Here is a 144,179-nt window from a genome sequence, read left to right as displayed (position 1 = left end):
AGAGTATAGAGCTTCCATGCTCAATAGAGATATGGATCTTTCTAGGCTAATAATGTATGCATAACAAATTGAGGTAGATAAAATGAATGAGAGAGAGAGTGAATAAGAGAGCCAAGATAGGTAGTCGTTGTTTCCCGCAGGCAGGGTATCAAGGTGGTAGTAGTTCTCAGTATGGTCAGAGATTTTTATTTCCATCTCCATCTTCAGCTAGTGTACTCGCACCTGTGTTTAGGGGTGTCAGATATGAGGGATCGCCAAGCTCCAAAACCCAGAGTAGTGCTAGTGGTGTTCGTACCCATCTGCGTTGTGAAAAGTATGGAAGGCACCACCGAGGTGTGTATAGAGCCGGTAGTGATATTTTTTTTGGCTGTGGTGAGCCAGGCCATATAATGCGAGAATGTAGAGTGCTGAATCAAAGGGGTAGACTTCATGCGTTTCAGGCTCGCCTTGATCGGGAAGGATTCCCTGAAATAGACCCAGGCATATTATGAGCCCTTTGTCTTTATGACATGCATTGTTAGATCCTTTGTCCTATTTTGAGATTATATGTTAGCATGAGTTATGCATAAGTTTCAGATCTTTATCGGTCAATTATGACCCAGCCTGTAGGTGCCCCGCGCACCGCTCCAGTATTTTAGCGAAGTGTGTTTAGACAACCATAGAGTCCCAAGGGGGAGATACCCTATAGTATTATGATGTTGCATGCCATTAGATTTATTTTGATGCATGTTCAGATTTTCTTTAAGGAGTTAGCATCAGTTGTCATTGCATTGTCGATCGTACTTTCAAAAGTTAGCTTAGCTCGACATTCATGCATTTGATATGTGCATTTAGTAGAAAGAGTTCATCTTGTCAACGTGTATTTAGTTGTGTATTCATGAGATCATCCCAGTTATGAGCCTATGCATCAGATATGCATGTGTATTATGAGAATTCAGCTATAAGTATCATCAGTCGAGAATTCCATGCATCAGATATGCATCCCAGTGTAAGAACTCTATATGTCAGTTGTTCCAGTTGCGTATTCCTGATCTTAGATGTTTCCATTTCTTGAGTAAGTTCTGTTGATCTATATTCTCAATCTATCAAGCGACATTTGAGGACGAATGTTCTCAAGGGGGAGATAATGTAATACCCCATAAAATCCTTTTCCAGTCTGAGCCTTAGAGCGTATTTGGTAAAGCAAAAATATGAGTTAAAATGTTTCAAAAATATCCTCCCAAGTATGAAATACTTTGAATCGTATGGGAATCTATTTGAGCATGAATTGAGATCATAGAGGTCCCCTAACTTATGGACGAGTTGAAAGCTTTCCTATTATTTAAGTTTTAGTGACCGTCAAGATTTGGGTCAACTTTAATCGACCATAACACCTTGAATATATCAAATTAGAGTACCTACTATATACCAAATGAAATATCTTTGAATTATCTTTCCAACTATACCAATTTCATCAAAAACCGATATCGGAGCAAAGAATTATGCGCATTTTACTCCAACATATCTGGATAGGAAACTGGTGACGACATTCGTGATAAGCTATCACACCCGTGACGGCCTATCACCAATGTCATCAGCCTTGGGCAGATTTATGACCCCCAATGAAGACATTTTATGATAAGCCATCACGCCCATGATGGCCTATCACCAATGTCATCAACCTTAATCGGAAACTCAATATTTCACCTTTTTTTATGACATTCGTGATGGCCTATCACCAACTTGACAGCCTATCTTGGATATCTTCAAGAATATTTTTCCAGTAATTTAAGGGCAATATGAGGAACCCTCATTCAAACCCTAATTTCTCCATTTCTCTTCCAATTCACTAAAGAGAGAATATCTAGGGTTTCAATTCAAGAACGCTAATCTTCAAAAAATCATCCATAAATCTTCAGGATTTCTTCCATAACTAAATTCCTCCTAGTATGGGCTTTGATAATTATTTATTACAAGTGCGAATAGAGTCTCAAGCATTAGAATTCATCTGATTTCAAAGGTTACAGTATGTAGATATTGATTCTTGGGTCCCTTTCATCCAAGAAGTTCAAGAACTCTTTTTAAAAACTAAAAGATTTTTATGTTTATGAGTTGTTAATGATTTTTATGAGCTGAAATGGATGTTCAAGGTGTTGTGCAGTTTTGCTTTATGTTTTTCTACAAAATTTATGAGCTTTGACCCTAGTATGTGGAACTAATGCGATAGAACCTCTTGAAGTTGTTTTCTATGTGATGTGTTCATGACTTTTGGGTGCAGAAATGGTTGAATAAGTGAAGCATGTCCCCCATAGGTTTGATAAAAATGCCCAAATGAATGAATTATTCCATGGTAGCAGGAAATTCTCAAATAAGTGTGAACCCATGCATGCCTATTGTTTCATAAAATGCCTTAGTGAGTGAAATGTGCCAAGATAGCATGAAATCCCTAATTAAGTTGTGACAAGATAGTAAGAAGTTTCCCTAAGATATGTGATATCCAAACACATGTCAAGATTGATATAGGTATGAAATAGCTGAGGTAAATCCTTGTTGAATGGAGTACGACCTAGTAGCATATTTCCCCTACATTATTATATGATTATGATTTCGACATGCTTAAAGTGACCCCTTGGCAACTATGATGATGAATAGACATTTGTGATTCCTAATTACTTAAAAAGTTGTGTTAATGATTGGGAAGATGCTTTAATGATTATGATGATTCATTAATGATTATGATGATACATGAATGATTTTGATGATGAATGAATGATTATGCTTTAATTTTATACTGTCGAGTCCTGGGGGTATTTATACCAGACAATAGAGTTGTTGTCTAGAACCCGTGTCAGTTTCTCGATAACTCCAGTCGAGCCATAATTCTCCAAACTCAGTGAACTATAGAACTCTGTATCCTCATGTAAGTTAGAACTTAAGAAAGCTCAGTAATCTCAGTTATCTCTTTAATCTCTGTATCACTAGTAATCTAGCCTCAGTCCTGTAATCAGCTCAGATCTAATATTATTCAAGTTTATTCTTAGAAACAATTCGAGTAATCTATTCAAGCTCTGTATCATCAGTCAAATACCATGATTCGATATCTTTTCCACCAGATACGAAACTAAGTAATTTCAGCGTAACTCAATCAGATCTTTTGAGAAACATGATCAGTAATAGACTCAGTTCAATTGTGTTAAGTTCAAAATTCCATTCAGAGTCTTTCAGTTGGGAGTAAAAGCTAGCACCGAGCGAGGGAAGGAATGGTGACTCTCCCATCAAAGATGTCGAGTCGTTAAGAGCAATCCCTGAACTCCAGAACTACATAGCAAGCGTAGGATGCAGGAGTCTCCCGTCAGTAGAGGCTATCACCTTCAGAGAGGTTTGACTATCATATTGCCTCAGGCTGACTTCCTGCGAGGGCCATATCGTTAGAGAGGCTTGACCAGAGAGGTCTTTACCCGTGGCATGGTATTGACACCCTTCCAGATGGGGTCACAGGTTGGACCCTACCTATGGTAGGTTGAAGCATGTCGGTTAAGTAACTACTTCCTATAGTTGCAGTTTCAGTATCACTTTTCAGAAATCATAACTGTGTGGTACATTCATCTATCCCAGTATAGAACTCAGATAGTTCGATTGGTTCGTGGACCATCCCATCAGATAGGCCTGGTCTTATATATAGATGCTTATTATCATTACTCGAGATCTCCCATCAGAGAGGCTTGATCTCAGTCTCAGATTCAGTTGAGTGTTCTCTTGATCATATATAGAGATCTCCCATCAGCGAGGCTTGATCTCAGTCATAGACTATGTTGAGTATTCTTATTATCATATCTAGAGATTTCCCGCCAGATAGGATTGATCTCTATCTCAGATTCTTTATTCTATCGAGTATTTTTGTTGTCACGTTCGGACATGATCATAATTTTTATCATTGATAATCACTTCCAGAATAATCTGTTAGAAAAGTTGATCTCTAATTCTGTCAGTCGAAAGCAGTAAGCTCAGAATTTATTCCTTGATGTAAGTACATCCAGATCCTTAGTTATCAATATCAGATGAGTCAGTGATTCAGTATCTCAGAGTTAGTAGTGAGTTCAGTCTGCAGTAAAGTGATATCTGAGTTTCAGTATCTAGAGTTCCAATAATTGTGTTCATGGTCTGTACATTCATGTATGTGTTCTCATGCGGCAACTTTATGATTATTCAATTTATATATTGTGCATTCATAACCCCTTGCATTTGCCTACCCCATTTATATACTAAGTACATTTCTATACTGACGCATTTGTGCTATGGTGTTTTATTTGACACCATAGGTTCAGAGGCATATGATCCAGAGTATCCTCAGCAGCTCTGTCCCAGTCAGCAGCAGTAGCAGTGAGTCCTCTTCTTTCGAGGACAAACTCAGTTTACTATTATTTCTTCAGACTTTATTTATTTTCAATTGATGGAGTTAGTTGGGGGCTTGTCCCATCAACTCTATAGTTCAGACAGTTTAGAGGCTTTTTAGACGGATGTTGTTGATGTGTATTTTGAGTATTCATAGATGTGTTAAACCTTATGGCTATTTTTTGCATTTATTTCAGATATTATACAGTATACAGGTACAAATATCAGTAAAGGGTTAGCTTGTGGTCCTTTGGGGTCATAAGCACCGTATGACTTCTTGGGATGGGATTTTAGGGCATTACAATAAGTCACGGCTAGGGCCCGGCTCGGGTAGTGAAAGAATGGTATCAGAATAGTATCAGACCCACTCTTTTAGGAAATGGAATGCTTCGCTTATTTTTCCCCTTAAATATTATAAGATTGCATCATTACTAGAGTTCCTATAAAGTATACAATTTTCAGTTGGGTTTTATTTCCATTCCTTTACAAATTATCACTACCAATTATTTTCCTTAACAATAGACAAAGAATCTTCTAAATGAAACTTGTGTTTCACATACTGAAGAGAAATTGTACTATCCTTCGCTCATATTTTGATGTGTTTTATCTGAGACGTACTTATCTAAACTTGCCAATAAAACAATCACATGAAGCTTGAGATATAACAGCTTAATTATCTCAATAGATAGTTAAAGTGTTAGGATTTTTTCCGTGATTTTCTAATAAAATTTATTTCTTATTTTGTCTTAGAAGGAAAAAAAAGTAATATCATAATTACTTTTACTTTTCCTGAAAGAAAATTATAAAAAAATTTCATATTTGACTTATCTCTTTCTAAGAGAAAAGGTTTAGGAACTCAATAATCTCATACCATAACACAATAACATTTACAATGTAGTCATTAAAGGGTCTTGTATATGGGGAGATTTTCTTCCAATAAGTTTTATGTTTTTTTTTGCAATATTACTTTTTAATATGTTGGTCGTTTGACCAGACATACCAATAATATATTTTTAGTATCATCTTTTTGTTTGTCATCTGATTTATCATCTCCATCGTTTGCAAACTTTAAGGTTCGGCATGATGCCCTCTCGATTTTGAACCCAACACAAAGTACAGCCCGAAATATAACTGCTTAAATATCATAATAGATAGTTAAAGGTAGTACTGGCTTGCTCCATAGAGGAATAACAATTAGCATACTTTGAAGTGAATTAACTTATTCTCTAGCAGAAGGCATAGCTATACATTCTTGCTCTATCAACTAGTATTCATTAATGTTGGACCAGTTCAATTTATCCACCAGAGATTACGTGAACTGACATAACAAATGTTTATGCCCTTAAGTTCATCAAAAATGTATTAGACAATCCGATTTACTAATGATTTTTGAAATTTAACCAAAATTTATTGTCATGAGCCATGGAGGTCACGGGTTCAAGCTGTGAAAACAATCTCTTGCAGAAATGCAAGATAAGGCTGTGTCTAGTAAATCCTAGTAGTTCGATGTTTCTCTAGAATATCGCATAGAGGAAGCTTAGTACACAAGGCTGTACTTTTTGAAAGAACACTAATGATAATTGTACAAGAATTCAAAATAAAACTTGCTTGGCCTAGAGGCACGAAAATTCACTTCTTGAAGATAGTAGGAGTCTCTCCCATGAGAAAACGGAGGAACTAGTAACAACTCTATCTTCGGAATTCAACTAAGCCACAAAACAGGAAGCATTCAAGAATGTTGCTCGTCTATTCTTGAATTGGTGATTTCACCTTTTCATCAATGTCTCTCAAATGTTTTTTCAAGGGAATAAGTGTTTTTGAGTGCTTATCTTTCCAAACAAAAGAAACACTATTTATAGGGTAAAATTTTCATGCAAGAGAAAAGTATTAATTAATTAATAGTAAATAGATTCATGAATAATTTAAAACAAAAAGTAACTTTCTTTCAAGAACCTAAAACGTATAATTTAAAGAAGAATGAATTTGTCAAATTCATGTTCTTTGTAACTCCATACTTTTAACTAATGCATTTGTTTCAAAAATTAATTGAAACATAACTCAAAATCTTTAACTGATGTATTTATTTCAAAATTTATTGTAACACAACCTTTAACAATAACAATCCCCCACTTGTTTCAAGAAATTTTATCTTTAAAAACAAAATTCATTTAAGACATCAATCTAGCAACATGCATCAATAATGGTGTCTTTTGGATTTGAACCATCCGCTAGTGAAGACTATCTAAATCATTGACTACTTAGTGAAAAAATCTTCAACGAAGTGGTTCATTGAATGAAGTAAAAAAATACTCCACGCATATTACTATGTTACGGTGAAAATCAAAATCCTTTCACACCTTATGGCCATGTGTCCTGAATCCTTTTAGCTATGTGCTTTAAGATTTTCATGTTAAAATCTTATTGAAGCAGCCTCCACTCTGCACTTAGTGCAGTGAATTTATCAAGAGTAACTTTGTATACTGCGACCAAATAGTCTATGAATTTCATTAAGATAAACTATTCTCATCCTCATTTATAGCAAAGTATCAGTAAATCTATCAAGAGTGTTTCTACTCACTCCAACTGAAATTGGTGTATAGACTTATTAAGAGAATATAATCTCATTATTCTCTTTTGTAGGAATACTGTCAAATCTATCAAGAGTATTATTATTTACTCCAACCAAGATCAGTCTTATAGATTTATCAAGAAAAAAAATTTCAACATATGCACATCTACTCACTCTTTAGGGAAAAAGAAAATCTTATAGATGTGCTTCACAATTTTAACTTTACTTGTTTTTCCCTTTTAATCCAAGATTACATCATTAGGTAGGGTTTCCATAAAGTACAATCAATCTACAACAGGCTTTATTCCCATCCCATTACAAGTTTGTACCACCAATTCCTTGCCTAATCCTTTAGACAAGGGATCTACTAAATTAAGTTTGGACTTCAAATATTGAAGCGATATTATTCCATCGTCCAATAATCTTCTCACGTGATTGTGTTTGAGACGGACTTGTCTTGACTTGCCATTGTAACAATTACTTGAAGCCCAAAATATAGCAACTTTATTATCACAATATATAGTCAAAGAAGGTATTGGCGTACCCTATAATGGAATATCTATCAGCATACTCCACAGCCAATTAGCTTCTTCTCTAACAGAAGACATAGCGATAAATTCTGACTCCATAGTTGAGTGAGTAATACATGTCTGCTTCTTTGATCTCCAAGATATTACTGCTCTGGCCAAAGTAAAAATCTAAGCAGTAATAGATTTAGGTTCATTCAGATTAGAATTTCAGGTAGTATCACTGTAGCCTTCAAGAACTGCTGGAAAGGTAGAATAATGCAGGCTAACATTAATTGTACCATTCACATATCTTAAAAAATGAATTAAGGCATACCAATGTTCAACTCCAGGGCTACTAGTAAATTAGCTCAAAGTTCCTACTGCATAACCAATATCTTGTCTGGTACAATGCATGGCATACATAAGACTTTCAACAATTTGAGAATATATCAAATGATTAAGAATATCACCAGATTTTCGCACTAGTTTGATGCTAGGATCAAATGGTATAGGAGCAGGCTTGTCGTCAAAATGATTAAACCTCTTTAGAACCTTCTCAATATAACTTGATTGTGTGAGAGTCAAACCATTTGTTGATCTTACAATTTTTATGCCTAAAATTATATCAGCTTCTCCAAGATCCTTTATTTCAAATTGCGAAGAAAGAAAATATTTTGTTTCTTTGACTCTTTCGATATCAGTTCCAAAGATCAATATGTCATCTACATAAAGACATGTTATAACACCAGAATTTTCTTGAAATTTACTAAATATGAAGATATCTCCACCATTGATTAAGTATCCATTAAAAATCATAACTTTTCAAAATTTCTCATCCTATTGCTTTGGAGCTTGTTTCAATCCATTATAAGATTTAAGAAGCTTACAAACTTTACATTCTTTTCCAAGAATGAAAAATCCTTCTAGTTGTTTTATGTAGACTTTTTCATCTAGATATCCATTCAAGAATGCAGTCTTCACATCCATCTGATGAATTACAAGACCATGAATTGCTGCTAAAGCAATCAGGAGATGAATAGAGATCATCCGAGCTACAGGTGCAAAAGTATCAAAATAATCAATATCTTTCAATTGATTAAAACCTTTACCTACCAAATGAAATTTGTACTTATCTAAAGTACCATTAGATTTCATTTTCTTCCTAAAAATCCATCGGCAATCAATTGGTTTACATCCAGCTAGAGGAAGATCTGATAATATCCATGTATTATTGGACAGTAAGAATGTATTTCATCATCAATGGCTTCACTCCAAAATGGAGCATCATGTAAAGACATAGCTTCAGCATAACTTTCAAGATCCTTTTCAACCAAAAAAGCTTGAAAATAAGATCCAAAGTCTTTTGATTTGGCTGATCTTGAACTACGTCTTGGTTGACTTTCTTTCAATGGCTCTACTAATTTCATTTTAAGAGGAGAAACAGAAGAACTTGAATCTTGTTAAAAAGAATCTTTTTAATTGGGAAATATATGCTCAAGAAAATTAGGATGTAAAGATTCAATAATTGTGTGAGGACTTGGGGTCTCAAGATTTAAAAATCTATAAGCCTTACTGGTTTGTGAATAACTAATAAACACGCAATCTACTTCTCTATAGTCAATCTTGGTTAAGTGTTGATCTGGTAATTGAACATGAGTCAAGCAACCCCAAACTTTAAAATAATTTATATTTGATTTTTGATTAATCTAAAGTTCATATGGACATGCATCATGATTCCTGGAATTAATTCTATTCAAAATATGACATGCTGAAAGTAAGGCTTCAGTCCATAAATTTTCAGACATACCAGATCCATAAAGCATAGAATTAACCATTTCTATAAAAGTCCTATTTTTTCTTTCTGCTACACCATTTTGTTGTGGTATATAAGGCATGGTCAATTGTTTTTCAATGCCTTCTTTTTCACAAAAATCAATAAATTCTGACTTTAAGTACTCTTCACCTTTATTAGACCTAGAGAGAATGGTCAAATACCCCCCCTAACCTATAGTCGAAATCCCAACTACACACTCAACCTTTCAATTAGGCCTATTATCCACCATGATCTATTTTTTCCTATATTTACTACCCCTCTAAATGCTGAGCTGGCAAGGAAGGTGAGAACACCCCCTCTAGGCGCGTTGGTTTAGTCCCAGCACGTCCAAAATTAAAAGTTCAGCCTTTCACGTGTATTATACACGTCATTTATTGTTTATTGAATGAAATAAATATGGAAAATTACTCTCTTTATCTCTTACAAAGGTCATCTTCTTCCGCTTTATATGACCTATGTTTTTCTCTACCATTTTCCTTCATGTTTCAGCATTTTTTTCTTACTTTTCTCTTTCTTTAACTTATTTTTTAGCTTTTAATATCAATTTGTACTTCGATTCTTGAATTTTGTTTTGTAATTTGGTTAAATTATTAATTTAGGATTTTAATTTGATGAATGATTTTTTTGGAATTTATGAAATGACAAATTCGAAATTGAATAAGCTTTGTATGGATGAATCAAATCCAATGGTCAATGCTGTTGTGAGATACAAACATGGTATTTTGGTTGACTTGCAAACGTCATGGTCAAAGTCAAATCCGAGAAAAAGATTTTGGTCTTACCCCTACTATGGTGTATGTATTTTACATTGTATTTTGTTGTCAATTTATATTCAAATTATAATAATGTCCTGATTTCTAAAAAAAAATTCAGTCTCAAAGATATAATTTTTTTTTATGGAGGGACAAAGAAAAAGTGGATCCAAGACCAAATTTTATCATTTCAAGATTGGTTAACAAAATCAATGAGTTGGAAGAAGACTTATGGCTTAAAGAGGCCCAAATTGATAACTTGATGCGGGAGAAGAAACTCAATGAAAGATGGAGACGGTGTGGTTGGATAGGAAGATATTCTTATGTATTTTGATTTGTGTTGCTGTTATGTTCATTAGAAACAAATGAACTAAAAGTAGTTGCTAGATATGGTCGACTGTGGTGTAAATTTTTTATACTTCTCTAAATATATCAGACTATGTTCTATTATGGTGTCTTTTGCGTAGTCTTACTTCAGATGTTTGTTGTGCAGCTACTATGTTATTATTTGCACTTGTGTTGTTGGTATATTAATGTTTGCACTTTCAAAATTGTGTTGTGTTCCTGCTACGTTGTTGTTTACACTTACAAAATTGTGTCGTGTATTGTTTCTATGTTATTGTTCACACTTGCAGTGTCTTGTGTTGTTGCTATGTTATTGTTTACAATTGCAAATTTGTGTATTGTTAGGCAAAGCCTCGTGCTGCTGCATGTGTTTACACTGAAATTGTGTAATGACAATGTTGTGTTGCCATTATATCAACTTTACAATCATTTAACACAACAATAATGGGTAACAATAACATTAATTCATCAACAAAATATTTCAACTTCACACAACATCATCATTCATACCAACCATTAGGCACAACATAATCATTCATACCAACCATTAGGAAACATTCATCAACAAAATATATATACAGCGCTTTAATTATTTTCCAACACCAAAATAAAATTATTTTCATGTCAACTGATCTAACTTAAAATAGTGCTTAAAATAATCAACATCACTACAATTTCCAAGGCATCTTGTACTTTGAAGAAGTGTTTTCTTTACTTGGATTATTTGAACTGCTTCCCACATTCTTCTTTTTTTTCTTCTCTTTAATCTCTTGTAGTTTTTTTGTTGATATTGCTGCTTTGCCATTCCATTTCAGTTTACTGGAAGAAGTTGGTGTATAACCAATGTTACCAGTTATATCAGCTGATTTTGTTACCCTTACTTGACCAATAGAGCAGATCTTACTGCTAGGCATGCTAGGATACAGTGAAGAAAAAAAATTATTCAAAGACTCATATGTACATAAGATACAACACAGCTAGATACTTATATTTAGGACTTTGAATCCATTTTCAGATTGGAACACACCCATTCCCATTACTTTTGACCTTTTCAATGGAGTTTCTTTTTCCCTATCATTACCCCTTTCTCTTTTAGTAGTACCAGCCATTGAAGATAATGCACAATAATCAGAAGGTGCAGAACAGGATGCTGGGAAAACAGTAGGCGCAGAAGGTATTGGTGTTGTATTTTTTGGTCTCCCTCTTTCTTTTTTTTGTTAACATGCTCTAATGATTTCTTATCTACATAAACATCCAAAAATTTTGTTACTAACCCCCCCTATAAACTGGTTTCCTCCCACTAAAATATAAGACCCCACCATGGTACCATCTTAGAGTTATCAACGTAAAATCATTCATGTCTTACCTGACAACAATAAAGAATCAAATAAGACATTGTAGCATAGCTGAAACATTTGGAAAAAAAAAGAAAAATAAAATTCATGAATATGCTACATAATTCAACACCAAAATAACAAGATATTAACATGGTCGTGCTATTAAACACCATTGATTTTTAAATTTTGTCATGTTAACAACATATCAAAGAAAAGCCCTAATTTTTAATAAACCAACTTAAATAATCAACAAAAATCGTAATTTCTAGGTTTACAATAAAACCCTAATTAATTTTAACTCAATTTTGAGAAAAATCATTCAAACTAACAACATATTAACATGCATGTCCTATTAAACACAACTAAAATTTTAAGTTTTCATATTAGGAGAAAATCCCTAATTTCTAATAAAACCACTTAAACACTCAATAAATCATGTACTTACGAATGGATTATGCTATTAATCGAACACTTGGACAACGTCATAATAGAAAGAGTAAGTTAATTTCATTCAATTAATTTGTAAAATTTGAGATTACCTTAAAACCCTAATTCAATTTTTTCAGTTTAGGAAAAAAAAAAAACACACCTTGATACAGCAACAAGTTGATTGTTTGAAAATCCACAGCCAAAATGTTTTCATTAGAACAAAAATCACCAAAAAAAACTGATGAAATCGCAGTTTAGAAAGTAGAGAATAGAGGAGAGAGAAAGATGAAAGGTTTAGAGAGAAGAGAGGTGAGAGAGGAAATGAAATTAAAAAAATAAAAGAGATATTTTATTTTGTTTAGGCATGGGTCAGACGGGCCAGGCGCGTGAAATGCATGAAAGTCTTTTTACTTGGTTTATGTTGCCAGCTCAACATTTAGAGGGTTAATAAATATAGGAAAAATAGATCAGGGGGGCAATAGGTCTAATTGAAAGGTTGAGTGTGTAGTTGAGATTTCGACTATAGGTTGGGGAGGGGGGAGGGGGTATTTGATCATTTTCTCTTAGACCTAATTGATTTAATTTTCAAACTCAATTTATTTTCCACTTCTGCTTTATATGTTTTGAAAGTCTCAAATATTTCATCTTTTGTTTTCAATGGAAAGACATAAGTATATCTTGAGTAGTCATCAATAAAAGTGATAAAATACCTCTTTTTATGACGTGACAAATAATCTATCTTACAAATATCAGTGTGGATTAATTGCAAAAGTGTGGAAGTCCTTTCAACTATCTTAAAGGGATTCTTTATAATCTTGTATTTACTACAAATAAGACACTTAGTAGTATGATTCATTCCACAATCTTTAATTAATCCATTATTCACCATAAGTTGAATGGATCTAAAATTCACAAGTTCAAGACGTTCATGCCTTAAGTCCAGAGACTCTACAAGATAAGCAGAAATATTTTCATTTTCAATATCAAGTTTAAACATTCCATTTGCAACATAACCTTTTCCAACAAACATGCTATTTTTAGATAAAATAAACTTATTTACCTCAAAAACCATTTTAAAACCATGCTTCAAAAGAAGCATACCTGACACCAAGTTCTTTCAAATATCAGGATCATGCAATACGTCCATCAATGTAACTATCTTTCCGGAAGAAAATTTTAGTTCAATAATTTCTTTTTCTACAACTTTAGTAGAGGAGAAGTTTCCCATATATACAATTTTATCGTCCCTCACTAATTCATAAGTCTTGAAAGAATTTCGGTTACCTATATGTGACGAGTTGCACCGGTATCTATCTATCATTTCACTTGATCTTCCGCTACAAATGCTTCTGTGACCATTGCCACCAAATTATCTTTTTTATTTTTATTTGCTTTTTCTTTTTTCTTTTCGTCTTTGAGAATTCTACAATCACGCGCATAGTGACCAACTTTGTGACAATGATAGCATTCACCATATTTAAAATTGGTACCATTACGCTTGAAATTTGCAGTCTTCTTTGCCTTTGAAAAAATCTTATTTTCAGGTTCCTTTTGGTTTGATTTTTCTTCAACCATATGAGCTTTCATGACAGGTTCCTTCAAACTATTATTATCGCGCCATCATGTTCTTGTTCAATTTGTAAGTGTTGCAACAATTGTTCAAGAGTCAAATCTTCTTTTTTGTGTAAGAGTTTGCTTCAGTACTCTTTCCAAGATGGAGAAAGTTTTGATATAACTGCACCAACATGAAAGTTTTCATCAAGAGCAATACAGATATAGCAATTTTACTAGCTATAAATTAAAATTCTTGTACTTGTTCAGTGATAGACTTGTCATCAACCATTTTAAACTCCATATAATTTGAAACAAGAAATTTCTTAGAACTCACCTCTTCTATTAAATAAATATCTTGAAGAGTGCTCCATATCTCTTTAGCATATTTTTATTTAACATAATATTGATCATAATACTTATTGGACATTCCTCCAAAAATATAATTCTTGCACAAATAATCATCATATTGCTACTTGGCAATTTCTTCTTTAATCAAAGTAGTCTCGTCAGTTGCTACCTCAGAACTAGGAGTATTAGGACAAGGTTCTTCAAGAACATATGCCAACTTTAATCTTCTTAAAAAGAATTTCATCATTCCACGCCATCTAGGAAAGTTTTTCCCATCAAATATTTCAAAATTGGATTAAACAAAGATGGACTACTATTTGGTATTGATGTAGAAGCCATTGAGACAAGTATCTTCAAATTGTTATAATAAAAATGATAATTATACAAGAATTCAAAATAAAACTTGCTTGGCCTAGAGGCACGAAAATTCGCTTCTTGAAGATAGTTGGAGTCTCTCCCACAAGCAAACGGAAGAACTAGTAACAAATCTATCTTCGGGATTCAACTAAGCCATAAAACAAGAAGCATTCAACGATGTTGCTCTTCTATTCTTGAATTAGTGATTCACCTTTTGATCAATGTCTCTCAAATGTTTTCTCAAGGGGATAAGTGTTTTTGAGTGCTTATCTTTCCAAACAAAAGAAACACTATTTATAGGGTAAAATTTTCTTGCAAGAGAAAAGTATTAATTAGGCATAATATATAAATATGACCATAAACTTGACACCAAATTATAACTCTGATCTTAAACTTTGATAGTGCACAAATAGGACCTTTAACTATTCAAAATGTGAACAAATATGACCTCCGATTTTGCTACCCCATGCGTGATTTCACTCGCACCTATGTGGAAAGCCCATTCAATCACACGGTGCCACGTCGTTAAAAGGGCTGACTTGGAGGGAAGTCATATTTGTGCAGTTTTGAATAGTTAAAGGTCATATTTGTGCACTATCAAAGTTTTATTTTTTGTGTTAAAACAGTGTCGTGTTTTTTTTTTTAATTATTATTATTATTATTATTAGTATTAGTATTTTATTTATTTCTATAGCAACAGCACCTAGTTTTTTTTTAATTAAAAAAAATAAAGCCACTAGCAAGGATCGAACCCACACAGTAGGCTGAAGGAAGCGCCCAAGAAGAGCAAATAACACCACTGGGCTATCTAAGTATCTTGATTCATGTGGTTCAACATTAATATACGAACATAAATATAGATTTTCTACCTTATATATACAACGTAAGTTTTTTACCAAGGGGGTTCGGGTGAACCCCATGGAAAGCACGTAGGTCTGCCCCTGCATTAATTTAATAATGTTTTGATAACGTTAATTTAATACTAACATTTTAATAACGTTAATTTGATTATGTTAATTTAATATACTACTACTACTATCCTTAATAACGTTTTACTAAAACTATAACTTTTTTTATTATTACTATAGTTTCATCTTTAATTTAATATTTAAATAAATTATATTCAGATATATTATATAACATAATTTCGCCCTTTTCTTTATAATATATATACATACTTGCGCAATTTTTTCGTATGAGGCTAACACATCCAATTACTAAATCTTCAATATTATTCTTTTTCTGCAATTACAAAAGAAATTAGATGTCATTTTCATCTTTGAGCCGAAAATAATGAAAAGCAACTAAGATAAGCTAATCTAAATAGACTCTAAGTTGCATATATTTGTACATCATGTAGACATAGTTTTTAGCCAAACTATTATCGAAATTGTCTAACCTATGGTAGTATCACTAGTGAACAATAGATAGGATGTGACTATATTTCCTCTTCTTCCATGGCCAATTTCAAATCCCCTTTTCAATCCACCATCTTCTGCAAGTCTATTGGTGGTCTCTATCCCAATAAGAGAAAGAAGAAAAGATATACGGTCCCTTGCTTTATCCCCTTATTTCCAGAGTGCTTTATGAGCGCCATTTGGATGACATTTTTCTTTCTCGATAATGTTATAAATTCTGACATTAATGCTCAGTGGTACTGAAAAGATTATGCAAATTGGACTTGATATGATTTCATAACAAAAGACTCTAGCAAGTCCAGAAACTCCAACATATAAGTCGCAAAAGACCAACTATTTAAAAACAATAAATTCTGTATACATTTAAATTTAATAACAGCTACGCGTTCCTGCTGCAAAGAATAAATCCTATCTTCTGCAGCCTATCCTGCGTTAAACATGCTTAAAGGGCAGCAAGCGGCTTTCACTGGTGCTTTAGACTTCCATAAATATTTCCAGGGCCAACCTTTAGTCTTAACAGTGAACACTCCATCTTGCAACCATCTGATGTCACATTTTGCATTTTCTGGAAAATGGAGGAAGTTTCTACCATTTCCCGGTAATTAAGACTTTCTCAATTGGGAAAAGGCTTAAATATGTCACTCAACTATCAGTAATGGCTCATTTATACCATCAATTAAAAACTGACCTCATTCATGCCATTGCTGCTACAAAACCAGCTCATCCATGCCATTACTTTTTAACGGTAGTTTTCAAAAACAGCTTTGCCATGTGGCCTTTTATTAGAGGTCCACGTCATTAATTAAAATAAGCAAAAAGGCTCAAATATGCCATTGAACTATCAGAAATGGCTCATTTATGCCATCAGTTAAAAGTTCAACTTATTCATGCCGTCACCATTATAAAATCAACCTATCCATGCCATTACTTTTTAATGATGGATTTTTATAAATAACTTTATCACGCGGTCTTTTATTATAAGTCAATATTAATTTCAAAATATTTGAAATTAGTTAGTATCGATATTATTTATTCCAGCATATATATCATAATTATGGGAGAAGTTATCACATATACTTAGCGGGATAATTGGAATAACAGACTTCTTTTAAGCCATTATTTGAAAATGATTTTTCAACAATGTATGCTCCACTAATTCGTGGTGGGAGAAGTTATCCCATATACATGGCGGGATAGTTGGGATAACACACTTCTTTTAAGCCGTTATTTAGAAATGATTTTTTAATAATGCATGCTCCCCTAATTCGTGATGGGAGAATATTGGAGAAATCTATTGATACGCCTCTTTCTTTTTCCTGTTTGCCCTAATCGTTCATTGACTTGTTATTAAAATGTAGGATAGAATTTTTGAGATTTCTATTAAGTGTAACATTATAATGATTTAGAATCAACAAGAAATAGCCAAAGATATACATTAATCCCTATTTTTTCTAATCAGAAAAATAGTTGTTGTTGGAAAAAAATACTTTAATGGGTGTGGGTCGGGTTATGTTAAAGAAACTGATTGTTTTTAACGGATCTAACATATTTGAAATTAATATTGATTTATTTTAATTAATGTTGCAGACCTCTAATAAAAGGCCATATAGAAAACAATTTTTGAAAATGCACCATTAAAAAGTAATGACATGGGTGAGCTGATTTTGTAACGACGATGACATGAATGAGCTGAACTTTTAACTGATGACATAAATGAGTCATTTATGATAGCTCAATGGCATATTTGAGTCTTTTTCCTTATTTTAACTAATGACGTGGACCTTTAATAAAATTCCACATGACAAAGTTGTTTTTGAAAACCACTGTTAAAAATTAATGGCATGGATGAGCCAATTTTATAACGGCGATGACCTGAATGAGTCAAACTTTTAACTGATGGAATAAATAAGTCATTTCTGATAGTTCAATGACATATTTGAGCCTTTTCTCTTCTCAATTTAACTATCCATAGACTAATTTTTCTCTCATTTCCTACTTTTGCAGTATATATCCATATCGAAACTCCATAAGGAAAGATAAGATTTTATGGATTAGAATGTATCACTTTAGACAAGTGTCCTGTAGATTTCTAATCTTAGCGGCTACGACATCCCCCTAGCCATAGGTCACATCTATTAGACTGCATAATAATATATCTGTATTGGAAAAAGACTGATTCGAGTATGTGGCACACTAATGGATGAACACATGGCAGAGAGGTCTTGCTGATAAATGAAATTCTGAAAATATAGAATCCTTCTGAAGGTGCCATGGAAAGAGATAATGTGAAGTTATACCAAATAACGTGGAAGAAAAAATAGATGGGGAGATAAATGTCAGGAGGCGCAAGAACATGGACGAGCTCATGCCAATCTGACACTACAGGAGGAATATTTGCTGGCACCACCAACGGCAATGCCACGTGGCCTCAGGTCTTTGGTTCTAGTACTTTAGGCCGACAGTAGAACTTTCTTATTGGCTGAGGCCTCACTATTTTGGCTGATAAATAGCTTGCCATTTTTAATTGTAGAGACATTCTATATTCTAAGCAATTTAACAAGAATAATATCTTTTTCTCTTGCATACTAAGACTACTTATTTTTCCTTGCTTTATTTCGTCATTCACGAATAATCGCGGAGCAGTAGCTGTGGCTCTAGGAAACATAAGCAAACGCATCGAAACACACGGAGTTACATTTATTTTTCTTTATTGCTTTGTGTTCTTTTCAAGCTCTTTCCTTTTTAACAAGTAAACTGATATTCAAACCACTATACAAGCATATATGATGTAAGGATTCATTTATATTATATGTTTTGTTACCTTATCAGGAAAAAAATTATATTCAATGTCTTTTCTTGTATTTGACCCCCAAAAAATAAAAAAATGCAAAAAGAGCATATTAAGCAAAATTCTTACAGGTTATAAGTTAATGACGTCCCCAGTCAGATATCATTAGAGGATTAACAAGGCTCTCTACATAAATTTCTACAGGATTGCATACCTCAAATTCAGTAGTGTGCTCTAGTTTTCTGGTTGAACCATCGAATAACATGATAAATGCGGTAACCGAAATTAAAATTTCACTATTAGTTGATAGGCGAAAATGCATAGAGAATGTGTAACCTTGTGATGCATATATATATCGTGAAGCAAGTTGAGGATATTTGAACAATTTTTTCCAAAATCTGCAATCCTTGAAAATTCAGATATTAGAAGTAGTCGCACCTAGACGACGATTATAAAGAAAGGAAAGGTCACTTCCAATAACTTCTAGTCTAAAATGTGAATCAACCTGTCCATCAATGGGAAGCTCCAAGCTTCCCCATTTCTCATTTACTAAGTCAAAAGAAATGATTTTGCAAATGACATAATTACTAATGCCAATAGATGAAACCCAATAAAGCTTTAAACAACATAGGCTTTGATACCAATTATGGGGGGTGCGGATAACTTGGGTAACTTAAATAGATTTATTATAGCTCTAATGGATCTATTTTTATTTGTGCATTGATATTTCTTAACTTCTCTAAATATTTTTATTTTTAGTTTATTTATTTTAATTTTATTAATGTTCATATCTTGGGGGTGATTGGATGATATTTGATTAAATGCTTTACTGTAATATTCTTTGATTTTTTTCTCTTAATCTTTGTAATTCTTGTATATTATATTGAAGTTATTCTAAATATTCTATATCTTTTGTTCTAAAATATTCAATTAAATTTTCTTTCATAAGTATTTCTGTTAATCTTGTTTCTTCCATATCTTGTCTCCAATATTTTAAATACTCATAGTCTATCATTTTATCCTAAAGTAGTTGTGATACTGCAAATTTTTTTGTAATAATTTATTTTAATTGTACTATATCTGATATTAAATTCTAGGTTATCTATTTCGTTAATTATCCTGTCTTTTTCGTCTATGAATAATTCTATGTCTAAATCATATTCTAAATTGTCTTTTAATTCTACTTGTTTTATGGTTTTATTTATCTAAATTAATCTTTCTTTTAATTGTTCTGTTCCTTTTCTAAGCTGGTTTTTATAATTAATTTCTTCGTATAACCAACTTTGTTGTTCTCTAACTCTGTTAATATATTCTAACATTTTTAATCTGTATAGTATCCATCTGAATAATAACTATCTGAATTATTTCTACCAAAGAAATCTATATTTTCTAATTCATCTTCTATCCAATTAGTACTTAGTAACTCATCTTAAAAATCAAATATTTTTTTTCATATTATTTTCTTTATGTCTTCTAATTCTATGTCTTTTATAATATATAAAACAAGTATCTTAGTTTCATCAGCTATATATCTTGTCATATTATTCATATAATTCTTAGGTTTCTATGAATAACTTGGATAACTTGGAATTGGATTCTAGTAATTAAATGCTTTATCATAGTATTTATTAGTTGTTTGTTTTAATTTTAATAATTCTTGTATATTTTCATTAAGGAATTCTATATTTTTTATATCCTTAGTTCTCATATATTTTTCTAGATTGGTTTCCATTAGTTTTTCTACTAATTGTATATTTTTCATATCCATTTTCCAATATTCTAAATGTACATAATTTATCATGGTTGATGTGTAGGTTTGATATGTAAGTATTTGTAAGAGTAGGTAGGTAGGTGTGGTATGTAGTTTATTCTAGTCATAAAATATTTATCAAATATTTTTTCCAATATGATTTTTTTTATATCTACAATTTCTATATCCTTAAGTACATACAAAACAAGTATTTTGAATTTATCTAACATTTCATCAGATAAATAAGTATTCATTTTTCATATGATGCTTTTTTCAAAATATTTCCTTCAATCATACACAAAAAAATATGATCATTTTAGATTACTATATACTAGATTATTCTTAAATAATATGTTCTTCGGTCACTATTAGCAAGGTAATCTGGATAGTTTTCCCTTAAACAATGCCTTTACTCTAGCTACTCCCCTATCACGGCTTTCTTGCCTCACTGATTTCACCTTTAGGATGGCATAGTTCTTTAGGGATTTTTCTTCTTTTTCACTTTGCTAATAAACTTTTTGACATGCTATTTTTCGAATAATTCCACTATAAAGTAACTAACATGAACTTATTTTATCATATCATGATTGTCAGGAATTTATGAATTTAGCTATTCATAATCACAAATATAAATACCTGTTCTGGTAAATCTGATAATTCTAGATTTTCCATAGCTGTTTGAGGATTCATAGCTTTTCCTTAGAAATATTCCTATTTTTATTAAATAATTCAAAAGTTTTGTGTACAAGAGAGGGTTTTTCTTCAACTTATAAAGGTTTGCCCTTTATCTGAGCGGATGCTTGTCTATTTATAACCTAAAAATAAAAATGTGTATACTATTTTACTTTACACCTGTCCTAATATAATTCTACAAAAACTACTTTACAAAAAGTAGAAATCAAAAAGTCTTAAAGGCTATTAAGACTAGTAATGATAGGTGCCAAAAAGTCAAGGGCACTCTAATAATGCTATACATTTTACGTAAAAATAAGTTAAAAAACTAACTATTCTTCCATATGTCGCTTTCTACCTTGTCTCCTTTGTCTTTTATTTCTCTATTATTGATCCGTTGTTATTTTCTTGTCGTATCTGTTGCTTTTTTTTTTTTTTAATCTTTTTGCTATTGTAGCATCACATCTAGAATAAAGTTGTGTCTTCCACTACATCTGCTGCATATGTGGTCATCATTTCTTTGTCCAACCTGTTTACAGAATTGATCCATAGCTTCTTCTGAAATAAGTCCTTTCGTAATAGATTTTGTGACTGATAGCTCTTCTACTTTTAGGATCGCTATGACCCATTTTCTTATCTCGTCTCTGTCATTTTCTCTAATATTTTTACAAGTAGAGTAAACTAATAACTGATTTCTGTTATAGAAAATCTAAACTGAGTTTTGATTTATATAATTATTTGCTAACTCAGTCAATATACTGTTAAGTCTGATAACTCTCTTGTTTCGGTAGAAGTCCGGTATCTGATTTTTGGTTATCTCTTCTTGTTCGCATATTTTTTTAGGGATAATATAATCTTGTATCATTCCTATCTTGAAAATAGTAATTGTCTGTTTTATTTCATCAAACAATATTTCTGCTGGTGCTAAGTAGAAATGGACATAGAATAACTGTTCCTTCGTAATCCTTTTATAATCCATAAATCTTTTGTGAATGTCTGGAGTTCCTGTTAACTCTTCTCCAGTAATTGTGTAAACTATAGATAATAGTCCATATTAGTAATATGAAGCAATTAAGTTTGCACTAGTGCCAAGAAAAGAAATAAGTTTGTTATAGTTCTGACTTTTTTGGATAATATATCCTTGGTGTTGTTTTGCTAAATGTTTACTCTAGATAGGTTTTGTATTTAACAATTTTTGTAAAGCATAAATATTATCAATATATGTACGCGTGATATGGTTATAACTCTGCTTTTGTTAATTGAGTGATTCAGAATATGTGTGTATCTGGGGAGGTATAGATGACTCTGATTTTTGTATATTTGGTGTATATGGTTTAGAGAATATCTGGTTGAGGTTATAATTCTTTTTCATTGGTGGTTCAGGTTTATTTTGAGTGACTATATTCTTTCCCTTGGATACATCACCTGCGCCTGCAGGTATAACTGTAATTTCGTTAGTAATTTGAATTTTTAGGTGTTTCTCATTGTCGCCTTCTAGGTCTAGTTTTTTAATGTACTCTTCCTGCACAGTATCTTTGCTAATAGTTTTTTCTTGTTTTTTATAGTGCTCAACCTGCACTTTTACATCTGTAACTTCAGTAGTTAATTTGATAACTTGTTCTTGTAATAACTTCATTTGTTCAAACACTTGTAATATTAAGTCTTTTTGGGTATCTTTGACATCAGCTTCTTCCATTGGTAAATCAGTTTGAGTAGCTTTGTCTTGATATGTAATCTGCAATAACATTCTTTTTAGTCTTGATTACTTCAATCGTAAATGTAAAATTTAATATATTTAATACTAATCTTCGAATTTCCTTCGTTGTAACTGAGTTTTGTATTTTTCTTGTTAACCGTCATCGAACCTTGGTATTATCTGTTCTCACAATAAATTTGTTATATACAATATATGGTTCAAATGCTAATAAACATTTATATAATGAACATAATTCTTTTCTATTTATTTCCCATTTTATTTCTGTTTCATTAAATGTACCTGAGTAGTATCTACAATGGTGTTCTAATTTTTCTTCTTCATATCTATATTTAAGTACTTCTCCATAATTATATTCACTTGCATCTGCTTCTACTATATATATAAATTTTTTATTTTCGTCTGGGAATTATAATTTTGGTAACTCTTTACAAAGTATTTTTATTTTCTGAACTTATTTTTTGTCTTCTTCATTGTAATTATATTCTACATCCTTTTTAAATTTTTTCTGTAAAGGCTTTAGGTTTTCTGCTAATTTTGATATATATTCTCTTACTTGGTTTACTAATCCTAAAAATGATTGTAATTTCTTTTTTTGTATCTAATTCTTCTTTTGAATTTATTATTTTTTGTACTATATGTTGTTGCATTTTTACTCCACTTTTTTCTATTTGTATTCCTAAAAACTCTATCTGGTTTTTCATAATTTCAGTTTTCTTTTAATTGAAACTTATTCCCGATTTTTCTATTATATCTATAAATTGTTCTAATAATTTTAAATGTTCCTCTTTAGTTTTTATATATAGTAGCATATCATCTATGTATACTATACAATTAGGTAATTGTTTAAAATAACTATCCATAAAGTGTTGGTATCTACCTGGTGCATTTTTATATCCAAATGGCAAAACGTTCCATTCATAAAATCCTTATGGTACCGTAAATATGGTTAATTCTTTAGATTCTTCATCTAACTTTAAGTGGTAAAATCCTGGTTTACAGTCAAATTTACTAAAGTAGTTATATCCTTTTATTTGTCTTATTTTTAATATCTTATTTGGTATTGGATAATTGTATGTCATAATTTTTGCATTTAAATTTCTATAGTCAATAACCATTCTACTTTTTCTTCTTTTTTGTTCACTATGTTTATTTACTATAAATGCTGGACTATTATGTTTACTATTACTTTTTTGTATATATTATTTTTCTAATAATTCATCTATATGTATTTTAAATTCTTTTAAATCGTCAAAATTATATGTTAATGGTTTTTGAGTTATTATGTTATTTTTCTCTATTAATTAATTTTTTTGTAGTAGTTTTATGTTTTTCCCATCCTTTTAATGGATCTTCACTATAAAATTGTCTTAATCTTTTCTTTATTATTTCTACCTTATCGATTGAAAATATAGTTATTTCTTTTTTGTTTATAAAAAATACAACTAGTTCTACTGTGCCTTCTGTATTTTTTATATTTTCTAATTTTTGTGTAATTTTTTTACTTCCTTTTATCCAATCAGTTTTCTTTCTTATTTTATTAATAACTCTTTTTGCTCTTACTTTTTGTTTACATGGTGTTGTAACCCACCAATTTGTTTTAGTTATTATATGTAGGTATAATTTATCTAAAAATGACATTCCTAAAAGCATATCTTTTGATGTTAGTTCATAATTATAGGTTTCTTCTATTGTTATTATTTTATCTCATATCTGTATATTTACATTTTTAGCTTTATATGTAATTAAACTTCCTTCATTATTAAATCATTTGACTGCTATTGGTACTTTTAGCTTATCCCATTTATCTTCTGGTAAACAGTTGTATCTACATAAGTTTGCTTCTGCTCCTGTATCTATCATAGGTGTATAATATCAATTATAATATCCTTCTACTATTATTTTTATAAGTACATATATTTTCATATCATGTTAAAGCTCTTTTTATGAATAATTTTTCTTTATTATAAGTTATAGATAATTGTGTGTGTTCTATATTGTATGGTTTTACTTGTTCTAACCATTTTATTCCGAATATTATATCTGTTTTTTGCATTTCTTCTTTTATTTCAAATTCTATTTTTATTTTTGTAACTCCTATTATTATTTCTTTTTCTGCCGTATCTTTAATGTTTATCAGACTTCTTGGTAGATCTGGACATATATTACTATTAGATTTTATTTCTTCACTTTTTACTAGATATTTTGCTATATAATTTTCTTCTTGTCTTGTGTTTAAGAGTATTAAATATTCTTTTTTCATTTATTATTTCTATTATGTAATAGTGGTTTAAATTAACTGTTGAAGTTGTTTCTAACTTGTTCTTTTTGATGAGCTTGATGATTTTGGTTTTTCATGAGCTATTCATTTTTATGTACTTTTTCTATTATTTATTATTTCTAAATCTTCTTCTATGTCTATATTTTTGTAACTATAATCATTATTATCAATTGTTTTTACGAATTATTTAAAAGGATTTTCTATTAGTATTTTATTAATTTTATTTTTTCCTGTCATTTTATGTTTTGTTGTTAATACATATAGATTTTTACATCTTGCTGTAAATATTTTACTTCCTGGGGTTAGTTCTATTCCTAATATTTTCCAATATAATACTAAAGATTTATCTTTATTTTTATCTGTTATTGCTACTGAATAATTCACACTTATTATAAATCTAAATTTTTGGTATATTATATTTCCTTTTATGGCTGTTATTATACTTTTTTCTATAGGTTTTATAATTCTATCATCTACTAAATATAATTCTATTGGTGTATCTATCCTTTCTCTAAAACATGTTTTGATTAAAATCTCTGTACTTCCAAGGTGTATGTATTTTATTGGGTCTTTACTTTTTATATCGTTTATTTCTTTATTAATCATTCTCTTTGTTACTAGTGGTATACTAGCTCTTCCTTTTGCATATCTACAATCTATTACCTGTTCTTTTTGACTTACTACATAGTATTGTTCCTTTTTTCTACTAAATATATATTATCCTCACTTTCTAATTCGTAATCTGTATAGTCTATTTTTATATATTCTGTATTTTCTATCTTTATTTCTGATATTTGTTTCTTTTTTGGATTTTTAGGTATTTTACAATCTCTAGCTAAATGTCCTAGTTTTCCACAATTATAACATGTACATTCTTTTATAGATTTCTTTTTCCTATATGGTCTTTTATGTTTATAATTTTTTACATAATATCTTTTTCTTGGTTTCTTATACTTATATTTTGATTTCTTGTATTTCTTATATTTCTTATGTCTTTTTCTTTTCTTATAATATCTTTCTTTACATCCAAATTGAGGTGCTATTTTATCTTTGCAACATGCTAAATTTCTTATTAATGTTTTTTTCCATTTTTATTTCTTCTCTATATTTTTCACATATATTTCTATACCATTGTTGTAAAAATTTTATTCTTGCTCCTAGGGTATCTACTATTTTTGCTTCATCCCAACTCTTTATTATTTTTGAACTAAATGGTTACTAAAATATAATCTTCTTATTTCTTTACTTTCTTCTGAATTATATGTTCCTTTATAATAATATTCTTTAAATGCGCGCATATACTCATCTGTATAACACATATTACATATTGCTAGTTTTAACATTAAATTCCTATTTGTATCTTTTTCTTTATTTTGCTCTTCTTCTTCTGTTGTTACACTGCTAAATTCATCTCTTATAGCTATTTCATATTTTTTTAATATTTCTGTTGGTAGTATTTTAGTAGTTATTGATGTTCCTTCTGTTTTATTATCAGATCTCAATGTTGTTTTACTTGCTTCGGCTAAGTTTTAAAACCATAATTTTACTGTTTCTATTAATGTCTTTTCTATATATTCTGGTGTGTTCGTTGTATCTATTTTATTATCTAATAATTCTTTTGACATATATCCTACCCATAGTTGTATTATTTTATTTGTGTCTATTATACAGTCTAAATCTAGAAAGTTGTAATTAATTATTTATTTTGGTGTCCATTTATTATATTCATCCTTTGAATTATATCTTTTAAACTTATTTTTGTAATTATAGGTTGGTTTTCTTATTTCTGATGTACTAAGTATTATATTTTTATCTAGAGTATTTACTTTAGTATTTATTAGTTCTAGATTTTCTTTATTAATTACTTCTTGTGCTTCATTAATTTCTAGTTTTCCTATGTTTTCTAGAATTTATATATATGTTTCACTAACTTCTGAGTCATAATTATCTGTTTCTTCAGAATCTATTGTATTTATTTCTAATTCTCTGGTTTCTAATTCTTTATTTTTTATTTCTAATTTTTCTTTAAATTGATTTATCTCATTTAATAATTTTGTTCTTTATCTTTTTCTTCTTTTTCTTTTTGTATTTTTTCATACAAATCTTTTAGCATTTGTAGTTCATTTTCTAATTCAGCAATCCTACTGTTTTTAGTTTCTTCTATTTTTCGTATTTCTTCTGTGTTTTGTTATTTTATTTTATCTATTTCCTTTTTTCTGTCTATTTCTTCAATTTTTCTTTCTATTCTTACCATGGCTGCCAACTTATCTTCTAATTTTAGTTCTTTTTTTTTCTAACACTAAATATAAGTGTTCACCTATTTTCTTATATCTTCTTCCTAAATTAGAGAATACTATTTTTATTTATCCTTCATGATTTTCATATGTTTTTTCATCTATTATAAATTCTTCTATGTTCATTTTATTTAAACGTATATTGGTTATGTTGATATATATATATTCTAGACTATCTATTGTTGATTCTAAATTTGATATTTCCTCCTTTTGTGAATTTATTGAGTTTTTACTAACTCCGACAACTATGCTATACTGTAGTCTTTCTATGTTTATTTTTAATTATTTACATTTTTCAGATATTATTTGTTTTAATTATTTATATTTTTGTAATTTTTGTTCGTTATTCATCTAAGCAATATTTATTATATTTTGGTGGATATCTAAATCTTATTTTATCATAATCAAATAAATCCAAATATATACTACTTCTGTAACTTTAAACAACATAGGCTCTGATACCAATTGTAGAAGGGTGCGAATAACTTAGGTAACTTAAATAGATCTATTATAGCAGTTATGGAGGAGTACTTAAAGATGGATATGAAGAAGAAAAAGTTGTGAAAATAGACCCATAAGATATGAAGTTCAAGTACATGATGAAAAAAAATTCCAGTCTTGAAACACAACATGAAACATATGCCCAACTCAGTCTACGAAGCTTCTAACAATGTAAATGAAAATCGTATGCCAGAACATGGCTCGGAACAATGTAAATGTATGGCTCAACACATGCAAGTTGTTGTCCCAAAACAATCCTAGTGTTGAGCAGGATAACAAGGGAAATCTTCGAAACCTACATCATGAAAGGATGCAACATCCGGGGATGGTCAGTTCGGCAAGTACTAGTATGAGACTCAAGAAAAGGGACAAGCAATTTATAAAAAAGTAGTTAATGACATTAATAACAAAAGTAGAAATAGTAAAATATGAGGCAAGCAATATAAAATGTATAGACATAACCTATTGAAATAATAATTCTAAACTGTGTAGTTGGCACCAACATCTAGTATCTCACGGGCTATTTGGTTAAAGTATTTTCCCAACCAGTGGGGCCCTCAATCCATGTTTCCTGCATGAGCTGAGATCACATAATTTTTCCATCATAATATTGTAACACCCTGAACTTTCAAACTAAAAACAAAATAAATGATTAAGGTTTCGTACACGTTCACACAAGTATCAAGTTTAAGGAAGAATACCTCCTAGAAATCTTAGAGTTACGTCACCCATTACACATCAAATTAAAGATTTTTGATTCTTCTTTCCAGCGCCAACGGCTCATCAATCTAAGTCCCGAGTCAAAAGTTATGTGTGTTTTGCTAAGAACGGTCAGAACATCCTAGCAGACGAAAATTTGCTATTCTTTTCTGATCTTTTCAGATTTCTAGAGGGGTGATTTTGTCCTTTCATTTTCCCATAACCCATAATACCTTTTTAAAACTCTTTCTTCATCAGTTTTCAAACATTTTTTTTAGTCTTAACACCTCTCTCCCTTCTCTCAAACTCCACCTTAAGAAATCCAAGAGGATTGGCTAAAAACTCAGGCTTATTCCCTCCTTCACTATCACTAAATTCCTCAGATGATTTTTGATATGTATGACTACTTCTTTCATTTTTTTTAGTGGGGATTTGTTCTCCTTTATTTCCAATTACTCTCATTCTAATTAAGTTGAAGAAATTTTCATGCCCTCGTCAAATAATAGAGTTCTTTTAGCAAGTTGTTTGGAAACTCTTGAATAAACATTCAACTTCATCAATATTCCAAAAATCTTAATGAATTTCACTAACCCATATATATTGATGAGAGCCTCTTGAATCTTGAAAATTATGAAACTCATTATATTTGTTAAAATCATGAACCTTGTGGTTATTTTGTATAATGATTTGAACTATAGCATGAACGATAATAAACTCTATTGAATTCCTAATGTATGAACTTGATAAATGATGAATTTTGTGATTATTTTTATGATCTTAACCTTGAACTGCTCTTGTTTTTTTCTTGCAACAAAAAATTATTGTATAATCCTAACTTGAAACCTCCATAAATTTTATATGTACCATGAATCCTATAATATTTTCTTGAATTAACTCCAATTTGAACATTTGATAAATGATGGACTTTTTGTAATCCCTAACTAACTCCTTTTATTTCCTCACAATTAAAAGGTCTTAATTCTTAATTATTTTTCATTAGAATAATAACATGAATTTAGACACTTTTGATATGATATGATTAACCCTCAACAAGAATACTTCAAGTTACTCCATAATTCCTCTAAATGCTATAAAAGCCAGACATTGAGCGATGACATAAAGTATGATGATATTTACCTCTAGTGACACCCTAAACATGTTATGGAATGATAAGAACCCATGATTTGTGAACCTAATATTAAAATTCTGAAGAATGAGCCTTACGGTGGCAAATCTATGACTTTGTGTCTAAAAATGGCCTAATTATATATGTGAGCCTAAAAGGGATACACATTGAATATGAGCCTACAAAGGCTAAACTATGAATATGATCCTAGCAAGGTAAACATTTTGATCAAGAACGAAGAATATAAATACATTACATCATAAGCTTAAGGGAGTCAGTTAGTTGACCGTGAAGGCATATGTTTAAAGAACAAAATGCCCAAAACTATATTGCTGACATAGGATAGAGATCATTCCGCAAGTTAGATACTCTCTTTTATTTCATGCATCCTGAAAAAGGGATAACCATGGATACTTGCTAGCAAATTATGTCATGTCACGTCTTGTGCTCGGCAAGGTATAGGACGGCTTAGCTGATCGGGCCGAGATTAGACTCCATGCACTCACATGGTGATTTATGAAGGTTCACTACTTTCTCCTACAAATAATCAAAAGAATTTAAATATACTTTAATTGGTCAATTATAAATTTATTTTACATTCTTTTTCCTCTTCAGATGCCTTCACTTATATTTGAATTTTATTTTCATTTCTAATCTCTTGATGTTAACCCTCCTGAAGTGGTTTTACATACCAATACATTCTACCTATTGATCGTCTCTGGCGCTACATCATTTTATGATGTAGGTTCTGGTTCTCAAGTCAGCGGTCAAGTGCCTAATTAGGACTATTATCTTCTGCAATTTGTGAGCCTCCTTTCTACCCAGGGCAAATTTAGATATGACAATCTCTTTATGTTTCTTTTAGTATCAAGGTATGCTGGGGCCTTTTTCCGATAGATATAGTTAGTCAGTAGAGGCTTGAAAGATTGGTTTAGTTGTCATAAAGATATTGTAACTTTTAGTCTTATTTATCATGACTATTGTATCACCAGTTCTTATATGATATTAAAGAACATTGATGAAAGACTTTCTCCTTTAAGAAATCTTATTTTATATTGCTTTCTCTCTATTCATTAAGTTAGGTGTATGCTCATGTGATATGCCAGAACGTTCGCTGATATCGGGAATAGTATTGAGTGGTGCCACGTTCAGGGTCTCGGCTCGGAACATGACAAACTTGGTATCAGAGCCTATGGTTCAAGTGTCCTAGGGTGTCTGTGAAGCCGTGTCTAGTAGAGTTCTTTTTATGGTTGTGAAGTGCTCCACACTTATAATTAGGAGGGTACGAGGCATTTACGATACGTTTTTGTTCTTTCATGCTCTAGATCATGCAATATAGCGGTGCAAAAAAAGATATACTTACTCGGATTCGTGCATTTCTCAAATTTCTCTATCTACTCAGTGGTTGGAGTTGTGAAACTTATATTCCTATCAATGAGGTTCTCTCCAGTAGAGCCAAAAGAAATCTAACCGACTACACAAGGGCTTTTGAGCTGCCCATTAGTGTACTGGAGTCTACCAATTCAAAAAAAAACCGTACACTCTTGTTCATATAAATTGAACTTTCCATATTAAGATCGTTCTCCCAGACCCTTTCCAGAAACTTATTTAAGGTGACACCCTTAAGAGGGGTGGGTGAGTCTATACACTTGAATAGTGTTGCCATCCAAGAGATGATGTGATTTTGGGGATTGTAAGTCATAAGTAGTAGAATGAATTTTAGAGCTGGAAATATGAATTCTAAAGTGCAGTGGACTAAAAGTGGAGATAGTAAATTAATCGAAGTATATAGCTAGGGTCTTGTATCCAATTAGTGAGTAATGGTATGGTATGTCCTCTAGTGCTGTCTAGTGTATAACAAGGCTTGCAAATTTTATGGTAGTTAGTAGAAGCAAAATTGTTGGTTTATATGACTTGGATATTCACGTTCTAGGGAATAAGTTTATCAAGGTTTGTCATTATGTCAATGGGTAGTAGTAATAATGTTGTGAATGAGAAGTTACTTGTAGGCTACAATGAGATAGATGGTGCGATATTTTAGATCGACTATTTTGTAATGAACTTTCAGTGAAATAATGGTTCCTTATTTTCTTATTAGCTATAACTTGGATTAGTAAAACTAGATAACCTTTCCATCCTTGTTTTTTTCTACACTCAGCTAGAACTTTAGACGGCCATATTGATTAAATAATTACGGTATAAGGGTGATAGAACTAGTCTTGGAAAATAGATCTAGTAGGTTTGATTTTTCTTGTGTAGAAAAGCTTAAGATTGATAATTTAGGAATAGTGCGAATCTGCAAAAATAATACATATGTGGAATAGAAGTGAGACAGTGAATTATAGTAGGGTTCTTAGATAAAGAAGGGCCTTAAGTTATATAAAAATAAAGGTGCACCCAAGGTAGTATGTTATTATATTGGATTCTAAGTTATTTAGTGCTATGTGAGCCTAGTTAGTACCGTTGAGTTTCTAAGTGAGAAGCCTAGTTATGTAGTATGTGGTGCTCTTGAGAGCTGAATTGAGAGGATTATAAGTGTATGATGTTGAACCTCTTCGTTCAGTTTTAATTTCCATTGGGGTGGGTGGATAAGAATTTAGAGGTGTGATGTTATTAGACTAAGAAGGGAAGATCAGGTATAGAGGAAGTGGTTATGTATTCCAATGAGAGCATAAAATATAAAATGATTATTGCAAAGTTTAGAGAATGTTAAGAGAAGTATCTCAGGATGAAGTCCTAGTAAGAGTTGTGTACCTAGAGATATCGTATTCAAGGGAGTAAGGTGATGATAGCTTAGATTTGAGAATAGGTACGCACACTTTAAATGTCGACTTTGACCTAAGGAGGAGATGATAGGGCAATGAACAAAATTAGTTCTTGAGATGCTGATAGTAAGGATTTTCAGAAAAGAGAAATGACGAGATTCATTATGGTTCATTCTTATTCTAGCATATTTCATGACTTCAGCCTAGATGACACTATACAAGTCTTATGCATTCATTTTATTCCTATGTCTAAGATCCAAATTTTATGATCAAACTCATGTCCATGTTCTAACCCTTGAATAGGAAACAATAACTTCACATCGCTATCCCAGTATTACTCTAATGTTCTAGATATCCAGGTTCTACATTACGTTCTTCCTGAGCCAAAAACCCATGCTTTACGTTAGGTTCATGTAACGGCCTAAAATCTCCTCCCGGGACGTCATACGGTGCTTAAGGCTACAAATAGCCCCAAGCTAACCCTTTGAGCCCATCACTACATAAAATAACTCATTTCGAAAAGAAATAAACTAAATACTGGCACTGTCGTATCAGATGATAGAAAATACGAAGAAAATACTTGGTCTAAATGACCATAATACTAGAAATCTCAACATACTAACAATCTAATGACTAGTCTAACAAATTCTCTGCTACTCAAGTCTACTAGAGAGCCATAGGGACAGGTCTCCAACTAACTCAAAGTGAACTAAAAGCAATAATATGTCTACTAACAATACTGAAATGTCTGAAGATAGGTCCTCGAACCATGAGGACTCGCCAATGTAGAGATGTAGACAAAGGTACTCGGAAATTACTGCCGAGGCTGGGACTGAGCACCTGAACCTACATTATAAGACAATTTAGCACATAGACGTATATGTGGATCAACACTTGGGTATGTACTGAGTATATGGGGGTGTATACATGTACATAAAAAAATACTCATGCTCTTTAATCAATTCATGCATGCAAATATGAATGACTCACATAGATTGAATAAGTCTAATATAATAAACTCATAAATCATGTAGAATGAAGCATATAACACAAATTTTGTGAGTCATTATACTTTAGCTTTAAACAGTATTTTCATTACTCGAAGACTAAAGAAAGCTTTAAACAGTATTTTCAAACTCATGCATATATCTCATAGAGAGTAAAACTTCTTTAATGCTCAAGAAGTTAGAACTATTTTAACTTAAGACACTTGGAAATCGGAATTATATAACTCTTACTAGTAGAGAAAACTACTTTCTTCTTGAGAAAATTTTACTTCAAGAAAATATTTTGAAAATCTTACTATTAGGGAAAAATCACTTATCTCAAAGCTTTAGGAAAAAATATTCTATCTCAAGGGAAAATACTTTAGGGAGGTTCTCCTAACCGACATAAACCATTGGAGCTACATCGATTCCAATGTCTTTTCCTCCTAAGGAAGAAACCTCACGTTGGTGAGAGGTGCCATACTCTTGTCAGGGAGTATAACCTCAACTCAGTGATCACTTATCTTGGCCTCGGGACCATAAATCTCAATCCTATGGTGGCACGTAGTTCAGGGGTATGAAATCATAGTAACTTATCCAAGTTGATGCTAAATACTACTCCCTTTAGTTAGCTATGCTCATCTCATAGAAATCCACTTTAAAAATAATCTCGTGGATCATAAAGAGCCCAAATATAAAATCTGTAATCTCATGTAGTAAAGTGGATTTCAAGGCTACTATGACCATTAAGGTCAAAACTTTCTCAAAAATCTTAAAGTAATCAAATCATGGGTGCGTATAGCACAAAAGTTCGTAAAAACTGAAATGTCAAGTAGGGTTTAATGACCCATAATCAAATCTCAAGTTAAGACTCATCAAAATGCATACTAGATGTCATAAGGATACACAAATCATATAGAAATCTGGAATGTTCAGCAATTTATTTTAAAATCTCAACATACTTATGTACTTCAATTTCTAGAACACTGGCAAATCTCAAAATATCATACATAGTAATATTGGGTATGAACCCACACTTCAAATTCATAGGAGAACTCATAAAGTCATATATCTTTGTAATTTAAAACAAGTTTTGGGCACAAAGACGAAAGAATTGTCCTTGTTCAAACCCCACATACCTTAGATTATGTATTTGAATGTACAAGCTTGTTTGAAACCCTTCCTCTTACTCTTTGAGAGAGGGTTCTTAAAGCCTTTGACTTTGGGAACTAAAATCTCAACTCAATTTGAAGAATCTATGGTGAGTTTTTGAATTTCTTTGAGAAGGGTTTTGGGTTTGTTCTTTGAGGAAGAAACCCTAGCCTTTGGATGTTTTGGGAGATAATGAGGCCATCTTATTCATTTTGAATATATCAGGGTATTAAAAGGGAAAAGACCCAAAAGATCCTTTTAAAAATGACTTAAAAATACTGAATGGGATTTGCGACAGTCGGAGTGATAGTCCGTCGGATCATCCGTCGCATGTTGGTAAGAAAAAGGCTACACTGCCTTAGTTGCGATGGTAATAGTGATGGTCCATCGCTAGTTTGACGGTCCGTCATCTTGGCCGTCATACTTGGGTGAGTAGAGGGAGTCATTGCCTTGGTTGCGACGGTTTGAGCGACGGCCAGTCTCAAACTCGATAGTCCGTCAACCTATCCGTCGCACTTGGGATAGAAGATGGAGTCACTTCCTTAGTTACAATGGTCTGGGTGACGGTCCATCGCAAACTCGAAGGTTCATCAACCTGTCCATCGCACCTGGGTGGTTTCGACCACTCTCAGTAAAACGGCCATAACTTCTCACCCCGATATCAGATTTGGACAAAATTGGTATCGTTGAAAAACTAATTCAATTATCTATATGAAAACAAGATGTTGTTAGATAAATTCTACATGGTTTAAAATACTTCTCACTTGGGAAGTCATACCTTACTCTTCTTAAAGATGAAACTTGACTTAAAGAAAATCTAGGATATTACAGTTCTGTCCTAAGAAACCATAGTTTATGATATATTTCTAGCTTGTTTAATGTCATGACTATGCCTAGAATGACTTTTTATTCAGTCTTTATGTATTTGATATATGAAATATTCATGCCTACTATGCTTTATTTCCAGGTCACATCTTTATTAGCAAGCTCACGATAGCATGGATGAAGTGCAAGATGAGGATTAGCTATAGGTAATAGTTAGATGAATTCATATGGGTTGTCCCCTGGTAGGAGTACATGAAATTGCAATTCATAGAGGTTCTAGGGTACATGGAGATGATTTTTATTTTTATATAGTATTAACTGGGAGGAAACTATGAGTTGTTATAGTGATGAGCTTGGATATCGCGTTGATACCTATTGGCTAAATACACTATAAAATTTGTGACTTCTTAATTAGAGTTCGAGGATGGTTGTTTCCATGATGATAAAAAGTAGTGTCCATGGGTATAATTATAGATGCAAGATAAACCTTTTTGAGTTTTAGAACTAAGCTAAGAGAAAGTCATCAATAAAGATGAAGGTTCCTAAAGGGAAATAAAATATGGGATCCTGAAATTTAGATAGGCATGAGTATTTTAGGTGTGGTACGTTGTACCTCTGAGTAGGCTTGGACATGGTAAAAATGTGTTAGAATCATACTTTAGTACTTGTATGTGCCCATGTGAGAATTGTACTTTGGAAATAATGAAGTGTAATATGCAGGGGGAAAGGTAGGTTCAAATGGTATTGCTAAGATCTAATGCTACTAGTATTAGAGGTGAAAATAACCGTATTCCAGTGTCTAATGCACCCCAAATTTATGTTATGTAACTTCAGATCGAATGGGTGTATTTCCACCTTTTCATCAAGTCATTCATTCCCTATGAACCCAATTCAGATAACTAAGATACCCCTGTAGCTCGTACCCGAATACATATCTTATTTTTTTATGTTCATTTCCCGTGAAACCTATGTCCTGCATTCCATGACCCGTGTCTCTATATTTCTTCCATGGCTGGTTACGAAGCTCCACATGTAGGGAAAGTTCATGTCATTAATAAATACTTCAATAGAGACTAGACTATGTTAGTATTCCCATGTTAGATAGTCCTTCTATCCCTGAATATCATTCGAGGACTAATGATCCCAAGGGGGAGATATTGTAACACCCTGAACTTTCAAACTAAAAACAAAATAAATGATTAAGGTTTTGTACACGTTCATACAAGAATCAAGTTTAAGGAAGAATATCTCCTAGAATACTTAAAGTTACGTGACCCATTACATATCAAATTAAAGATTTTTGAGTCTTCTTTCCAGACACAATGGCTCATTAATCTAAGTCAAGAGTCAAAAGTTACGTGTGTTTTTCTAAGAATGGTCAGAACAGCCTAGCAAACGAAAATTTGCTATTCTTTTCTGATTTTTTCACATTCCTGGAGGGGTGATTTCATCCTTTCCTTTTCCGATAAACCCCAATACCTTTTTAAAACTCTTTCTTCATTAGTTTCAAATTTTTTTTACAGTCTTAACACCTCTCTCCCTTCTCTCAAACTCAAGCTTAAGAAATCCAAGAGGATTGGCTAAAAAATCATTTTTAGTTCCCTCCTTCACGATCGCTAAGTTCCTCCGACGATTTTTGGTACGTATGACTACTCCTTTCATCCTTCTTTTGTGATTTTTTCTCCTTTATTTCCAATTACTCTTATTCTAATTAGGTTGTGGAAATTTTCATGCCCTTGTCAAAGAATAGAGTTCTTTTAGCAAGTTGTTTGGAAACTCTTGGATAAGCTTTCAACTTCATGAATAGTTCAAAAAGCTTAATGAATTTCACTAACCCATATATATTGATGAGAGTTTCTTGAATCTGGAAAATTATGAAACTCATTATATTTGTGAAAATCATGAACCTTGTGGTTATTTTGTATAATGATTTGAATTGTAGCATGAACGATATCAAACGCTATTGAATTCCTAATGTATGAACTTGATAAATGATGAATTTTGTGATGACTTTTTAGATCTTAACCATGTACTGCTCCTATTATTTTCTTGCAACATAAAGTAATTGTACAATCCTAACTTGAAGTCTCCATTATTTATATATGAACCATGAATCCTATAATATTTTGTTGAATTAACCCCAATTTGAACATTTGATAAATGATGGACTTTTTGTAATCCCTAACTAACTCCTTTCGTTTCCTCACAATTAAAAGGTATGAATTCAAAATTATTTTTCTATAGAATAATAACATGAATTTCAACACTTTTGATATGATATGATTCATCCTCAACAAGAATACTTCAAGTTATTCCATAATTCCTCTAATTGCTATAAAAACCAGACAATGAGTGATGACATAAAGTATGATGTCGTTTATCTCTAGTGAAACCCTAAACATGTTATGGAATGATAAGAACCCAAGATTTATGAACCTTATATTAAATTCTCAGGAATGAGCCCTACGGTGGCAAATCTATGCCTTTGTGCCTAAAAATGGCCAAATATATACGTGAGCCTAGAAGGGATAAACTATGAATATGAGCCTAACAAGGTAAATATTTTTATCAAGAACGGAGAAGATAAACACATTACATCATGAGCTTAAGGGAGTCAGTTAGTTGACTGTGAAGGAATAGGTTTAAACAACAAATGCCTGAAACTATGTTTGCCGACCTATGATAGAGATCATTCTGCAAGTCTGATACTCTCTTTTCTTTCATGTGTCCCAAAAAGGGGCTAACCATGGATACTTTCTAGCAAATTATGTCATGTCACATCTTGTTCTCGGTAAGGTATAGAACAAATTAGCTGATCGGGCCGAGATCAGACTCCATGCGCTTGCATGGTGGCTTATGATGGTTCACTACTTTCTCCCACAAATAATCAAAAGAATTTAAATCTACTTTAATTGGTCAATTATAAATTTATTTTACATTCTTTTTCCTTTCCCGATGCCTTCACTTATATTTGAATTTTATTTTCATTTCTAATCTTTTGATGTACTACCCTCCTGAAGTGGTTTTACATACCAATACATTTCATGTATTGATCATCTTTGGTGCTAAATCATTTCATGATGTAGGTTCTGGATCTTAATTCCGCTGCCAGGCGCTTTATTAGGACTATTATCTTCTGTAATTTGTGAGCCTCCTTTCTACCCAGGGCAAATTTATATATGACAATTTCTTGATGTTCCTTTCAGTATCAGGGTCTGTCGGGGCCTTTTTCTGACAGATATAGTTAGTCAGTAGAGGCTTCACAGATTGGTTTAGTTGTCAGACAGATGTTATAATTTTTAGTCTTATTTATCATAACTATTGTATCGTCAGACGTTATATTATATTAAAGAACATTGATGAAAAACTTTCTCCTTTAAGAAATCTTATTTTAAATTGTTTTTGATCTATTCATTATGTTAGGTGTATGCTCATTTGATATGCGAGAACGTTTGCTCATACTAGAAATTGTATTCGCTGTGTGTCGCGTCTAGGGCCTCGGCTCGGGGTGTGACAAATATCCTCATTGAGGAATAACATCATATGATCGTTCAATTATGGAACAAATGATACCTACATTGGCAAAACATAGATTTCTGGCGTTGGGTCGTGAGTACTTATGCCTTCTAGGTGGACTATACAACTCCCTTTAATCCCAAATCAAAACATCATTCGTAAATAATTATTCATAGTCTTTCATAAAGGCATTCATATTTTGGTATCGTCATACCATGACTTGCAAGCCATAGATATCATGCAAAGATTGTTATCATAAAACATTTAAGACTCTAAGATCCCGCCTTTAAGATCATAAACATAATCATAGTTGTGATTCAAGTAATAATTCTTAAAATATTTAATAATATTGTTTTTCAATGATATAAAGGACGGAAAAGTCATTTATATTTCTTGTTAAACTCAGAGCTTTCAAGAGACTTAATAACCATGACTTAATATTCATATATTTAACATTCAAGTTCAAGACACAAGGATTCATCATTTTCAAATTGTCATTCTAGTCTCAAAACTCCAAACAAAGATTTAAAAATCATTCATAAAGAAAAGGAAAAGTTTATATCAAACTTTCAAAATAAAATCCTCAATTCTAGTTTTAATCCATCATCTAGAATATACTAATAACTTGAGATAAATACCTTGTATGAGTAGTTTGAAGTAGGGGTGTTTAGCCATATTTTATGAAGGAAAATCTCAAGGAAAGCTAGAGATTCAAGCCTTGAACTTGGAATCTAGTTTTTATTGATTCTAAGGGTTATAGAAAAATTGTAATGAATTTATGATAGACGCATGTCATATTTGGGGACTTGGGAATGTTTAGTATGGAGGGGGACAATTTTCATAGTAAAAGACCCAATTTCTCTTAGAATAACATTTAAAATGAATTCCCATCATGTACAACAGAGGGTGCAGCGCTCACCCCATTGCGTGACCCTCTCCTATGTGGCACAGGATCATCACGGGGCCTCCCCCTTGCGGAGCATAGCTTTTCACAAGGGTGGTCCAGCTGACTCTTGCACAGTGTTTTGCAATGTGGGGGCCATGGCATGGCCTCTCCTGTGAGACGTATGACACTCTTTCTTGTCCTAAACTTTCCCCAATACTTTGAAATGCATCCCCAATCGATCTCTACCCAATGCAAGGGTCACGTAGGCTCATTTCTAGCTCAAAAGAGACGTCCAAACCCATGGGGCATTATAGAATAGGATATGTCACAACAAGAAAATAAGAAAAATTTAGAAAAATAATGACAAGGAGTTTTATAGCCTTGATAAAAAAGGCGAGATCTAGTATTATACTAAATCTCTCTACTGATGTACTACCTGAAGTAGCTCCGGAAACCACTGCTAAACTGTAATAGCCCAACTTATTGTTTTAATGAAGGGATAATTGATAATTTTAATCAATTATTAATATTAATTAAGAAAATCATATATATATATATATATATATATATATATATAAAGGAGAAACTAGTGGTTGCTGATGTGGCATGTATAAGAATCAAGCATTGCTATTTATCTTTTTTGTGGATTTTTTTATAATTTTTTCTCATTTATAAATTTATAAAATACTATCAATCAATGACACTAAATATTTTGTAAAATATTAAAGATTGTCAAATTTAATTCTTTTCATCATCAATGCTATTAATTTTATTCTAAAAACTTTTTGAATTTCTTTTTATTTTAATTTTTTTAATTTTAATTCAATATATTAAACATTAATTGCATTGCTGGGAATGTAAAAAGAACCACCATTTCAGAAAAATAAAGGTTTAATTTTAATTTCATATTAATCATAATTAATGTGATTCTGTATTCTTCAAATCAAAGAAAATTATTGTGAGCAGGTGTCAAGACTTTTGGAACTTTTAAAGCCTTTATAATAAAATTTTCATGTTAAAATTAATCGCCAACATTTGTAATGAAAGACTATTTACTTTTTCAAAATAAATTCTTTCAATTAGCAATATAATTCTCCATTGCCAATTAGTATAGAATTTGAAAAGTTTTTGAACACACCATTAAAATCAGTATATACACAAACGTACAATATGCATTCATCATTTCAATTTGCAGGACACAATAGTAGAAAAATAATGATCCAAGGAAACAAATCATAATAATACAAGATCATTTTATACTCTAAACGAGTAAACATTGCTACTAGCTATCTTGTCCTCTTGTAGAGGTGTTGAATTAGTACTACATTCGATATATTCGAGGGTGAATTAAGAAGAAGAAAAGAAGCAAAAATCAGAAATTTTGAAGAAATCTACAGTAAATTTTACAAGTATATTTTTCAACCCAAACTTTCATATGAATGTTGTTATTTTCTTCTTCTTCCATCACTACATTTATTCATTGAGATGCCAATAAATAAAAAGAAGGGACAAAAAGGGCTTCATATAATATGGCCAAATTAAAATTCAATTTAAAAATAATGATTTATTTATTTTTATCTATATTTAGACTTAGTATGTTCCATTTATAGCCTCTCTAAATTTATAGAGAATAATGATAAATTATAAATTGTAAGAGATAAAGAATAAAAAAAGTGGGGATATTTTAATAATATTATGAAGAGAAAAAATAGACATTAACTTCTGATTTGAGTGAAAATTTTGGTAATAATGAGTGTAAATAGGAAAGACGCATAGTTAACTTATGAGGAATAAGGAAAAAGATATAAAATTAAAAAAAAGGCATATGAAAAAAAAAAGGGGATGCAGATTCGAATTTGGTTTTATTATTTCCTTTCTTGGTTATCTATATTTCTCCATTATGGTTAGTTTTTAATCTATAAAATTCATATGAATAAAAAAAGCATGACTGAAAAATTATCAATAGGATTATATTTCCAAAAAAAAATGTTACTTCATTAAATTGGTAGATTATGTATATAGCATTATGTGACAAAATAAATAAAAGACACGATTGAATACATTAAAGTAAAAATATTATTAAAGATTAAAATTTGTAAAATCTATACTAAACAAATCTGTTAGTACCATGTGTAAATTTCCAGTAAATTTGATAAGTATATTTTTCAATTCATACTTTCATATGAATGTTGTTATTTTCTTCTTCTTCAATCTCTAAATTTATTCATTGAGATGTCAATAAATTAAAAAAAAAAAGACAAAAAGGACTTCATATAATATTGCCAAATTAAAGTTCAATTTACAAATAATGATTCATTTATTTGTACTATATTTAGACTTAGTATGTTCCATTTATAGTCTCCCTAAATTTATAGAAAATATTGATAAATTGTAAATGGTAAAAGATATTAAAAAATAAAAAAATGGGGATATTTTTAAAATATTATGAAAAGAAAAAATAGACATTAACTCCTGATTTGAGTGAAAATTTGATAATAAAGATTGTAAACTGGAAAGACACATAATCAACGTGTGACGAATAAGGAAAAAAATATAAAATGAAAAAAAAGGCATATAAAAAAAGGGGTTGCAGATTCGAATTTGGTTGTATTATTTCCTTTCTTGGTTTTCTATATTTTTCCTTTTTTTTTTTTTAGTTTTTTATATATAAAATTCTTATGAATAAAAGAAAAACATTACTGAAAAATTACTAATAGGACTATAATTCCCAAAAAATGTTACTTGATAAAATTGGTAAACTATATATATAACATTATATAACAAAATAAAAAAAAGGCAATTGAATACATAAAATTAAAAATATTATTAAAGATTAAAATTTCTAAAAGCTATACCAAACAAATCTGTTAGGACTATGTGTAAAATTATCAAAAATTCGTACATGAAAATATTTATATTATAACTTAGTATATTTATAGCAATAATTTTGAATACATATAACTATATTTATAAAATCTCCTACATCTCGAAAAATTTAATGAATAAATTTATTTTGATGTTATGTTGGCTTTATTTTGTAGATTCGTTGATATTTTTAATTTGTATAAAGTTGGTCTATATAGAAGTGATGTATGTAGTAGTATCTCTTATAGGCAAAGGAAAAAGGATAAATTTATGTTTATCTTTTTTTATTATTATTTTGGATAACTTTGCGTTAGTTCTTTTCATTTTTTTCCCATTCAGATTCATTTTGTAAACTCATGTGTTCTCTTGTGTTCTCTAATTGATATCAATGTTTGTGTTGAATTTCTATTAATAAAAAAGTCTAACAAGCTTCGCCATAAAATTAATATTTTTTTAAAAAGTATTTGTATTGAGGTTCAGATTATTCAAATTTGAGTATTCCAGGGTTCATTTCTTAAAGTAACAATTCTAACGTGATATGTTTTGCTCAAATAATCTATATACAATCTAAAGGAAGGTCATAGAGGAGGTGATGTGGCACCTCTCTATGGCCTCCATTCATATTTTTCTTGTTTCTTTTTTTTTAATTTTTTTTCTATTTTTATCAATTATTTTATTTTAGAAAAGTCATCTCTATAACTCATACCTTTACATCTTCATAAATTCTAATCTTAATTAATATTAATAATACGCATAACTCTCATGTCTTTCATGTTCATAAGCCCTATTCATAACTTTCATGTTCATAACCCCCTATTATTGCATTAAAAGTTACTCTCAATGGTATGCTAATATAAGAGCCCTAAAAAATCAGACGGGAGAAATTATCATGATTCAATCTCTTTTAAAAAGCTTCTCGTATGTGTAGTCTATAATTTTAGTATTACTTTATTGGAGTACTATGAGGCTTTTTTGGAGTAACTTTCTTCTAGGTTATGTTGGCGTAACTTTTCTTAACTATTTGTAGTTTATAATTAATAGATTCTTTGTTGTTAGAGTGCGTGCCCTACTGATTTTAATATTATAATCTACTGGTGGCCTATCTGTGGAACAAGTAAGCTAACGTGTTTCACAGAAGTAAACTTGAATACAGTATTTTTACATGAAAAACACCCAGCTCAAGAAAGGTGTAAAAAATCACGACCTGTACCTCTGTAGAATTTAACTCCAACTTCACTATAACTCTTGAGCCTCAACAATCAATAAATTACAAGACTTTTTGTAAACTAGGAATTAAAACTTCTAACTCCTACTTCTATAAAAACACAAATCTTCCCAAGGTAAGTGTTCCCAAGTCTTCGAGTTCCCCAACTTGAAGACGTTATTCCTAACTCAGTTTATACTTCACTGAGACAAGAGATTACAACTTGATATGAATCAATAACCAACCTATTACACAAAGTCTACGACTCTAAGTAAATGACTAAGTTGTTTCAATAGCTCCTTCAAGTTGTAGAACAGATTTGCTGATTGTTGACTATCTTTTTCAGTACATGAGTAAAATACTTGAATGTCATTTGTTGTATTTAAGCCAACTCCTGATTGAGTCCTTTAGTTGATGTACTCTTCTATATTCAATAGGACTCCCAGGTAGTTTCACTCTTCATTGCTGTCGTTTCTCTCTCCTGACTGAATAGGACTCTTCTCCTTTATCCCTTAGTTTTATATAACTTCTTGATCAACTCAACTTCTAGATACTGAATTAATTTTTTCCTCAATCATAGAAATTGAAATAATTCCGAGCTTCCTTGCTTATCCACTTTTATCTTGATGAATTGTCAACCTTGCATTACTTCACTATGTGAGAACCAGTAACTTATCTTTTATCACCTATATGGAATAACTTGCACAACATGTTTCATTCACATGTCCATAATCAAAACTTCACATTCCTAAAAAATTTTCCCTTTTTGATGATGACAAACGCAGCAGCAAAGCATTCATCATAAGATCCTGACACACTCAAAAAAGATTTTAATAAAATAGGTTAGTCAATTGAGTTATAAGCATTGTATAATCTATTCTTTCCTCTTTTGAAATCATCAAAAAGATGGCCCAACGAGTGAAATTTATTTTAATAATCCATGGCCACTGGGGCTATCATTAAAATAATCAAGACTTAGAGAAATAGAACAGTTATGCAGTATGAAAAATATAGAGGTAGAGCACAATAAGCAATAAGATCCATTTCATTCATTTTTTAAAAAATAGGATAAATGATCAATACCCACAAACCAACAAAAAGAGACAAACAGGGATTTTAGTAAAAAACACAAGGAAGACGGTCTTAAGGCACTAAGAGAGCTTAAGTGGATCAGGAAGAGGGGATAAGGGAGGTCAACTTGAAAAGATATCGGCAGCATTTTTAGATCTTTCTTTTTCTAAAGAGGTTGTAAGGGAAGCAATCTGAGTTTGAAGAACCCTTTTCTCATCCTCATGGGCAGCCTGAGCAGCCTCTAATGCTGCCTGAGCGACCTCCAACTCAACAGTCTTGATAGCATGTGCATTCCTTAACCTCTACACTGGGTTATCAGCACTTCTCATAGAAGCAAGTAACATTGTATGGTTCACTGACCTAATCACATCTTTTATAGTTTGCAAAGACCACACTTGGACTGGTACATTGAAATCCTTAAAAACAGATGCAAGCCTAAATTCATATCGCAAAGCATGACCATTTGCATCTTGAAGTAAGAACCTCTGCATATTCTTAATCATGAGTCAAGGAAGGTCTATCTGAATTTCAATGTCTAATAGTTCCATCAGAGTAAGATCAAGGAAATTGGCAACTGTTTTTCTTTCTTGTCTAGGAAGGATCATTTTGTGAACCACATCAAAATAAAACTGATAAAGAGGTGATATCTCACACTTTAAGAACCTACGATGGGTGATAAGATGATGATTTCCAAAGAACTTTCTTGATATATCTATAGCGGAGGGAACATTATCAAGAGGAGGCCAGGTTACCTTGACTTAATGACCCCAGCCCCCAGTAAGAATACTCAAGATTCGAGCAAGATCAGTAGTATAAAGATTAATATTAACCCCATGAACAGTGGCTGAAAACATCTCCCCTATGGCAACTCCATTAGTTTAAAACTCATAGGCTTTCCACACTTACGTTAATGGTCACCTTGAAAAAAACAAGTGTGACCACCCCTGAGCTCTGAATTTTGAAATGAAGATATCCATTTCAGGGCCCCCAAAACCAGTGACAACTCGTCCCCTAGCCAACTAACAATTTTGAAAGTGGATAATATGAGCTGACTGAGAAGCTTTGTCAGCAGAAGTATCAATATCAAAACTGAAATCAAAATCAGGATCAATCTCATTAAAGGGTGCAGGGAGAGTAACAGGGAGAAACTCAGAGTTAGAGGAGCTGGAGGAAATAGGTGCCTTAACCTATTTCTTTGACTTAGAGGCAACTTTTTTTGTAGGGGACTTAGACAAAAAGAAAGGTTTAGAAGTAAGAGTGATTTTAGATAATGAAGAAGCTTTTGGCATAGTCTGAGATGATGGTTTCCTAGAAGAGTAGAGTTTAGGAGCCTTGCCAATTATTGTCTTCTTCATACGTACGGAGAGAATAAGAATGTCAGGAGAAGAAGCAAGAGTAGGTAGAGAAGCAGAAGTAGCTACACATTTCCTTTTACTTGCCTTAAGTGCTTCTGCCAAGGAAGCATCTTCCTGTTGCTTTTTAGCTCGTGTATGAGGAGTTTGAGAAGAAGGGACAAAAAGGGAAGGCTTCACTAGAGCATTGCCATCAATATCGATGGAGATGGAAAAAAGGGTTGCTATTTTGGTTTAGATCTAGATCTTTGATGGATTAGGTCTGCAATAGGAACATCATCTCGATCAAGAATCTGAAGAGGGACTAGAGGTGGTAGAGAGGTTCAGAAGATGGTGAATGGTTGGAAGAAAAATAAGCAAAGTGGTTTTGCATATTCTTGAACATTGCAAAATCAGGTAATTTGATTGAAATTGGGGGAGAAATGAATGGGGGTAAGGTAATATTGATATGTAGGATAATTATTGTTGCGGTAAAGGTAGTGAAGTCTGTGGATCGTTTAGAAGAAGACGATTCCATGGTGAAGAAGAAAAAAATAATGATTTAATTTTAGTTGTGTGAGTAGTGAACAATGAGAGGTGAAAGAAGTGTATTTAAGGTGGGGAGAAGGAAGATGAATCATGGATGAAGTGTATTTGGTGAAGGAAATGAATGATGAAGAGGGTCAGTTCTGATGGGAAAGGTTTGACTGCTTTTTGAAGAAGAAGGGCTTTTGGTTTTTTGGTGGTTTAAGTGTAACAAAAAAAACCATGTAGACAACCTATTTCTCTTTATGCTACTGTGGGCAAGCAATAATCATATCTGAATTCTCAAGAGAAAATGGACAAAATTGCCTTGATGTTCCAGTCTTTCTGCAAAATCAACACATAGCCGATTCAATTTATTCTAAAATCTTGGAATTAGGATACACAAAAAAATGTGTAAGACTGAATTAATCTACAATCACTTAAGAGCCGCTTATTCTAGTCAATCATTGAGGGAGATTTATACAATTTTAATCATCCCCAAGGCTAACCTATTCTTTTCAAATTGTTCTTTAATTAAAGCCTTAGTGAATATGCCAGCAATTTGTTCCCCATTCAAATAAAACATAATTGATATATGACCTTTTTCAATATTATCTCTAAGAAGCTGATGTCTAAAATCAAAATTCTTAGTTCTTTTATGTTGAATAGGATTTTTGGCTATGTTAATGGCATTTGTATTATCACAAAAATAGGAACACATCCAACATCTATACCAAAATCCATAAGTTATTTCTTAATCCATAACAATTAAGGACAACAAGATCCTGCAACAACATATTCAGCTTCAGCAGTAGACAAGGCTACTGATTTTTGCTTCTTAGTGGACTAGGTAATCAAACATGATCCAAGGAAGTATACCATGTCTGTAGTGCTCTTCCTGTCAACCAAATATCCTACATAGTCAGCATTAAAATATCCAACCAAGTTTAAATTACTACCTTTTGGGTACCATAAACTAAGATCACTGGTTTCTTTGAGATATCTAAAGATTCTTTTTACAGATTTTAGATGAGACTCTTTAGGATTTGCTTGAAATATTGCACATAATCCTACACTAAACACAATATCAGGCCTACTTACTGTAAGATATAGCAATGACCCTATCATTCCTTTATACACCTTTTGGTCCACATTAGGACCTGTTTTATCCAAATCAAGCTTTGAAGTTGTGGCTATTAGAGTGCTTATCTCTTTTGCCTCTTCCATGGAGAACCATTTGAGAAGTTATTTTAAATACTTTTGTTGATGGATCATTGTTCCAGATGTTGTTTGTTTTATTTGCAATCCCAAGAAATAATTTAGCTCCCCCATTATGCTCATCTTAAATTCACAACTCATGAGTTTGGCAAAATCATGAGTTATGTTCATGTTTGTGGATCCAAAAATAATGTCATCTACATATTCCTGCACAACCAACATATCTTTTCTATTAGTTTTTCAGAAGAGAGTGTTGTCAATTTTACCTTTAGTATGGCCATACTTCACTAGGAATTTCGATAATCAATCATACCAAGCTCTTGGTACTTTTTTCAATCCATACAAAGCCTTATCCAGTTTATACACATGATCAGGGAACTCTTTGTTTTTAAATCCTGGAGGTTGTTTAACATATACCTCCTCTTTAAGAATGCCATTTAAGAATGCACTCTTAACATCAATTTGATATAAAATGAACTCCATATAGGCAGCAGATGTAACAAGTAATCTAATAGCTTCAATTCTAGATAAAGAAGCCAAAGTCTCATCAAAATCTATGCCTTCTTCTTGATTATATCCTTGGACCACCAATCTTTCCTTGTTCCTTGTAACTGTTCCATGCTCATCAACTTTATTTTTGTACATCCACTTAGTCCAAATTACCATTCTATCTTTTAGGAGAGGAACCAAGTGCTATACTTTGCTTCTCTCAAACTGATTTAACTCTTCCTGCATGGCTATGATCTAATCAGCATCAAGCAGTTCTTTTGTTACAATCTTTGGCTTAATCTATGATAGGAATTCTTTGAACGCACACATACTTCTTAACCCAGACCTAGTAGTGATCCAGAAGTGAGATCAGTGAGAACATTCTCAATAGGATGTGATACTTGACATTTGTAACCTTTTGAGACCAAGCCTAATGAGCTACTAGTATCACTACTGATGTTCTGAGCTGGGGTAGTTGGCGGTTCAGTTCCCCCTGTCACTGTGCCTCAAGATTTAGTTCCCCCTGTTTAGGTGCCTCCTTGTTTGGTAGCTCCAGTCGATGAACTGGGTTGTGTAACCTATTTCTGAAAGTCACTTCCTTTCTGCAGGTTAGTCTTAACACATGATTAATCAAAAACTACATGCATGCTTTCTTCAACATAGTTAGTTCTGGTGTTTAAAACCCTATAAGCCATACTATGGAGTGAATAACCTAAGCAGATTCCCTCATCACTTTTAGCATCAAATTTTTCCAAATTATCCTTTCCATTATTATGTATGAAACATTTACAACCAAAGGTTCTAAAATGAGAAATGTTTGGCTTTCTTCCTTTTGGTAATTCATATTGAGTCTTCTCTAACATAGGTCTAATCATGCATCTATTTATGATATATACTACAGTACTTGTTTCCTCAACCCAAAGGTTTTTAGCAATATTTGCTGCAAGAATCATTGTTCTAGCCATATCTTTCAAAGTTCTATTCTTTCTTTCCACCACTCCATTTTGTTGTGGTGTTCTAGGAGCAGAGAAGTTATGATCTATACCACTTTCTGAACAAAATTCTAAGAACTTGACATTCTCAAATTCTGTACCATGGTTAGATCTTATAGAAACTAATGAAGTTCCCAATTTCTCTTAAATTTTCTTGATAAAAATTGCAAATACATCAAAGAAACCTTCTTTAGAGGCTAGAAATCTTATTTAGAGGCTAGAAACAAAGTCCAGGTGATCTTGAAATATTCATCAACAATTATAAAAACATACCTTTTTCCACCCTGGCTTTAAAGTCTCATTGGTCCACATAAGTCCATATTAACCAGGTCAAGACACTTGGTAGGGCTAACATGGTTCTTTGACTTAAAGCAAGATCTTACCTGCTTCCCCCTTACACAGGCACTACCTAACTTTTATTCCTTAAACTTGGGCTTGGGTGATCCCAATACCATATCTTTGGAGGAAACTATGTTTAGTTGTTTGAAACTTGCATGTCCAAGTCTCTTATGCCAAAGGAGGGGATCATTTTCCAATGCACTTAGACAAGTCAACTCTGGTCCTCATATTGCCATTATGTCAGCTTTGTATATATTTTTGTATCTTCTTGCAGTGACTACAATCTACTTGGTGTCCATCTTCTTGACTTTGACTCCTGCAGAAGTGTAAATAACTTGATTAACTTTACCACATAGTTGTGAAATGATCAGCATGTTATGCTTCAATCATTCCACAAGATAGACATCTTCTAATGCTCTTGACTCAGATGAGTCAATTTTTCCAACTCCTGTAATGATTTTCTTTTTTCCATTACCAAAAAAAACTCCCCCTTCATTGATTTTTGGGAGTGAAAGGAACTTTTTCGTATCACCAGTCATATGTCTTGAGAAAGCACTGTCCAAATACCAATGCCTTTTGCTTTCTTTCACCTCCCCCTGCAAAAAAAATTAATGGTTAGACTTAGGAACCCAGAGAAGCTTGGGTCCTGTTTTATGAGTAAAAGGATGAATTAAGTTTCTTCTAGTCCAAGCTAGCAACATGTAGTGCAACCTATTTCTCTAGCCTGAACCATTTTTTTTTTGCTCTAAGAAAATTTATTTGCCAGGTTTTGTCTATTTGATTTGCTTTTAGCAGCTACTGGACATTCAGTGGTTGGATGCCCAAGGCTGCCGCAAATATAATACAAATCTTTAGGATCATCAATACCTTTGTGGAATCCCCAACCAACCTTTTCATTGTGAATTATTTCACTCAATTTGTGAATAATTATTGAAGAATTTGTCCACCTATTAGCTCTTTCAAGATCAAGTTTTAGTTTAGAGACTTCTTGACTCAGTTTGTTTATCATGTCAGTTGCATTACTACATTCTAGTTTGTACTTTTCCAATTCAAGTTCAACACTTTTTTGTTCTTTACTCATGGCCTTTTTCCTATTTTTAGTGAGAGTCAATTTTAGGATTTCATACTTAAGATCATTATTTGAAGAATCAAATTCTGCAACCTATTTCTTGAGAGTGCAATTTTCCTTGTCAACGATATCTTTAAAAGCCTTTAAATCAATGAGATCAAATTTAAGGCTTGCAAGACTATTGAACAACTTATCCCTCTCAGAAGTTTATTCTTGAAAATCATCAATTAGTGCACTCATCAAGGAAATAAGTTTTGATTTAGAAAACAAATGTAGTTTCTCTTTAAGTTCAAGTATGCTTTCCTCAGAAGCATCATCTTCTTCATCTAAGTCTGAATCTCCAAGTGCCATGAATCCAGTTTCATCAGCTTCATCATCATCTGAGTAAGACCCTCAAACTTCTATCATTGCATGTTTCTCCTTCCTTTTGTCCTTTTTCCTTCAGTTCCTTTTCAGCCCTTTCTTTTTTTCCATTATATTTCCCAGACTGGACAATCTCTGATATGATGATCAGTTTTGCCACACTTGTAGCAGCCATTTGGATTGTCATTTGAACATTTCTTGCTACCTGTTCCCTTCTTCCTTTTAAAGAATTTGTAGAAGTTCTTAGCTATGAAGGAAACTTGTTCCTTATCAAGTTCAAATTCCTCATCACTATCAGAAGCCTTCAATGCCAAGATTTTCTCAGGAACTGTTTGTTCTTTGGTTCCATCATCTTTCATTTCATAAGTCTTTAAGTTCCCTACCAGTTCATCCAGGGTCATACCTGTGAGATCCTTATTTTCCTACTTTATTGCAGTTGCTTTAACATTCCGCTTTTATTTTGGCAGTACCTCAGTACCTTTTAAACTTGTTCCTCCTCAGTGATGATTTTTCCCAAGGAAGTCAGCTCATTTGTTAATGAAGTAAGCCTTTTCATCATATCATGCAAGGATTCATTATCCTTCATTTTAAATGTCACATACTCAGTGAAAAGAACAGAAATTCTGAATTTCTTTACCTGAGAGGTACCCTTATGTGCATTTACAAGTGTATCCCAAATTTGCTTAGCAGTGGTGAAGCTTGACACCTTATTGTATTCAACAGGTCCTAATCCATAGATTAGGATGTTCTTAGCAGTTGCATTTTTCTTTAATACCACTAAATTATTAGCAGTAAATTCACTCCTTACTTTTTTAACTGGTTCACCATCAACCATCTTAATTGGAATAGTAGGACCATCAGTATTTCTATCCCATAGTTCATAATCTTCACCTTGGATGAACATATCCATCCCGGCCATCCACCAGATAAAGTAAGAACTATCATAGAGTGGAGGTCTAGCAGTTGACTAACCTTCACTGTGCCCAGTAGGAGGTGTGGAATCCATCATTGTGATATTTTCATAGGTGTTAGCCTTATTTAAGACAATCTGCTCTGATACTACTTGGTAGAGTGTGTGCCCTACTGATTTTAATATTATACTCTACTGGTTGCCTATCTGTGGAACAAGTAAGCTAATGTATTTCATAGAAGTAAAACTTGAACACAATATTTTTATGTGGAAAACACTCAGCTCAATAAAGGTATAAAAAATCACGACTTGTAAATCTACATGATTTAACCCCAACTTCACAATAACTCTTGATCCTCAACAATCAACAAATTACAAGACTTCTTATAAACTAGGAAGTAAAACTTCTAACTCCTACTTCCACAAAAACACAAATCTTTCCAAGATAAGTGTTCCCAAGTCTTCAAGTTCCCCAACTTGAAGACGTTAATCCTAACCCAGTTTATAAATCATGACACTAGAGATTACAACTCAATATAACTCAACAATAAACCTATTACACAAACTCTATGACTCTAAGTAAAGGACCAGGTTGTTCCAATAGCTCCTTCAAGTTGTAGAACTGATTTGCTGATTGTTGACTATCTTTTTCAGTGCATGAGTAGCACACTTGATTATCGTTTGTTGTATTTAATCCAACTACCGATTGAGTCCTTTAGTTGATGTACTCTTCTATCTTCAATAGGACTTCCAGGTAGTTTCACTCTTTATTGATGCCATTTCTCTCTCCTTGATTGAATATGACTCTTCTCCTTTATCCCTTAGTCTTGTAGAACACCTTAATCAACTCAACTTCTAGATACTGCATTTATCTTTTCCTCAATTTTAGCATTTGAAATAATTTTGAGCTTCCTTGCTTATCCACTTTTATCTTAATGAATTGTAAACCTTGCATCACTTCAATATGTGAGAACTAGTAAGTTCTCTTTTATCACTTATATTGAACAACTTGCACAACATGTTTCATTCACATGTCCATCATCAAAACTTCACATTCCCTAACATTTGTAGTCTTGTATTTTTTCTTGTTGTAATATTATTAGAATTATTGTTGTAGATACTTTTGTTGTAGATGATGATGAAGATTAACACTATGAATAATTTTTTTTGTCCTCAACTCATTATGACTATGAGACATACCATATAACGGCAAAGTTTATGAGGTAAGGTAATTGAAAAAAATCTTACTCGAGATACAGTTTAAATTGCAATGTTATTTTAATATTTTTTGATTATTAATTTATAAAATTACAAGTTTCTTGCCAATAAAATTTTTTCCTCTTTCGTGCTACCGAATTTTTCTCTTTTACTTTTATGACCGGACCAACATACCAATATAGTAGATTGTTGAGATGATAATGCTCTAATTATCGCTATTAAAAAAAGAAATTATTTATATTTAAGAGGCATTTCTTCCTTACAATTTGATCTTTGCTGGGATACCTCCGTAAGCCTTCCACTTCAAATAACATTTTCTAATGTTTTAGTTGTTTATTTAACTATTCTTGTATTTTTTTTTTGTTTTATATTTTTTATCGATCAAGTTCACTTTTTGTGTGTCAAGATTGTTTTCCTAATTAAAAGCAGGGGAAGGAAATCAATGTACACATGTGTGTTGCTTAACGAAGTATGTATTTATCTTTCCACAATCATGTGAATTAACCTAGTAAACCTGTTGTTAAAATAGGAAACTATAGAATTAGTTTGTAATTTTGTACTATATTTCATTCACGAGGAAGTGTTATTGTTATGTAAAAATTCATTAGAAAATGTATCAAAAAAGAACAATCCGGTGCATAAGCTCCCGCTATGTGGGGGGAGGGGGGGAGGGGGAAAAGAAAAGGGTGATTCGAGAAAAGATTGGAGGACAAGAGTCTATTATACACAATCTTATCTTGCTATGTAAAATTAATGCATATAACATTAGTTAGTAATTTTCATATATACTATATTTCAATTCATAAGAAAATGTTTTTTGCTATGTAAAATTACTGTCGTCATCAAATTTTTTACATTTTTATTGATTATTATTGCACTCTACTAATCTGAATCTTTCGAATATATATATATAAACAAAGTTATTTTCCTCTTTCTACTTGTTTCTTTCTCAAGAAATAAATCTTAGTTCTTCTCTAGACCTTAAAACTTGAATTTGCTGAGCAGAGCTTTTTTTTTTTTTATTTGGTACGAACTTTGAAAATGATTGAAAAATTAACCAATTTTTTAAGCATATTTAAATTTATTTTAACGACCGCGCAAAGCGCTGATCAATTCGTTAATTAAAAGGAATAAGACAAAAGCCAGACCTTTTCCCTTCTTCAATTTCACAATTAAAAATAGTATAAGTAGAACACTAGGGCTATTTCTGATCCCATTATTTGGAGCAGCAAGCTGCATAGGGAAAAAGGGGCAGAAAATGAATTAGGCAATTGTTTAGTTACTCTTTTTATTTTGAACTGGAAAAATCAGCCTTCAAGAGTGATTTTGGTTTTTCGTATGTGGTGATAGAAAGATTATATAAAAGTGAGTTCATAGTCAAGTATGAAATCTTATTGTTATTGTGTACTCCCGTATTAGTATATAATTTACATAGAGGTTGCTATGGTTCTTGTCAAAGAAGTATAAGTAATTGTGCCTTAAAAATGGACCAACGATGTATAATGGTTAGTAGACCAAACGGGATGATGATTAAGATTGTTTACTAAACCATTTGCTGCATAACACCATCATCCCAACCCCTTTTACAGTAAATATGTGTGGTACCATTGAGAATGAGACACAGAGAGAGAAGAGGGGTCATTTTAGTTTTGCTAGACTTCTAACTGTTCCTTGACGTTAATTGATCTATACAATGTTAACTGAATTCACGTGAAAGAAAATATAGGAGTATGGATTTCACAAGTTGCACATTGTCTGTATTAGTGGAGTTTGGATATGAAGTAAAGAGCTTCTTATAATGCTTGTGCTAATGAGATCATATGGTTTGGTAATTAATTTATATAAGATTGTAATTGAGAAGTTAGGTTGGATAGTGACAGTTTTTATCTTAAATTCATGAGTTAAGGTGTGAGATATTAAGGTTTAACTTTAAGTTTAAAAGTTAGGGATATTGAAACTTGACACCAAATAGCATAATTGATATTGTTATTTAATATTTTTTTTAGATTGATCCCATTGGTGGTTTTCAGTTGATGTCCTACACTTTGTAAATTTGGGTAATTTGTCCTTAGCGAGGTAAGAGAGACTTTAAACTTCTATACTTACTTTCCAAACCTGATTTAAAAAATGTATTTTTTCTAGGCATGTGTTGAGACTAGCGTGAGCTTTGTAGAAACGGTAGTCTTTGAATAGTTTTGAATATGTATTTTATAGAGTGTGATGAGAATTACATAGTGGTAATATGTGAGGTGACGTTGGGACTTTGAGTATATTTTCTTCGCTTCCGTTATAGTCTCTAGGGGCACACATAGTTGCCGTAATTTGTTAGGGGCTTGTACATGCTGGCGTAGTAGACTTTTAGGGCATTATATATGCTACTGTAGACTTGTCGGGGTGCTAGGATATCATCTTCACTTTCGTTTATGACAAGACGTGAGAGTTGATTTAGTTGAGATACATAGTGGCCTTTTAAACTTCCATTTTGATCTTATTGAGCATTACCATATAAGAGATATTGTGTGCATATTATTTATATAATTTGTTGTGCCTTGTATTTTCTATCACTTATTATAGGGGTATTAAAGTAGTGAGTCGAGGATCGTACTGGGTTATATATATATTTATATATATATATATACAAAGAGAGAGAGAGAGCTCCTTACTTGCATGTCTGCAGATACGGTTGCGTAGGGCGACTAGTGGCTGACGGTCTTTACGTATGGATTCCATTCCTGAGGTGTGTCTTCTCATTGTTCATGAAGGCTATCATCTAGCTTTAGCTATTTTGATATTATATTTTTTGAGTTGGGTTTGCATGCCCAAAAGTTAAACTCATGTAACTCTGTATAGATGCTCCAATGGTCTTAGTGTGGTATTTTGACAGAAAATTTATATCTAAGTTATCGTTGTTTTCATAAAGAATTATATGGTATCTGGTTGGATAATTACTTTGTGTTAAGGATTATTTCATGCATTTGGAGTTGCATATAGTTTTATCTCAATGTTTATAGGCATTGTGAATGTATAGAGAATTGATTTCTCTCGACAAGTGGTGTTAGCGGGAGCCAGTCATGCCTCGGGGTTATTTTTGGGACGTAACCAAGTTGGTATCAGAGGCTAGTCATTAGATATCGTGTCATGGAGCAGTGTTTAGTAGGTTCTTGTTCATTGGTTTATAGGTGTCCATACTTCTGAACTTGAGGTTACAGAACTTTTAGGAAGTTTTCCCATTTCATTCATTATTTGTGCATTGAGTTGAATTAAGTCTAACCTTTAAATATTATTTTGTGGATGGTTAAGAAACGTGGTTCTTTCTTCGCTAGTCAATCTAATGCAACAGCTGCGCATGGTGCTGGTTATGATTTTACCCATGGTGATGGTCGAGTTGGGTCTCATCTAACAAGGCCTCGAAGTAGGACACAGACCAATCCTCAGCCTGAAGTTGGAAATTGAGGCCAACCCTATGTTGTTTCTTCTGAGCAAGTGTAGGATCAAGTGGATCCGGAGTCTCCAGCTGCAGTGCCAGTTACTGTACCTACTGTGGGATTGCTTACAGACGGAATGGTAAGATTGTTAAATGTAATTGAGGCATTGGATGCCAATCAAGGTTGAGTTCCAGCTCCTCAGGCTAATTCACAGACATAGACGCATATTCAGTAAAATGTTGTGGCTACTCAGGCACCTCAACAAGTTGATAAATCTATTGCAGTTGTGGGAAACCCAAGGATCTTAAGAATTTCATGGATCTTAAGCCACCAATGTTTGATGCTACACCATCTACTGTTGAGCCTCAAAATTTTATTGATCATTTCAAAAAGATATTAACTACTTTGGGATTCAAGGAGACTCGTGGTGGAGAATTTACCACTTTTTAGTTCTCAAGGTCACTCGGGGTATGGTGGACTTTCATTTTGAAGGGCAGAGAAGTATGACTACTATTGATCTCTTGGTCAGAGTTTTCAGCCATATTTATGGACAGATTAATTCTATTAACAAACAAGATGACAAAAGACACCAGTTTAATGAACTTCGAAAGGGATTTATGATAGTTACTGAATACGAAGCTAAGTACACTAAGTTGTCCAGGCGATACAAGAAAAATTGACTCCGGTCCTTTGGATGAGACACGTATGATGCTAGAGTTGCTTGATTAATCCTTAGTTCTTTTAAAATATTCCACATGGATGAAGAATATCATTAAAGAGGGTCAAAGGAATTTGATGAGGTCGAAGAAGTGCAGTGGGGCTCGAAAGCCCCTTGAAAGGGTCATGTGTTCAAGGTGCTTTGGATCCGCTTTTGATTCGCTCTAGCATTTCAAGAGTGGGTCAAAAAAGCCCCTAGTGGGACTTTTCTTATATTTTGGTTACTTTTGGGCCCTAATTATTTAAAACTTTACCAAGCTTTAAATACTTGGTAGCTAGGCTTATTTTAGTTTATTTTTTTTTAATGATGATGATTAATTCTCGAAAACTCTACTGGGAGTGTTGAGTGATTGGAAAAGCCAAAGTTTAATCTTTTTTAGAAATGGTGGTTCTATAGGAGATCTGATCCCCTATTCAGTCAAAGTAAGAGCTAGGTGCTCTTACGGTAATCAATAAGTGAGGTCTTTGTGTTTGATACACCCTTTGGGTGCCCTTTTGATATCATCTTGTGTCTATCTTTCTATTATCTATTCTTTTAATCCTTTACTTTCTGTTTGTCAATTTTATTGTTTCTTTAGTATTTGTATTTGCTCTCGGCGTCGTAGAATACTCTCGTATCACCAGGTATGATCCATTTTTGGTTGCAGACCCAAGAGAGAAAGTGAGATTATATGTGGATAGACTAGAGGCTCGTTATCATGATCTTATAATACGGAATGTGCATAATGGATCTTATTCTGAGGTGGTGTCACGACCCGAAATGAGGAGCTATCCATGATGCACATCCCAAACCGTGAAGTCCCGAGCGCTCCCTATTCTATCTGGTAATCATACACAGTATTCATACAATGTAAAGAAATGCGGAAGATTAATAAATGGAAACATGGTAACTTTTAAATTAAACTGGACAATGCGAAATAAAGTTCATAACATTCTAAGTACATGACTCTGGTCTACGAAATCCCTACTAACTGAAAATATCATCTGTCTAAACTCAGGGACAAAGCCCCAAGTGAACTATGAATCAATTAAACTAACAATGTTCTAGAACAGGCCTTCCGAAATAAGGAAGGCTCACCAATCTGTAATCTCTGACAGAATTCAACCTACTACTTAACCGGACCTTGGGGTTGTGCCTCAGTTCCTAAAATATAGTGGGTCAATATTGATGTACTGGTATGCAAAGCAATCCAAAATAATATACTTCAATAGATAACATAAGTGAGAGCATTTTATAAAAAAAATACATCATCATAAACCATTTTAAAATATAGTGGGTCAATATTGATATACTGGTATGCAAAGCAATCCAAAATAATATACTTTAATAGATAACATAAGTGAGAGCATTTTATAAAAAAAATACATCATCATAAACCATTTTAAAATCTATCGACACAGTAAATAGGCCTTTAAAAACAGTTTTGCAAATCAACTCAACATTTTTTCCTTACTTTTGAGCTAGGTGGTACACCCTACAAGTCTGATATTCCATGGGTTATATAGAATCCACCAATGACTCGGCGGGTAAGCCCCCAACCCAAGTTTTCCGCAAGAGTTGGAGTTTCTGAGTCTGATACGCAACAAGGCACTAGGCCAATGTATAATCCCTCTTGGGGACAAAATCACCCGAATCAGCAAAACACAGTTTTGGGTAATGAGTTATCTGAAATCGTGCCTTCTTTGGGAAACCGCCTAACATCTCTTAAGCCCATTTTTAACCTTTTCTGAACATGTATATTTAAGAACTCAAATTCTTAAAACCTGAATAAAATCGGACTTCTATTCTGTTCTGAGTCTGTTATGACATTATCTATTTTGGAATCGTCATACCAAGACTTGCAAGTCATATCTCTAAGCTATACATTATCATGTTACAGTCTTCTCTTTCAAAACTTTATGATCAGACCACCAAACTATTCAAATAGTATATGAAGATGCGTATAGTGAAACTAATGAAAACTTGGGTAAAGATCCTCATTTCAATTCAAAAACACGTGGTGGTCAAGTATCACGTAACAAACCATGAAATATCTTTCAATTATCACTTTAAACATTTATAAACAATAAAACACCCTTTCTTCAATTCATAATCAATATCAAGTTCAAAACAATAGTAAAACACTTATCTCAAGCTTCAAAACATGCAATTGAACAACCTACCACATGTAAAATCAAGGAGTATTCTATCAAGAGAGGGGTTTCATAATTCATGCTGGCGATTTAATCTATGCAAAACTCAAAACACATACCTACATATACACGAGTAAAAATCAATTTTTTAGGGGAGACCTCAAGACCAAAACAATATGTCTATCATTGAAAAGGGTTTCATGATTTGGGTATTCAAAACAATTGTTAAAACCCTTGTTATATATATCATAACATACTTTTAAAAGATTCATAAGATCATAACTTATACTCATAGAGTTTTTAGGACAGCTATAACGCCCCGAATCTAGTACCCAAAATGCCACACGGTGCTCATGACCCCGAAGGACTATAAGCTAACCATGACTGATATCTGTACCTATACATTACATAATATACTGTATAAATGCGGAAATAAAGGATGGAAGGCCATAAGGTTCAAAGATCTGATAAAACATAACATCTGGAGATATGGTATATCAATACCAAAATAACTGAAATAACTGTCTGTACATGCTAGTAGGAAAGCCTCTGAACTGTCTGAATAAGGAGTTGATGGGACATGTCCCCAACAAACTCCAACTACTGAAATAAATTAATTAATAAAATAATAAAGTAATGGTTATGTCATCGAAGGATGAGGACTCACTGCTAACTTTGACTGTTGAGACTGGAATGTTTCTGATGCTTTGGAGCTCGTGCTTCTGAACCTATGTTATAAAATACCATAGCGCAAATGCGTCAGTAAGATTAAATGTACTGGTATATAAGTGAGGTAGGCTAAATACAAGGGGTTTATATGCATGAACAATACTAACTAACTGAATACTATGAACGTGAGAATACATATATGGCTACATAAAATGTAACTGAGATCATGGCATCACTGAATGTGAATACTGATGACATAAGTGTTGATAACTAATACTGAGCGACTGTATCTGATAGTCTAGGTTCTGATGGAACTAGTTGAGTCCCATACTATTTCTGAGTTGACTGTATCTGCCAGTCTTAAATTCTGTAGAACTATTTGAGTTCAATTATAGAGGCTAAGACTAAAACTGTAACTGTGGAAAGTAATCATCTAATCGATAAGCCCCAATTAATGCAATGTAGCTGAGTTGGGGTCCAATATGTAACCCTAATTGGAAGGGTGTCAATACCGCGCCACTGGTAAGTATAAGCTGTGAGTGATCCCTCACCTAATAGGTACTCTAAAGAGAATGGTAGGACCCTCATCAAAATGGTTAATCCACCTCATCAACCCTCATCTAACAGGTTAGATGTCTCAATGTATGCTGGCTACGTAGTTCTGGAGCGCAAGGATTACTTCTAAGAATCACACCCTCTACTCGAAGGTGAGTTCCCATCCTTGGGCTCACATGTGCTGAATCCTACTCCTATCTAATTATACACTGAATTAATTATACTAAACTAACTGGACTGAGTTTACTGAGTTTTGTTAACTGATGGAGTATTACTGAGATTTGATAACTGACTGAGATTACTATGTTTTCCTGAGTCATGAGACTAACTGAATACTACTGAACATGGATTGACTGAGAGTATCTTGAAAACATGACACTGGCTCTAGGCACACAACTAAATTGTCAGGTACAAGTACCTCCAGGACTAGATAGCATGAAAATGACAAGACATAACATTCTTTGACACATGGCCATAGTCAACAATTCATAATACAATTATTGGAGAATTTCATGAGGAGCTTCATTATCATGGTTTGGTACATGAATAGGAAAGCATATAAACATGTCATAATTTCATAGGCTAATCTCACGAACAATCCATCAAACAATTTCAATGCACCACAATAAAATGGAAGTCATTTTAAACATAAGGGTAAAGCATGGGTTCATCAATTTGGTCATAATTGACTCCTAAATCATGATTCTTGTTCTTTGGGCATTTTATCAAACACATTTCATGTATAACCTTAGGCTTAGGCATATACACTAGTTCATACATCATGGTTACTTTATCAACTCAATTTATAAGTTTCCAACCCACATACTAGCATAATTTCATGAAAAAGTACATGAAGACTCCAACTTGGGATTCATACAACCACATCAACATAATTAAAATCAACCCACCACATGGAAATCACAATTCATGAGTTTAAAAATGGGATTCTTGAGCTTCATGGGTGAAAGAGTCCACAAATCAATACTTGACATATCTGGGTGGATGATTTCTTGAAGATTGGTGGAGGAAAACTTGAATTCGTGACTTGGGATTCAACACCTAGTGTTTCTTGTTCTTGGGGATTGATCTTTCATAGGAATCCTAATTGGATGTTGTGAATGAATAATGAGGTTATGAGCTATGATCTGGTATAATTAGGGGTTAAAACGGGTGGAAAAAGACCAAAATACCCTTTTAAAAATGACTTTATATTGCTGAACGAGATCTGTGACGGCTTGTGCGATGGTCCATCACTGGCTCAACAGTCCGTCATTCTGACCATCGCACATAGACCAAAATAGAGACTCACTGCCTTAGTAGAGACGGCTTGGGAGATGGTCCATCGCAATTTCAATGGTCCGTCAACCTGTCTGTCGCACCTTAACCAGAAGATTGACTTACTGCCTTAGCTGCGACGGTTTAGGCGACGGTCTGTCGCTAGATCGACGGTCCGTCAACCTGCCCGTCACACATAGGCGGTTCTGACAGCTCTAATTAAAACGTCCATAACTTTTTACTCTGATACTGGATTTGGACGAAATTGGTATCATTGGAAAGCTAATTCAATTTCCTACATGATAAAAAGTTGAAATTGGGTAAATTCTATCTGATTTAAATATTAATCATTAAGAAAGTCATTACTAACTCTTCTGGAGATTAAATTTTATTTAAAAAAAGTTTGGGGTATTACAACAGCCCTACATACCTTAATCGATGAAGAATTCGCAAAAAAGTTGATCCCTTGAGCTATGAAGTTTAGCGCTAAGTTGTTTTTCTCTTATGGTGTTCTTGGAAGATGAATTAGTGATCTTAAGAGAGTTAAAACATTACTAATAACGCTAATTTCATTTAAGGATGATTAGGGATGGTTTTGGATTGTAAGAATACTTGATTGCCCTTAAAATGACTTAAAACGATGTTTTTATGCCCTTGGTCCATAAGGCATGTAACGCATATCCTAAGGCCTTAGCAAGGTAGTGCCACACATTATCCATTACCCAAAATAGTCTGGGCGTCGTATTGACCATCACCCATAATGGGTTGCGAGATTCATTGCCCATGGCACAATAATTCCAGTAGCCTTAGGCAATTGGTAGGCGACGCACTCCAGTTTGCAAAGTGATAACTTTTCACTCGGTTATCAGATTGAGGCAAAATTGTATCATTGGAAAGCTAATTTGGCAATGTTTCATTTGATATATAATAGCCCCCCCCTAATTCAATATTTATAAAAAGTTATGGTCGATGGAAGTTGACCCAAGTTCAGACTCTCACTAAAACTCAATTGATAGGAAAACTATCAATTCGTCTTTGAGTTAGGGGATTTTGTGACCTCAATTCATATTCAAAGGTTTTCCCACACTATAGGAGTGATCACTGCACATATATTAACATGGAATCATTTAGTTTAGATCTATATGCGTAGGAACGATGGTCTAAATTCCATCCCAAAAGTACGGGGTGTTTCATTATCTCCCCCTTGGGATCATTCGTCCCCGAATGATGGGTAGGGACTTCTTGAAGCTCAAAAAATGTAGATAAAGAATGCAATATTGATTTGAAAATTTTTTTTCCTTAACAAATTTATGCAAAAGGATCACATGATCTTCATGATAACCCTTAGGGAAACAGGTAAACATGAAACCTGAGATAATGAAACTTGACATCGACATAATGTTGGCATGTGTTTTATGGCACATAATCAAAACATTGTAAGCTAGACCTGATTAAGATTGGTATAAGATATGAGATAAGATTCTCATGGGACATAAGAATGTTAGCATTCTCCATCTTACAAGGTACAACGATTCCCACCACCATCAAATTCAATCATTCTCACCAAGATTCCCACCATATACTCCCCTACTAACTATTTCATGTAAACAATATTCATCTCCTTCCTTCGCTTGCTCCTACAACCTTATCTCAAAAAATCTGATAAAAATTTTTCACTTACAACGACATCTACTTCCCCATATAATGCACTTCTACGCTCCCACAACCACCATCATACTAACATACAGAGGGTCATTAAAGGACCTGAGTACATGCATCATGAAATAGAGTAACACTATTTGGTTATAACATATACTTATTTAACTACTGAAGGTGGGACATGAGTTGAAGATACGATACAATCACGTAGTGTTTCATATATCAAGTGTCTAGATCTAAAGTGGAGGATCGTTCTAGCATAAACTCAACATAGCACGAGTTTTTAGGTCAACCACAATGAGAATCATGAGAGCTTACATCACGAGTCTTATAACATGAGTGTGGAATTCATGAAGTCGATGATTTAGACAAGGACTTCTACTCGAAGCTATCGGTTCTCATTTTTAGAGCTCAAATAGTCATGAGTTTGTACAACTTTATCATTTTTGCTAACCCTGATATAAAAAGAATCATTAACATACGAAAACATAGTTCCTTAGAACCAAGCATGATTTGGGACCCAAATTTATAGATCATGTACCTCAAACATAGATCTTGAATACTTGAAATATAGAATCACTAAGGGACATTATTGCTTCTAGTTTGGAGGTTGGAACATGACATGAGTTACATAGAGTGATCCAACCGTAGACATAGGACGGACTTGAGTACATAAGACATTGTTATGTGTTTATTTAAACTGAAGTAAGAGGTGCTTTCTTGAATAAGAATTGATTTATCAAACCTCTTACTTGAAATATGGAACCATAAAAAGATTCGGGAACTACTTTATTCTATCATCTCCCCCTTAGATCAAAGTTGTATTCCTAAATTTGTGGTGATACCTTCACATTAAAATCAATAGCTAAAACTCTAAACACAAATAGGTATCTCACTACATACATAAGCCTAAACTCTCTCAAATAAACTATAGTCTGAAGGCCTCGCTTTTCGAAATTTCTACGCTTAGCTCTCACTAGCCTCTATAGCCATCAGTCTGCAACTCCCACTCTCATAAGCATACACCTCCACACTCCTTATCACAAAGGGGTACCAGTATACATATGAACACTAATCCCCTTCAGGTACACTAATCCTAATATCCTCTAGCCCCCAAAGTCATCTATTTATGGCTAATGTTATCATGGGCATAGACATCCACGCTTCTAGACACAAAATACTTCATCTTCAACTCCTTACAATACATAGAATTACACCTCTATTCATATAACTTGAAACTTAACAAAATTTGTAAAACTATACCAAAGGCGCCTATTTCCCACCTATATTTCCTCAATTCAACTCAAAATAAAGCTATACAACAACTCTCCAGGCTTCTCCATAACACAAGATTTGAGAATTAAATCTAGGTATACGTGAAACGCATACACATCACACCTTATATAACAACATGCTACCTCGAGGTTCAACTTATGCTTTTGTACCTATGCCCTTATCCACTTAATGACTCAACCACAATTCATCATTTTTTATACTAGTCCTTATGTACATAAATATCACAATTATCTAATCCTTTTTCCACGAGTTGCCAACCTAAGCTATTTCACACCTTACATCAAGCCTACTAATTCATTCCCACAAAACATGCATTATCAATCATGAGCTACTATTCTTATTACTATAGTCCTCATCTAAAGTTCAAGCCTATTGTCTAATAATACCAATCATATGAAGCATGTCATATACTATACTAATCAATCAAATAGAAATATCAACCTAAGTCTCTTATTTCACTTATCTATGGCCTATAAGTCCATACTCTTCAGGACATTAATACTAAACCTCCAAATCTACAACATGCCTTCTCTCACGCACTACAAATTTACAACTACTAAAGAAAAGACAAATCAAGGGGGGTAAGGTCACATGATGAAGGTAGTTGATCTTAATCTTATATCATAACCCATTACGATCTTATCAACCTATTCTAATTTCTCACATCATAGTTACCCACCCATGCATACATCACAACTACCTTCAAAATTCCATATACAATAATGAGTCTATACTTATAACTTATTGGCTAATCTAACCATTCCCATCCTATAAGCGATTTCCATAACCACCATAACTATCCACTCTAGTCTCTTTCCCTATTCTGAATAGATTATTATCATAGACAAACACTTCCTCCACAAACTTCTATACGATCTACTAATATTGCTACCACACTAGTCTATCGCCATAAAATGAAAAATCATCACTCAACCAACGGTTATACAAGCAAAACTATTTATTTACTCAAAAGTCACCCTTCCTCTAACTTCTAACATTGTGTCTTTATATCACCAACTTCTTGGCCCAATATCACTACTAATAGGTCATGACACTTAAATATACACAACTACTCAGGTGGAAATATAGTTCTAACATTCTGCTACACATCATTACCCTTATGCATGACATCTGTAACAAGAATTTTGATAGGGACTGGATACACTTAATACTTCAGGCTAAAAATTATAATTTCATCAGGATCAAAATTTACACTAGAATCAATACGCCTTGAAGCACCAACAGACTCCTCTCAAGTCCTTGTGAAATTTCATAATCTTTTATAATTCAATTAGAAGGGACCACCTTATCTAGGCTCTGAAATTATGCTCTTGAATTGACTCGACAAGGAGACATAGTTAACGAAGTTAGAGAAAAGAAAGAATCTAGACAACTTCCAAATGGAAACAACAATGGCACGATCTAGAACATGAAGGAACGTGAAACATTTCTAAATGCCTTGTAGCCTCCTACTTATAAGTGTGGCTCGCTACACACTCATAAACAGGACTCTACCCGATGCGATTTTGTAGACACCCTGAGACTATGAATCAATTAAACTAACAATGTTCAACAACTGGCCTTCTAGAATAAGGGAGACTTACCAATCTGCAATATCTGACAGAATTCAACCAACTACTCAGCGGGACCCCGGGGCTGTGCCTCAGATTCTGAAATATAGGGGGTCAATACAGATGTACTGGTACACAGAGCAATCTAAAATAATGTACTTTAATAAATAACATAAGTGAGAGCATTATATGAAAAAAATACATCATCATAAAACCTTTGAAAATCCATGGGCATAGTAAATAGGCCTTTAAAAATAGTTCTGCAAATCAACTCAACATCTTTGCCTTAGTTATGAGCTAGGTGGTACACCCTACAAGTCTGATATTCCATGGGCTATATGGAATCTGCCATTGACTTGGCGGGTAAGCCCCCAACCCAAGTTTTCTGCAAGAGTTGGCATTTTTGAGTCTGATACATAGCAGGGCACTAGGCCAGCGTATAATCCCTCTTGGGGACAAAATAACCCGTAATGGCAAAACACAGTTTTGGGAAATGTATTATATGAACTCGTGCCTTCTTCGTGTAACCACCTAACATTTCTTAAGCCTATTTTTAACCTTTTCAGAACATGCATATTTAAGAACTCAAATTCTTAAAATCTGAATAAAATTTGACTTGTATTCTTTTCTGAGTCTGTTATGACATTATCTATTTTGGTATTGTCATACCAGGACTTGAAAGTCATATCTCTAAGCCATACATTATCATTTTATAGTCTTGTCTTTCAAAACCTTGTGACCATACCACCAAGCTATTCAATCAATAAATAAGGATACATATAGTGAAACTCATGAAAACTTAGTCAAAGATCCTCAATTTGAATTCACAAACACGTGGTGGTCTAGTATCATGTAACAAACCATGCAATCTCTTTCAATTATCAGTTTAAACATTTATAAATAATAAAATACCCTTTCTTCAATTCTAAACCAATATCAAGTTTAAAGTAATAGTAAAACACTTATCTCTTGCTTCAAAACATGCTATTGAACAACCCGCCACATATGAAATCAAGGGCAATTATAACAAGAGCGGGGTTTCTTCATTCATGTTCTCAATTTAATCTTTGCAAAGCTCAAAACACATACTTACATATACACGAGTAAAAATATATTTTTAAGGGGTAGCCTCAAGACCAAAACAATATGTCTATCATTGAAAATGCTTTCATGATTTGGATATTCAAAACAATTATTCAAACCCTTGTTATATACATCATAAGATACTTTAAAAAGATTGATAAAATCATAACTTATGTGCATAGAGTTTTAGGATAGCCATATATACCTTAATCGATGAAGAATTTGTGGAAAAGTTGATCCCTTGAGCTTGAATGTTTAGCCCTACGTTGTTTTTTCTCTTATGATGTTCTTGGAAGATGAATTAGAGATCTTAAGAGAGTTAAAACGTTACTAATAATACTAATTTCATTTAAGGATGACTAGGGACACTTTTAGATTGTAAAAAGACTTAATTGCCCTTAAAATGACTTGAAAACGACCTTCTTACGCCCTTGGGCCGTAGGTCATGCGACACATTGCCTATGGACTAATCTAGGATGTGCCACACATTGTCCATCACCTAAAATAAGCTGGGCGTTGCATTTTACGTCGCCCAAAATTGTCTGGGCAATGCATTGCCCATGGCACAACAATTCCAGTAGCCTTTGGCGATTGCTAGGCGATGCACTCCACTTTGGAAAGTCGTAAATTTTTCCTCGGGTATCATATGTAGGTGAAATTTATATCGTTGGAAAGCTACTTCAAAGATATTTCATTTGATATATGTTAGGACATCTAATTAGATATATACAAAAAGTTATGATCAAGGGAAGTTGACCCAATTTTAGACACTCATTTAAGCTCAATCAATAGGAAAACTTTCAACTCATCTTTGAGTTATGGGATTTTTGTGTCCTCAATTCAAATTCAAAGGTTTTCCCACACTATAGGAGTGATCACTACACATATATTAACATGCAATCATTTAGTATAGATCTATACACGTAGGAACGACGGTCTAAATTCTAGCCCAAAAGTACGAGGTGTTATAAGGTGTTTACACTGCTTTTCATTTTAAGTCTTACTATGTGATGGGAAAGATTAATCGAGAAAACAAAAGAACATGTAAATTGGGTGGTTTTAGTAGTGCTCCATCTAGGAACAATAGTTGTTTTCATCATAGATAGTCTAGGCCTGCACAGTTAGAGTTTGTGGGTCAGTCTTCAAGGAATAGTTATCTAGCTAGAAAGGATCAACAACAGATGCAGTGAAAGAGTAGTGGTTCCTTTTTGATTGGACATCATCCAAACTGTTTTAGTTGTGGCAGGAATCATAGTGGGCATTATTTTGGAGTTGGTGGTCCTTGTTATACTTATGGTGAAAGAGGGCATATCCCTAAGTTTTATCCTAAGGGAGATTCAAGTTCTAGTAAAGCTGCTACATAGGTGAAGAGAGATATTGTGGGTAATCATGCTCACACTCAGCCAACTAGGATCGCTTCATAGGGTGCTTGTGGACAGTGTCGACAGGGTATTCAGGGTTCTCAGATAGTAGGTGGACCACTGAGATTCTTTAAAATTTCCAGACAGGAAATAGAGTAATTGAATACAGTAGTCATAAGTATTATCACTATAAATTCTCATAAGACATATGCTCTTCTTGATGCCGGTTCTACGTACTCGTTTGAGTCTCTATCTTGTGCTTTATTTTTAGAAAGAAAGGTTGAGACTATTATTGTGCCATATATTGTTATGACCCCTATAGAGGAGACTTTATCAGTGGATAGAGTTTATAAAGATTATGTGATTTCTGTTCAAGGTAAATACACCATAGTTGATCTACTTGTGTTGCCAATATGATTATGGGTATGGATTGATTGGCATCATGTTATGCTTTGGTTTAATGTTATTATAAGCTTATACATTTTTACTTTCCCTGAAGAAAACCTTTAGTGTGGAAAGGTATGACTCATGTTATTCAAGGAAAGATAAATAAAGCAGAAATTGGACAAACACTACCAACTATAGCTCTTTTTCAAAATTTTGGCTTAATCTACTATTTTTGCAATAGATTAAGGGGACACCGAAGCTTGTCTATAAAAAAAAATTCAATTTTTAGTTAGTCATTTGTTTCGTAGTTTAATGGTTGTTAGTAATTATCAAGTAGTATGCTGGGCTTTTCAACTACACTGAGTTTTTAAGGAAAAATTCTTTACAGATTAATAAGAATCTAGTTACACTTTCGACATTCTTTATAGTTTATTAAGTAACTAATTACATCTTAGAATTTTGACTTGAAAGTTAAATTATTTATCAGAACTTGCACGAATGCAATAAAAAATGGCCTTGATAAGATTAATGAAGCATTCAGTAGAAGTTAGTCCATATCATCTTGAAAACACAAGCCACAGGAACATAGAAATCTAAGGGTGTTAAAATTAAAAATCAATAAAACTATAAGCATATGTAAAATTTAGTCAACCTTATCCAATGTACAAACAAAAGGGGAAACTTTAAGCATTCCGAACTCAGACAAATTATTTCACTGGGGCTGATTAGACTAAGACCCTCATTTAAATGAATGTTCTTTGTTTCCTCTGTAATTTTGCATCTTCCAAGTATGGCTCATAGTGGAAGAATTTGGGGGTTTTGCCTTTAGAATTGTATCATATATAAAGCCAATAGCAGCAACTAAAATGAACTTTTGAACAAATAGATATACCTCATCTATTCGAACAACTAAAATGCTGGATTTTTCACAGAATTGGTGAAGTAATGTGGTTTTCAAGGAAAAAGATTTTTCATGTTTTGATGAAAGAAAATATATTCTTTTCAAAAAGGAGGAGTTATAGGATAATTTCAAGTAATTTTAGTATGTAAATAATACCAGTAAGGGGACAAAAGGAAAAAAATTCCAATGAAACACTGGCATGCTTCATAAATGTCACCAGTTTGCACGAGTCATGTTATTGTATATCAAGTGACGTATTCAAAAAAGAAATAATCTTGGTCCCTTAGAAAAATATAAAGAACAATATGAAACAAATTAAACATCAATCAATGACAATAAAAGAAAATATTGAAGGCCCGACATTTAGCAGAGAAGGTGAGAATGCAAGAAAGTTGAAAGTTCTGTAGAACAACGCCTTGTTGTGGAATTCCTAGCAATTATTAGTTTTATATTGAAAGTTCACATTGTTATTACTCAAATAAGCAAGAAAATACAACAACAGTAGATGCCCTAAGCTTCACACAAATATATTGCTACTAACCTGCAAAATAAGCACCTTGGACGGCGGAGGCGAGACATGGAAGAATCTTTCTCAAAGAAATAGACATGAAGAAAGAACATAAATGAAAAATTAAATAGATATTACTCAATTGTTTTATGCATATCTTCAAAAACCTTGACTACATCACAATGCGTAGCGGAGTTAGCATAGAAACCTCTGGAGAAAAAATATTCCTGCATAGGACACACGATGAAACATGAAAAAAAAGACTGAAAGAATAAATTTGTATGCTTAAAAGATCTAAAGACATACCCTGAACTAAAGAAGACAAAAATAGCATAAGATTATAAATGGCTGAACTAACCTTACTAAACTAAAGAAAAATATTATAAATGGATTTTAGAAATTAATTAGGATATGAGTATCAAAAATTTGGTTAAAAAATCAAAGCAACATTAGAAATTCATAAATATATGAACGTTTTCTATGTGTAAATGAAAAAAATACACATAGAGTTCAACAATGATATATATTGTTGAAGATTTATTGTGTTTGACAGAGAACTGCTACTTGAGGATTTAGTTTTTTTGAGAGAACAGAATAAAATATAGTTCCAACTCTTAACACATGAGTCTTTAGGTAGAGGACCATTCAAAGAAGCCCTTCAAAAATGCGTCTGTAGCATGGTTTTGTATGAGTATTTTTTTCTAAAAATAAATATGCAGGGGTATTTTAGTAATTATACTTTAACGTTGATGCTTTTAAGGTAGTATATAAGTATGTGTGTGTGTGTGTGTATATATATATACCTATATATATATATATTTAGTGTGCACAAGTACACACTTAAATTTGTATAAATTTCGACAACTAGATACATATGTCCTATGTGTCATCAAACGTGGTCAATTCTTGTCCTACATAGCGTCCTATGTGTATTAGTCATATAGAACGTGTGTGTCTACTTGTAAAACTTTATACAAGTTTATGTGCCTATTTGTGCTTAGTCAAAGTTGAAAGTCATAGATATGATTTGAAGTCAAGTTAGAATGATGTGTTTATGTATTATGCCTTTTACTTATAAGAAATAGAAAATAAAAATAAGTATCTAAAGAACTTTTTAAAACACATCTATACACGTGGCAACGCATGTATAGCACCACAATTAATTGAATTTGGTTATGGTGCCACATCAGAACTAAATGACGTATTTATTACACTTTAAAATAGTTCAGGGGGTAACTGTACCTCCTTTAAATTAGGGTGTCTCAACAACTTTCGTAATAGTTCAAGAGGGTAACAATATTTTTTCCTCTTAAAAAAATATCATGTAAGAACAAACTTTCAAATTTACTTATTGTAATATTGGAGTTGTAAAATAAAAATTCACGTTCCTCAAGATCTACATGTGCACGTTTATTTACTCTTTTAGGAAATGGAAATGCTTCGCTTGTTTTCCCCCTTAAGCTAATAAGATTGCATCATTAGTAGAGTTCCTATAAAGTACACACAATTTTCAGTGGGGATTTATTTCCTTTACTTTACAAATTATCACTATCAATTATTTGCCTAAGCAATAGACAAAGAATCTGCTAAATGAAACATGTGTTGCACATAGTGAAGAGAAATTGTACTATCCTTCACTAATATTTTCATGTGATTATGTCTGAGGCATACTTATCTAAACTTGCCATTAGAACAATCACTTGAAGCCCGAAATATAACAACTTAATTATCTCAATAGATAGTCAAATTACAGACTGAAATATAACAACTTAAATATCACAATAGATAGTCAAAGGTAGTATTGGCTTGCCCCATAGAGGAATATCTATTAGCATACTTTGAAGCGAATTAACTTCTTCTCTAGCAGAAGACATAGCTATAAATTCTTGTTCCATCAACTAGTAGTCATTAATATTGGACCAGTTCAATTTATCCACTGGAGATTACGTGGGCTGTCATAACAAATGTTTATGCCCTTAAGTTCATCAAAAATGTATTAAACAATCCACTTTACTATTGACTTTTGAAATTTAACCAAAAATTGTTGTCATGTGCCATGGAGGTCACAGGTTCAAGCCTTTAAAACACCTCTTGCAGAAATGCAAGATAAGGCTATTTACAGTAAATCCTTGTGGTTCAGTCGTTCTTTGGAATACCGCATAGCGGGAGCTTAGTGCACAAGGCTGTACTTTTTTCTTATACTTTCAATGTTACAAGAACTTTCTCATAGTTTAAAACTCAAATATCATATTATTTCCTAACATATACAATTAATCGAGAAAATAAAAGTAACCATAAATACCTTTACTTTTACTGAAAGGAAAATATAAAACTTTTCTATATTTGGCTAACCTCTTTCTTGGAGGAAAGATTTTGGACATTTAAAAATAGAAGACCTCCCTTCTCATGCCAATAACACAATAGCATCCACAATGTTGTTTAAAGAGTTTTCTTTCATATTACGTTTTTATATGTAGACCAATTGACCAAACTATATAATTATCATATTTTTAGTATGTTTTTCTATTCGTCTAATTTATCGTCTCAATAGTTTGCAACTAATAGCTTCTGCATGACGTCCTCTCGATTTTGAACCCAACAAGTGGTATCAGAGCCTATGATTCAAAGATTTGATGGTTTGATTGAGGAAAATTTAAGATCAAAGTTGCTATCAACTTGGCGATGATGAAGTTTTTTGTTAAAAAAAAGGTTAAAAAAAAAAACTAAATGTGGAGAAAATATTTCAAACAAAATTTCAACAATCCTGCTGCTAATCCATTTTTAAAATCAAAATCAATTTTCAACCCATGTTTATGGGCTTCAATTTTCAACTCATACTTGCTTTAACGTTTGGGCTCCTTTCAACTCGTGCATTTATTTTTAACGCATTAGCTTCACTTTTAACCTGTGCTCACTTTCAATGCACAAGGCTCCACTTTCAATCTTATCAACCCGTATTTTTATTTTTAATGCATAGACTCCAATTTTAACCCATATCAATTTTTAATCATGGTAAGCAGCAGTATATGGAGAATATATGAAGAACGAAGATCATGCACAAAAAGAAGGCAGATCAAGTGAAGAAAATCAAGCCAAAAAGGGGAGATTTGTTAGGATTTTTGCCTCAATTTTCTTACCAAATCCTAAGTTTTACTTTTTCTTGTAAGGAAAATAAAAGTAACCATAAATACTTTTACTTTTCCTAAAAGAAAAATATAAAATTTTTCTATTTTTGGCTAACCTCTTTCTTGGAGGAAAGATTTTGGACATCTATAAATAGAAGATCTCCCTTCTCATACTAATAACACAATAACATCCATAATGTAGTTGAAGACTAGCTCCTAGTTCAGTTTATAACACATTGAAACTAATATTACATCAATAGTTCAAATACAATGAACAACTCTAAAAATCAATGCTAAAGCTCTTAGCTGGATTATATACTTAGGACCAGGTTCTTCAATGTGTTTCTGCAGTGATTAAAAAGCACTTCGTGATGTCAATCTATCGATTGTGATTTTCTTCTTTGTAAGTGCATGAGTTTATTCTGACTGATGCATCTTTTATCTAAGCACAACACTTCAAAGAGTCATTCTTTATTTCAAGCTGCCCCTTCAATCATAACTCTCATTGCATAGAGTTCTACTTCAAGTGAGACTCGTTCTTCAATTCCAACTCTCCAAAGAGTCCTTCAAATTGTACATTTTGCATATACTTCTTCAATTTTTAGAATATTTCTCCTTCTACACATAGGACTCTTAAGGATATACTCAGAAGTGAAACTCCTTCTTCACATAGGACTCCTTTTTCAACTCAACTTGCTTTCCTTTATCATCAAGTTTTTGAATTAAATTCAACTTGTTCTATTCCCTACGTGATCAATAAGTTGAAGTTTCCAGTTGCACTAATTTAATTCATTCTAATTTTTAATTATTTATACCATATACTATACTTTTGAACTTGTCAGATCAGTGGAACACATATATCAACTTGTTTCATTCATATTTTTATTCATCAAAACTTCAAGGTTCCAATAGAGATTAATTGATTTCCATTTGGTGCATTGATGTATGATTGTGCGTTCTTTGTTTGTAATTGGATGATCTTGTTGATATTCGACATTGTTTATTCGTGAATAATTAATCGTGGCATGAATTTGATATTAGCAATGGGTTTGGATAATTGTTTTGTGAAAAATTGATATATGAAAGGGATTCGGGAGTAAACAGAATGAGAATTGAGGCTTGGTAAAAGTGCCTTTTGGTTACTTTGATTCATGGGTTGTTATTTAACTTGAAATGAACATCAGTGGAACTTTATAGCATCATGATAGGCCGAGTGGGTAGGCAAACGTAGGTTGGGTAGGAAAAATTAGAATTCGTGGAATATTGAATGTTTGATATATGTGTTGAACGCCTTGGTTTTACTACTTTAAATATCAAATGTATCATTTGGCCAGAGAATGCCCAGAGATTATATTGTATTTATTCACCGGGGAGTGCCCCGATGTATCATGTATGCGGAGGAGTCTCGTGATCAAGGACCAAAGCATCGGTTAGGGCATTGGAGCTTAGTGTTAGGATTAGCTTAGAATAAGATTTATATTTTCGCATTTTTTCTATTTTGAACTGTATAATTGGACTGGACACTGTATTTTGAATTTATTTTATATTATGTCTTTGATTGATAGTTTTATGTGCTTTTGTGTGGTTTATACATTTGTAATATCAAATTAGTCGATACGCTCCGCCAAGCGACCGTGGCCAAACCGCGGGATCGAGGGGTTCCAAACACCTTCCCCTCAGTTAACAAAATTTCTTAGCTGGAATCTCATTTTGCAAACAAGTTTTTAAAGAGTCAAAAAACAGTTTTAAAAAAGGATTTTCAAAGGTGACTTGGCACACTCGATTATGCCAAGTGACGACTCTGAGTTGATTATTAAAAATGAATTATTTTTGAAACAATTTTCATCTTTTGTCACTTAATAATAAAAACCCTTTCAAACTTTAAAATCCGAATCTTTTTGGTTAAAAAAGGGGTGTGACAGCTCTGGCGACTCTGCTGGGGATGTTTTTCAGAATTCGAGCTTATTTTTGAGTTTTATCGGCTTAGTTTGACATTATGGATATATAGACATTATTTGTGTTATCGTTCGTAGTTGTTTTATCATTGTTGAGTTCCTATGTGCTACGTGTTTACAGTCTTTCTTTTTATGTGTTACCGCTTTATATCTGGCAACATATGCATAACCTGAGTTTTTTTTTCTGCAATAAGTTGTAGTACACGTGTTGTACACGACCTCTAGTTGAGTTACCCTTATTTTAGGAGGGGAATCCGTCGGTGTTATGGAGTAGGTAGAAAGATCTTGCAGCCACTATCGACCATACGTACCCCCAAACAACCTTTTTAGTGGACCCCAGTGTAGGTCAGCCTTTAGGTCATGCTTATCTGCATCATATTGATACCTAGTGGGACCCACATTTCCCTTTGAAGGTTCCTCACCTCTAAAGCATCCCTACATGCTAATTGTTGCATCTTTAAGGGTAACGTGGTCATTTGACGAACCTATTTGGGGAAAATATGTGTTAGAAGTAAAGTGCGTAGATAAGAAAGTGTTGAAAAAAAGAGAGAAAAAGAAAAAGTGAGTAAAAAAAGTGTTTCGTAGTTTTTTTAGAGTTCTTTATGGCTTTCGTTTTTCAAAAATTCAAAAATCCAAAAAGATTTCTTACTTTTTGCACTCATTTCGAGAAAAAATAACCAAAAACATCAAAAATATTTTCCTTTGTGTTCTTTAGCAAGCATTAATAATTCAAGAATTTTAAAAAGATTTTTTTTAGGAGTTTTTATAAAAAAAAAATTAAAAAATGATAGAAGTTTTGTATATTTCATATAACGAAAATACCAAAAAGATTTTTCTTTCATAGTTGTTGATGTCAATTTTATGTGAAGTGTCTGATTAAAACTCCAAAAAAGATTTTATTCGTCTGTCTTTGGTCGTGTCTCTTAAGTTAGTTTATCATTAATTATCCAATCTGGACGAACTATGCACCCCTGATTCTCCTCTCTCATGAGTGAGATATATAGGCAACCTATTGTTGGTTCGGGGATCTGATTTCAAAAAATCTAAAAAGTTTTTTTTTCAATCATTATTAGAGTAGGTATTTCATATACACCATTAAAAGAAAAATTACAAAAAGATTTTTCTTTAATAGTTTCTGTCTCATTTTCCTATGAAATTCAAATCGAAAACCCAAAAAGATTTTTCTTTGGAAAGCATAGGTTCCATTTTGTACAGGGATTTAAAACCTAAAAAATGCAAAAAGATTTTCGTCAATTCTTTTGACAATTTATTATTTTCTTTTCTTTTTAAAGTTTCAAAAAATAGAAAAAAGAATGGATAAAGAGTTTAAGTGGCTATTTTTTGCAAGACTTCACAAACTATGCACACCAGATTCTTCTCTCTCGGGAGTGAGATATGTAAGTGCCCTTCTCGGATTTGGTAACCTTTTCAGAAAGAAAAAAAGAGAAGGTTTAAAAAAATATTAAACTTTAACACATTAGTCAACTCTTGTTCAATTAGTTTAAGGTGGTTGGTTTGTGGCATCCCGACTGGTCTTTCATATCACACCAAATCTTAGGAAGGGTTAGTTATGTCCAACAATGATATAGAGAATGACCTCATGGATCAAATAAAGAGTTGGGAAAATGAGAGTTCAAAGGAAGAGAATTTGAGATTAAGGCAACAAATGATGGAAATGTATCAAGCTTGGGTCAGTGGGTTACCCCCTCCTCCATTTAACGCTGTTGATCCTACAAATACCTCGAGTTTTCCACAAAAATCACAAAGTCAGTTTCCTAATGTTTTTGATACACCACAATATGCCTTAGAATTCATTTCAAGCCCAAAGAATCCCAATACTTCAACTACTCTTTCTCTAGCTCCTCAACATAAGCCTAATACATTGACAACACCACATACTGCCTGTTCATCTGAGAAAATATGTAGAGTGCTGGGACATTTGGTTACAAGTTGAAGTCTTCTTTGAAAATTAAGGCAATTATTTTAAGAATCACAAGAGTAACTTGGTCATCAATTGAAAGACATGTCTCAATTAGGTCAAATAGTGAATGTGTGATCCTACATCAAAAGGAATAGAAAAATCAGCTACACGAAAGCATGCGGAATGTACAGCAAAGGTGGTGTTTGCAGAAGAAGTAGCGACACACAGGATCAGTTAAAGTTAGTGTTATAAAAATTTCACAAATGATTTCATCTTTCACTGTCATATTGCATGACATGTACTTGCATTTTCAAGGATTGATATGACGAAGGCATTTTATTCTGCTATACAAATATCATGTCATCCTTTGTTTATCCCATTTGTACTTTAGTTCTATTTTATTTCATACCCCTCTTTTTAAAAAAAAGGTAGAGTCAGCAAGCTCAAATGAAAAGCGTCGAGCAACAGAATAGAGTCAGAAAAGTTTCAAAAAAGAGAAAAGACAAAAATATGTCTAAAAAGAAATAAAAGAGAGAGTTTCGAGAAAAATAGAGTCAAAATGATCCCAAAAGTAAAAGAGTCAATAAAAGAAAAAAAAGAGATGAAATCAAAATCAAGCAAAACAACAAACTGTCGGAACTACGTGAGACCTAATTCTTCTCTCTCGGGGGTGAGATACATAGGCTGTTCTACTCTGGGCTCGGTCCAACTAAATAAATTATTTAGAGTCACCCTGCCAAAAGAAACTAGGGCATGAGTTAATCCTCATTGTTTGAGTCGATTCCAAAAGTTGTAAGTCCTACCCCACTTCAAGTGTCGTTTGAACCTCATGCCATTCTTTCTTTCTAACCATATGCAAAAGACAAGTTACAACCAAAGAAAGACCTTCAGATCAATCTTTGTGAATATTAAGGCTAAGCATGTAATAGACATGATGATGCATTTGGGAACTACTTGCCTTTCTCATCATAAGAAATCTGGAGAAAAATTAAAATGAGAGTCATATAGGAGAAAATCCTCACATGCACCGTAAGATGATAGTAAGTTGAGAGAGATAAAAATGAGAGAGACTTATTGGTGAAAACCCTCACGGGCACTATAAGACGACTGTGAGTTGAGAGAAATAAAATTAAGAGAGTCTCATTGGTGAAAAACCCTCACGAACATCATAAGGTGATGGTAATTTGGGAGAAATAAAAATGAGAGAGTTTTATTGGTGAAAACCCTCATGGGCACCATAAGGCGATGGTGAGGTAAGAGAAAAATGAGAGAGATTTGTTGGAAAAAACCTTTTAAGGCATCACTAGCCGAATTAGGTCTTAAAAACAATTGAACAAAGGAGACATCTCAGTTTCAAGGCCATTAACTCAACAATAATTGATAGAAAGTTTGGATAGAAAGATCAGGCAGATTAATCCAAAAATCATGGCACAATCATTAGAGTTGACTGTAGTTTTTAGATAAATTTTTTGTTTCTTTGTTTCAAATGGGGACATTCATAGTGTTTTCTTTCTTCTCTTTATTTTATATTATTTTATTTTCTTGAGTCAGTTATTCAAATATAAAATGATTGTGAGTTTTCTCTTGTCGTTGAGTCAAGTTCTTGTCAAAACAAGTGAGAAAAAATTTCAAAATTGGCTACCAGCTTCTTCAATTGCACAAATCAGGACAAAAGACAGCACATAAAAGAGATACAATTGTGAGCCAAAATAAAGCCTGTAGAAAGTTTTGTCAATAGACAAGTCTGGAAACTCATAAAATACCAAGGTTCAAAGGGGTTTATCTGAGAAATATGCCAAAGCATAGATATTGTGTTTGTTTCATAGTCACTCTTAATAACCTGAGTTTGGGTCAATGATGTAGCAAGTCAATGGCATATTATAATGGTATGAAGAGGGAGAAAGCGTTCACCGCGAAAGCTAAAACCATAAACCAGCCACCATGTTTTTAAACTCACAAGTGTTCTTTGATTAAATAGGAAACATATTACGTTAGAAGTAAGGGCTTCAGAACATAAATATCAAGGGCTGCATTGCCTCACTTTTACAAATACAGGAAGCAATGTTGCTGCCCAAGTTTGATAATTAAATCATGGGAAAATTTCATCATCCTCTATCCCTCGGAGACACACTTTCTTATCCAGGGATTTCAGTTTCAAGGTGATACACTTCTTAAATTGAACCTTGATTCCTATAAGACTTACCTTTTAGTCGAGTTATTCCCCTTGATTCTTATAAGATGTGCCTTTTAGTCACCCCTTGATTTCTATAAGACGTACCTTTTAATCGAGTCATCTACCTTAATTAAAATAAGATGTATCTTTTAGTCGAGTCATTTCCCTTGATTCCTACAAGACGTACCTTTTAGTCAAGTCATTTCCCTTAATTCCTATAAGACATACCTTTTAGTCGAGTTATTGCCCTTGATTCCTATAAGATGTATCTTTTAGTTGAGTCATTCCCCTTGATTCCTACGAGACATACCTTTTATTCAAGTTATTCCCCTTGATTCTTATAAGACTTACCTTTAAGTCCAGTCATTCCCCTTGATTCCTATACGACGTACCTTTTAGTCGAATCATTCTTCTTGATTCCTATAAGACGTACCTTTTAGTCGAGTCATTCCCCTTGATTCCTATAAGATGTACTTTTTAGTTGAGTCATTCTCCTTGATTCCTATAAGATGTATGTTTTAGTTGAGTCATTACCCTTGATTCCAGTAATATGTACCTTTTAGTCGAGTCATTGCCATTGATTCCTATAAGACTTACCTTTTAGTTGAGTCATTGCCCTTTATTCCTATAAGACGTATCTTTTAGTTGAGTTATTCCCCTTGATTCCTATGAGACATACCTTTTTGTCGAGTCATTCCCCTTGATTCTTATGAGACGTACCTTTTAGTTTAGTCATTCCCTTTGATTCCTATAAGATGTAACTTTAGGTCAAGTCATTCCCCTTGATTCCTCTAAGAACTACCTTTTAGTCGAGTTATTCCCCTTGATTCCTATAAGAAGTACCTTTTAGTTGAGTCATTCCCCTTGATTCCTATGAGACCTACCTTTTAGTCGATACATTACCCTTGATTCCTAAAAGATGTACCTTTTAGTCAAGTCATTCCCCTTGATTCCTTTGATATATACCTTTTAGTCGAGTCATTCCCCTTGATTCTTTTAAGACATACCTTTCAGTCGAGTCATTCCCCTTGATTCCTATAAGACGTACCTTTTAGTCGAGTCATTCTCCCTTGATTACTATAAGTGGTACATTTTAGTCGAGCGATTCTCATCGATTCCTATTAGAAGTAACTTTTAGTATAGTCATTCCCCTTGATTCCTATAACACGTACCTTTTAGTCGAGTCATATGCTTTGATTCCTATAAGATGTACCTTTTAGTCGAGTCATTCCTCTTGATTCCTATAAGACGTACCTTTTAGTCGAGTCATTCCCCTTGATTCCTATAAGACGTACCTTTAGTAGAGTCATTCCTGTTGATTTCTAAAAGATGTACCTTCTAGTCGAATCATTCCAAGTAACCCATAGAAGATGCATTTCCTGTTTGGGTTTTCAAGTATTTATGATATTACTTTTACCAAGGTCCTCTGATGATAAATTGAGGCCAAAATTTAATTCCTGTTTTTTGGAACTTTACTTTTCTGGAAAATTGAATCTTTTTATAATAATATTTGTTTGGTTAATTTTCAGTTTACTTTTGATGTGATTTTAGGAGCTCACCTGAAGAACATGGCGAATAAATGAAAAGTCAAGTAACAAGGTGATGAAATTGAAAGTCAGGAGCACGCATGAAGAATAGGGTGATAAAATAGCAACTCAGGAGCCCGCCTGAAGAACTGGTTGATAAAATTGAAATTCAAGCAACAAGGTTAAGAAGTTGAAAGTCAAGCAACAAGGTTAAGAAGTTGACAGTCAAGAAATAAGGTGAAGAAAGTGAGAGTCAACACCAAGTTGAAGAAATTGCAAGTCAGGAGCCCACCTGAAGAATAGGGTGATGAAACTCAAGTCAAGAGTCCAAAAGAAGCTGTATAGGTAGGATTTTTGTAATTTCATTTATGTTTTAACTTGAAATTTTCATTTTTGATGTAAGTGATAGATCTGTGAACCAGAACCTAGACGGGACCTCACTCGATTCTCCAAGTCGGTTTAGTTCCCCTCTTTCTAACCATTTGAGATACCTGTGATTTGATTCTCTCATAACTTGGGTAGGTAGGATGTCCTAAGTATGATTCAGTTGTCCTTCTTCCTTCTATTTCTTTCTTTTAAGAATGGTTTGGTCAAAATTTTGTCTCGTTGTCTGCTTTTTTGTCTGAAAACACTTTGTTTTTACACCCAAAAAGGAGCATAATGTGGACACCTAATTTTTTCCCTCCTAAAAGACCAATTCATCCATTTTTACCTCACGTTATCATACACCCTCACCTATATGATTACACCCCACAAAAATACAAAATAACAAAATTTCAATAAATCCCTAACAAATTAAATCCCTAATATTTGATTATCCTAACAAACCTTATCTCAACCAACTCACACCCTACCTAACCCCCGTACCCCATACCCACATACCCTACCCCACCCCAAGTTACATGTATTTTTTTTTCATTAATAGAATAACCCACATAATTTTATATCGGGGGGACCACACACATTATAGCATGTACACATTCTCACCATTACCATTTGTGGGGTCCACCAATTCACACATCAGAGAAACTTTATACACAATATATATTCATATATTCATTCGCAAAAAGGAACCTTCTTCTTCATACGATACACAGATAGAGCTACATCATTGGCATCTTCATTCTTCTTATCCATAATCCATACACAACAACACTCGCGGACCCATAGAATTCCACACACCACAATACACCACTTACAGATGGCTTCTTCTTCACCATCAGTCACACCATATACACCATACACACAAATACCTAAAGGCATATACACCACATACACAATTCAATTCACGGAGATTCCATTTTCTTCTTCTCTTCACCAGTGCACATAAAAGAAAATGATAATAATTCATGCACACCCACTCTCAACACTTCACCATTCCCATAAAAAATCTCACATTGATACACACTCACACACGCATACAGTGAGAGTAAATTGGAGTGAGGAAAACAAAGATATGGGAGGGTGAGAGAGACGAGGTGGCAGATAGAGAGTAACGGAGAGAGAGAGAGTCACAAAGAGAGATAGAGAAGAATAATCATGGAGGATGCCATTTTTTGGGGTTCTTTTCTTCACTAGAAACAAAAGAGAGTATAGGACAAGAAACAGAGGAGGGGGAAATAATTGGTTTCCATTTTTATCAAGAGGAAAAGAGGTCGCGTTTATGGTTACTTCTCAATATGACTCGATCCTTCAAATTTTTGTATACTGGTTTTGGTATTAGTCATGATTTTAGTTTTGGACATCTTGATCTTCAAATAGTTTCAGGGAATTTTGGTTCGAAAAGATGGGGATTTGATTCGAGTTGGATTTTGTGTCATGTCAAGGTTAGAATCGAGGTTCTTCAGGAGTGGTGTTATCTACGATCTATTGAAATCGACACTTGAGGTCCAATTCTTTGACTCCCTATTTTCGTTTTCTTTCGATTTGGTGCATTGATGCATAATTGTGTGTAGTTAGTTTTTGATTAGATGATCTTGTTAATATTCGATATTGTTTATCCGTGAATAGTTAATTGTGGCATGAATTTGATGTTAATAATGGGTTTGGATAATTTTTTTTTATAAAATTGATGTATGAAAGGGATTCGGGTGTAAACAGAATGAGAATTGAGGCTTGGTAGAAGTGCCTTTTGGTTAGTTTGATTCATGGGTTGTTGTTTAACTTGAAATGAACATCATTCGAATTTGATAGCATCATGATAGGCCAAGTAGGTCGGCAAATGTAGGTTGGGTAGGTAAAATTAGAATTTGTGGAATATTGAATGTTTGATATATGTGTTGAATGCCTTGGTTTTACTACATTTTAGATCAAATTTATCATTTGGCCCAAGAATGCCCTGAGATTATTTAGTATTAATTCACCGGGGAATGCCCCAAAGTATCATGTACATAAAGGAGGCTCGTGATCAAGGCCTGAGGCTTTGGGTAAGGTATTGGAGCATAGTTTTAGGATTATCTTAGAATAAGATTTACATTTTTGCATTTTTTGTATTTTGAAATGTATAATTGGACTGGACACTATATTTTTAAATTTTTTTGTTTTGTGTTTTTGATTAATTGTTTTATGTATTTTTGTGTGGTTTATTCATTTATAATGTCAAATTAGCTGATATACTCTACCAAGCGATCATGGTTGAACCACAGGATAGAGGCGTGCCTAACACCTCCCCTCGGTCAACAGAAATCCTTAACTGGAATCTCTGTTCACAAATAAGTTTTTAAAGAGTCAAAAAATATTTTTAAAAAAGGATTTCCAAATGTGAATTGGCACACCCGATTATGCCAAGTGGAGACTCTAAGTTTATTATAAAAAATGAATCCTTTTCGAAACAATTTTCATTCTTTGTCACGTAATAATAAAAACTCTTTCAAAATTTAAAATCCAAATCTTTTTGGTTTAAAAAAGGGTGTGAAAACTCTGGTGACTCTGCTGGAGATGTTTTTCAGAATTCGAGCTTATTTTATAATTCGAGCTTATATCTAAGCTTATATCAAGTTCAGTAGTTTCTTGTTCTTTACTCATGGCCTTTTTCATATTTTTCGTGAGAGTCAATTTTAGGATTTCAGACTTAAGATCATTATTTGAAGAATCAAATTCTGCAACTTATTTCTTGAGAGTGCAGTTTTTCTTGTCTACTGTATCTTTAAAATCCTTTAAATCAATGAGATCAAATTTAAGGCTTGTAAGACTATTGAACAACTCATCCCTATCAAAAGTTAATTCTTGGAAATCATCAATTAGTGCACTCATCAAGGAAACAAGTTTTTATTTAGAAAACAAATGTAGTTTTTTTTTTTTAAGTTCAAGTATTCTGACCTCAGAAGCATCATCTTCTTCATCTAAGTCTGAATCTCCAAGTGCCATGAATGCATTTTAATCAGCTTCATCATCATCTGAGTAAGACCCTCAAGCTGCTATCATTGCATGTTCCTCTTTCTTTTTGGCCTTTTCCTTCAGCTCCTTTTTAGCCCTTTCTTTTTCCCATTATATTTCCCAGACTAGACAATCTCTGATCTGATGATCAGTCTTGCCACACTTGTAGAAACCAGTTGGATTTTCATTTGAACATTTCTTGCTACCTATTCCCTTTTTCTTTTTAAAGAATTTGCTGAAGTTCTTAGTTATGAATGCAACTTGTTCCTTATCAAGTTCAAATTCCTCATCACTATCAGAAGCCTTCAATACCAAGATTTTCTCAGGAACTGCTTGTTCTTTGGTTCCATCAACTTCCATTTCATAAGTCCTTAAGTTCCCTACCAGTTCATCCAGGGTCATACCCGAGAGATCCTTATTTTCCTCCTTTATTGCAGTTAGTTTAACATTTCACTTTGATTTTGACAGAACCCTTAGTACCTTTTCAACTTGTTCCTCCTCAGTGATGACTTTTCCCAAGGAAGTCAGCTCATTTGTTAAGGCAATAAGCTTTTTCAATATCTCATGCAATGATTCATTATCCTTTATTTTAAATACCTCATACTCAGTGAAAAGAAGAGAAATTCTGAATTTCCTTACCTGAGAGGTACCCTTATGTGCATTTAAAAGTGCATCCCAAATTTTCTTAGCAGTGGTACATAATGATAACCTGTTGTATTCAACAGATCCTAATCCACAGACTAGGATGTTTTTAGTTGTTGCATTTTTCTATAATACCACTAAAGCATCAACAGTAAATTCACTCCTTACTTTCTTGACTGGTTCACCATCAACCATCTTCATTAGAATAGTAGGATCATAAGTATTCCTATCCCATATTTCATAATCTTCACCTTGGATGAACATCTCCATCCCGACCTTCCACCAGGTAAAGTGAGAACCATCATAGAGTGGAGGTCTAGTAGTTGACTGACCTTCACTGTGCGTATTAGGAGGTACGAAATTCATCAGTGTGTTCTTTTCTTAGGTGTTAGCATTATTTAAGACAATATGCTCTGATACTACTTGTTAGAGTGTGTGCCCTACTAATTTTAATATTATACTCTACTGGTTGCCTATTTGTGGAACAATTAAGCTAACGTGTTTCATAGAAGTAAAACTTGAACACAGTATTTTTATGTGTAAAACACCCGACTCAATAAAGGTGTAGAAAATCATGACCTGTACATCTACAGGATTTAACCGCAACTTTACTATAACTCTTAAACCTCAACAATCAACAAATTACAAGACTTCTTATAAAGTAGGAATTAAAACTTCTAACTCCTACTTCTACAAAAACAAAAATCTTCCCAAGATAAGTGTTCCCAAGTCTTCGAGTTCCCCAACTTGAAGATATTAATCCTAACCCAATTTATACTTCCTGATACTAGAGATTACAACTCAATATGACTTAACAACAAAACTATTACACAAAGTCTATGACTCTAAGTAAAGGACCAGGTTGTTCCAATAGCTCTTTCAAGTTGTAGAACTTATTTGTTGATTGTTGACTATCTTTTTCAGTGCATGAGTAGAATACTTGAATGTCGTTTGTTGTATTTAAGCCAACTCCCAATTGAGTTCTTTAGTTGATGTACTCTTTTATCTTCAATTGGACTCCCAGGTAGTTTCACTCTTTATTGCTGCCATTTCTCTCTCCTTGACTGAATATGACTCTTCTCCTTTATCCCTTAGTGTTGAAGAACTCCTTAATCAACTCAACTTCTAGTTACTGCATTTATCTTTTCCTCAATCGTAGCATTTCAAATAATTCTGAGCTTCCTTGCTTATCCACTTTTATCTTTATGCATTGTCAACCTTGCATCACTTCAATATGTGAGAACTTGTAACTTCTCTTTTATCACTTGTATGGAACAGCTTGCACAACATGTTTCATTCACATGTCCATCATCAAAACTTCATATTCCCTAACATTTGTAGTCTTGTATTTTTTTTTGTTATAATAAATCTTAATCGAGATACAATTTAAACTGCAATGTTATTTTAATATTTTTTGATTATTAATTTATAAAATGACAAGTTTCTTGCCAATAAAAAACCCCCCCCCCCCCCCCTTTCATGCTACCAAATTTTTCTCTTTTGCTCTTAAGACCTGACCAACATACCAATATAGTAGATTGTTGAGATGATAATGCTCTAATTATCGTTATTAAAAAAAAGAAATTATTTATATTTAAGAGGCATTTCTTCCTTACAATTTGATCTCTGCTGGGATGCCTCCATAAGCCTTCCTCTTCAAATAACATTTTCTAAAAGTTTTATTTGATTAGTTAACTATTCTTGTATTTTTTTTTTATTTTATATTTTTTATCGATGAAGTTCATTTTTGTGTGTCAAGATTGTTTTCTTAATTAAAAGCAGGGGAAGGAAGTCAATGTATACATGTGTGGTTCTTAATGAAGTATGTATTTATCTTTCCACAATCATGTGAATTAACCAAATAAACTTGTTAATAAAATAGGAGATTGTAAAATTAGTTTGTAATTTTCTACTATATTTCATTCATTACGAAGTGTTTATTGTTATGTAAAAATTCATCGGAAAATGTATTAAAATAGAACAATCCAATGCATAAGCTCCCGCTATGTGGGAGGGAGGGAGAAGGGAAAGAAAAAGGTGATTCGAGAAAAGATTGGAGGACAAGAGTCTATTATACACAATCTTATCTTGCTATGTAAAATAAATGCATATAACATTAGTTAGTAATTTTCATATATACTATATTTAAATTCATAAGAAAATGTTTTCTGCTAAGTAAAATTACTGTCGACATCAAGTTTTTTACAGTTTTATAGATTATTATTGCACTCTATTAATCTGAATCTTTCGAATATATATAAAAACAAAGTTATTTGCCTCTTTCTCAAGAAATAAATCTTAGTTTTTCACTAGACCTTAAAACTTGAATTTGTTGAGCAGAGCTTATTTTTTATTTATTTGGTACTAACTTTGAAAATGATTGAAAAATTTACCAATTTTTTAAGCATATTTAATTTTTTTCTTAACGACCGTACGAAGCGCTGATCAATTCGCTAGTTAAAAGGAATAAGCCAAAAGCCAAACTTTTTCCCTTTTTCAATTTCATGATTAAAAATAGTATAAGTAGAACACTAGGGATATTTCCGATCCCATTATTTGGAGCAGCAAGCTGCATAGGGAAAAAGGGGCAGAAAATGAATCGGGCAATTGTTTAGTTACTCTTTTTTTTTTTGAACTGGAAAAATCAACCTTGAAGAGTGATTTTGGTTGTTCGTATGTGGTAATAGAAAGCTGATATAAAAGCGAGTTCATAGTCAAGTATGAAATCTTATTGTTATTGTGTACTCCCATATTAGTATATAATTTACATAGAGGTTGCTATGGTTCTTGCCAAAGAAGTATAAGTAGTTGTGGCTTAAAAATAGACCAACGATGTAGTAATGGTTAGTAGACCTAACGGAAAGATGATTATGAGTGTTTACTAAACCATTTGCTGGATAACACCATCATCCCAACCCCTTTGATAGTAAATATGTGTGGTACCATTGAGAATGAGACAAAGAGAGAAGAGGGGGTCATATTAGTTTTACAGGACTTCTAATTGTTCCTTGGCATTAATTGATCTATATAATGTTAACTGAATGCACGCGAAAGAAAATATAAGAGTGTGTATTTCAAAAGATGCACATTGTCCGTATTAGTGGAGTTTGGATGTGCAGTAAAGAGCTTTTTATAATGCTTGTGCTAATGAGATCATATGGTTAAGTAATTAATTTTTATAAGATTGTAATTGAGAAGTTAGGTTGGACCGTGATAGTTTTTATCTTAAATTCATGAGTTAAGTTGTGAGATATTAAGGTTTAACTTTAAGTTTAAAAGTTAGGGATGTTGAAACTTGACCCCAAAAAGCATAATTTATATTGTTATTTAATATTTTTTTTAGATTGATCCCATTGGTGGTTTTTAGTTGATTTCCTACACATTGCAAAGTTGGGTAATTTGTCATTAGCGAGGTAAGAGAGACTTTAAGCTTCTATGCTTACTTTCCAAACCTGATTTAAAAAATGTATTTTTTCTGCCTAGTTCATATGTTGAGACAAGTGTGGACTTGGTAGAATCAGTGGTTTGGACAAGCTGTGAATATGTATTTTATAGAGTGTAATGAGAATTACATAGTGGTAATATGTGAGGTGACATTGGTATTTTGAATATATTTTCTTTGCTTCCGTTATAGTCTCTAGAGGCATACATAGTTGCTGTAATATGTTAAGGGCTTGTACATGCTGGCGTAGTAGACTTTTAGGGCATTATATACGCTATTGTGGACTTTTCGGGGTTCTAGGATGATCACCTTCACTATCGTCCAACGTCCAACCCACGTTGGGGAGAGCTGTCCTATCCTTTCCATCGGAGTAGGACCTTAATCTTTTAGTCACTAGTGATCGCTATATATAAATTAGCCTCAGGCTCACAACCTAGGGGTCACGTAGTTCTAGGTAGGTACCAATCCTGTTATACCTCCCGCTCGGTGCTAAAGACTACTCCCAGACTTAGCTCAGATCTTTTCAAAAGAAAATCCACTAATAAATATTTCAACAATTCACAACTGGAGCCATCATGCTACCCCTTTCATAATAAATCAATAAAAGTGGATTTCTTTTCTCATCTCGGTTTCGAAAACAACCCTTTTTACGACCAAAATGTCAAAGCTTCTTTGTCATCTCAAATTATTTAAACTCAAGATGTTTATAACACATGATTTTCCCAAAAAAATAATCTCAAATAGGGTTTCAAAAACCCATACATCAATATCACCATAAAACCTTCCAAAGTTTCGTGCTTTATGACATAAGCACAAAACTGATCACTTAAGACTTAAAATTTAATCATACATCTTGGTAAAGAAAATTAGCTTTGGGATTCAAATCTCATTGTGCTTATAGCAAATAATTTCTCAAAGTACAATCCCAATTAGGACTCAAGGTCTCATACATCAAAATCATAGTAAATTTTCTCAAGATTCATGTTTTTCATCATAAATATATATAACTTAGTTTAAAATCTGAGAAATTCAGCTTTATGTATAAAAATTTCATCATTATCATTCAATTCAACTTCCAAAACATAGAGAGTATCATAATCTCATGTAAAACCATATAGGGTATAAATTCATGCTTCAAATTCATATCAAAACATGTAAAATCATGAATATTCATAAAAGAAAAATCAATTTGGGCACAAGAACGAAAGGGTGTTCTTGTTGAAAACTCCCAAATACCTTAAACTTGAAGCTTTGAATGAACTCTTGACCATGGGACTCTATTCGTGAAAATAATGAGTGTTTCTTGTAGCCCTCGGAATGGGGATTCCGAATCTCGAAGAATTATTGAAAACTCATGGTTAAATCTTGAGATATTTGAACTTTTAGGTTTAAACCCTAATGAATGTTCTTGGTGATTTTGAGAGAAAGTAAACTTATTTTGGTGTTATAGGAGTTTCGCACACGTTATGTCAGACATTTAAGTATGCCTCGCACTCCCAATCGCACACATTTGATTGGGCGGCGCATTGCCCATCGCACACCCTACTGCCTCTCACGAAAATGGGTATAACTCTTCGCTCGGGTATCGGATTTTTGCGAAATTGGTATTGTTGGAAAGCTAATTCAATTATATACAATTTTATAGGTCTTGGAATGAAAACTTCCATGTATATTAATAGATATACACGTTTGAAGTTGACCCTTGTAGAATCGAATGTCAAACTTTGGATGAATCAATTGGTCTTAGCTCAACTTTGTTCTAGGTCATTGCTATGAACATTTTTCACCTCTAAACTACTCCATAGACTAGAATAATGATCATGCAACTTGTATTCATGTGAGAATCACTTGTATTCGAGCTTAGATGTGCAGGAACAATGGTTAGAATTCTAGCACGAAAATACGGGGTATTACAGCTTTTGATTTGCTCTAGCATTTCAAGAGTGGGTCAAAATATCCCCTAGTGGGCCTTTTCTTACATTTTGGTCACTTTTTGGCCCTAATTATGTAAAACTTTTCCAAACTCTAAATACTTGGTAGCTAGGCTTATTTTAGTTAATTTTTTTTTAATGATGATGATGAATTCATGAAAACTCTACTAGGAGTGTTGAGTGATTGGAAAAGCCAAAGTTTAATCTTTTTTAGAAAAGGTGGTTTTAAAGTAGATCTGCTTCCCCATTCAGTCAAAGTAAGAGCTAGGTGCTCGTAGGTAACCAATAAGCGAGGTCTTTGGGTTTGATACACCCTTTGGGTGCCCTTTTCATATCTTCTTGTGTCTATCTTTCTATTATCTATTCTTTTAATCCTTTACTTTCTATTTGTCAGTTTTATTGTTTCTTTAGTATTTGTATTTGTTCTCGGCATCGTAGAATACTGTTGTATAACCAGGTATAATCCATTTGTGGTTACATACCTGAGAGAGAAAGTGAGACGATATGTGGATAGACTAGAGGCTCGTTATCATGGTCTTATGATACGGAATGTGCATAATAGATCTTACGCTGAGGTGGTTTCACGACCCAAACTGAGGCCCTATCCTTTATGGATATCCCAAACCGTGAAGGCCCGAGCGCCCCTATTCTATCTGGTAATCATACAGAATGTTCATACAATGTAAAGATATGCAGAAGATTAATAAACAAAAACATGGTAACTTTTAAATTCTACTGGACAATACTAAATGAAGTTCATAACATTTAAAGTACATGACTCTGGTCTACGAAATCCCTACTAATTGAAAATATCATCTGTCTGAACTCTGGGACAAAGCCCCCAGGTGGACTATGAATAAATTAAACTAACAATGTTCTAGAATAGGCCTTCCGAAATAAGGGAGGTTCACCAATCTGCAATCTTTGATAGAATTCAATCTACTACTTAGCGGGACCCCGGGGTTGTGCCTCAGATCCTGAAATATAGGGGGTCAATGTTGATGTACTGGTAAGAAGAGCAATCCAAAATAATATACATTAATATATAACATAAGTGAGAGCATTTTATAAAAAAAATATATCTTCATAAACCATTTGAAAATTCATCAGCATAGTAAATAGGCCTTTAAAAACAGTTCTGCAAATCAACTCAATATCTTTCCCTTAGTTATGAGCTAGGCGGTACACACTACAAGTCTGATATTCCATGGTTTATATGGAATCCACCATTGATTTGGAGGGTAAGCCCCCAACCCAAGTTTTCTGCAAGAGTTGGAGTTTTTGAGTATGATACACAACAGGGCACTAAGCCAGTTTATAATCCCTCTTGGGGACAAAATAACCTGAATCGACAAAACACGGTTATGGGCAATGAGTTATCTGAACTCGTGCCTTCTTCGGGTAACCACGTAACATCTCTTAAGCCTATTTTTAACCTTTTCTTAACATTTATATTTAAGAACTCAAATTCTTAAAATTTGAATAAAATCTGACTTCGATTCGGTTTTGAGTCTGTTATGGCATTATCTATTTTGAAATCATCATACCAAGTCATGTAAGTCATATCTCTAAGCCATACATTATCATGTTATAGTCTTCTCTTTCAAAACCTTGTGATCTGACAACCAAACTATTCAAACAGTACATGAGGATGCATATAGTGAAACTCATGAAAACTTAGGAAAAGATCCTCATTTCAATTCAAAAACACGTAGTGGTCAAGTATCATGTAACAAACTATGAAATATCTTTCAATTATCATTTTAAATATTTATAAACAATAAAACACCCTTTCTTCAATTCATAATCAATATCAAGTTTAAGAAAATAGTAAAACACTTATCTCACGCTTCAAAACATGCAATAGAACAACCTACCATATATGAAATCAAGGAGTATTATAACAAAAGAGGGGTTTCATCATTTATGCTATCGATTTAATCTTTGGAAAACTCAAAACACATACCTACATATACATGATAAAAAATCAATTTTTAAGGGGAGGCCTCAAGACCAAAACAATATATCTATCATTGTAAAGGGTTTCATCATTTGGGTATTCAAAAAAATTGTTCAAACCATTATTATATACATCATAACATACTTTTAAAAGATTCATAAAATCTTAACTTTTGCTCATAGAGTTTTTAGGATAGCTGTAATGCCTCGAATCTGGTACCTGGAATGCCACACGGTGCTCATGACCCTGAAGAACCATAAGCTAACCCATGACTGATATCTGTACCTGTACATTGCATAATATACTATATAATTGTGGAAATAAAGGATGGAATTTCATAAGGTTCAAAGATCTGATAAAACATAAAATCTGGAGATATGGTATATCAATAACAAAATAACTGAAATAACTATCTAAACATGATAGTTGGAAAGCCTCTAAACTGCCTGAATAAGGAGTTGATGGGACATGTCCCTAACTAACTCCAACTACTGAAATAAATTAATTAATGAAAGTAATGCTCATGTCCTCGAAGGATGAGGACTTACTACTAATTCTGACTATTGAGACTGGAATGCTACTGATGCTTTGGAGATCGTGCTTCTGAACCTATGGTATAAAACACCATAGCGTAAATGCATCAGTACGATTAAATGTATTGGTATGTAAGTGAGGTAGACTAAATGCAAGGGGTTTATATACATGAACAATCCTAACTGACTGAATAATATGAACGTGAGAATACATATATGGCTATATAAATTGTACATGAGATCATGGCATTATTGAATTTGAATACTGATGACATAAGTGTTGATAACAGATACTAAGTGACTGTATCTGACAGTCTAGGTTTTTATGGAACTAGTTGAGTCCCATACTATTTCTGAGTTGACTGTATCTTACAGTCCTAAATTTTGTAGAACTATTTGAGTTCAATTAATAAGGCTAACACCGAAAATATAATTGTGGGAAGTAATCATCTAACCGACATGCCCCAATTAAAGTAATGTAGCTGAGTTGGGGTCCAATCTATAACCCCAATTAGAACGGTATCAATATCGAGCCACTGGTAAGTACAAACTATGAGTGATCTCTCATCTAACAAGTACTATAAAGAGAATGGTGGGACCCTCATCAAATAGGTTAATCCACCTTATCAACCCTCATCTAACAGGTTTGATGTCTCAACCTACGCTGGCTACGTAGTTCTAGAATGCAAGGATTGCTTCTAAGAATAACACCCTCTACTCGCAGGTAAGTTCCCATACTTGGGCTTACTAGGTGTTGAATCCTACTCCCATCTGATTAGACACTGAATTAATTTTACTAAGCTAACTGGACTGAGTTTACTGAGTTCCGTTAACTGACGGAGTATCATTGAGATTTGATAACTAATGGAGATTACTAAGATTACTAAGTTTTCCTAAGTCATGAGACTACTGAATTTTACTGAACATGGCTTGACTGAGAGTACTTGAAAACATGACACTGACTCTAGGTACATAACTAAATTGTCGGGTACAAGTACCCCCAGGACTTGATAGCATGAAACTAACAAGACATGACACTTCTTGACGCTTGACCATAGTCAACAATCCATAATACAATTATTGGGAAATTTCATGAGGTACTTGATTATCATGGTTTGGTACATGAATAGGAAAGCATATAAACTTGTCATAATTTCATAGGCTAATCTCACGAACAATCCATCAAACAATTTCAATGCACAAAAATAACATGGAAGTTATTTTAAACATAAGGGTAAAGCATGGGTTCATCAATTTGGTCATAATTGAGTCCTAAAGCATGATTCTTGTTCTTTGGGCATTTTATCAAACACATTGAATGCATAACCTTAGGCTTAGGAATATACACTAGTTCATACTTCATAGTTACTTTAATCAACTCAATTTATAAGTTTCCAACCCACATACTAGTATAATTTCATTAAAAGTACATGAAGACTCCAACTTGAGATTCATACAACCACATTAACATAATTAAAATCAACCCACCACATGGAAATCACAACTCATGAGATTAAAAATGTGATTCTTGAGATTCATGGGTAAAAGAACCCATAAATCAGCACTTGACATAGCTGGGTGGATGATTTCTTGAAGATTGGTAGAGGAAAACTTGAATTCTTGACTTGGGATTAAGCACCTAGGGTTTTTTGTTCTTGGGTATTGATCTTTGAGAGAAATCCTAATTGGATGTTGTGAATGAATAATGAAGTTATGAGCTATGGTTTGGTATAGTTAGGGTTTAAAAAGGTTGGAAAAAGACCCAAATACCATTTTAAAAATGACTTTAAATTGCTGAACGAGATCTGTGATAGCTCGTACAATAGTCCATCGCTGGCTCGACGGTCCATCATTCTGACCGTCACATGTGGACCAGAATAGGGGTTCACTGCATTAGTAGCAATGGCTTGGGTGATGGTCCATCGCAAGCTCAACAGTTCATCAACCTGTCTATCGCACCTTAGCCAGAAGATTAACGTACTGCCTTAACTGCGACGGTTTAGGAGACGGTTCGTCACTAGATCGATGGTTCATCGCTAGATCGACGGTCCGTCAAACTGCCCGTTGCACCTAGGCGGTTCTGACAGCTTTGAGTAAAACGTCTATAACTTTTTACTTCGATACCGGATTTGGACAAAATTTGTATCATTGGAAAGATAATTCAATTTCCCGTATGTTAAAAAGTTAAAATTGGGGAAAATCTATCTGATTTAAATATTAATCATTAAGAAAGTCATCACTAACTCTTCTAGAGACTAAATTTGACTTAAAGAACATTTGGGGTACTACAACATCCCTACGTACCTTAATCGATGAAAAATTTGCAAAAAAGTTGATCTATTGAGCTATGATGTTTAGCCCTAAATTGTTTTTCTCCGATAGTGTTCTTGGAAGATGAATTAGTGATCTTAAGAGAGTTAAAACATTATTAATAATCTCAATTTCATTTAAGGTTGATTAGGGACGGTTTTATATTGTAAAAAGACTTGATTTCCCTTAAAATGACTTAAAAACGACGTTTTTACATCCTTGGGCCATAGGGCATATGACGCATTGCCTAAGGCCTAAGCTTGGCAGTGCCATGTATAGTACATCACCCAAAATAGTCTGGGCTTCATATTACCCATCACCCAAAATGGGTTGGGCGATGCATTGCCTATGGCACAATAATTCCAGTAGCCTTAGGCAATAGCTAGGCGACGCACTCCAGTTTATAAAGATATAACATTTTACTCGGGTATAAGATTAAGGTAAAATTGTATCATTTGAAAGATACTTCAACGGTCTTTCATTTGATATATAATAGCCCCCCTAATTCAATATTACAAAAAGTTATGGTCGATGGAAGTTGACCTAAGTATAGACGCTCACTAAAACTCAATCGATAGGAAAACTTTCAACTTGTCTTTGAGTTAGGGGATTTTGTGACCTCAATTCATATTCAAAGGTTTTTCCAAATTATTGGAGTAGTCACTATACATATATTGACATGGAATCATTTAATTTAGATCTATACGTGTAACACCTTGAAGTTTTTCTTAGCTAAATTTTGGCCCTAAAATATCAAGTATTGGATTCTAGAATGATTTATACTTATTTACTTGTGGAATCCCTTATATTTGAACTTTTCATTACCTAGATGACTGAATAATCTTTCCGTCGATATAAGATTTTTCTAAAACGGACATTCGGTGAACAAGTTATGGCTATTTTATGTGCTAGTCGTAAAACATCGACATTCTGGTATTTAGCGCATCGCGGAGAGGGTTTAATTAGCAGTTTTCAAATTCCAGTGGGACCCCGTAATAGTGGCACATTGCAGAGGATCCCAATTACCCATTCATCAATTTTAGTGAGACACCGCAATAGTGGCGCATCGCGGTGGCCCATAAAATTGGGTTCCTATTTAAAATTTTTCCAGCTTCGTTCAGAAGTTAACAAGGGTAATTTGGACTTTTTTTAAGCCTTTTAAAACATCTAAACAGTAGATTTAAGAACTCTACAAGAAGAATATATGACATTCTCATGATTTTCCGAAAAACAAAACCCTAGTTCATATACTTCTCTTCCAAGAAACTCAAGATTCAATCGTGGGTTTTTAAAATTGACTGATGATTTGGAATCCTCAAACCATATGCTTCAAGGATCATCACTTATTCTTCATAATAGAGGTACATGGGGTTTATCCTAAAAACTACACGGGCTTAAAATTGTTAAAGCATGATTTAAAGGTTTTGATGCATGTATTTTATGGGGGTTTTGAAACTATATTATTGATTATGTATTTCAAAAGTTTCAATGCTACTATTGCTTTGGACTTGTGGTCTTTTCCCCTAAATTAATTTACACATATATGTAAATGTATGAATTTGAGATTTAAGATTGTTGAGAGCAAAAATTATGAACTCCCTCTCTTGTATTGAATTAAAGATTATGGTTTTGTGATTTGAAAGATGTTTTTAAAATATCCTAGCATTTGAACATGATTTGGAATTATTGAGAGGGTATTTCTTGATATCAATATGTTTTTGTGTGTATGAGAAAGAAATGCATGTGTCCACATGAGGTTTGAAAAAAAGGATTCATTGAATTGAATTATTGAAATGCTGGTCTCAAAACTTTTGTTTTGAATACAGAGATTTATGATAGACTAATAATGACTCAGAGATGTGACTTAAAAGTCAATGGTATGACTATATCATATGTATTTATACCATAACAGATTATGTTTTCAGACCATGTTTTCAGAGTATGTTTTCTGAGAATGTATATTTTGATAGAGTTTTAAAAAAGGGCTTAAAGAGGGTTAGGTGGTTACCCGAAGAACATGAGAGGTCAAGAAACTCTTAGCCTGAAACCATATTTACTGATATGGGTAGATTATTACTGTACGCTGGCGACGGCCAAGTGGTATAGTAGATGCAGAGACTCCGAACCTTGTGGCACACTTGGGTTAGGGATTCGCTGCCGAGTTAATGGCAGTTTCCGTATAGCCCATGGAATTTTTCAGAGTTGTAGGGTATACCACTTAGCATAGAAGTAACACAGATTTCTTATAGTTGAGATGATTTTTACAGAGTCTTTAAAATGTCCATGTGAATTCTTACTATTTGATATACTTATGAACTATTTTAAATTGCTCTCATATATGTTGATGATAAAAGATTAATTTGGATATGCTCTGTGTACCACTACATCTTATTGATCCCTTCCCCCTACCTCTCATGTTCTGAGACTTAGTCTAGGGGTCAAGATAAGTAGTAGATAATTCAGACAGCTGATTTGATTGTGCAGTAGTAAGACTTCTCTATTCTAGAAGGCTTGCCTTTTCAGATTATGTCACTTATTTCAATTTTTGTCTACTGGGGGCCTTGTCCCAGTTTCAGACAGTTGTAAGATTTTCATGTAGTAGATATTTCGTAGACTGAGTCAAATATTATTTAGATGTAGTTGATTTACAGTTTCCATACTTATGTTAAATTCATAATAGACCATGTTTCCGTGCCAGATTTTTTTTCCACATCTTTTTTTATATGAATGTTGAGCATGATTACCAGATAGAGAAGGGAGTTCCGGGCCATCATGGTTCGGGATGTCCGTCAGGGCCAAGACCTAGTTCAGGTTGTGAAAAACTTGGTATCAAAGCACGGTTCATCGTCCTGGGGTGTCTACTAAATCGCGTCGGGTAGAGTCTTATTTATAGTTATGTAGCGCGCCACACTTATAAGCAGGAGGCTACTAGGCATTTAAGAATCTTTATATTCTTTATGATTTTGTTCATGCTTCAGAGTCTAATTTGTCCCCTAATCAATGACCTTTTACTTTTCAGAAAAGCCAGCAATGCCTCCCCATTGAACCAATGTTAATGCTCAGGATAATGAAGTCTGTCCCACCCATGGGATGCGGACTTGTAATATAGCTCATACCCCAGAACCTATTCCTACTCTGGGAGTACCTTCTGTACCGACCAATCCTCCCAGAGCTATCTGGACGGGGCCCAATAGCACTCAGCCTCATGAAGGAGAGGTTTCTAATACTAAATTAAGACAATCTATTCACATGCTTACACAGTTGGTAGCCGTACAGAATCAGAGGTCGGAGGATACTGGATTTACATCTGTTACTTCTGAAGTTACTAGAGTAGGACAATTCATGAGAATGAACCCACCCAAGTTCTCTGGCGCTAAGGTAGAAGAGGACCCACAGGAGTTCGTAGATGAAATAGAGAAGATTTTCAAAGTAATACATGTTAATCATATGGAGGGTGTTGACCTAGTAGCATACCAGCTAAAGGATGTAGCGATCCAATAGTACAATAAGTGAGAAGATGTAAAGGGTAACAATGCTGAGCCCACAGTTTAGGATGAGTTCGTGGAAGCTTTTCTTGATAGATTCATTCCTCTGGAGCTAAGGAAAGCTAAAGTAGACGAGTTCATGAAACTTAAGAAGGGTAAGATGAGTGTTTAGGAGTATACTTTAAAGTTTAAGCAGCTGGCCCATTATGCTTCTAAGATGACAAGTAGTATGAGGGACCGAAGGAGGAAGTTATCTTCTGGCCTTTCAGATAATTTGGTGCTTGAGTGTCAGGGAGTAATGCTAAATAGGAATATGGACTTTGCTAGACTGTCAGTCCACATGTAACTAGTTAAGGAGAATAAGAAGAAGATAGTTAAATCTAGGGAATAGGACAGGTAGACAAAGAGAGTCAGAGCGACAGACCAAAGTCATAGTCAATAGCAAAGTGGTAATTGGGGCAACAAATGGCAAAAGAAAAAAAATTGGGGTAATTCATAGTCGGCAGCTAGTGCTCCAGTATCCAGACCCACAACTGAGCAACGCACCCAAAATTTTCAGTCTAGTCAGGGGCCGAGGATACAAGGTACACAGTCGTAGGGAAGTGTAGCCCAGACCTTCTTTTCCTATCCGTACTAGAGGAGATGCGCGAGGAATCATCAAGGGAGATATTAGTTTGACACTATGGTGTGTTATTCATGTGGCAAGCGAGGCCATATCCAGAGAGACTGTTTGGCAGCAAAGAGTAATATTGGAGGAGCCAAGTCATAGTTGAATTTATCTGCACCACCACCTCAGAAGGATGCCACTTCAGCTACCAGAAATGGTCGAAACCGATTGTATTCTTCACCGATATGTTGCAAATATTTTCTCGTGAGGTATATGTATTACTTGATCCCGGGTGTACCTTGTCTTATGTGACCCCATACATGGCTGTTGGTTTTGGGTTTGAGCCTGATGTGATTGCTGAACCTTTTTCGATTTTCACCCCGGTGGGAGATTCTGTTGTGACTAGGAGGGTGGATAGTAATTGTGCTGTGTGTATTTTTAGCTGGGATACTGAGGGAGATCTCATAGAAATTTATATGGTTGATTTTGATGCAATCTTAGGGATAGAATGGCTCCATTTATGCTATGCCACCTTGAATTATTGGACCAGAAGAGTCACCTTTTCTTTTCTGAATGAGTCAGTGATAGAATAGGAGGGATATTCTCTAGCACATAGAGGGCATTTCATATCTTATCTCAGGGCCTGTAAACTTATTTCCAAAGGTTGCTTATATCATCTTATTCGGGTTAAAGATTATAATGTAGAAAGTCTTCCTCTTAGTCTATCCCCATAGTGAATGAATTCTTGAAAGTCTTTCCAGATGATCTCCCAACAATACTACTTGATAGGGATATAGATTTTGGTATTGATTTATTGCCAGATACCCATCCTATTTCTATTCCTCCATATAGGATGGCTCCTGCAGAGCTAAAAAAGTTGAAAGAACAGCTAGAAGATCTTCTAGAAAAAGGTTTTATGCACCCCAGTGTGTCTTCTTGAGGTGCACCTATACTTTTCATGGGAAAGAAAGATGGTTCCCTTCGTATGTGCATAGATTACCGCAAGTTGAATAAGGTCACGATTAAAAATAAATATCCCCTTCCTAGGATTGATGATCTTTTTGATCAACTACAGGGTGTTAAATGTTTTTCAAAGATAGACATTCATTCGGGATATCACTAGTTAAGAGTTACAGATTTAGATATTCCCAAAACAACTTTCCAAACCAGATACCACCATTATGAATTCTTAGTCATGTCTTTCGGATTGACTAATGCCCCTGCATCTTTCATGGACCTAATGAATAGGTTTTTCATCAATTTCTGGATCTATTTGTCATTGTATTCATTGATGACATTTTGGTATATTGTAAGAGCGAGGAGGACCACGCCAATCACCTCCGAATCATCCTTCAGACCCTTAAAGATCATAAACTGAATTCTGGTTGAATGCTATTGCATTCTTGGGGCATGTTGTTTCTAGTGAGGGGATTAAGGTTGATCCCCAAAAGATTGAGTCAGTGAGAAAATGGCCCATATCCATGACTCTAACTGACATTCGAAGCTTCTTCAGTTTGGCGGGTTATTGCAAAAGATTCGTCGAGAGTTTTTCTTCCATAGCTGCACCACATACTAAGTTGACTCAGAAAAAGGTAAAGTTTTTATGGTCTGATTCTTGTCAGAATAGTTTTGAGAAGTTGAAAGAAAAGTTGACTACTGGTCCTTTTCTGACTCTTCCATAGGGTACAGAAGGTTTTGTTATATACTGTGATACGTCCCGAGTAGGACTTAGGTGTGTTCTTATGCAGCACGGTAAGGTAGTAGCTTATGCATCTAGGCAGTTGAAGTTGCACAAGCAAAACTACAATACTCATGACTTGGAGTTAGCGGCTGTGGTTTTTGCACTTAAGATCTGGCGGTACTATTTGTATAAGGTACACATTGATATTGTCACCGACCACAAGAGTTACAGTATGTTTTCTCGCAGAAAGAATTGAATCTCAGGCAAAGGAGCTGGATGGAATTGCTAAAAGACTATGACATAAGCCTGCACTATTATCCAGAAAAGGTAAATGTGGTAGCCGATGCCCACAGAAGGTTGTCTATGGTCAGCCTTTCTCATGTTAAGGAAAAGAAGAGGGAGATGGTGAAGGATATTTACCGACTTGCAAATCTAGGTGTACGACTTTTGGATTCTGAGGATGGAGGAGTGGTTGTTCATGATATAGCTAAATCTTCCCTTTGTGCAGAAGTTAAAGATAAGCAGGTTGAAGATCTCATCTTGATGCAGATCAAGAAAGATATGGGTCAACAAAAGGTAATGTCTTTTGAAATTGGTGGTGATGGTATTTTGAGATACCAGGATAGGTTGTGCATGCCAGATATAGATGGTCTGAGGAAGAGAATTCTTGACAAATCTCACACGTCGAGGTATGTAGTTCACCTTGGATCTACAAAGATGTATCAAGATTTAAAAACCATTTATTGGTGGAATAATTTGAAGCGTGATGTGGCTAACTATGTTTCCAAGAATTTGAATAGTCAATAAGTTAAATTTGAACATTTGAGGCCAGACGGTTCTTCTCAAGAGATAGCTTTGCCTTTGTGAAAGTGGGAGATAATTAATATAGACTTCATTACAGGACTTTCGAGGTCACGAAACCAGTATGATTCCATTTGGGTGATTGTAGATAGGTTGACCAAGTCAGTTCACTTTCTACCTGACAGGACAAATTATTCGAGAGAGGATTACGCTTAGCTATTCATTGTAGAAGTTGTTCGTTTGCATGGAGAACCTGTGTCTATCATGTCTGCCCGAGGTACACAATTTCTTCATAGTTTTGGAGATATTTTCAGAAGGTTTTAGGTACCCAAGTGAACCTAAGTACTACGTTTCACCCTCAGATGGATGGGTAAGCTGAGCACACCATTCAGACCCTCGAGGATATGTTGAGAGCCTGTGTATAATGCCCCGCACTTTCCTATGCTAGAAAGAGAACTGTTGTTCATACATGTGAAACCCCCAATTTTGTAAGCCATATTTGAGCACATGAATTACCAAGAGTACCCTAGTTATAAGAGAGCTTATGATGTGTTAAGTGTGGTTATATGAGTCACTTAAGGTAGTACAAGCTAAGAGTTTCAAAATCTATCAAGTTTTAGTGTTTGAATTTGCAAGGGTCATCTTTGAATGAGAATAACTTGATAAATAAGTGGTATTTCTGAATATTTCTACCCACCAACTTATAGAGAATCTAATTATCTTTCCAACGATACCAATTTCATCAAAATCCGACACCCGAGCAAGGAGTTATGATTTTGCAAAGTAGAGTGCGTCGCATACCTAAATATGTACGATAAGAAATGCGGCGCATACCTAAATATGTGCGATAAGCAATGCGGCGCATACTTTAATGTGTACGATAAGAAATGCGTCGCATACGTAAATATATGCGATAAGCAATGCGGTGCACACTTGGTGTTTTAGGTAGTAAAAACACTCTGTTTTGAGTTATTTTGAGGGAAATTAAGTCTTTTGGCACTCCTTAGACATCCCGAAACTTAAACTTACAAATTTAATAGAATCTAAACATATCATAACCCTATTATCAATCTAAGTACATCACCCAAGAGCACTAAAGGACAAAAACAACTAGGGTTGCTCAATCAACATTGAGGGTCCAATCATTCAACGAATCCATTACCATAAAGGTATGTGGGGTTTTTAACAAGAACATTCTTTCATTCTTGTACCAAAAAATTTGTATTATTTTATGAAGATACATGATTTTACTTGTTTAATTATGAATTTGAGATGGAAACTATTATCCTATATTCTTGTTCAAGAAACTGTGATATTTTTGTGATGTCTTAAAGATAAATTCCTTGAGTTTTGATGTTAATATCATGTTTCAAGTTGAATTTCCAGATTTTCATATGAGTTATACCTGTCTGCTAAATAAAGAATGAATCTTGAAATATTTTGCTCAAGTGTTGATATATGGAATTTAAACCCTCTTTGAGATTATGATCTTCCATGAAGTAATGTGTTACACACACCGTGATATTTGAATAATTTGACCTTTTGGTCTTGAAAGAGTTATTTTTGAACTCGAATGAGAAAAGAAATCCACATGTTGATTTATTATGAAAAAAAGGTAGCATGATGGCTCCCGATATGAATTGTTGAATTACGTTGTTGTGGATTTTCTTTTGAAATGATCTGAGCTCAGTACAGGAGTAGTCTTTAGCACTGAGTGGGAGGTATAGCTATGATTGGTACTTTCCTATAACTACGTGCTCTCGTAGGGTGTGAGCCTAAGACTGATTGATATAGTGATCACTAGTGAGCAAAAGATTAAGGTCCTACTCCGATGGCAAGGATAGGATTGCTCTCCCTATCGTGGGTTGGACGTTGGACTCCATGTAGCTCACATAGATTATGTCAGTTGTAAGAGACTCCTAGTGTGTATGTGTATTCTTCTTATTCAGATGAAAAATGTAATAATTTAAAAGTGTGAGTTGAGAAAGTTATCATTTTTGAAGAATTTGATGAATATTTCTATATCTTAAAGAGAATTGTTATGAAAGCTACTCATTTTGATGACTTGAAAATGATTATGAAAGTGATTGGGATTCACTATGATGACTCACATGTTTTCACTGATGTATTTTACTCTATGGTGATTATGATGATTTTATTTTGAGCTATGTGAGTCTCTTATTACAACATGCATATTTTCCAATGAATATTTGTGATATAGGACTTTTATGAAAACTTGCATACACCCTCATATACTAGGTCCATATTCCATGGTACTTACCCATGTATTCATACGTGGGCCACATTTTCCCTATAATGTAGGTCTAGGTGCTCATTCCTAGGCTTGACATAATTCTCCGAGCAGATTGGTCTACATTTTCTGCAATGGTGAGTCCTCATGGTTCGAGGACTGGTTATTTTAGATTTTACTCTTTTATTTTGAGTTATCATTTTATTCCCTGATGTTAGGATCAATTGGGGTTTGTCCCAACGGCTCAGTATTATATAGTTTAGTAAAGGCTTGTCAGACTAGATGGTTAGATTGATTAGTCTTGTAGAGAGGTCGTATTTGGTTACTTTTCGCATCTCTTTCAACTTGAATTATGATATTATGGAGAATATTTTGATGTTTGATTATAATAATCCTGTCAATGAGTGTTGAATGGTATGAAAACTTCTCAAAGGGTTAGCTTGGGGCTACTTGTAGCCTTAAGAACTGTGTGATGCTTTGGCACCTGTTTTTGGGGCGTTACAAACTTGGTATCAGAGCCTAAGGTTATTGGAGTCCTAGGGAGTCTGGCAAGCTACGATAAGTACAGTCTTGATCATCAGTGTGTAGTGCACCATATCTATGAGCAAGAGGCTATGAGATGTTTTAGGAAAAAGTGTTTTTTCTTTTTTTCAAAAGTCCATCGTTCTTACAGTTGTTTCCTTTCAGCTATTAATTCGTGCTCTCCTCTTTCAGAATGTGCCTCCTCACCGAGCTAAAAGAAATAATAATTGTCAGCAACCCCAGCCTGCTGACCCATTGAATAAAAATGTGTCGCATGCCAAATTTCGGAAAGCCTTTCAGGCGCTGGCCTAAGCTGTCACTGCAAATGTTCAGGACAATTTGGCCTAGGCTCCACAACAACAAGGATGTGATTCAGCTACTGCGAGGATCTATGACTTTATGCGGATAAATCCACTAGAATTTTATGGGTCCAAGCAAGATAAGGATCCACAGTTGTACTTGGAGGAGGTGCGAAAGATTACGCAGGTGATGCATATCTATGAGGAGCATAGGTTGAATTGGCAGCATATCGGTTGAAAGACCTTGCTTATGATTGGGTAGTTTTTGGAGGAAGGGTAGAGGTGAGGGTGTCCCCCTACGTCTTGGTAGGAGTTCCAGGATGCATTTCTAGATAAGTTTTTCCATTTAGAGATGAGAGAAGCAAAGGTACAGGAGTTCATGAACTTGAGACAGGGCTCTATGACTGTTAAAGAATACTGTCTGAAGTTCAATCAGTTGGCCAAATATGCTCCTGACTTAGTTGCTGATAATCGGGCCAATATGAGTAAATTTTTGATAGGAGTGTCTAGCTATGTTGTTAAGGAGTACAGGTCTGCTATGTTAAATAATGAGATGAATCTTTCCAGGCTGATGACTCATGCCCAACAAACTGAAGCCGACAAGATCAATAAGAGGGATAGAATGAGAGGTAATAGGAGAGCTAGGTCTGAGCAGCACAGAAAGGGTCAGACTAGATCATAGAGAGGGAATCGCCCTTAGTTTCAGAACTGTTCATCTACACCAGCACCATCTTCAGCTAGTGCTCCCGTACCTAGGGGTGGGAAGGAGTAAAGTAGCAGGTCATATGCAGCCAAGTCCCAGTACAGTATTGGCAGTAAGCCAAATTATCCTCCGTGTCCTAAGTATGGTAGGACCCACCCGGGTGAGTGTTGGGGTGAGAAGAAAGGTTGTTTCAGGTGTGGTAACTTGGGTCACAAACTTAGGGAGTGCCTACATGCCAGGCAATGGCATCATGATAATCGCCCGCAGACTCAGACTCAGACTGCTAGTGCTCCAGTTCAAGTGACTCACCCAGCCCCAACTCAGTGCGCTTCTTCTAGCACTACTAGCGGTCAGCGCCAGAATAGGTTCTATGCTTTGCCATCTCCCCTGGAGCAGGAGGACTCTCCTGATGTTGTTACTGGTATGCTCCGTATACTTCAGTTTGATGTCTATGTTTTGTTGGACCCTATGTTCAGTTTTTCTTATGTTACCACTTTGGTTGCGGTGAATTTTGAAATGAGTCCTGAAAATATTCCTGAGCCTATCTTAGTTTCTACCCTAGTGGGTGATTCGATTGTTTCGCAAAAAGTGTATAGAAAGTGTCCTGTTATAGTCCTTTATAGAGTCATGTTGGCGGATTTGATTGAGTTAGACATGGTGGATTTTGATCTTATTCTGGGTATGAACTGGCTTCATTCTTGTTATGCCTCTATAGATTATCGTATCCGAGTGGTCAAGTTTTAGTTTCCTAATGAACCTATGTTTGAGTGGTCTGGGAGTTCTGTATCTCCCAAGAGTCATTTTATCTCATATATTAAAGCTAGAAAACTTGTTTTCAAGAGGTGCATATATCATCTGGTTAGAGTCAAGGATACTAAGTATGAGACTCTAACTCTCCAGTCAGTTAGCATTGTCAATGAGTTTTCTGATGTCTTTTCAGAAGATCTCCCAGGGATACCTCCTGATAGAGAGATAGAGTTTGGGATCGATCTTATTCCCGATACTCAGCCCATTTTTATTCCTCCATACTGTATTGCACCTGCAGAACTTAAAGAGTTGAAAGAGCAACTCAATGATCTGTTAGATAAGGGTTTCATAAGGCCCAGTGTTTCTTCTTGGGGTGCTCCTATGTTATTTATGAGAAAGAAAGATGGTTCCCTATGTATGTGTATTGACTATCGCTAGTTGAATATAGTCACTGTCAAAAATAAGTATCCTCTTCCTAGAATAGATGATTAGTTTGACCAATTTCAAGGTGCAAGTTACTTCTCAAAGATAGACCTTCGATCCGGCTATCATCAACTCAAAGTTAGAGAGTGCGACACCCAAAAAATAGCTTTCTGAAATCACTATGGTCATTTTGAGTTTCTTGTTATGTCCTTCGGGTTAACTAATGCCCTGGCAGCTTTCAAGGACCTCATGAATCAAGTGTTCAGACCATATCTTTTCATGTTTGTTATCGTATTTATAGACGATATTCCGGTGTACTCTCGTAGTGAGAATGAACATGCAGATCATCTCCGAATTGTCTTGCAAACTCTTAGAAATCATCAATTATTTGCTAAATTCAGCAAGTGTGAGTTTAGGTTGAGGTCAGTTGCTTTTTTGGGTCATATCATTTCTTTCGAAGGTATCAGAGTTGATCTCCAAAAGACAGAAGCTTTTAGAAACTGGCCTAGATTTACCTCTCCGATTGACATCCAAAGTTTCTTAGGTCTAGCTGGATTTACCGCTGTTTTGTTGAAGGTTTCTCCTATATAGCATCTCCTATGACTCGGTTGACCCAAAAGAAAGTGAAGTTCTTGTGGTCCAATTCTTGTGAGAAGAGCTTTCAGGAGTTGAAGTCTCAACTCACTTCAGCCCCTTTTTTGACTTTTCTTGATGGTGTTGAGGGTTTTGTAGTATATTATGATGCTTCTAGAATTGGTTTGGGTTGTGTATTGATGCAGAAGGGTAAGGTGATAGCTTATGCTTCTAGACATTTGAAATCCCATGAGAAGAATTACCCCACCCATGATCTTGAGTTAGTTGTTGTTGTATTTGCTCTAAAAATCTAGAGACACTACTTGTATGGTGTTCACATTGATGTTTTCACTAATCATAAGAGTTTGTAATATGTATTTACCCAGAGGGAGTTGAACGTTAGGCAGAGAAGGTGGCTAGAGCTATTTAATAATTATTATATGAGTATGTTGTACCATCCGAGTAAGGCTAATATAGGGGCAGATGCCCTAAACAGGGTATCTATGGTAGTATTTCACTTATTGAAGAGGGTAAGAAAGAGTTGGATCGTGATATGCACCATTTGGCTAGACTGGGGGTTAGGTTGTTTGACTCTGCTGAAGGTAGTATAGGGGTGTAGAGTAGTTTTGAATCCTCCTTGATTTCAGAAGTAAAGGAGAATCAAAACTTAGATGCTTGTTAGGTCAGACTAAAAGAATCAGTCAAGGACCAAAAGGTGGAGGTTTTCTCCCAAGGGGGAGATAGTGTGTTGAGATTACAAGATAGTTTATGTGTTTTGAATGTTGATGATCTGAGACAGAGAATTATGGCTGAAGCGCACGGTGCGTAATATTTTATTCATCCTGGTGCCACCAAGATGTACCGCGACTTGTGCGAAATCTATTGGTGGAGGGGCATGGAGAAGGAAATAGCAACATTTGTGGCTAAGTGTGCAACGTGCCAACAGGTTAAGGTAGAACACCAAAGACCTGGTGGTATGATGCAGGAGTTCGGTATTCCCACTTGGAAGTGGGAAGAGATAAACATGGATTTTGTGACTGGTTTACCTCCTTCCCGATGCCATCACGATTCCATTTGGGTTGTTGTGGATAGATTGACTAAGTCTGCGAACTTCTTGCCTGTGCATACTTCTTATACTGCTGAGGATTAAGCTAGATTGTACATCTGGGAATTTGTCAGATTGCATGGGGTCCCCTTGTCTATCATTCCAGATAGGGGTACTCAGTTTACTTCACAGTTTTGGAGGGCTTTTCAAAAGGTTCTTGGAACCCAAGTGCATTTGAGTTCTGCTTTCCATCCACAGACAGATGATCAGGCTGAGAGGACCATCTAGACCTTAGAGAATATGTTGAGAGCATGTGCTCTTGACTTTAAGGGGAGTTGGGATAAGCATTTACCATTGATAGAGTTTGGTTATAGCAATAGTTTTCACTCTAGCATTGGCATGGCTCTATTTGAGGCTCTGTATGGGAGGAAATTTAGGTCACCCATAGGTAGGCTTGAAGTCGGTGAAGCTGCCGTGAGTGGTCCTGATTCGGTCTTTGAGGCTATGGAAAAAGTCAAAGTGATTAGAGAAAGATTGAAAACCACATAGAGTCGTCAGAAGTCGTATGCTGATGTGAGGAGAAGAGACCTTGAATTTGAAGTTGGTAACTTGGTGTATTTAAAGATTTCACCCATGAAGGGAGTGAAGAGATTCGGGAAGAAGGGGAAACTTAGTCCCCATTTTGTTGGCCCCTACAGAGTTCTTATCCGTGTTGGTAAGGTAGCGTATGAGGTTGAGTTTCCTTCAGAGTTATCTTTCGTTCACTCTGTCTTCCAAGTCTCCATGCTTAGGAAACACATTGGTGATTGTGTTGTTGTAGATCCTTCATAAAACCCTGATGTGCAAGATAGTCTTTCTTTTGAGGAAGTTCCTGCTGAGATTTTAGATCACCAAGTCCGAAGACTAAGGAACAAAGAAGTTCCCTTGGTCAAGGTGTTGTGGCGAAACCAATATGTTGAAGGTGCAACTTGGGAAACCTAGACGGATATGTGATCCAAGTATCCACCCCTGTTTTCCGAAAGGCTCGATCAAGCCAAAGTTACCATTCTGCTATAAATCATTCCTTTTCTCTGCAGAGTTGCAATAGTTCAGCAGTTATTTTATACTATTCAGCTGTGATTTCATGAGTCATGCACTCCTTGTTGTGTCCAAAATGTAGAATGAAGTAGAGGGAAGATTAGCAAGTTGCTTTAGCTGTGTAACCTTCATTTTCTCTTTACTCTTAGTATACCCAGTATCATTCAAGGACGAATGTCCCCAAGGGGGAGATATTGTAATATTGTAATGCCTCACACTTTCCTAAGCTAAAAAGCAAACCGTTGTTCGTACATGTGAAACTCCCAATTCTGTAAGACATATTTTGGCACATGAATTACCAAGAGTACCCTATTTATAAGAGAGCTTATGATGTGTTAAGTGTGGTTATATGAGTCACTTAAGGTAGTACAAGCTAAGAGTTTTGAAATCCATCAAGGTTTAGTGTTTGAATTCGCAAGGGTCATATTTGAATGAGCATAACTTGATAAATATGTGGTTTTCAGTATATTTCTACCCACCAACTGATAGAGAATCAAATTATCTTTACAACGATACCAATTTCATCAAAATCCGACACCCGAGCAAGGAGTTATGGCTTTGTGAAGTAGAGTGCGTCGCCTAACCAATCGCACATGGCTACTAGAATAGGTGTACGATAAGCAATGCGGCGCATACCTAAATATGTGCGATAAGCAATGCGGCGCATACCTAAATGTGTTAGATAAGCAATGCGATGCATACTTAAATATGTGCGATAAGAAATGCGGCGCTGCGATAAGTAATGCGGCACACACTTGGTGTTTCAGGTAGTAAAAGCAATTCGTTTTGAGTTATTTTGAGGGAAATTAAGTCTTTTGGCACTCCTTACACACCCCCAAACTTAACCTTACGAATTTAATATAATCTAAACACATCACAACCCTATTATCAATCTAAGTTCATCATCCAAGAGCACGAAAGGAGAAAAACAACTAGGGTTGCACAATCAACATTGAGGGTCCAATATTTCAATGAATCCATTCCATAAAGGTATGTGGGGTTTTCAACAAGAACATCCTTTCGTTCTTGTGCCCAAAATTTTGTATTATTTTACGAAGATACATGATTTTACTTGTTTAATTATGAATTTGAGATGGAAACTATTATCTTTGGTGAAGAAATGTGTTATACACACCTTGATATTTGAATGACTTAACCTTTTGGTCTTGAAAGAATTATTTTTGAACTCGAATGAGAAAAGAAATCCACATGTTGATTTATTATGGAAATGGGGTAGCATGATGGCTCCCGATATGAATTGTTGAATTGCGTTGTTGTGGATTTTCTTTTGAAATGATCTGAGCTCAGTCGAGGAGTAGTCTTTAGCACCGAGTGGGAGGCATAGCTGTGATTGGTACTTCCCTCGAACTACGTGCCCTCATAGGATGTGAGCCGAAGGCTAATTGATATATTGATCACTAGTGAGCAAAAGATTAAGGTCCAACTCTGATGGCAAGGATAGGATAGCTCTCCCTAATGTGGGTTGGACGTTGGACTCCATGTACCTCACATGGATTATGCCGGTTGTAAGAGACTCCCAGTGTGTGTGTATTCTTCTGATTGAGACGAAAAATGTAATAGTTTGAAAGTGTAAGTTGAGAAAGTTATCGTTTTTGAAGAATTTGATGAATATTTCTATATCTTAAAGAGAATTGTTATGAAAGCTACTCGTTTTGATGACATGAAAATGATTATGTAAGCGATTGGGATTTATGATGATGACTCACATGTTTTCACCGATGTGTTTTACTCTATGGTGATTATGATAATTTCATTTCGAGCTATGTGAGTCTCTTATTACAGCATGCATATTTTCCTATGAATATTTGTGATATAGGACTTTTATGAAAACTTGCATAAACCCTCATATACTAGGTCCATATCCCATGGTACTGACCCATGTATTCGTACGTGGGCTACATTTTCCCTATAATGTAGGTATAGGTGCTCATTCCCAGTCTTGACGTGATTCTCCGAGAACCTTGGTCTACATTTTATGTAGTGTTGTCTCCTCATGGTTTGAGGACTGGCTATTTCAGATTTCACTCTTCTATTTTGATTTATCATTTTATTCCTTGATGTTAGGGTCAGTTGGGGTGTATCCCAATGGCTCAGTGTTATACAGTTTAGTAGAGGCTTATCAGACTAGATGGTTAGTTTGATTAGTCTTGTGGAGAGGTCGTATTTTGTTACTTTCCGCATCTCTTTCGTCTTGAATTATGATATTATGGAGAATATCTTGATGTTTGATTATAGTAATCCTATCGATGAGTGTTGAATGGTATGAAAACGGCTCAAAGGGTTAGCTTGGGGCTACTTGTATCCTTAAGAACCGTGTGATGCTTCGAGACTCATTTTCGGGGTGTTACACTATGTACTAGATTTCAAGGTTAGTTGATGGACCACTTGCCGCTAATAGAGTTTGCATATAATAATAGCTATTATTCCAATATTAAGATTGTTCCATTTGAGCTTGCTACATTTGAGCCCTTGTATGGGAGGAGATATAGGTCGCCTATAGGGTGGTATAAATTGGGCGTGACCCAGTTGTTCAGGCCTGACCTTGTTTATCAGGCGATGGAGGATGTGAAAATTGTTAGAGAATGACTCAAGACAGCTTAGAGTCGCTAGAAGTCTTACGCTGCTGTAAGGATAAGAGACTTGAAGTTTGAGTTTGGTGATTGGGTATTTCTTAAAGTCTCTCCTATGAAGGCAGTCATCCGATTCGGGGAGAAAGGTAAGTTGAGTCCTCGCAATGTAGGACCATACCAGATTGTGAGAAGAATAGGTGGAGTTACATATAAGTTAGAGTTACCTGCAAGTTTGGGTTCTGTTCATCCGGTATTTCATATATCTATGTTGAAGAAGTGTATTGGAGACCATTCTTTAGTAATGCCTGTCGAAGAAATCAAAGTGAAAGACTCCTTATCCTATGAAGAAGATCCTGTAGAGATTTTTGATCACAAAGTTAGATGATTGAGGAACAAAGAGATAGCCTCAGTTAAAGTGTTGTGGAGACACCAAAAAATTGAAGAAGCGACTTGGGAATCAGAAGTTGACATGAGAGCTACATACCCAAACCTTTTTGATCCAATGGATGAAGAAATGGAAGGTACAATCCTTGCCTTATTCTTTCTATGCCTTAGTATTCTTGAAATTAGACTTGTTTGTATCCCGCTTCAACATTTGAGGACGAATGTTCCCAAGGGGGGATATTGTAACGCCCCGAAGTTTTTCTTAGCAAAATTTTATCCCTAAAATATCAAGCATTGGCTTATAGAATGAATTATACTTATTCCTATGTTGAATCCCTTAGATTTAAACATTTGATTATGTAGATGACTAAATAAGCTTTCCATCAAGATAAGATTCGTCCAAATCGTACACTAGATGAAGAAGTTATGGCTATTTTATGTGCTAGTTGTAAAACGTCGACATTCTGGGGTTTAACGTGTCACAGAGAGGGTTTAATTAGCAGTTGTCAGATTTCAGTGGGACCTCACGACAGTGGAGCATCACAGAGGATCCCAATTTCCCATTCGTCAATTTACAGTGAGCCACCGCGATAGTGGCACCTCGCAGTGGCCCATAAAATCGGGTTCCCAGTTTAACTTTTCCATCTTCGTTTAAAAGTTAACAAAGATAATTTGGAATTTGTCCAAGCCTCTTAAAACATCCAAAAGGTAGATTTAAAACCTCTACAAGCAAAATATATGTCATTCTCAAGATTTTCCTCAAAACAAAAAGCCTAGTTCATATACTTCTCCTCCAAGAAACTCAAGATTCAACCGTGGGTTTTCAAAATTTACCGAAGATTTGGAATCCTCAAACTGTAGGCTTCAAGTATCATCCCTTATTCTTCATAATCAAGGTACGTGGGGTTTATCCTAAAAACTACATGGGCTTGAAATTGTTAAAGCATGATTTAAAGGTTTTGATGCATATATTTTATGGGGGTTTTTAAAACTATATTATTGATTATGCATTTCGAAAGTTTCAATGCTACTATTGCTTTGGACTTGTGGTAATTTCCCTTAAATTGATTTACATATATATGTATATGTATGAATTTGAGATTTAAGATTGTTGAGAGAAAAAATTATGAACTCCCTCTCTTGTATTGAATTAAAGATTATCTTTTTGTGATTTGAAAGATTTTTTTGAAATATCCTGGCATTTGAAAATGATTTGGAATTGTTGAGAGGGTGTTTCCTGATATCAAAATTTTATTGTGTGTACGAGAAAGAATTGCATGTGTCTACATGTGGTTTGAAAAAAATAGGATTCATTGAATTGAATTATTGAAATGCTGGTCTCAAAACTTGTGTTTTGAATACAGAGATTTATGATAGACTAATAATGACTCAGAGATCTAACTTGCAAGTCAATTGTATGACGATACCATATGTATTTATGCCATAACAGATTATGTTTTCAGAGTATGTTTTTAGAGTATGTTTTGATAGAGTTTTAAAAAGGGGCTTAAAGAGGGTTAGGTGGTTACCCAAAAAAGGCGCAAGTTCAAGTAACTCTTAACCTAAAACCGTATTTTCCGATACGTGTAGATTATTATTGTACGCTGGCAACGGCCGTGTGGCGTAGTAGATTCAGAGACTCCGACCCTTACGGCACGTTTGGGTTAGGGGTTTTGCTGCCGAGTTAATGGTAGTTTCCATATAGCCTATGGAATTTTTCAGAGTTGTAGGGTATACCACCTAGCGCAGAAGTAACACAGATTTCTCATAGTTGAGATGATTTTTACAGTCTTTAAAATGCTCATGTGAATTCTTACTATTTGATATACTCATGAACTATTTTAAATTGCTCTCATATATGTTGAATAATAAATGATTATTTTGGATATGCTCTGCGTACCAGTATATTTATATTTACCCCCTTCCCTTACCTCTCAGGTTCTGAGACTCAGACTAGGGGTCTAGATAAGCAGTAGATAATTCAGAAAGCTGAATAGATTTTACAACGGTGAGTCTTCTCTATTCCAGAAGGCCTGTCTTTTCAGATTGTGTCACTTATTTTTGTTTTGGTCTACTGGGGGCCTTATCCTAGTTTCAGAAAGTTGTTATATTTTTATGTAGTAGAGATTTACAGTTTCCATACTTATGTTGAATTCAGAATTGACCATGTTTCCATAGCAGATTATGTTTCCGCATCTTCTTTTATTATATGAATGTTGTGCATGATTACCAGATAGAGAAGGGCATTTCGGGCCTTAATGTTTCGGGATGTTTGTCATGGATAGGCCCTAGTTCAGGTCCTGACAATACGTGTAGGAACGATAGCCTAAATTCCAGCCTAAAAGTACGAGGTGTTACATTATCTTCCCCTTGGGATCATCCATCCCCGAATGATGGGTAGGGCCTTCTTGAAGCTCTAAAAATGTAGATAAAGAATGTAATATTGATTTGAACATTTTTTTCCTCAAGAAATATATGCAAAGGTATCACACAATCTTCATGATAACCCATAGGGAAATAGGTAAACATGAAACCTGAGATAATGAAACTAGACATCAACATGATCTTGGCATGTGTTTTATGGAACATAATCAAAACATAGTAAGACATGAATTTTCCTAAGAGTACTCGACCTGATTAAGAATGGTATAAGATATGAGATAAGATTCTCACAGGACATAAGAATGTTAGCATTCTCTATCTTACAAGGAAAAATGAAAAAACTTATGTATACCCCAACACTAATCAACATATGTATACCCCAACACTAATCAACATACTTCATCATTTGTAACTTACAATTTTCCCATAACACATCTAACCACAAGAATTTGTGTCCCAACGTAAAATACTTCTACGTTGAAGCCTAACTCAGAGGAAAAAGGTGCTAATTTAAACTATGGGACCCTGTACTTTGCATCACATTAAGAAATCACTTCACCTCATCACTATAATCCAACAACCTCAAGTCTTAATTCAAAGAATACTAACCACATGACACATTGGTTTGTGTTTTCATTAATCACAAAATTCAAGACTACTACCACTACACCCCACTTTATGGATCTCTCCACTAAGACAATCAAATTCAATCATTCTCACAAAGATTCCCACCATATACTTCCCTACTAACTATTTCATGTAAACAATATTTATCTCCTTCCTCCACCTGCTCCTATAGCCTTAGCTCATGAAATCAGATCAAAATTTTTCACTTACAATGACATCTACTCCCCCCACATAACACACTTCTACGCTCCCAAAACTACCACCATACTAACATACAGAGGGTTATTAAAGGACTTAAGTACAAGCATCATGAAATGGAGTAACACTATTTGGTTATAACATATACATTTTTCACTACTCAAGGTGGGACATGAGGTGAAGATACGATACAATCACATAGTGTTTCATATATCAAGTGTCTGGATCATAAGTGGAGGGTCGTTCTGGCATAAAATCAACATAGCAAGATTTCTTAGGGCAACCACAGTGAGAATCATGAGAGCTTACATCACGAGTCTTATAACATGAGTATGGAATTCATGAAGTTGACGATTTAGACAAGTACTTCTACTTGAAGCTATCCTTTCTCATTTTTAGAGCTGAAATAGTCATGAGTTTGTACATCTATATCATTTTAGCTAACCCCGACACAAAATGAATCATTAATACGAAAACATAGTTCCTTAGAACCAAGAATGATTTAGGACACAGATTAATGGATCATGTACCTCATAACATAGAGCTTGAATACTTGAAATATAGAATCACTGAGGGACATTATTGCTTCTAGTTTGGAGGTTGGAACATGACATGAGTTACATAGAGTGATCCAACCGTAGACATAGGCCGAACTTGAGTACATAGGACATTGTTAGGTGTTTATTTAAACTGAAGTAAGAGGAGCTTGCTTGAATAAGAATTGATTTATCAAACCTCTTACTTGAAATATGACTCCATAAGAAGATTCAAGAACTACTTTATTCTACCATATCCCCCTTAGATCAAAGTTGCATTCCTAAATTTGTGGTGATACCTTCAAATAAAAATCTATAGCTAAAAATATAAACAAAAATAGGTATCTCACCATACACATAAGCCTAAACTCTCTCAGATAAACTTTAGTCTGAAGACCTCGCTTTTCGAAAGTGCTACGCGTAGCTCTCACTAGCCTCTATAGCCATCGCTCTAAAACTCCCACTATCATAGGCATACGCCTCCACACTCCTTATCACAAAGGGGTACCAGTATACATATGAACACAAACTCCCCTCCATAATTTTTTTTATACAAGGACACTAAATTCATTCTAGGACATCCCCTTCAGGTACACTAATCCTAACATCCTCCAACCCCCAAAGTCATCTATTTATGTCAAATATTATCATGGGTATAGACATCCATGCTTCTAGACACACAATACTTCATCTTCAACTCCTTAGAATACATAAGATTACACCTCTAATCACATAACTTGCAACTTACCAAAATTTGTAAAACTATACCAAAGGCCCATATTGCCCACCGATATTTCCTCTATTCAACTAAAAATAATGCTATACAACAACTCCCTAGACTTCTCCATAACACAAGATTTGAGAATGAAATCTAGGTATAAGTGACACTCATACACATCACACCTTATCTAACAATATGATACCTCAAGGTTCAACTTATGCTTTTATGCATAGGCCCTTATCTACTTAATGACTCAACTACAATTTATCATTTGTTGTACTAGTCATTATATACATATATATTATAATTATCTAATCCTTTTTCCACGAGTTATCAACCTAAGCTATTTCACACCTCACATCAAGCCTACTAATTTATTCCCTCAAAACATGCATTATAAATCTTGAGCTACTATTCTTATTACTACAGTCCACATCTAAAGTTCAAGTCTATTGTCAAACAACACCAGTCATATGAAGCATGTCACATACTATAATAATCAATCGAATAGAAATATCAACCTAAGTCTCTTATTTCACTTGTCTATGGCCCATAAATCCATGATCTTCACGACATTACTACTAAACCGCCAAATACTCAACTTGCCTTCTCACACGCACTACAAATTTACAACTACTAAAGAAAAGAAAAATCAAGGGGGGTAAGGTCATATGATGAAGGTAGTCGGTCTTAATCTTATATCATAACCTATTACAATCTTATCAACCTATTCTACTTTCTCACATCATAGTTACCCACCCATGCATAAATCACAACTAAATTCAAAATTCTATATACAATAATGAGTCTATACTTATAACTTATTGGCTAATCTAACCGCTCCCATTCATAGCTTATAAGCGATTTCCATAACCACCATAACTATCCACTCAAGGCTCTTTCCCTATTCTAAATAGATTATTATCATAGACAAACACTTCCTCCACAGACTTCCATACAATCTACTAATACTGCTATCACACTAGTCTATCGCCATAAAATGACAAATCATCCCTCAATCAACGGTTATACAAGTAAAACTATTTATTTACTCAAAAGTCACTTTTACTCTGACTTCTAACATTGTATCTTTACATCACCAACTTCTTGGCCCAATATCACTACTAATAGGCCATGACACTTTAATATATACAACTACTCAGGTGGAAATACAGTTCTAACATTCTGCTATACATCATTACCCTTATGCATAACATCTGCAACAAGAATTTTGATAGGGATTGGATACACTTAATACTTCAAGCTAAAAATCATGATTTCATCAGGATTAAAGTTTACACTAGAATCAATACGCCTTGAAGAATCAACGGACTCCTCTCAAGTCCTTTTGCAATTTCATAATCTTTTAAAATTCATTTAGAAGGGACCACTTCATCTAGGCTCTAAGATTATGCTCTTGAATTGACTCGACAAGGAGACATAGTTAACGAAGTTAGAGAAAAAAAAATCTAGAAAACTTCCAAATGGAAACCACAATGGCACGATCTAGAACATAAAGAAAAGTGAAACATTACTAAATGCCTTATAGCCTCCTACTTGTAAGTGTGGCTCGCTAGACACCTATAAACAGGACTCTACCCGACGCGATTTTAGACACCCTGAGACTGTGAATCAATTAAAGTAACAATGTTCTAGAACTGGCCTTCCGGAATAAGAGAGACTCGCCAATCTGCAATACATGACAAAATTGAACCTACTGCTTAGCGGCACCCTGGGGCTGTGCCTCAGATACTGAAATATAAGGGGTCAATACAGATGTATTGGTACATAGAGCAATCCAAAATAATGTACTTTAATAAATAACATAAGTGAGAGAATTTTATGAAAAAAATACATCATCATAAACCATTTGAAAATCCATGGGCATAGTAAATAGGCCTTTAAAAACAGTTCTGCAAATCAACTCAACATCTTTGTCTTAGTTATGAGCTAGGTGGTACACCCTACAAGTCTAATATTCTATGGGCTATATGGAATCCACCATTGACTTGGCGGGTAAGCCCCCAACCCAAGTTGTTTGCAAGAGTTGGAATTTTTGAGACTGATACGCAACAAGGCGCTAGGCCAGCGTATAATCCCTCTTGGGGACAAAATAACCCGTAACAGCAAAACACTATTTTAGGTAATGTGTTATCTGAACTCATGCCTTCTTCAGATAACCACCTAACATCTCTTAAGCCCACTTTTAACCTTTTCTAAACATGCATATTGAGGAACTCAAATTCTTAAAATCTGAATGAAATTTGACTTGTATTCAATTCTGAGTTTGTTAGGGCATTATCTATTTTGGTATCGTCATACCAAGAGTTGAAAGTCATATCTCTAAGCCATACATTATCATGTTTTAGTCCTATCTTTCAAAACCTTGTGATCAAACTACCAAATTATTCAAACAATATATAAGGATGCGTATAGTAAAACTCATGAAAACTTAGGCAAAGATCCTCAATTTCAATTCACAAATATGTGGTGGTCAAGTATCATGTAACAAACCATACAATCTCTTTCAATTATCACTTTAAACATTTATAAATAATAAAACACCCTTCTACAATTCATAATCAATATCAACTTCAAAGCAATAGTAAAACACTTATCTCACACTTCAAAACATGCAATTGAACAACCCACCACACATGAAATGAAGGAGTATAATAACAAGAGCGGGATTTTGTCATTCATTCCCTTGATTTAATCTTTGCAAAAATCAAAACACATACTTACATATACATGAGTAAAAATTAATTTTTAAGGGGAGGCCTCAAGACCAAAACAATATGTCTATCATTGAAAAGGCTTTCATGATTTGGATATTAAAAAAAATTGTTCAAAACCTTGTTATGTACATCATAAAATACTTTCAAAAGATTGATAAAATCATAACTTACACCGATTGAGTTTCTAGGACAGCCATTTATACCTTAATCAATGAAGAATTTTACGAAAAAGTTGATCCCTTGAGCTTGAATGTTTAGCCCTAAGTTATTTTTCTCTTATGGTGTTCTTGGAAGATGAATAAGGGATATTAAGAGAGTTAAAACGTAACTAATAATCCTAATTTCATTTAAGGATGATTAGGGACAGTTTTGGATTGTAAAAAGACTTTATTACCCTTAAAATGACTTGAAAATGATGTTCATACGACCTTGGGCCATAGGGCGTGCGACGCATTGCCTATGGACTACTCTAGGCAGTGCCATGCATTTTACATCCCTCAAAATAGGCTGGGCGTCGCATTTTCCATCTCCCAAAATAGTCGAGGCGACGCATTGCCCATGGCACAACAATTCTAGTAGCCTTTGGTGATTGCTAGGCAATGCACTCTACTTGGAAAAGTCATAACTTTTTACTTGGGTATCGTATTGAGGTGAAATTTGTATCACTGGAAACCTAGTTCAAATATCTTTCATTTGATATATAGTAGGCCACCTAAGTCAATATTGACAAAATTTTATGGTCGATGGGAGTCAACCCTATTTTAGACGCTCATTTAAACTCAATCGATAGGAAAATTTCCATCTCGTCTTTGTGATAGGGGATTTTTTTGACCTCAATTCATATTCAAAGGTTTTTCCTCACTATAGAAGTGATCACTACACATATATTAACATGAAATTATTTAGTATAGATATATACGCATCAAAACGAAGGTGTAAATTCTAGCCCAAAAGTACGGGGTGTTACAGGGTGTTTATATTGAGCTCCATTTTGAGTCTTATTATGTGATGGAAATAATTAATTGATAAAACAAAAATATGTGTAAATTAGGTTGGTTTAGTAGTGCTCCATCTGGCAGCAAGAGTAGTTTTCATCATGGACAGTCTAGGCCTACACAGTCAGAGTCTGTGGGCCAGTCTTCAAGAAATAGTTATCCAGCTAGACAGGGTCAGTAGCAGATGCAGTGAAAGAGTAGTGGTTCCTTTTAGATTAGACATTATCCAAAATGTTCTAGTTGTGGAAGGAATCATAGTGGGCATTATTTTAGAGTTGGTGGTCTTTGTTATACTTATGGTGAAAGAGGGAATATCCTTAAGTTTTGTCCTAAGGGAGATTCAAGTTCTATTAAAGCTACTACATAGGTGAAGAGATACGTTGTGGGTACTCATGCTCACACTCAGCCAGCTAGGATCACTTCACAGGGTGCTTATGGACAGTTTCGATAGGGTATTCAGGGTTCTCAGACAACAGGTGGACCACTGATATTCTTTATAATTGCCAAATAGGAAATAGAGTAATCGAATGCAGTAGTCACAAGTATTATCACTATAAATTCTCATAAGACATATGCTCTTCTTGATCCCGATTCTACGTACTCGTATGTGTCTCTATCTTTTGCTTTATTTTTAGAAAGAAGAATTGAGACTATTACTATGCCGTATATTATTGTGGCCCCAGTAGAAGAGACTTTATCAGTGGATAGAGTTTATAAAGATTATCTGATTTTTGTTCAAGGTAAATACACCATAGTTGATCTACTTATGTTGCCAATATGATTATGGGTATGGATTGGTTGGCATCATGTTAAGCTTTGGTGAAATGTTATGATAAGCTTATACATTTTGATATTCCTGGAGGACCACCTTTAGTATGGAAAGGTATGACTCTTGTTATTCAAGGAAAGATAAATAAAATGGAAATTGCACAAATACTACTAACAATAGCTCTTCCTCAAAATTTTGGCTTAATCTTGTGTTTTTGCATTAGATTAAGGGGACACCAAAGCTTGTCTATAAACCAAAAAAATTCAATTTTTAGTTAGCGATTTGTTTCATAGTTTAATGGTTGTTAGTAATTATCAAGTAGTATGCTGGGCTTTTCAACTACACTGAGTTTTTAAGGAAAAATTCTCTACAGTTTAATAAGAATCTAGTTACACTTTCAGCATTCTTTATAGTTTATTAAGTATCTAATTACATCTTAGAATTTTGAATTGAAAGTTAAATTATTTATCAGAACTTACACAAATTCAATAAAAAATGGCCTTGATCAGATTAATGAAGCATTCAGTAGAAGTTAGTCCATATCATCTTGAAAACACAAGCCACAGGAACATAGAAATCTAAGGGTGTTAAAGTTAAAAGTCAATAAAACTATAGACATATGTAAAATTTAGTCTACCTTATGCAATGTACAAACAAAATGGGAAAGTTTAAGCATTCTGAACTCAGACAAATTATTTCACTAGGTCTGATTAGACTAAGACCCTCATTTAAATGAATGTTCTTTGTTTCCTCTGTAATTTTGCATCTTTCAAGTATAGCTCATAGTTGAAGAATTTTGGGGTTTTTCCTTCAGCATTGAATCATATACAAAGCCAATAGCAGCAACTAAGATGAACTTTTGAACAAATAGATATACCTCATCTATTCGAACAACTATAATGCTGGTTTTTCACAGAATTGGTGAAGTAATGTGGTTTTCAAGGAAAAAGCTTTTTCATGCTTTGATGAAAGAAAATATATTCTTTTAAAAAAGGAGGAGTTATAGGATAATGTTAAGTACTTTTAGTATGTAAATAATACCATTGTGGGGACAAATGGAAAAAATTTCCAATGAAACACTAGCATGCTTCATAAATATCACCAGTTTGCCCGAGTCATGTTATTATATATCAAGTGACGTATTCAAAAAAGAAATAATCTTGGTCCCTTATAAAAATATAAAGAACAATATGAAAAAAATTAAACACCAATCAATGACACTAAAAGAAAATATTGAAGACCCGACATTCAGCAGAGAAGGTGAAAATACAAGAAAGCTGGAAGTTCTGTAGTACAATGCCTTCTTGTGGAATTCCTAGCAATTATTCATTTTATATTGAAAGTTCACATTGTTATTACTCAAATAAGCAAGAATATACAGTAACAGTAGAGGCCCTAAGCTTCACACAAATATATTGCTACTAACCTGCAATATAAGCACCTTGGACGGCGGAGGCGAGACATAGAAGAATCTTTCTCAAAGAAATACATATGAAGAAAGAAAATAAATGAAAAATAAATAGATATTACTCAATTTTTTTATGCATATCTTCAAAAACCTTGACTACATCACTATGCATAGTGGAGTTAGCATAGAAACCTCTGGAGAAAAAACATTCCTGCACAGGACACACAATGAAACATGAAAAAAAAGACTGAAAGAATAAATTTGTATGCTTAAAAGATCTAAAGACATACCCTCAACTAAAGAAGACAAAAACAGGATAAGATTATAAATGGCTGAACTAACCTTAGTAAACTAAAGAAAAAAACTATAAGTGGATTTTAGAAATTAATTATGATATGAGTATAAAAGATTTGGTTAAAAAATTAAAGAAACATTATAAATTCATAAATATATGAATGTTTTCTATGTGTAAATGAAAAAAATACATATAGAGTTCAACAATGATATATATTGCTGAAGATTTATTGTGTTCGACAGAGAACTGCTACTCGAGGATTTAGATTTCTTGAGAGAACCGAATAAAATATAGTGCCAACTCTTAACACACGTGTCTTTAGGTAGAGGACCATTCCAAGAAGCCCTTCAAACAGGCATCTGTAGCGTAGTTTCCTATGAGTTTTTTTTTTCAAAAAATAAATATGTAGGGGTATTTTAGTAATTATACTTTAAGTTTTTTGAGTTGATGCTTTTAAGGTAGTATATAAGTATGTATGTGTGTGTGTATATATATATATTTATATAAATTTCAACAACTAGACACATATGTCCTATGTGACATATGTTGATGCTTTAGTGTGCAAAAGTAAACACTTAAGCTTCTATAAATTTCAACAACTAGACACATATGTCCTATGTGGCATCAAACGTGGTCAATTCTTATCCTACATGGCATCCTATGTGTATTATGTCACATAGAACATGTGTGTCTACTTGTAAAACTTTATACATGTTTATGTGCCTATTTGTGCATACTCAAATTTGAACATCATAGATATGATCTGAAGTCAAGTTAGAATGATGTGTTTATGTATTATGCCTTTTACTTATAAGAAATAGAAAATAAAAATAATTATCTAAAGAACTTTTTAAAAAACATCTATACACGTGGCAACGCGTGTATAGCACCACAATTAATTGAATTTGGTTGTGCTGCCACATCAGCACTGAATGATGTATTTACTACACTTTAAAATAGTTTAGGGGGTAACTAGACCTCCTTTAAATTAGGGTGTCTCAACAGCTTTCGTAATAGTTCAAGAGGGTAACAGTATTTTTTCCTCTTAAAAAAATATCATGTATGAATAAACTTTCAAATTTACTTATTGTAATATTGGAGTTGTAAAATAAAGATTCACGTTCCTCAAGATCTACATGTGCACATTTATTCACTCTTTTCGGAAATGGAAATGCTTCGTTTGTTTTCCCCCTTAAGCTTATAAGATTGCATCATTAGTAGAGTTCCTATAAAGTACACACAATTTTCAGTGGGGATTTATTTCCATTGCTTTACAAAATTATCACTACCAATTATTTGCCTAAGCAATAAACAAAGAATCTGCTAAATGAAACATGTGTTGCACATATTGAAGAGAAATTGTACTATCCTTCACTAATATTTTCATGTGATTGTGTCTGAGACATACTTATCTAAACTTGCCATTATACCAATCACCTGAAGCCCGAAATATAACAGCTTAATTATCTCAATAGATAGTCAAATTACAGACCGAAATATAACAACTTAAATATAACAATAGATAGTCCAAGGTAGTATTGGCTTGCTCCATAGAATTAGCATACTTTGAAGCGAATTAACTTCTTCTCTAGCAGAAGACATAGCTATAAATTCTTGTTCCATCAACTAGAAGTCATTAATATTGGACCAGTTCAATTTATCCACTGGAGATTACGTGGGCTGACATAACAAATGTTTATGCCCTTAAGTTCATCAAAAATGTATTAAACAATCCAATTTACTGTTGACTTTTGAAATTTAACCAAAAGTTGTTGTCATGTGCCATGGAGGTCATAGGTTCAAGCCGTGAAAAAACCTCTTGCAGAAATGAAAGATAAGGCTATGTACAGTAAATCCTTCTGGTTCAGTATTTCTCTAGAATACCGCATAGCGGGAGCTTAGTGCACAAGGATGTACTTTTTTCTCATACTTTCAATGTTACAAGCACTTTCTCATAGTTTAAAACTCAAATATCATATTATTGCCTAACATATACAATTAATCAAGAAACATTTGATATCTCAGATTAGACAAAAACCTTTAAATACGATTGGTATTAAACATACTCTTTAAATCTACAAATATAAATAATTATATTGGAGTATTTCCATATATACAAATACAGTTGTGTAATGAAATAGCTGCAGTACAGGCACAGGTATGAGATCAGAGACAAAAACTAGAACGAGGCATCGTAATTCTTAGTCATCTTTATTAGTGTGTTCGCAGTTAACGAACATATCCATTTTGCTTCATTTATACCTTATTCATTCTGATACTCAAAAATATCAGTTTCCCTTCACATTCTATAGCAAATGATTGTGAATCTGGTAAGAAGATAGAATTACAAGTCCATATTAATTACAACAGACACGATGGAGAAGGCAAACACATCATTACAAGGCTTCGTTCTTTCAATCCATGCAGCAAATACAGAATACTGTTCAACATTAGCTTCCACTTCCTGAAATTCAATAGTACAAAACAAGTTAAGGTTGTACCTCACAAAATTTTCACGACTCATAAAAACATTACAAAAATACTAAAATAACCACCTAATTTAAACAATAGCAACTTCATAGGTGCGAGTGAATCATCATTTCTCAATGTAAAAGGATATTTTAGTCAACTGGTTAGCAATGAGAAGAACATATATATTCAGCTAAACTCCTTAACTGATCTAAGCAGCAATATATTGAAAATTCTAACTCAACATCTCTACCAGAAATTACCCCTATGGCACCAGTTCAAAAATCATTCCGATAGGTACAAAAACCGTTGCCATAAGATATCGCAATGGATTTATATGAATTGCGTAGGTGGCCTTTGGGATAGGTCTATAGCAATGACATTTTCAACGGTTACACAAACCGTTGCAATAGATCTATCTATCGCAACAGTTCTATAACTCCTATTGCGACGGTTGAAGTTATCTATTGCAACGGTTCGTGACCGTTGCAGTACAATCTATTGCAACGGTTAGAAACCATTGCAATAGACTGTATTGCAACAGTTGAGAGATGTAGCAATAGACTCTATTGCAACGGTTAAGAACCGTTGCAATAGATGCTATTGCAATGACATAAAAGTGTTGTAATAGCCCTATTGCAACAATTATTATATTTTTGCAACGGTTTTTCACTACCTATGACAATGGTTTTTGACACCAATTGCAACGATTTTTGAATCTTTTGCAACCTATTATTGCAGCTAGTTTAAATACCAATTGATATATATAGAGAAAGAATTATATTGATACACAATTATATATACACATCACAACAAAATCTTTCATTAATAATTCAAATTAAAATATCCAAGAAACTAGCAATCTAAATCCAAAAGCAAAATGTCAAAGTCAAATGGTCATAAGTTTTCCCATAAAGTATCAAGTTCGAGTGGCGATAAGTTTCACAAAATTCAATATCAAAAAGATCGATACTAAAATATCTATCAATAATTCAAAAATTTACTCAAGTAAGATCAATTTCTTCATCACTTTCTTCATCTCCTCGTCCATTTTGAACATCTATAAAAACAGAAAAAAATAATCTCAATTAGTACATAAATGACAACATATTTTATTTTCAATTAGAACAAAGAAGCACACCTATAAATAGAGCATAAAAAATCTTAATAGCAAATGAATAAATTATATATACAAATTAGTAAAAGAAATATAATTCATGAAAATTAAATCAAGAAACAAAAACAAAAAAAGAAAGGAATAATTAGTTACTCAAGAAGATGAACAAATTTATACCCCAAGAATGAACATACAAATGAGAAAGAACATCGCCACAATTGTAGAGCAACTGATGCAATAACATTGAAAGGGAATACTGAAACGGCAAACAATTTGCAATTTAAAATTGGTCAAAGAGAATGTTGTACATATTTGAACATATATCCCGTGTTCAATTGGTAAAGAGTTTAGCTCTGGTATCTAAATCTGTCCAAATAATATACCATGAGGATGTTTAGTTGCTATTCGCTTATTCGAAATAAAGATGAAGAGAATCATCATTTCGACCATTATAGTTTTGGCCATGATTCAGCTCATGTTTGAGCCAGGACGAACCCTCACTTGTGGACAAGTAGACGCATCTTTGATACTATGCATACCATACATTCTTTAAGCATTTAGATACAAACATTCAAAATGCAACACATAATTGAGGAGCTATTCAGATCAAAATCTGATGAGAAAACCAATGTTAGTGAGTAAATGAGAGGTGTCAGCAAAATTTTTTGTTTAGGTGCACTTTCTGGTGAAGATAAGTCTAGTTCAATTTCTAGAGACTTATAACTTATTGATTTGAAATCTGGAAGGTTTCCTGATCATGTTAGTGCAAATATCTTCAAGTACCCTAAGAGTATGCCTAGTTTCACTACTGCTGAGTCCATTTTTCCAGCTAAAAGAATGCATTAGGTACTACTTGTGTCTACTAAGGCAGAATTCAGTCTTGATACTTTACTTAGGTTTCATCTAATGGCTGAGTTTGATGATGGCAAATAGAGCTGCAGGAAACGTCTTGCAGGTCATAATGAGTTCCAAAGAAAGCCCCATACTAGTATGCACTCGGGCTACAAGTTGTTTCTGTCATTTGCTATCAATGTAGTCCTTAATATTGCATATTTTAGTTTCACTCTCTGAAACGAAACTCGCCAGAGATGCATAAATACTAGTTTTCTTGACTATTTCCTGTAATTCATATTCTATTACTACATTTTATCAACAAAACTAGCACCAAGAGGGTGCCAAAATTTATCCATGATTGAAATACTTGATCTCCTATGTATATTGTAGGGAATCAATCATGTAAAACAAGGTACAAAATGATGTACAACTTTCATGTTACACCAACAGGTCAAAGGATTATAAACATCTAGGATTTGTAAAACTGTTATCATCTAATACCAAATGAACAACTCAACAACAACAACAAATACTAAATTCTTCAAATGCATACATCAACCTCACTTACCTTGTATCTCCGACATGTGCCCTCGATTTGCTTCAAAAGATTATTCCAGACAATATCTTATATAAGCATGAATATAAAATACGTATGCAAAAGGTGCTAAGGAATGGATCATTCTAAGGAATCTAGGATTAGCAGCTATATGTACTAAGATGGTGAAGATGGTTACGGAACCTACCACTTAGCTAATAGGTTTGTTTGTAGACTCTTCAACAGATGCAGGAGACCCACTCACGCTATATGTTGACTTTATTCTGTTGAGCATCCCACTATTGTTACCTTTCTGTTCCATTTCAATATTACCTTTCTCAAGAGACAAAGACCTTTGTGAAGAAGACCTCTCATCTCCCAGCTTTCCAAAAAGAGCAGCTGAAGAAGGGAAGACAGAAACAGTTCTAGAGAGTGCTCTTGAAAAATCTGCTTCCTTCCTTAGGCGGGTTTCCTTTGATAATTTCTAAGGGGAAACAAAAGATTGAACAAGGACAATAGAAAAGATTCGGTGAGCTCCAACTCGTATTTCATGATCAGGTGGACCATAGTAGGGAGTAATTGATGAAATAAAGCCTCCGGGAATGCCTAAATATAAAAAGAAGTCAGATTCTTAACTCAATATGAAAATAACAGTTTAATAAATTCAAATGACAATTTAACTCGATACGTGTGATGTTCTCTAACATTACTGCCATTACATCAAGAATCAGAGCTGCATCTCCAACCTAAGAGTCAAGAAAATGAATAATCTTCAGTTCCGAAAGCACATCAATAACAATAAGTTTGATTAATATTTAGTCCCATCAAAAAGAGACTTTTGATTCCTATTTCAATTTCTAACTAAGCAGCTTCGGACCAATTTACCTAGAATACAACTTATTTGATATTCAAATCCAATGACAAAACAAAACTTATAGGTTATAAAAATGATCAGATTGAATCCAATCAAGTTTTGGGAACTCAAGACTAAAGCAAAAGACTACCTAAAAAAGGGGAAGGAAAGATGGGCCCCCAAGGGTGCAGACCTTAAGGGACCAACGTTCGAATCTTAGCAGAAAATAAAACACTCAGTGATTTCTTCTCATTAGTCCAATCCTTGATTCATCGAGTTACCCGGTACCTGCACTAGTCATAAGTAGCAAGTACAAGTGCACATAAGCTGGAATGGGCACCACTACTATCAAAAGGAAAAACTGAAGGGTGCAAGAATGAAATTCTCACTCGGTCAGAGAAGACTTTAGTTTCAGAACTAAATGCAAACATTGTGCTGGGGAGTCGTGTAGCATGTGTTTCCAAGTTTAAACAATCCAACAGAATGACCCTGGAGCAAACAAAATTATAAAAAAACCCATCACTCAGTTACCAATTACAAGGATAAAACGTGCTATACTAAATACATTTGATACTTCTTTAACATGTTGTAACATGGAAGAAATTCTGTGTGATGTAATGTTGCACATTCTTTTTGCTCTTTAACATTCTACTACACTAAGGAATAATGTAACTATAATTTTCTCATTACTATTATTGCAACACCTTATACCCGTGATAAATAGACAAACTTTGTAGCTTAAAATAATTCACAATGTTATTTAAAATTCATAAGCATCTTAGTTAGCAGAAACTACAACAGATCAGATATTTTCTGATAAGGTGATTTAAGCAAATCAGCTACTTTCGTACTTTGATGATTATCAACACAATATTAACTGTGATATAGTGAATATGTACCCCCCATCAACCTTGAGGCTACAATAGCATATCGATCAATCAGATAGACTCGTTTAAAGACACTACCATCCACCTTGCCCTCTATCAAAACCTCTATTACCAACATTATCCTCTATCAAAAACACTATCACCCGACTCGTCCTGGATAGGTCTATACTAAAAGCAACACCGATTGTCCATTCCAAGTAAGTCTTCATTCAAATCTAAATTTAAGGTATACTTAGATATTTGAAGTGCAATAAAATAGAAGAATAAAGGTTGATTGGGAAAGTACAAGTACTCACAGCTTATAGCGAGTGCCAGGTTCGATATGGATCTCTCGTCGTGACAACATCAATGATTCATCGGTATTCTACAGTATAATTTAAAAAAGAGATTTATTTCATTGGTACAAATCATCAAACACTTGATAAACACATCAAATAAATACAAATAAAATTTAGAAATGATAGTTACCTGAGTATTAAATCGAATCTTAGACATGGATGTTTTGTTTTGCAGTGGATCAACTTTGAAATCGAGGTATGCTGGTAACATTTTCCAGCTTTTTAAAGTGGTGGTTAGAGTAGCTTCGAAATCGAGGGGCGGTTGTATCACAACCCGAACTAGGGCCTGACCATGACAGCATCCCAAACCATGACGGCTCGGAATGCCCTTGTCTATCTGGTAATCATGCACAACATTCATATAATAAAAGAAGATGCGGAAACATAATCTGCTACGGAAATATGGTCAATTCTGAATTCAACATAAGTATGGAAACTGTAAATCAACTACATCTAAATAACATCTAACTCAGTCTGCGAAATATCTACTACATGAAAATATTACAACTGTCCGAACTGGGACAAGCCCCCCAGTAGACAAAAACCATATCTAATAATAGCTTTCTGAAAGTAAATAGGCCTTCTAGAATAAAGAAGGCTCATCAACTGGGCATTGGAACTCTTCCTGATAAAATCAATTACATTTCTGGACCCCTAGACTGAGCCTCAGAACCTGGAGAAAGGAAGGGGGGTCAATACAGATATACTTGTACACAAAGTAATCCAAAATAAAACTTTTATATAAGTGAAATAGTGGAGAGCAATTTGTTAAAACATCATGCATAAACAGTTCTCAAAACACATGGGCACTTTTTGAAAATCATGTCATTTTTGTCAATGCACTATCTGTTGTTTGTATTACTTCTAAGTTAGGTGGTACTCCCCTACAATTCTAAAATCTCACGGGCTGTATGGAATCCACCATTGACTCGGTGGGGAAGCCCGCAACCCAAGTGTGCCACAAGGGTTGGAGTTTCTAATTCTAATGCTCCACACGGCACTAGGCCAGCATAATATAATATACCTGGATCGGCAAATCATGTCTTTGGGCAACGAGTTTTCGGAACTCATGCCTTCTTCGGGGAACCACCTAAGCTCTCTTTATACCTAATTTTATCCTTTTGTGATTCATGCATTTTTCTAGAGTCTGATTGCAAACATGCATTCTATTCTATTCTGAATTATCATGGAATAATCTGAATTGGTGTCATCACACCAAGACTTGCAAGTGCTATTTCTTAGCCATAGTACAATAAGCATAATCTTTAATTAAAATATAGTTCAGGCCACCCAAACACGCAAATAGTATAAGAGATTTCATGTTCTGAAGCTTAAATCAAAACTATGCAAGAATCCTTTAAACATATGGTGGTAATGTGATTTTGGAAAAAACATGCTCTCTTTCATTATATGAATATTTTCAACATTTATCAACTCAACTACCCTTTCTTTTGAAATCCAAATCTTAATCCAATCATAACACACTTCAAGACATTTTAAACCATGATTTTCAAGAATGTATTAAAAACATCTATAGCATATGATAAGTAAAGGAAAATCAAAACAAGAGAGGGATTTTACATAAGTCATGCTCTCAATTAAATCATCAACCTTAAAGCACAAGCATACATATATATTCAATTTCGAATCAATGTGGGGGAAGGTCAAAAGACCTAAACAATACCGTCAAGATTTCTAAAACATGAATGTATTCATAAATCTGTAAACCCCTTTCTTAAAATCATGATTTCTATGCCCATTAGATTTTTCGAAAACCCTGCATACCTCTATTTAAGAAATAAAAGGATGCTCCTTGATGCCTACAGCTTAGGGATTCCAGATCTCCAATTTGTTTCGAAATTCCATGGTTAAATCTTGAGTTATTTGGGATTCTTGTTTGAAACCCTAGGGAGAGTTCTTGATGGATTTTGGTAAGAGTAGGTGTATTTTGGTGTAATACGGATTAAATCCCATTTTCAATATGTTAAGGTTTTGCAAAATACCCCAAATACCCTTAATGAGATGGGTATTAAATATAACTGGTAGCTTGATTTCATGGGCTACCGCGATGCGCCACGATTATGGTGGCTCATTGGAAATTGACAAATGAGAATTTGGCCAACTCCGCGATGCTTCACCATAGCGAAGTCTCACTGGAAATTGACCATCGTCATTTACACCCTCTCTGCGAGGCGCTAAGGACAAGAATGACAGTGTTTTAAGACTAGGACTTAAATTAACCTAACTCCTTCACCGAGTGTCCATTTTGGATGAATCTTTTGTCGACGAAAAAGTTATTCGATCATCTATGTAATGAAAAGTTGAAATCTAATAAATTCCACAGGAAAATATGTAATAATCATTTTAGAAGCCAATGCTTGATACTTTAGGGACAAAAATTTAGCTAGGAAAAAACTTCGGCGCGTTACAATATCCCCCCTTGGGAACATTCATCCCTGAATGTTGATGCGGGACATAGACAAGTATAATTTCAACCATATTAAGGCATAGAAACAATAAGACAAGGATTGTACCTTCTATTTCATCATTGATTGGATCAAACAGGTTTGGGTATATAGCTGTCATGTCAACTTCTTATTCCCAAGTTGTTTCTTTAATTTTCTGGTTTCTCCATAACACTTTAACTAAGGCTACCTCATTGTTTCTCAATCGTCTAACTTAGCGATCCAAAATTTCTACAGGCTCTTCTTCATAGGACAAGGAGTCTGTCACTTTGATTTCTTCGACCAGCACTACTAAATAATGGTCTCCAATTCACTTCTTCAACATTGATATATGTAATACCGAATGAACAGAACTCAAACTAGCTGGCAATTCTAACTCATACGCAACTCCACCTATCCTTCTCACAAAATTATATGGTCTTATATAGCGAGGACTCAACTTACCTTTGTTCCCGAATAACATGACTCCCTTCATAGGAAAAACCTTGAGAAACACCCAATCTCCTACCTCAACCTCTAGATCTCTTCTCCTAACATCGACATAGGATTTCTGACGACTCTGAGCTATCTTAAGTCATTCTGTAATGACTTTCACATCCTCCATTGCCCGATGAACAAGATTAGGCCCAAAATCTGTATCTCACCTACTTCATACCATCCTATTGGACACCTATATCTTCTCCCATACAATTCCTCAAATAGTGCCATCTTAACACTAGAATGGAAACTGTTATTATATGAGAACTCTATCAAGGGTAAGTGCTCTACCCAACTACCTTTAAAATCAATCATGAAGGCCCTCAACATATCCTCAAAGGGTCTAGATGGTGTGCTCAGCTTGCCCATCTGTTTGAGGGTGGAAAGCCGTGCTCAAATTCACTTAGGTACCTAAATCCTTATGAAACGATCTCCAAAACTGTGAAGAAAACGGTCTACCTCAGCCAGATATTGACACAGGTGCCCCATGCAAATGAACTATTTCTGCAATGAAAAGCTTGGTATAATCCTCTCCTGAATAATTAGTCCTGACATGTAGAAAGTGAGCTGCCTTGGTCAGCCTATCTACAATCACCCAAATTGAATCATACTGATTTTGGGACCTCAGAAGTCCTGTAACAAATTCCATCTTAATCATCTCCCACTTCCATAAGGGCAAGGCTATCTCTTGGGAAGAATCACCTAGCCTTATATGTTCCATTTTAACTTGCTGACAATTCAAACACTTGGCAATATAGTTAGCCACATCATGCTTCATATTACTCTATCAATACGTAGATTTCAGATCATGTTACATCTTAGTAAAGCCTGGGTGAATAACGTACCACGAAGTGTGAGCTTTATTAAGGATTCTCTTTCACAAACCATCTACAAATACAATTACCGCCAATTTCAAAGGACTTCACATTCTATTGACCCACATCTTTCTTGATCTGCATCAAGATGGGATTTTCTACTTGCTTCTTCTTAACTTATGTACAAAGGGAAAATTTAGCTATCTTATGAGCCACCATACCCTTATCTTTGGAGTATAAAAGTAGCACTCCTAGATTTATAAGTCAGTGAATATCCTTCACTATCTCCCTTTTTTCTTTCCCCACATGAGAAAGGATGCTCATTGACAACCTTCTAAGGGCGTCGACTACCATATTTTCCTTTCCCTGATGATAGTGTAGGCTCATGTCATAGTATTTAGCAATTCCATCCAGCTCCTCTGCCTGAGATTCAATTCTTTCTGCGAGAAAACATACTGTAAACTCTTGTGGTCGGTGAAAATATCAACGTGTAGCTTATACAAATAGTGCCGCTGGATCTTAAGTGCAAAAACCACAACCGCTAACTCTAAGTCATGATTAGGGTAGTTCCGCTCATGCACCTTCAACTACCTAGATGCATAAGCCACTACCTTACCGTGCTGCATAAGAACACACCCATGTCCCACTCGCTTTGCATCATAGTATACAACAATACCTTCTGTACCCTCCAGAAGAGTAAAAATAGGAGTAGTAGTCAACTTTTCTTTTAACTTCTCAAAACTATTCTCACAAGAGTCAGACCACAAAAAATTTACCTTTTTCTGAGTCAACTTAGTAAGTGGTTCCTCTATGAAAGAAAAACTCTCTACGAACCTTCTGTAAGACCTGCTAAGCCCAACAAGCTCCGACCATCAGTTGGATTCGTGGGTCTGGGTCATTTCCTCACTGCCTCTACCTTTAAGGAATCAATCTTTATCCCCTCACTAGACACAATATGCCCCAAGAAAGCAATAGCATTTAACCAGAATTCACACTTAGAGAACTTTGCATACAACCTACAATTTTTGAGAGTCTGGAGGATTATTCAGAGGTGATTGGTATGGTCCTCCTCACATTTGGAATAAATCAAGATATCATTAATGAACGCTATGACAAACAAGTCTAGAAACTGATGAAAGACCCTATTCATTAGGTCTATGAAAGCTGAAGGAGCATTAGTCAACCCGAAGGACATGACTAAGAATTCATAATGACCATATCTGGTTCGGAAACCTATTTTATGAATGTCTGACTCCGTAACTTTCAACTCATGATATCCCGTATGAAGGTCTATTTTATAAATACACTTAGTACACTGATGTTGATCAAAGAGTTCATCAATCTTAGGAAGAGGATATTTATTCTTAACAGTGACCTTATTCAGCTAACGGTAATCTATGTACATACGCAGGGAACCATCTTTCTTTCACATGAAAACTACAGGTACACCCTAGGGCAAAACACTAGGTCTGAAAAAACTGTTATCTAGGAGATCTACTAGCTGTTCTTTCAACTCTTTTAGCTCTTCAAGAGCCATTCTATATGGTGGAATAGAAATAGGATGGGTATCTAGCAAGACATTAATGCCAAAATCTATCTTCCTATCAGGCGGTATTCCCTGGAGATCATCTAGAATGACTTCTAATAATTCATTTACCATAGGGGCAGACTGAAGAGGAAGACTTTCAATATTAGTATCTTTAACCCAAATAAGATGCTACAAGCAACCCTTGGAAATAAGTTAGCGAGCTCTGTGGTAAGATATGAAGTGCCCTCTAGGTGATAAAGAGTTCCCTTCCCACTATATTGCTAGCTCATTCGAAAAATAAAAAGGTAATATTTTAGGTTCTACAATCTAGTATGGTATAATGCCGATGAAGCCAGTCCATCCCTATGATAGCATCAAAAGCAACCATATCAAGTACTATGAGGTCAGCCACATATCCCTACTAAGAATAGACACAACACAATTTTTATACACCCTTTTAGCCACAACAGAATCACCCACCAGAGTGGAAACAGAGAGAGGTTCATCAATCATAGTAGGTTCAAACCCAAAACAAACAACCACATATGGGGTCACATAAGTTAATGTAGACTCGGGATCAAGCAACATATATACATCACCAAAATAGATTCATAACGTACCGGTGATAACATCTGGTGAGGCTTTTGTCTCCTGGCGGTTGGTCAAAGCATATAACTGGTTGGAACAACTCCTGGCAGCTGATGTGGTGCCCTTCTATGGTAGTGGTGGTGCGGAGGAATTTGCCTGAGATTTTTTCCCACCAACATTCTTCCTAGTAGATAGATAATCCCTCTAAAAGTGACCTGTCTAACCATAAGAATAACACACAAATACAACTAGCTGACACCTTCCTGGATGATGCTTACCGCAAGTCTCACACCATGGAATAGTATAGGGCTACTGAGCCACACTGCCCTGGGACTGAGTATCCTGAGCTATGGGTCCATGACTAGTCTAAAAACTGTGATATCGTCTATCAACTAGGGGTCTGAGTGCTGGGGCACTGGCTACAGGTCCATTACTCCAAAACTTTTTATTTTTCTATTTACTGCCCCTGTTACCGCTCTGTGTTTGACTGTGGTTCTGATCATTGTTCTGGCTCTCTTTGGCTGCATATCCTTCTCTCTAGATTTAAGAATTTTCTTTTTCTTCTCTTCTACCTATTTCATATGGACTAAGAACCTAGAAAAGTCCACATCCCTATTTAGCATCGCCCCTTGGCATTCAATAGCTAGATCGTTGGAAAGGCTGAATGTAAACTTCCTCATTCGGGCTCTCATATTACATGTCATTTCTGGTGCATAATGAGCTAGTTGGTTAAACTTCAGAGTGTACTCCTGGACACTCATTTTCCCCTATTTAAGATTCATAAATTCCTTTGCCTTATCTTTTCTCAACTCTAAGGGAAAGAATCGGTCAAAAAAAGATTCCATAAATTTGCCCCAAACTATGGGTTCAATACTCTCACCCTTCATCTCTACCCACTCATTATACAATTGGTTCACTACATCTTAAAGTTGGTACGCTGCTAATTCAACCCTTTCCACCTGATCCATATGCATTAATCTAAAAATCTTCTCCATTTTGTCCACAAACTCTTGTAGGTTCTCTTCTATCTTAGTGCTCGAAAATTTAGGCGGGTTCATCCTCATAAACTGGCCTACCCTAGTAGCCTCCGAAGTAATATATATAGACCTAGTATCCTCCAACCTTTGAGTCTGTGCGGTTACCAGTTGTGCAAGCATGTTAATGGATTGCCTAAATTATGCATTCAATATGTCCCTCTGAGAAGACTGAGGATGGTTAACATTTGTCCTTGGAGCTCGAGGAGGACTAGTCAGGACTGGAGGTACTACCGGAGTAGAAACAGTTTCTGAGGTGTGCACTCTATTTTGGGTCCGCATCACATGGGTAGGGCGGACTTCATCATCCTAAGTATCCTTGTTATTAGAACGACGAGGACACATGACTATTTTCTGAAATACAATAGATCACAGATTAGGGGACAATTATATCTCAGACTCTAAAGCACTAACTAAATCACAAAGAGAGGAAACATTCCTAAACGCCCAGTAGCCTCTTGCTTATAAGTGTAGTGCGGTACACACCCATAAAAAAGACTCTACGCGACGTAATTTTGCAGACACCCTAGGACCATCAACCGTGCTCTGATACCAAGTTTGTCATGACCCAAACTAGGGCCTAGCCATAACGGACATCCCGAACCATGAAGGTCTGGAATACCCTTCTCTATCTAGTAATCATGCGCAACAATCATATAATAAAAGAAAATGCAGAAACATAATCTTCTACGGATCCATGGTCAATTCTGAATTCAACATAACTATGGAAACTATAAATCAACTACCTCTAAATAACATCTGACTCAGTCTGTGAAATCTCTACTACATGAAAATCTGACAACTATCTTAAACTGGGACAAGGCCAAAATCATATCTAATAATAGTTGTCGGAAAGTAAACAGGCCTTCTGGAATAAAGAAGGCTCACCAACTGGGCAGTGCAACTCTGTCTGATAAAATCTATTGTTTTTCTGAACCCCTAGACTGAGCTTCAGAACCTGGAGGGAGGAGGGGGGTCAATATAGATGTACTGGTAGGCAAAGTAATCCAAAATAAAACTTTTATAGAAGTGAAATAGTGGAGAGAAATTTTTTAAAACATCATGCATAAACAGTTCTCAAAACACATGGGCACCTTTTGAAAATCATATGTCATTCTTGTCAATGCACTATCTGTTCTTTGTATTACTTCTGAGTTAAGAGGTACTCCTCTACAATTCTTAAATCAAACAGGCTGCATGGAATCTGCCATTGACTCGGCGGGGAATCCCCCAACCCAAGTGTACCGTAAGGGTTGGAGTTTTTAATTCTGATACGTCACACGGTACTAGGCCAGCGTAATATAATATACCCGGATCAGTAAATCATGGTTTTGGGCAATGAGCTGTCTAAACTCGTGCCTTCTTCGAGGAACTACCTAATCTCTCTTTATGCCCAATTTTATCCTGTTCTAATTCATATATTTTTCTAGTTTCAACATCTAAAAAGTCTGATTTCAAACATGCATTCTATTCAGTTCTGAATTATCATGACATAATCCGAATTGGTGTCGTCACACCAAGACTTGCAAGTCCTATTTTTGAGCCATAGAACAAAAATCATGATCTTTCATTAAAACATAGTTCAGACCACCCAAACATGCAAATAGTATAAGAGATTTCATGTTCTGAAGCATAAATCAAAACTATGCAAGAATCCTTTAAACATATGGTGGTCATGTGCTTTTGGCAAAATCATGCATTCTTTCATTATATAAATACTTTCAACATTTATCAACACAACTACCCTGTCTTTTGAAATCTAAATCTTAATCCAATCATAACACAATTCAAGGCATTTTAAACCATGCTTTTCAAGGATGCATTCAAAACATCTATAGCATATTATAAGTAAAGGAAAATCAAAAACAAGAGAGGGATTTTACATAAGTCATGATATCAATTAGTCATAAACCTTAAAACACTAGCATACATATATATACAATGTCGAATCATTGTGGGGGAAGGTCAAAAGACCAAAACAATACCGTCAAGATTTCTAAAATATGAATGTATTCATAAATCTTAAAACCCTTTCTTAAAATCATTATTTCTATGCTCATGAGATTTTACGAAAACCCCACGTACCTCTATTTAAGATATAAAAGGATTCTCCTTGATGCGTATGACTTAGGGATTCCAAATATACAATTTGTTTTGAAATTCCACGGTTAAATCTTTAGTTATTTGGGATTCTTGTTTGAAACCCTAGGGAGACTTCTTGATGGATTTTGGTAAGAGTAGGTGTGTTTTGGTGTAATAGGGATTAAATCCTGTGTTCAAGATGTTAAGGGGTTGGAAAATACCCCAAATACCCTTAATGAGATGGTTATTAAATAAAACTACGAGCCCAATTTCACAGCTACCACGACGCGCCATGATCATGGTCGCTCATTGGAAATTGATGAATGGGAATTTGGCCTATTCCGTGATGCATCACAATCACAGAGTCTCACTGGAAATTGACCATCATCATTTACACCCTCTCCGTGATGTTCAAAGGACAGGAATGACGGTGTTTTATGAACATGACTTAAATTAACTTTAACTCCTTCACCGTGTGTCCGTTTTGAATGAATCTTATATCGACAAATAATTTATTCGATCATCTACGTAATGAAAATTTGAAATCTAAGAATTCCATAGGGAATTAAGTAATAATCATTCTAGAATCCAATTCTTGATACATTAGGGAGAAAAATTTAGCTACGACAAACTTCAGGGCGTTACAGGTTGTTGGAGTAGTGATACAGTGGTCAGAGCAGTGGTACGATGGTCGGAGTAGTGGGATGGTGGTCGGAGCAGTGGCAGATTTGATTTGGTGATTTTTTTTTGGTTTGAGACAGTGTGAAATTATAAAAAGGTTTTTTTTTTGGTGGACTCATCAAATTTTTTTGGTGGGAATAAAGAAACCGATGGGATAGCTTGTTTTTTCAAAAAACCATTGCCATAAATGATTCTATGGCAACGGTTCTGACAACCGTTGCTATAAAATACCTTATTACAACGGTTATAAAACAATAGCAATGGTTATAGCATGAAATATTTATATTAGAACAATTTTCTTTTGCAACGGTTTAAACCATTGCAATAGAACCTCTATGGAAGCGCTTTTGGAACTGTCGCTAAAAAATCTGTTGCAATAGGGGTAATTTCTAGTAGTGAACACAATTTTCATATAAAGTTCCGTGGAGTTAATAATTGAATAAAAGGAGCCAAAGTAGCGGTTGTGGCACGATGAAGCATTTATTGAATGAAGTATTTGATATGACTTTTGGGTGTAAGTCATGTTGGGTTCTACGTGAAATTTGAATGGGAAATGGAGAAAAGAATATGAGGAAAAGTGAAATGTATGTTCACTTTATAAAAGGAGTGTTTCCTCACATTGCTGTGAGAAAGGAAAATCCTTGTGCTTAATTATATAAGCACTCCTTCATGTGGATAGTGAGGCAAGAAGAAGACGATGATCGTACCATCGTTGTTTGAAACTTGATCAATTGATCCTTAAGGACACACACCAAATTTAGTGGACTTCAATCTTCCAATCATCATCTGTTGTAGACAACTAATTTTGTCCCTCCCAAAAAACCAATTCATCTATTTTTATCTCACATTATCATAACCCTCACCCATATGATTACACCCCACAAAAATACGAAATAACAAAATTTCAATAAATCCCTAACACATTAAGTCCCTAATATTTCCTTATCCTAACAAAAATTATCTCAACCAACTCACACCTACCCAACCCCCTAACCACTTACCTTACCCCACTCCAAGTCACACGTATTCTTCTTTTTTACTAACAGAATTACCCACAGAATTTTCCATCGGGGGGCCCACACAGATTATAGCATATACATATTCTCACAATCACCATTTGTGGGGTTCACCAATTTACACATAAGAGAAACTTTATACACAATATATATTCACATATTCATTCACAAAAAGGGACCTTCTTCACCATACGATACACAGATAGAGCTACACCATTGGCATCTTTATTCTTCTTCTCCATAATCCATACATAACAACACTCACGAAGCTACAGAATTCCACACACCATAATACACCACTTACGTACGGCTTCTTTTTCACCATTATTCACGCCATATACACCATATGCACAAATACCTCACGGCATATAAACCACACACATAATTTAATTCAGGGAGATTCCATTTTCTTCTCCTCTTCGCCAGTGCACACAAAAGGAAACGACAACAATTCACGCACACCCAATCTCAACACCACACCATTGCCACAAAAAAACACATATTCATGCACACTCATAAACGCACACAGTGAGAGTAAATCGAAGTGAGCAAAATAGAGATATAGGAGGGTGAGAGAGATAAGGAGGAAGAGAGAGAGTAATGCAGAGAGAGAGAAACCCATAATTTGTGAGGATTCCATTTTTTTGGGTGGGGTTCTTTTCTTCGCAAGAAACAAAGAAAAGTATAGGACAAGAAATAGAGGAGGGGAAATTAGTAGAGTACGTTCCGTACTGATCAATGACTTTAATGTAAGAGTTTTCTATCAATGAAATGGGTTGCCAGACGTGTTCCAAGGAAGAATTAAAACAAAAAGTAAAGAACACAATGATTTTTATGTGGAAACACCCTACTTAAAAGGTATAAAAAACCACAACCAACAACTCTATAGTATTTAACCTCAACTTCACCGAATAACTCTGAACCTCAATAACGATAGATTACAAAACTCTTGTTACCAACAAATAGGAATAATAAACTGTAATTCCTTTAACTCAACAACTAGGAATTATAAACTCTAATTCCTAACTACACAGACACGTCCCAAGTTATGCGTTCCCAAAGTCTCTGAGTTTTCCCCAACTCAAAGACTAGCTCCTAGTTCAGTTTATAACACACTGAAACTAATATTACATCAATATTTTAAACACAATGAACAACTCTAAAAATCAATTCTAAAGCTCTTAGTTGGATTCTATACGTAGGACCACGTTCTTCAATGTGTTTCTTCAGTGATTGAGTAGCACTTCGTGAAGTCAATCTGTCGATTGTGCTTTTCTGCTTTATAGGTGCGTGAGTTTATTCTAACTAGTGCATCTTTTATTTAAGAACAACTCTTCAAATAGTCATTCTTTATTTCAAACTGCCCCTTCAATCATAACTCTTATTGTATAGAGTTCTACTTCAAGTAAGACTCCTTCTTCAGTTTGAACACTCCAAAGAGTCCTTTAAATTGAACATTTTGCATAGACTTCTTCAATTTTTAGAATTTTTCTCATTCTACACAGACGACTCTTACCGATATGCTCAGAAGTGAAACTCCTTCTTCACATAGGACTCTTTTTTCAACTCAACTTGCTTTCCCTTATCATCAAGTTTTTGAATCAAATTCAACTTGTTCTATTCCCCACGTGATTAATAAGTTGAAGTTTCTAGTTGCACTGATTTAATTCATTCTGATTTTTAATTATTTATACCGTAGACTGCACTCTTGAACTTGTCGGATCACTGGAAAACATATATGAACTTGTTTAATTCATATTGTCATGCATCAAAACTTCAAGGTTCCAACAGGAATTAATTGGTTTCTATTTTTTTAAGAGGGATAGAGGTCGTGTTTCTGGTTACTGCTCGATTTGAATCGATCCTGTTATACGGGTTTGGGTATTAGTCATGATTTTAGTTTTGGACATCTTGATCTTCATATTATTTCTGGGAATTTTTGTTTCGAAAGATGGGGATTTGATTTGAGTTACATTTTGTTTCGTGTCGAGGTTCGAATCGAGGTTTTTCAAGCGCGGTGTTATCTCTGATCTATTGAAATTGTCACTTGAGGTCCAATTATTTGACTCCTTTTTTTCATTTTGTTTCGATTTGGTGCATTGATGTATGATTGTGTGTTGTTAGTTTGTGATTGGATGATCTTGTTGATATTCAATATTACTTATTTGTTAATAATTAATTGTGGCATAAATTTGATGTTAGTAATGGGTTAGGATAATTGTTTTGTGTAAAATTGATATATGAAAGGGATTCGAGAGTAAATGGAAAATGAATTTAGGCTTGGTAAAAGTGCCTTTTGGTTGGTTTGATTCATGGGTTGTTGTTTAACTTGAAATGAACAACAATCGAACTTGATAGCATTATGATATGCCGAGTGGGTAAGCAAACGTATGTTGGATAGAAAAAATTAGAATTCGTGGAATACTGAATGTTTGATGTATGTGTTGAATGCCTTGGTTTTACTACTTTTTTGATCAACTGTATCATTTGGCTGGGGAATGCCCTGAGATTATATTGTATTTATTCATCGGGGAATGCTCTGAAGTATCATGTATGCAGAGGAGGTTTGTGATCAAGGCCTGAGGTATTGGGTAAGGCATTGGAGCTTAGTTTTAGGATTAGCTTAGTATAAGAGCTATGTTTTTGCATTTTTTCTATTCTGGACTGTATAATTGGACTGGACACTATATTTTGAATTTATCTTGTATTATGTCTTTGATTGATTGTTTTATGTATTTTTATGTGGTTTATACATTCGTAATTTCAAATTAGCTGATATACTCCACCAAGTGACCGT

Source organism: Capsicum annuum, chromosome 11 (assembly GCF_002878395.1).
Source record: "Capsicum annuum cultivar UCD-10X-F1 chromosome 11, UCD10Xv1.1, whole genome shotgun sequence".
Lineage (NCBI taxonomy): Eukaryota > Viridiplantae > Streptophyta > Magnoliopsida > Solanales > Solanaceae > Capsicum > Capsicum annuum.
This window is presented reverse-complemented; position numbering follows the sequence as displayed.